Source organism: Rutilus rutilus, assembly GCF_951802725.1.
Source record: "Rutilus rutilus genome assembly, chromosome: 6".
NCBI classification, from domain to species: Eukaryota; Metazoa; Chordata; class Actinopteri; order Cypriniformes; family Leuciscidae; genus Rutilus; species Rutilus rutilus.
Window position 1 is genome coordinate 25,846,481 of NC_140214.1, and position 144,179 is coordinate 25,990,659.

Below are 144,179 nucleotides of genomic sequence, written 5' to 3' on the forward strand. Positions count from 1 at the left end.
AAACGGCATTGAAACGATTTTAATGAGTTTAAAAATGATAGATAGTAGGCTAACAAAGGCATAAATATATGCTTAATATACATTTGACTGAAAAAATCTTATGCAGCATGCAGCTTATCGCAATGAACACTTGGTGTCGCACTTTAATCAGCGAGTGAAACCAGGGGAAATGAAACGAATGTTTATAACTCATGAATATTAATAGTTTTAAGTTGACGTTGCTTGGTAACCTTCCTGGAGCGTCCAATCAATGAATCTAATTACTATTATTATTATTATAGCCTATTATAATATCAATGAGTCAAGTCTTCCACATTACAGTAGGATTATCTAAGGGTAGGGATGTTTTTCTTCACCACAGAGATAGGCTACAATGTTTTTCTTTTGACATTGCTGTCACGTTTAATATTTGCATTAGGCCTTGTTTCACTTTTGTATAAAGGAAATAACGCTGTTGATAAACCCTGCCTTTCAGGCCACTTTGTAGCCTACTATCCTTTCTATAGGCCTATAAGACTTTTTTAAAAGAAATTATATAGGTTTATATTTGAGAACTAAATGCTTGAGCCCACATGTTTGAATATTGATAAACTGGTGGCATATGCCAGTAGCAAAATGGCAGCAACCAGCAAGTGCAATTTATTTATTTATTTTTCTCCAGAATATTCAGGATTTTAAATGACCAATTCAATCAGCTCTTGAAGCTTAAAATAGCCTACTAATATAAAAACAAAGTGGGACAATAAAATAAAATAAACCGTACAACTGCAAATGACGGAGAAATGTTCAGATATTAATTCAGGAATTTTAACTACAAAGACACATTTGCAGCAACTACTGAATCAGTTAAATGTATGATTAAAATGTATGAAAGTGAAATCTAAAATCAATCAAACAAATGTGTCCTTAAATACGCACACTGTCCAGTTTCACAAGATGCATACAGTAACGTTACCTACATAAGAAGAAGAATTTGATCCCTAAATATGATACATTGTTGCGTTGTAACGACGTCACTCGGACTCGGGTGCCGCCCCGCGGTAATGTTCCCTCTAGTCTGAATCCAGAGGCACGGTGGTGTCACCCGCTGTGAAACGCTTTGCACACAAGGTTACGAAACAGACGCCATCTTGGCTCAACTGTAAGTTGCTAGCGTGGGAATCTCACGCCACTTCAGCGTAGCTTGAGCCAAAATGTCACACCCTTGCTGCAGTTCGTAGTAACCTTCTCCACTAAACCTTTGGGGGAGGGATATACGAGAGCTGTCGCGCAAACTACTTCTTCCTACACTTCTGTGGAGCACAGGAAAATGGCCTAGCTGTTCCTGGAGATTTCCTGCAGATGTCAAAGACATTATCGCTGGCTTTATGTGACGCGAAGTGTGTTGGATTGTACCCGTGGAGTTACATGGCTGAATCGTGCGTGAAGATGATGATAATGATGATGATGATGATGGGGATTCCACCGGTGAGTAAACGATTAACCCACAAACTGTTATTCGCTTATGACATCTGTGGTGTGTTTACTGTAGAAACCCAACGAATGCAGCATTTAATACTACTTAGGAGATTGAAGACGGATCATTTACGAGATGTAAACTGACTCTTTAACGCGTGTTTCTTGCCATTTAGACTCGCGCATTTTTATCTAATGTGTTCACATTTAAATCACTACGATTAGCCTCTGACTGCTTGTGAAGCGTGTAAAAAATAACTGGTAAGTAAACGCATGCATTATTTGACAGGCTAGTGTTAGTTAGCTAACGATAATAGAGTCTTTAGAGACTGCAGAATGAACTTCAATACTCTGTTATAGGCTACATGCGACTGTTGTTTGGTTTAATAATATCATATTACGGTAGTGAGGAGCTTTCGAGTAATTATTAATGAGGTAACACTTTATAACAATTAACATTAACATAAGTAATACATATATACTGCTTATCTACTGAGGTGGTATTGCAAAAACGAATAACGTTACATGAATCAACACTTCTAACCCTCTCTAATATAGATTATATGACACTTAACTGAGTGATAAGCAGTTAAAAGTTTTTATAAAGTGTTAACTATTGTAGTAATCAACCACAGGCTTTATACCAACGACTTGTGTCTGTTTCGGGATGCTTTGGGAATATAGTTTAGCATGGCCAACTGTCAAGAACCCAACCCATCATACTAAAAATCGTTTATGTGGAGATTTGACTTTTTTTCGTGGTAGGGCGGGAGTATACAGTCATCAAGGGTTTGGTTCTTGCTTTGCAGAGTGAATCAACACTTGCAATGCAGAAGTTAAAGTTACTCATTCAGCTTTCTAATGTGTGACTTAAACACTTGTTTGAGATGCACTTGGGAAGAGAGGAAATTAAGCAGTGGAAGCTTTTGAAATCCAGTGACAGGTTGACAGATTCCTGCTTCCTTCAGCAACAGATAGTCCTGTAGTTGGCCCTGCTGTCCTAGACATCTGAGCTACTTCTAATGCCCTTTCTTATAAATATGACACTGATGTGGGAACAAAGGCTAGTTCCAATGCTGTTTCATTCTTCTTCTTTAAGAGCTAGATGAAAGTAAAATCCTGTAGTAGAAAGTAGAAACCTCTACTGTGATGTTCAAATTGTGAGAGACACTATGGCAGCTGTGAGCTCTAGTTTTCCCTAGCTTTTGGAGCTTCATGCAGCTTTTATGTTCAGGATGACTGATAAGCAAAGCATGGGTGAAATGCCACAGCAGTCAGTAGCAAGAAAGTGACAGCGAAACCATGCCTGGAGTGTGGAAGCAATGAAACCGAGCTTCACGTCAACAGTCTTAGCGGCACGGTGTGCTGCAGAAAAATGCTTTGCACAGTAAACAATAACAGGAAGAAAGTGAGTAAAATCTACAGTGAGATATCTCAACATTCCAGAGTCTTGCAAAAGTGATCAAGTCCAAACTGAACTAGTCACACGACACTTAAAATTTTAGTGGTTACTTGTGAGAATAGATTTTACTGGGAATGCAGGGAGTGCTGATGTGTAATGTGGTAATATTGCATGTTTAAACCCAAGAAGCCTTCAGTATCGTGATGTGAAATTTTAAGGCCTCTAAATTATTAACATGATCCAAACTTTGCTGAAAACCCTGTTGAAAACAATATTCTATGCGCCTTTTGCCCTCTGATTGATGGTTTATACTTTTGTAGCAAGTAAAATACCTTTTAGGCCCAACTCCCAAATAGCACCCTAAACAATCTCGGTCTTCCTATGAGTCTGCACTTGTGCGACGTACTGCTGCTTTGACTGTGGTAGAAGTCTGCTGCGATATACGCACATTGAGAGACCACAAAAGGGGGCGCTCGCGAGTAGGTTTGAGTATCGTTTGAATTTTAGAGATTTTGATTCCACTTTCATTAAAATTGACCATTGGCCGTCTATAGTATCATGTAGGCTATTTATATCAGGATAACCATAGGTAAAACCACACACACATATAGCTCCTCACTACCATGATAAAATGTGAAGTTATAGTTCTAGATGGCTTTTATAGTATTTTCTTATGAAAAACAGTAGCCTAAATACATTGTTTTTTACTATAAATAAATACAATTGCACAATACGATAGCTTAATAAGAAAATGAATGTACTCGAGTCAGCATATGGTTATCGTGTTTATATTGTTTCACATGTTCATGTTGAGAAAAACAATAATATCCACATGCTCAGGTGAGAAAACGTGCTTCACTGACATACGGTGCAGTGACACAAAGATAACGGTGTGCTTGGCGAAGTTTCTAAAAGCACTTTGTGTTTTCTGTTCTTAAAGTTAAACCTATACGATAATTGGTGCAGTCTGCTTTATTAGCCCTTTCCCGTTTGCGCTGTTTGAGCTTAAAGGCTTTTGTTCTTTTATATTTTTTGGTTTACACATATTGTTTAATGTTTTCAACTAAAAGACAACCTTAAGATATAACGTAAGCTATTGTGTATATTGCCTAATTGTGTAAGCTAGTTCATAAATGGTGACAAAAACTTGATGAATAAAAAATAATGTCTGTCTCGTTAAACGTCATTTAAATAGTTCTGAGCTTGAATTGAGAATGCAGATAAAATAAACTTTTATTAACGACAGTAATGTGCAAAAAAAAATCATTTTTATAGGGAAAATTTAAATATTATACTATTATTAAATGTACCATTATTCTCTTATAGTATCATACTGAACTGACCGACAGCTTCAGTGATTATAAAAGAAGCGTCTTTGCTTGTTGTCTTTGTTCAGTCACAATTTGAAGGATAGTTTTTGTTTTTCAGGAGACTTTGTGACTTCCTACTTTTTCCATATAGTGGAAATGGCTAATAACTCAAAAAGTGCAGCTCTGTCACCATCTACTGGTTATAATGGTACTTCGAATTTCGAAATGTTGAGTAGGCTATAACACGACCAAGGGAGCTATTTTGCCGAATATTATCATGATTGCAAATGTTACAATGATTTTATATTACTTAGTTACTTACATTTCAGACACAATGTTGACTGTTTTTGTTCTATTTCACCAAACAAAGATCACAAACAGCAGAACTAGCCTATTGCGCATTCTCAAAGCAACACTCAGCGGTGTTTTGTTACTGAAGGATTTAGCATTTTGAATGAATTGGTTGAATGAATGACTCAATGACTCATTCATTAAATGACTTGCTGCCACCTACTGGTGGTTTAGTTTCATATTTAAAAGTTGAATTGCATTTTTTTCCAACATTTCTTATGATTTGTATATTCAAAAATGTATTTAAAACATGACATTATTTATTGCAGTTGTAATTTTGCAGTGTAGATTATTTTATTTTATGGTAACAGCCCTATAGTGTCTTATTATTATAATTTAATTTATTGATTAAATGCAAGAATTTGACATGAAAGATGGCACATACATTTAATAAGGTTAAAAAATGGGCCTTTATAAAGGAAAAATAACGCCCAGGGGTAAATGTCAAACATATGCAGATTTAAGTAAAGCTGACAGAACACTGATGAAAATATTGCTTCAGAGTAAATTGTTTACACATAAATTGTAAGCACATGACAAGGCTTAATGTCGAGGCCTGCATGAAGAGCAAGACCTACAAAACTGTGTAAGAAAGTGTGGGATATGTTGGGTCTCTCTCCTAACGGCTTAGTTATGTAACAACACTTTATTTCTGATGTGAACCTATTTCTGTTTTCAAAAACTAAATGCTTACTAAATGTACTAAATGCATAAATGAAAAAGTTATATCAGTGGAGCCACATGTTGCTTAGATGTTATTCCTCTATTTGGCAATTCCAAAAGGATTGCAAATTGCTTTAAATGTCTGGATTTAATATCATATTACTCAGTTTACAGGTGAAAAATACAACACCTCTAGATGACTCTGACTGTGCATGTATTATTTAGAGAATCTACCAAGTAATTAAATCTTGATCAGGCATGGCCCCTGGTTTCTTGGTCGCAACCAGCTTGTCTCCAAATACATTTTTTATGTTTATAGTTGCTTTAAAGTTTAACTGTGTGCACTATACATTCAGTCTATAGTGGATTATGCAGTGCTCCTTGAACGTTGACAATTAGCTGTGAGTGTGAAAACAAAGCTCTTTGTATTTCAGCAAGGGTGGAGTCACAGTGCGGTTTAATGGAAACTTTGTTTTTTAAAGGGTTTGTTTCTGCACTGCCAGTTATCTATAGCAACGGTTGCAGATTGTAATTAAAGACTTGCATTTGTACAAGCACAACCCATATAGTCGGTTGTAGAGGCTTTGGGGATTTTACTCCTGATGTGAAGAGTTTGTTTGGCTGGCTTTAAAATATTGCATGATATCGTGCATGATATCGTGTAGTTTGTACAGTGGTGGCCAAAATTATTAGAACGGTAAGATTTGTTTAACGTTTTAAAAGAAGACTCTTCTGCTCACCAAGGCTTCATTTATTTGATCCAAAATACAGCAAAAACAGTAATATTGTGAAATATTTTTACAATTTAAAATAACTGTTTTCTATTTGAATATATTTTAAAATGCAATTTATTTCTCTGTTGGTAAAACTGAATTTTCAGCATCATTACTATTTTCACTGGTATTGGTACCGAATACTGACATTTTGGTACCGTGACAACAACACTACTTTCTTTTATAGTTACTTTCCTCTTTATTACCATTTTCTTTAATAATGTTTTCTGGTCTAAAGCAATATCATATGCTATTCTAACACAGCAGAAAAGAGAGCAAATGCATAATCAGGGGTCCTGTTCCCCAACCTCACTTAAGCAGTTTGCGTGACTGGTGTTTCTTATTCCCTTCCTTCGTGTCGTCTTAGCTTTGTGCTGACAGTGTGGCAAAGCATGCATCTTTAACTAAGTGTAAAATGTGTCTAGTCTGCTACTTTCAGAGCCCTCTGCTTGGTGGAATATCTTTTCTCTGTCGTAATCCTCAGCACACTCATTCTAATGTGAGACCGGCCTTCACCGTTACCCACTATGACAGTGACGGCCTATCCACTGCAACGTAACAGAGGCAGCCGCAACTTCGTGCTCCTGATTTTGTCCATCTTCAAAGCTCAGCAAATTATACTGGAAGTTGAAATGCTCTAATTTTAACAATATTAGGTTAACTGGTTAAGGGTATCAACATAAGGCATCCATTTAGCAAATGGCTGAAGCAGACACAACAGGGAGAATTCAAACCAGTAGAGTTTTTATGTCATTAGTGAAATCTTATCATCCTGTTCTGTTTCAGGTTTGGCTGTCCAATGTGTGTGAGACTGGATGAGACAAAGGCTCTATCAGGAGCCTTTGTGTAGATTGACCTGCAGTTACTGAAGAGGACCTCTGGGCAGGTGAGAATTATTATTATTCTTGTATGTTTCTTGAATGTGATCTGAGTTTACTGATTGTTTCGAAGTTACATTTATAGTTTATGAACTTATTTTCATACACCCACGCTACTCTGCTATCATTTCATGTGCACAGCAACTAACTCAGTCTTGTGCTCTATGATGAATCGCTTGTTGTATTCCTCATTTCTAAGTAGCTTTGGACAAAAGTGCCTGCTAAATAAGGGGAAAAAAGTGCAAATATCTCTTAAGAGAGAGGGATCTTTATAGGGTAAATATATTGCCATGATCTGTTGCTATCCCTAAGTTAGTAAAAGATGATGGCAAAGGTAATCCAAGTGTTAAAATAGGTGAAGATTTAATTTTAAATTTAAGTAAATATTTAATATCAGCCAATAAATAGTGAAAAAAACCCATCAACCACTAGGGGTGTGACGAGACGAGACATGAGATTGGGTTCACAAGAACGAGACGAGACAAGATTTTTGCACTATATTGTATAGAAATCCTCAATGACAAGTCATGACTGGAAAAATAGTCTGCAGGTGCATTTTGACATGTTTTAACTAATAATCTTGTAATGAATGTCATATCAGTTCTACTTTATGAGTATGAATTATCAAATGCATTGAAAGACAACAATATACAAGCACTGTAAAAGATTTTGCCACAAACTCAACCGAAGGAGAAAACAAACTGGCTTCTCTCCTGTATGGTTTAACACGAGTCTCTTCAGACCTTACTGTACATGAATAATGAGCTTCCAGAACTTCTGATTGAGGTTGTGTATGTGACCTCCTAATTGAACTCCTTTCCACAAATTTAACATAGAAATAAAAACAGTATAAATAACAGTTTTTTCTTAGTCTTATTAAGTGCAAACAATAAGTACAAGTGCAACCATAATCAAAGTACTCTCTCAGTATTCGAAGAGCAAACAGAGGCCAAAACAGAGACCAGAGCCACAACTACACAGTCCATAGATAGGTTTGATAGTGGGAGACGGGCTATTTTGTGCGCATCAGGGAGCTTATGTTTTACTTTCACTTTCAAATTCGCGATCGCACGTACTCTGTGTATAGGGAGCGGCTATGCTGAGCGCAAATTCTCTACAAGGTAAGACATTTATTAGACGCTTAGGCTCTGCTGCGCATCGAATCATCCGCCATCGTCACGCGATCAGTGAACTGTGATTCCTGCTGCACTGTGTGACTCGTGCTGGATGAGCAGAGTAGACATTTATAATAGTTTACAATGGTTTTTATATTTATAAAATCAGCAAAACGACAGTGGAAGCATGAAATGTGAATGGTGGCATATTCTATGCTAATTTCACCCTCACACCCCGTCCAGGCGATATCACGAGACGGCTTTTCACTCAACGAGAAATCGTCACATTTTATTCTCGTGATATCTCGTGGCACAAGATCTCGTCACACCCCTATCAACCACCAATCCAAACATTAATCATCAGTTACATAAAATCATCTGTCTCAGCCTTTAAATTATATGGTGCCAATATATTGTGAATCATTGACATTTTCATGACATTTTATAGAGCATCACAAAATACAACTTTTTAATAAATCAGATCTTCAACCAGACTCTGGAAGACTTTCACAGTTCACTGTACTTTTAAAAGGTTTTCATTTGTTAGCATTCTGTGTTCCTGTGCATGTGGAAAATATTGTATTTATGTGCTTACAAAAAAGGCAACTTCCCTTTCAGGTTCACACATCACTTGGCAGGGTGGAGTTTCTTGACCCATGGAGAATTACTTCCAGGCTGAGGCCTTTAACCTGGACAAGGTGCTGGATGAGTTTGAACAGAATGAAGGTAAGAGAACTGCTAACTTACAAAACTTTGAAAGAATAAAGCAGGAGCTCTGACAGTCATAGATGTTCTGAGGCCGTACAACAGAACAAAAGAAATTCTCAATCTCGGCACGTTTACATTATCTTCAGATAAGCCACTTCGTCAGGTGAATTAGAGCACAGTGAACTGAACGCAGAGTAACACAGGTGCTGATATAAATAGAACAAATGTTTGGCACTGTCGAGCTGCTCACAGCATGGCTAGCACAAGCAGGTAACTGTGCTGGTGGCAGCAGTCTGTGGTGTAAATGGGGTCAACTGAATTAGCATTTCCCCTCAGGACTTCTGCCTCTCCCTGATTTTCCTGAACACTGTTTAATTGGTGTCACACAGTCAAGCACATGTAATTTACAAGGTTAAGCTTGTATGTGCGTTTTGAGTTATAGCAGGAAATTGCAATTAGTATTATTTTGATCACTGTTCTGGAACATGTGGACAACAGCTCCTGGTGCACAGCCACATAAAATTGACATTGGAATTTATTGATTGCTTTGTCCTGTATGTCACAAAGAACATTAAAAGCCACACAAACTTGGCTCACACACAGCCACCCTCTCAGTGAAGCCATTGAACGGTGGAATGAATGTATATCCCTTCTCCGACACTAATCTTGACAGATTAATGGGGTGAAAGGAGACTTTAAACTATTAAACGGCCCCAGAACAAAGCTGAATAGTGAAGGAGAGCAATGCGAGTATGTGTCTGCTTGATCACGCTTGGATGTATGTAAGAGAAAGGGAATGCCTGCCCACATTCCAAAGCATTGATGTGTCAGTTTGACAGATGGATCCCAAGGCAATGACCAGATTGGCCCACTTCCTCAACATTTTCCAATCTAGCCTGACCTAATTTCTCAATTTATCTGTTTGTTTCAATCTTCTCAAAAAGGAAGCTAATGAGCTCTTTTTTCATCCTTTTAGATGAAACGGACACGCCGACTCTCTCTGATGCCAAGTGGACTCAGATTCTGGCTCCGCCATCACACCTCCTTTCCCTGAATCCAGCACTGACCCACTCTGACCTCAGCCCAAGGGACAGCCCTATCGGCTTCAAGCCGCTTCTGGATGCCCAGATGTCAGATGGCCCCTCTTTGGCTGAGGTCACCAGGTTGGAGGGGAAACAGGGGCTGGAGCAACAGCCAGAGGGCAGGAGCGAAGAACGGCCGGCAGATGTTCATAGTCCCCCTCTGCCCCAGCCCAACATTGGCAAGCTGGTGAGCACTGACGGGCAGTTGGCAGACTTGCCGGCCTCCAACAGCATGGTGCTGGAAAACGGGTTTCCAGCTAGTCCTGATCATAGTGGCTGGTCTGACGTCCTTCTGGCCAATGATGATGAGACAAGTCAAGCTGTTACAGATCAGCAAAGTGTTAACGATACTGGTCCCTGTGAGCTTAAGACGGAGCAGAATGGTACCGATGAGGGAAGTGGTGCTGGTCTTGATGAACCTGGGAATAGACCACCTGTTTTAAAGAATGGTGTTAAGATGGAGGCAATCAAGCCTGAAGCTGGTTCACCTGTCCTTGAGGTCAGAATGAGGGACTGTAATCTGGTATTTCCAGAAGGAAGTCATCCCCAGAAAGGGGAAGCAGTATTGCACAGTTCGGTGAATGGTGGCGGAGAACTGGATTTTGAGAGGGAGAATCATGAGGGTGCTTTTCAGAATGGTGGACTGGTTGAGAATGAAAGTACAGGGAAAGATACTTTGGTGTTAAATCAGGAAGAGAAAGAGAAAACAATAGAGAATGACCACAAAGAGATTCACAGAGACTCTGAATCATCAGGGGCGGAGAAGTCCCTGTCCAATGGTCTGATTGCGGACTTTGATGGAGATGCACACAGCCAGCCAGCGGTCCCTTCAAAGGAGGACTCTGTGACGGAGGAAAAAGAAATGGAGGAGAGCAAACAAGAGTGTTGTGATCCAGTTCGAGGACTGGAATCTGGCAGAACAGGCAAACTCAACAACAGCCGGCTGCAACCTGTCAGTGTTCCCTACGGTGGTGCCCGCCCAAAACAGCCAGTCAGTCTGAAGCTGCAGATTCCCCAGCCTCTCTCGAGTCAAGTTAAGAATGAATTTGGCTCTACTGGCAAGAACAAGAACCTGGAGCCACAGAGTATGACAGGAGGCCTTGAGACGTCGAGTGGAGTAACCGAGTCTGGGGTTGTTCGAATGAATGGAGAGCATGGAGATTGCTCTTCTGGCGTACTCATCCCATCTGAGAGTCCAGACAATGATCTCCAGGCAGGCCAACAGGGAGCCTTCTCTAAGAAACCCTTTAGCTCCTTGGGGGAAGTGGCTCCTGTTTGGGTTCCTGACTCCCAAGCACCCATTTGCATGAAGTGCGAGGTCAAGTTCACGTTCACTAAAAGAAGACATCACTGTCGGGCATGTGGCAAGGTAAAGCATTTTGTTCATTAGTGAGTGGTGTATTTTTTTTTTACATTATTTAAATCCTTAATCCAAGTATTTAACTAACAGGCTATAACTTGTTTGTGGTATATTAAATCATGCTGGTTTTTGAGAATGGGTGTGATGTTACTTTTCTAAGCAATCAGGTTTATGTTAAACTTTGGCTCTTTTAACTTGGATCTTTTTCAGTTTAAATTTTTGGTTGCTAATAAAAATTCCCTAGCAACCACATAGCAACATGTTTAAAAACCTCTCATTACACTTTAATAACCGCATTGCACAGTGCTGACAACAGGACACAACATCCTTGCATTGTGGAGGTGAGTTTTGCATGTGCAAGCAGCATTCTTCAGAAATTAAAAATCAATTTAATATTGGCTTCTAACAAGTTGGAAGCTCAGGCAGAGAATACAAGTTTGTCTCACCTCCTGCAGACCAATCTGTTTTTACTTTGTCTCATGATGTTGTAACTATTTAACATAATGTTTTGATAGCCATAACACTCTAAGGCTGGCATCCACTAGAGTTTGAGCCAATTTTTATCCATAAGCTTCATTTGTTTTATTTGTCACACCCCTCTTCCATTCATAATCAGTAAATGCGACAGACCCTCGAAAGAAGAGGTTGAAATTAAGGAAAAGTAGTCGGTGGGTGTGACATCTTTGATCAGAATCAAGCTGTTCTGAGTCAGCTAGTGGGACACTGGCTTACAATGAGAGAGCAGAATTTCAAAGAAGAATGGGTAATTGTCGGGCAGCTCTAAACCTGTGAAGCTGTCAAATTCCTTCAGGGAGAAATGTTTGTCTATGCAGCACTCATAAATAACTGCAAGACTGCTGGAATAATGTCTTAATTTCCCTTGGTGATAAACTGCTGCATCGTTGATGACATTTTCACAGATATGGGCTGGAAAGAACAACTGAAAAGAACTGAAAATGAAATGTAGCTGTGGTGCAAAATGGTTTAATCTGACAGAACTGTGATGTGTTCTAGACCATGTCCTGAGAACTGGTTCATGAGTCATGGCTGGTCTGGTTCATATGGTTTCTTTCCATGGCATTGTTTTATTATGTCTCATTTATTATGTATAATTTTCGGTATGGATTGTTTTTTACAAAGCAAATGTTTTTGTGATGTGTGTCTGGCCAGGTGTTCTGTGCTGCTTGTTGTAGTCTGAAAAGCAGACTGATGTACATGGACAGGAAAGAAGCCAGGGTTTGTGTTACCTGCCACCGTGCAATCATGAATGGTGAGTGATATGAAACTCATAGGAAAAGTTATAAATTTCCCTCTATAGACTGGGAGTTTTTGACCTCAAATTTTCCTAGTTTGAGTTCTGGTTAAATTATACCCTTTAAAAAAAATGGTACTAATGTACTGTAGTTTTCATTAATACATAATCTTTATGGTCAATTTTTCAGAGTTCAATTGAAGCCTGTGTTTTATGTAGGTCGGAGAGAGGTTTTGATATTTTCCGAGTCTTTAAGGATTATAAAGAACAGAATAACATTGTTTCCAAGTAGCTTTATGCAGAAATTAACCAGTTAACACTTGAAATTAGGGTTTTACTATGTGTATAACCAGATCCTTTGAACTCACTCATTAGCTCAAGCATGGGAGAACATGGGAGGTGGTTGCAACCAGAGCCCAAATCCCAACAACCCAGCTGAGTACTGCTCCACAATTCCTCCTCTGCAGCAAGCCCAGGCATCAGGAGCACTCAGCACCCCACCACCAACCGTCATGGTGCCTGTTGGTGTCCTTAAACAACCAGGGTCTGAAGGTAAAGTCTGTAGGATATTGGCAAGGTAAAACGTTGTTGATTTGTGGATTGTGGATTTTTTTTTTTTTTTACTTTTCAGCAGTGTTCAAATTGTGTCAGGGCTCTTTGGGGGTCCCCAACCCCTAAACTTCATTCTAGGTCTGTTTGGTGGGAGTTTCACTTACACTAACCCAGTGGTTCCCAGCCCTGCTCCTGGAGTGCCTCCAACACTGCACATATTTGATGGTATTGGAGCTGATGAGTTGAATCAGGTGTGTTTGATTAGGGAGACATCTAAAATGTGCAATGTTGTGGTACTCCAGGACCAGGATTAGGAATCACTGCCCAAACCTAATCGTGCTGCTGTCATTTCCTAAACTTCTGTCATCATTGACTCACCCTCATGTTGTCCCAAATCTGCATAAATTTCTTTATTTTGTTGAACTTAACTCTTTAGGGTTGTCTTGATATCAGGTTTTTACTGCATGAAGATAGTGGCCAAAGGAGTTCACAATAACAATAATCTCCTCCGACATGATTTTGTTCAGCAGTAGTAGCTTCACATTGCGTGCTTGTCTTCCTTTTTTTGTTTTATTGTGCACTACTGCCACCTAGCAATAATTTTTTTTTTTTTTTATATCATGGTTATCGTCAATACCAGTATAATGCGACACCCCTAGTTACCAATATTCTTCAAATATCTTATTTTGTGTTTCACAGAACAGATTTGAAACAACATGAGTGTGAGTAAATGAGGACAGAATAAAATTTTTTATGTGAACTCTCCCATTAACACAGAGATAACATAATATCTTGAGCACTTTACAGGTGCATAGAACCTTCCGTCACAGCAAATCAATTTCAATTTCACCATTTTTTGTTTGTTCTTATATGTTACGGTTCCCTTTAACTCTACTCTGGATTTGAACACTGCTTTTCAGGCTGTTTATCATTTAAAGTCCAGAGTTAGCTGTTCTTAAGCCTCACCGTGTGCATGTACTTCCAGGTTCTCTTCCTCGAGAGCAAAGAAGGGTTTGGTTTGCTGACGGTATTCTACCCAACGGGGAAGCTACAGACTCTTCTAAAGGGCCGCCGGCAAACCCCAACCCCTCACAGCCTGTGGCAGCGCCCCAATACTCAAACAAATCCTCAGGAGCCAATGCTTCTGAGGTGACAATTTACTTTGTTCCATTCAAGTTCGATAAACTGTTTCAATGCATCTCTAATATGGAGTTTTTTTCAGGCATAGGCTCATTTCCGATCGTTGTGCTTATCCTGAGACAGTCATGTTATGTTGCAGTCATAAATTTGTGTTTTTTCCGCTGCTGTAGACGGCCCGTGCCACTGGAGCCCCGACCGCCAGCCCTGTGGGCAGCTCTCTCAGTCTGATCCCAGAGGACGGACTTCCTCCCATCCTCATCTCCACAGGCATTAAAGGAGGTACGGGAGGCCACATCACAGGTGCTTGCCCATCCTCACCATTCAGTTGTCTCCACTATTGGTGCTTGTTTGTTTATGTCCGTGTGCATGTATCTGTGTTTCTGCTTCTGTCTCCACCACTCATGCTAAGGGAGGGCTTTCTTTGGGTTGGTTCCTCATCTGGGTGGTACCATGAGAGGAAAGTGTCATGGATCAGTCTGTTGCTAGTTACAGTAATGATACTGTTTGCCTTGTCTGCAGACTATGCTGTGGAGGAAAGACCTGCTGAGATTGTGCTGATGCAGCAGCTTGAGGAGGGCGGCCCTGATCCCCTTGTGTTTGTCCTCAATGCCAACCTACTGGCCATGGTCAAACTGGTCAATTGTAAGTGAGCTATTCCTCGCTAGATATTTACTATGGTTTAGATTTAGTATTAATGCTAATGGAGTGATTTTGGGGGGGGATTCTCAGTCATGTGTGTTTCATCAGCTATGGGCATGTTTGGCCCAGTAGACATTTCTCATTATTAGCAATGTTGAAAACGCTTGTCCTGCTTAATGTTTTTTTGGAAACCGTGATATATTTTTGTTAATTCTTTTAGGAAAGTTAAAAAGAACAGCATGTTTTTGAAATAGAAGGCGATTCCCATGAGCCATAACAGTCATTTGTGCCATCTTTGTGTGAAGATGTAAATAGGAAGTGCTGGTATATGACAACAAAGGGTATGCATGCCGTGGGCCAGGCAGAGGTTGTATTGCTACTGCAGTGCCTCCCTGATGAGAAAACCATTCCCAAGGACGTCTTCAACCACTTCATCCAGCTGTATCGGGAGGCTCTCGCAGGTAAACTGATACGCCTCCACCAGGGGGCCCGTACTGGTAAACTGATCCAGACAAAATGAGAGCGCGGCCTACATAGATAAAATTAGACCTTTCTGCCAGGAGGCCCTTAAAGGTAAAATTAGGCTGCTGGCCCCAATGGCATTGAGGATCCACTTCAGCAGAAATTGTTTTCCAGACACAATCCTTGTCACCCAGTCGTACTTCAGGTCAGTAGGTTCAGCCTCAAAACAGTTCCCTTATCTTCTTACTCTGAAAGCATTCCCTGTTAGCCTAATGTAGGATGTGTGCCAGAAGTGTGGTGACCAATTCAGACGTGTTCAGTGAAAGAATGTTATCTGACTGGCCAGATTCAGTGTCCATCAGCTTACATAAGGGACTTTCGCACCGGGTAATTCTAGGAACTAGCCACCTTTATTTTGACGGCGCTGAGAATGCCAGCCAGAGCCACACAGTGCTCGCATTCTCCATGTTCATTAGTTTAACGATCTGTCTTAACAGTCCTGTCTAATACGTTATTAGATATAACTGTTATACATAGAAAGTAGACAGTATATGAAAAGGTGTCAGCGTATGCCGTGTGGTTGATGTCCAGTGTTGCTAGCTGAGCAGAAATGCATATTCATGTTTCTCTTGGTCCCTTCAAAGTAGCGTTGGATGTTCACCTCAGCGTAAAGGTTAAGAGGTCCATCTATCACTTTTTTCCATGGTCGCAGAGTTAGTTTGTGGAGTAAACATATAGGCTATAATCTGTGTGTTAACACAGCTTCAAAAATGGCGGGTGCTGGTGTTTCGCGTGTGTTCGGCCGATCAGCGTACACTAACGTCACTGGTAGTTTCTATAGTGCTAGTTTAGACCCTACTCTGAAGTAGGAGCTAAATTAGTTCCTCCAAAAGGAGTTCCTAGAACTAAAATTGTTCTTAGTTCCTGCGGTGCGAACATCCCAGAAAACGGGTACTTCCGCCAATAGTTCTAGGAACTATGAAAAGGTTCCTCCGGTGTGAAAGCCCCTATAATGACTAATGTTGAGAAAGTCTTGTGAGCTTTTTTTGTCCTTTTGAAGTGAAACTTTATGAGCTGTAGTCAGTAGTACTGTTCTAAAACCTAGTAAGCTTCATAAATGTGAAGTCTTATATGCCATTGTTCTGCAAATTTTCATGGTTTCGTGGTTTCATTTTAAACAGGAATCCATGCAATCAGAAATTTCGTTTCCCACACTGATTCCGCATCAGGCTCAAATTGGTCATGTGAATTTGCAGCTTTGACTAATTGAAACATGTTTGTGTGAGCTGTGCTTCATACATCGCTGCACGATTGACAATGGAGCATTTTTGACTGTGAAATTTCTCAGAAGTTTTTCTAATGTGACTAGACCTTAACACAGGCAGCAGTTCTGAATGCCACAAAAATGTAGTACTAGATTAGCACATGTTGCTGAGCTAATGACATTGTTCATGATACACTAATAAGCATACAAATATTGACTGCCTATTTGTAATTAGGTGCAACTATTCTTTTATTGAATAAAATATATTAAAGGTCCCGTTCTATGTGATCCCATGTTTCAAACTTTAGTTAGTGTGTAATGTTGTTGTTAGAGTATAAATAATATCTGTAAAATTATAAAGCTCAAAGTTCAATGCCAAGCGAGATATTTTATTTAACAGAAGTTGACTACAAAAAACGGCTGGATTGGACTACACCCCTCTTCATCCTGCTTTAATGATGTCACTAGAACCGTAACCTCCGCCCACAGGAACACAGGCGTATTGATGGCGAAATGTCAACAGACGTGGTTGATGTTTATCTATAATCGGATACCGCAAAAGTTTAATTCGAAGTTGTAAGTTTGCTCTGTCCATTTCACCACGGACTGTTTTTCTAACCTGGAATAATATCAAGCAGACTTCTCTCAGCGTTTCATACTGACGACGGGGACTATTTCAACTATATTCCAGCAAGCGGTAAGTAGTGATTTAATATGGAAGTAGCGATCACTCTTCAAATCGTTCGTTTCTCTTAGTAGGATGAAAATAATCTTACTTAAACTGTGATTAATATACAGAAAGCGATCAAAGAACAATCCCTTTCCAATCGCCCAAGCTATCAATCACACAGCGCGAGTTTATCTAGACACTTGCCAAAACTCGTTATGAAATCAATGACGCTGTTACACTGCACAGCGAAGCTCTTACTGTATTTATATGCCTCATGTTTGCATTGGTGAAATCATTAGTGAGTGCAGAAACTGCGTTGCAATGATAAGATCTTTCACGCGATCAACAGACTGTCATCTGCTCAGTGCTCATCACTGCAACCTTTTATGTGATGGTAATAGATCTAAATACTTAAAAAACTTCTCACGATTCGTTAATCCAGATAGCTGTAATAGTAAAAACGTATAATAGCTGTAATAGTAAAAGTTTTCCAGATAGTTCCACATGTAATGCCAGATATTTCATATGCAAGCATGTCAGCCAATCACAGCAGAGGGCGTTTACACTGAAGTCTCACAGCAGACACGCCCCTTCAAACAGAGTGTTCAAACCAGGGAATGAAATCAGGCTAGGAAATATGCCTTTTATTTCTAAATTATAACAATTTTTGATCTAAAAAACATACTAACATTATAAGGGCACCCCTGGAAACATTATAAAATAATAAAAATAATCCATGGAATGGGACCTTTAATAATTGTCATTTCATTACAGTTTGTCCACCATCTTGAATGTATTTTTGTTTTTCTCCCCATTTTCTTTGCACTGCTCTCTGGGTAGATATTATTGTCTGTTAATTATATTTTTAATTATATTTTATTTCTACTTTTTGATACAATAACATTAGACTACAACAGCTCTAACATATTACATTTATACATTTTTGAACAACATTGGGTTACACTTTATTTTAAGGTGTCCGTGTTACAGTGTAATTACACATTTAAGTACCGAGTAATAATAATGAACCTCATGTACTTACTATATGGTTAAGGTTAGGATGAGGGTTTGGTTTAGGGTTAATTACAATTATGGATAATTTATAGCTATTACTATAGTAACTAACTACATGTAACACCTGTAACAAAGACACTGTAAAATAAAATATTACCCAGCATTAGTGTTATTGTTTATGGTATTTACATTTCTGCAAACGTGTTTAGCGATCTAAACGTCGCCTTTTATCTTAGTAGAAATAGCTTAAGCATGAAAATAAAGTGGTTGAGCCTGATCTAATCCCACACTTCCTTCTGTGCAGGAAATGTGTTAAGTCACCTGGGCCACTCCTTCTTCACTCAGAGCTTCCTGGGCAGCAAGGAGCACGGCGGCTTCCTTTACATCAGCCCCAGCTTCCAGACCCTGCAGGACCTGCCGTTGCCTAACCCGCCTTACCTCTTTGGCATCCTGGTGCAGAAGTGGGAGACCCCCTGGGCCAAGGTCTTTCCCATCCGACTCATGCTCCGACTAGGGGCGGAATACCGATGTGAGTTTGTGGTTTGATGTTGAATTTGAGGCTTGTTTAATGGTCTAGCCTTATCGGACGTTGAAAGATCCGGATTGTTCCTGTCGTTTTTATTGTATCTTTGACCTCTTGACATGGAGACGTGTACACTTAGAGAATCGTGAGAATGCAAGGCCCCTTTCTGATGCCTGTATATGAGCTGTTTAGGAAACCACAATGCAGAAAATGTCTTTTTCTGTGCTCTCTTCTCACGCAGAGTTTTCTCTGCACTAATTCGTAAGCACTGCCTCCTGTGGAGATGGAATATATTATCAGTGTGTTTCTCAACTCATGATTCCTCATCCATGACATGCAAGCATTCTCACATTTAGAAGCACCATGTACGGTTCTAGTCTCATGTTTAACCGGGGTGTGTGAGGACTTGGTAAGCACACAGGCCCCCGATTTTACATTAAAGTAATTGCCGTATTACATAAAAGGGGCCTCTGAGTCATTTGGAGTGTGAAGGAGCTTATTGTGAGCTGCTGATTTAAATAGCGTGACTTGTTGTGGTAGCCTGGCGTGTTCTTATCGTACACTTGTGTTGCAGTCTACCCCTGCCCACTGTTTAGTGTTCGCTTTAGAAAACCTCTTTTTGGAGAAACTGGTCATACCATCATGAACTTGCTGGCAGTAAGTATTCTTATTTAACTTCTTCTTCTGCATTTAGTCTTCTGCATGACTGTCAATATGAACCCATGTCAAGTCGTCTGATGGCGTTTGAATTTTCCCACATCTACAGGACTTCAGAAATTACCAGTACACATTGCCGGTGGTCAAGGGGCTGGTGGTGGACATGGAAGTGAGGAAGACGTGCCTCAAGATACCGAGCAACCGTTACAATGAGGTGAACGAATAAACAAACTTCTTTTTGGTTGTTGTATGGCAACAAATTTCCAATAGAGTTCATGGAAAATGTATTTGGAATTTATGTGGAACAGCATGAGTAACAGCGAGCGTAGCAGATTCATGACAAATGTCCCATGAAACAATTGAAGCATTGACAACAGCTTGTCTTCTGTGTCCTCCGTGTCCTAAATACCAAAAGTTGGAGACTTTTGGTATTTAGCTTGTGTTTGAAAAGCGTTTTACGGAGCAGAACTTGTAGTGGCAGACCTTTGACATAGCAGGGATTATTTAAAGCCTTGGCTGCCTTGTGTCTTACTCTCTGCTTTCTTTAAAAGCTGTCATTCACTCATCTAGGACTTATAAACCCTTAAAAAACGTAATTAAGTTTTCGGATTATGCATAACTTTGGAAAGTCATGACAAGTTATCTTTCGGCTTTCTCAGCTCATGAAGGCAATGAATAAGTCCAACGAGCATGTGCTGGCGATGGGCGCATGCTTCAACGAGCGGGCGGATTCCCATCTTGTCTGTGTTCAGAACGATGATGGTAACTACCAGACGCAGGCCATCAGTATTCATCACCAGCCTCGCAAAGGTGCGGCACGATTACCTGCATTTGCAAAAATCCACACCCAAAGATTTTAAATAAATGCAGCCTTTGTGAGCATAAGAGACTTCTTTCAAAAATATAAAATACTACTAAATAATGTTTTTGAACGGTAGTGTACGGCAATGTAATGGATTTTTTTTTTTAAAGATGACGATGACATCGAATTAATCATGATATGTTGATTAATGAAAGTACTTTGAAAAAGAGTTCTGTTTCTTTTAAAAGTGAATGAGTAATATTGCATGAGGAAAGTATGTTTTTGATGTATTATTTCCTTTTATCCCTCTTTTAGTGACTGGTGCCTCCTTCTTTGTGTTCAGCGGGGCTTTAAAGGCTTCATCGGGCTACTTAGCTAAGACCAGCATTGTGGAAGGTACAACATTTGCAGCCTCTTTCTCTAAATGTAGGACATCTGATCCCCCTGGACAATGTCTAAACTAGACATAATCTCCCTTTTAATGTTTTTGACCCAGTCCCAGTCAGGGACAGTCAGTTGTACTTTTTCTACCACTTGATTCTAATTTAAAGTGCTTTCTACTTAGCAGTATAATACTCAGATCACTTGTTTGGAGAGGTTTTTGGACTTTTGATAAAAAGGCTACCATGCTGGAACCAATCCCATAACTTTTGATTGCTCAAAATTTGGCCAAACTTGATTTTACGACCTCTCATATATACTATCTAATAGTCATCATGCCAAGCTTGAATAACAAAATAAATCAACTAAAAGCATCACTTTGTCTGGGGTTTTCTCAGCAGTGTTGTAACATAAGAACATTTGCAGGAGAACATGCCAAAATCAATTTCTTTCAAAATTTGAAAGGATTTCTATCAAATGAGACCATGTACTTGATGATACCTTGTTTTTTTGTAGAGTTATAAGCCATTACTTTTAACTATGCCACTTGAAATTACGTGAAATCATTAAAAATGCCTTCAGGGTGTAAGGGGTTAACAGTGACGGTCAACAGAGCCAGGCTGAATTGTACTTTTTGTACCACCTGATTCTAATTTAAAGTGCAGATTTGTGTGCTCACTGTAGTAACACTGAATGCTTGTGCCCCAGATGGCGTGATGGTGCAGATAACAGCTGAAACGATGGAGGCCTTACGGCAAGCCCTGAGAGAGATGAAAGATTTCAGTATTGCCTGTGGGAAAGCTGATCAAGACGAGAACCAGGAGCACGTCCATATCCAGTGGGTTGATGATGACCACAATGTCAACAAGGGGTGAGCAGACAACTAAAACTGGCTCGTTCACTTGACAAGTTCACTGACATCATTCCATATCTGCAAAGGGGGGACAAAATCCATATTAATGTCTATGTAATTAGAATGCAATGTCATTAAAGTCCCTGTTTGTGTAATGGTCATGTGTCCCAATACCTGTCGCCGGTTTGTCTCTCCTCAGACTACTGTTGGTAAATTCTCACCACTGCTAACCGGGAGCAACTGACCCAGTTGCTTTGCCATAACAATTTGGCCTTTGTTCATTATTCCTGCCCATTTCTCCTGCAGCCAACACATTGATTCCGAGAACTGATTGTTTTCTTACCATCTAATCTACCCAGACCTTGATATGTGGCTTTTTCAGTAGATGATTAACAATATTCGCTTTCCCTGTGACTGGTCATAATGTTTTGACTCATCAGTGTGTGTGTGTGTGTGTGTGTGTGTGTGTGTGTGTGTGTGTGTGTGTATAGCATTAGCTGCTTTTGTGGATATCCCATCAAAAACCCTGTTTACAAAGGAAAATATTTAATCCCAAAAATCATTCTCATCCCACCTATGTACTTTTCTTGTTATAAGAGTGATCAGTCCCATTGATGGGAAATCCATGGAGTCAGTCACCAGCATTAAGATCTTCCATGGCTCAGAGTATAAAGCCAATGGGAAAGTCATCCGTTGGACAGAGGTATTTATTCATCATTTGTCATTATTTATCTTCATTTAACGTTATGAATTCTATTGTAATGACATTTCAAATCTGTAAGGCTTTCTTTGTTGAAACACAAAATAAGATATATTTGAAAAATCATTTTTGACCATACAATGAAAGTCAGTGGGCTCCAATGTTGTTTTGGACTCTAGTAACTTTTTTTTGTCAAATGATTTAACTGTACATTATTTGTGCTGTTCGCTTAGGTGTTCTTCCTGCGGAGCGAGGACCAGACCAATGGCCTGAGCGATCCTGCAGACCACAGCAGACTCACAGAGAACGTGGCAAGGGCTTTCTGCATGGCCCTGTGCCCTCACCTCAAACTTCTCAAAGAGGATGGGATGGCCAAACTGGGCCTGAGGGTTACATTGGACTCTGATCAGGTTACAATGATAGCTCCATTTAATTGTTGCTTTCTGGCTACATCTACATTAATTTGGATACATTTTTATCTTTTTCTCTCTGTTTTGGCCTTCTGTCCACACTTAGACCATTTTTTGTCCTGCAAAATTTTAAGACACTCTCCAAAGTGGATACATAAAAAACAAAAAAACGAACAGTTTTCGTGTTATAGTGTGTGGACTGTAAAAGCTGAGATATTTGAAAATGATGACGCATGTTTAGTCATGTGACGCATATTGTACATATATGTGCTATTGCACAGTGGCCTGACTACGTCAGACTTCCTACTTCCGCTCAATTTCAGTTCGCTTCTGTATTCAGTCTGAGAAAGCGTAATAGCTTTCCGTTTTCCCCGGCCTGAAAACAGCCGGCCAATCAACGAACAGAGGGCGGGCTGAGAGCCGTGACGTAGACGTTGACTGTACCGTGGATGCGTAGATTTACTTCACATAATCTGCAAAAGTTGTTCACAGCGATGTTCACTCCGGTATTTTGCTCGATAGTTTTGTTTTCGCATCACACATGTGTTTACAGTGGAAGTTAGATGCGGCTGAGCATGCGCATAACACACGCCATAACCAAACGTTATGTGATTGGCTTACGGGTAACCAATGATTTTAAACCTCCGACAAGCGCCCCCCGCGAGAAAGAAAACGCTTTTCAATTATGCCATGCCAGACTCTGTCTACGAAGCAAAGCCAAGTAGCAGAGTTTGGTATTACCAGGCTAATTGCACAGTGTTGCTAAAGATAAATGTTACTTTGTACAATCTTCATATTACATTCCTGCAAAGATGACAGAAAATTTAGTCTTGTAAAAAAGCATGAGCGCACTTGCGTTTTAGACCATACATGAAATGGCTTTTGAGTGTGACCTGGACAGAAGTGGTGGAATATTTTGCTAATAAAATGATTGGACCAGAAAAATAGTGTGAGAACTTTATTATGTCTGGTCTCTTGATATTATCTCAGTAAAACTTTTTATTAGGATTTCAAGTGATAGTTCACCCAAAAATGTAAATTATGTCTTTAATTACTCACCCTCATGTCGTTCCAAACTCGTAAGATGTTCGTTCACAGCTACGCAACCACCACTTTGACCCGTCAAAAAGTTCATAAAGAGGTCGTAAAACTAATCCATATGATTTGAGAGGTTTAGTCCAAATTTTCTGAAGAGACACGATCACTTTATATGATGAACAGATTTAATTTAGGCTTTTTTCACATATAAACATTCATTAGTTGTGATAAACAGAAGCTCAAGCATGTTCGCTTGATGTGCGAGAACCAATGAGGTTCATTCTCGTGTTACGCAGCACGTTTGAGCTTCAGAAAGAGGTTTGCTCTCACTCTCAGGTATCAAGCAGGCATCAATGTTTAAATGTGAATAAAAACCTAAATTCCATATGTTCATCATATAAAGTAATTGTGTCTCTTCAAAAAATTTGGACTAAACCAATTCATATGGATTAGTTTTACAATCTCTTTATGAACTTTTTGACGGGTCAAAATGGTAGTTGCGTAGCTGTCAATGGAGGGACAGAAATTTCTCCGATTTCATCAAAAGACTAATGTAAATGTAGCCTCAGTCAAGTTAAGATGACTCCTCCAGGCTAACTCTGAAATGTCTTACAGGTGGGCTACCTAGCAGGCAGTAACGGTCAGCCGCTGCTCCCCCAGTACCTGAGCGATCTAGACAGCGCCCTCATCCCAGTGATCCACAGTGGGGCCTGCCAGCTAAGTGAGGGGCCTGTGGTGATGGAGCTCATCTTCTACATCCTGGAGATCATCTCTTAAAAGGAGGGAATCCGTCCAGTCTCAGACTCATGCCTCCCACCAGCTCGAGTCCCTCATCGCTCGCTCGCTCTCTCTTTCTCTCTCTCTCTCATTTGCACTTCAAAGAGCCTGAAAGCTGTGTAGGAACACGTCCTCCATACCACCTATGCACCATCTCCACTGGGACGCCCTCTGCCCAGCCCCGCTGAACGTGGTGCTCTCTTTCCTTTCTCCTCACCTCTCAACTCCACTGTGGAAACCATTGGCCCTGTTGAGTCAAAAGGGGTGGCGACCCTGAATTCGATCTCTTCAGAACCGTTGTAGCAACACTAAGCTCCTGAAACACAAGAGGGCGCTCTACACACTCAGCCCTAATGGAGACTGTTCAGATGTTGATGTTGTCCAAGAGAGGAACTGTAGAGGGAAGGTTTGTTGTATGAAATTGTTTCTGGTGCACAGTGCCTGGGCCTCAATAAGAAACGAAGAATGAGCTTCGGTTTCGCCTCTAAGCTTTATGAATCACCAGATGCTTTATTTCATGAATATGGACCTTGTTTTTTTTTTTTTTTGGGTAAGATAAAACTGCTCCAAAGCTAAAACAATGTAGCTTCCTCAGAGATGGACTGCTTGGCATGGTAGCGGAAAGATTGTGGAACAGTATTAGGAATGTTGACGATTAAGTTGCTGTTACAAGTATCAAGAAAGGACCTCTGTCACTGACTTTATTATTATTATTATGAGACAATACGATCGAACAATAATTTCAAGCGGCCTTCAGGAATTCAACGACAACTTCAAGTTCCACATAATGGTAGGTTTTGACATGACTGAAGGTCTCAGACCGATAAAGCTTTTATTTTGCATTGGTTTGGACCGTGATCGAGGATGAAATGTTACCATTTTTCTGGGCCGCTGCATTTAGCATCCTGTCCCATCTCTTCTCTCACCCTTTTTAGTGGCCCATGTTCATTTAGTGTTCCGCCAATGTTTTTAACATGTTTATTATATAAAGGATTGTGTAAGGAATAGCAATGCAGTGCACGGGATATAAAGCCATCATTAGGAAATAGAAGGAGAGTGCTGATATTTAAGTATTATTCAGAGATGAATGCTATATTCATTAATGAGGAAAGTTTGGATTTCGGTATGTGGTTTGGAAGCCCTTAATTCAGCTGTTAGTTGGGTTGGGGCCATTAACTCTGTTAGTTTTTCACTGTGTTAAGGTCTGGTCACATTAGAGGGATTTCGCGAGCAAACAAGGTCTATTTTTAATATTGTTGTATTATATGAAGCACAGCTCGCGTAAAACTTTCAAACCAAGCAACTTTCTGTTGGTCAACATCATGGTAAATCCGTCTGACTGTCTTGAATCTGTGAGTAACGTGTGGGGAAATCTTTGGCCCTCACGCAAAATTCTGATTGCGTGGAATCCTATAGAAATGGCTGGATTTTGCTTGCGAAACTGTAAATGTGACCGCACTTTTTAATCATGTTTTATGTCCTTCTATAGACCATTATCAATGTGCTTTAAGCAGGGCTCCAGACTGATTCTAGGATCATCGCAAATGTGACAAAATACAAATTTGCTACTCAGTTTCGTACGGAGCCCCTAAACGTAATTATCTTTAAATGTTTATGCATTCTCTTGCAAAACTTTTTTGTTCCCCCCAAGAATGCTCTCAACTTTTGTATACTATAAACTATATTTCAATGCTTTTGTGATGCGAGTGAATGCAAAGATTTCCGGGTGAACACAATACTTTTTGCGAGAGAATGCAAGCACTTTGCGCACGAATGCAAAGTTTCTTGGGGAGCGCAGTACTTTTGCAAGAGAACGCACAAAAAATAAAATAAAATGTCCTGCCATCTCAAGTTTTTTCACATCACCAAGTCCCGTTTAGGGCTTTGTTTCGTTATATAGAATTTTGTGAGGTGCCGTTAGCTAATTACAACTTAAGAGGGCACGTCAGTGTTGTTTGCTAAGCACGATCCGTGATTCACGCACAAATGATTCTTGAGAACGGATTTGAGAGTTAGCATGTTTAATCAGATTCTGTCAGTGAATCATTCAGAGCTGTTGCAGAGTTAGCAAAGGTTTTACTTAACTGCAAGTCAGTTCTCAATTATGAACTTGAAGTGCTTCAAAACAACCATTTTTATCGAGCGGTTTCAGTTTATCGGTTCAGTAATTTCATTTTAGGAGCCAATAGCTTCCCAGTCACGTTTGTTAGTCTGGAGTCCTGCTTTAGATAAACAGGAGATTCCCTAATTCAGCCTGTTGTATTTTTTTTTGATTGATGTAATGTGGTATTAGATAGAAGAATCCTTTACTTTATAAGCAGGAGTTATTATTTTAATGAACTTTTTGTATTGATTTTTCACTCACATGATTGATTACTACAACGGTTAGCCAGCTAATTCTGGAATTTTTCCAAAAATGGAAAACTACCAATATAAGGAGCGCTTGGAATTTGGGAAATCACTGTGGATGACATTTTAAAAGAAAAGGGCTTTTGCCTTAAAATTTCATGATACGTCCATCAAGACATTCCAAAGGTCAACTAGATTGTCAATCATATCTAAACTGATGTAGGCATTGTGACCTCAGAGTGTTTTAACAAGCCCTCTTTAGCTAACTAGACTTCAGCTGAAGTAGTATTTTGACATGACAATCAAACTGTAGTTCATCTTCAAAGTAAAGGTGGGATGGTTTTGCATAACGACTCTCAGATATGGTTGATTTCATCAGATGGCCCATGCATGAATGAGGACAGCAGCTGATATGAAGATCCACAGCACAGCCCTTTATTAGCAGGTCAACAGTTGAGACAAAGCATGTGTTTCTGGCTTTTGGTGAAGAGTGCCGACAGCTTTGGAAGCAGACTGTTCATGAAAAATAAATGGCATCACATGAAGTCTGTATTGTTTTTCCATAAACACTGTTCAAAACAGCCTTTTGTTACTCCCTGTATCCACCTTTGCCATTGTTTTGCTAGATGTGCAGTATTGTATATTTTGACATTTATATATTTCGTTAACCATAGCCTTTTTCCGTTTTTTTTTTTTTTTTGGCCGGCCCAAAGAGTAACAGCATGCATGCTGAAACAAACGAGAACTTGTAATTCTCTGAATATCTTTGCATTTTGACAGCATTTCAAAGGACGATCTGCTCAGTTTTACATACTATTGGTTTGATCTGTGATTAATCGCTGTTAAAACCTGACATGGGGGGGGGGGGAGGGGAGGGGAGGAATGGAAATAAATTCGCAATGTATGAAAAGCCAAAAAAGAAAAGGAAAAATATACCACCTTTCTTTATTGTACACTACAAATGTCAATAAAAGCATACTTTATCAAACCTGTTGAATATACAAAACCGTCATCGTTGTACATGAAACTGAAAACTAATTTTTTATATTAACAGTTTCCATTAAAAGTCAAATAAAATTATCCATTTCAAATCAAGAAATATCAGGAGCTACAGATCTTTGTTTCTCTTGTTTAATAACAAAACAACAGATTCACAAACTTGGTGTGAAATGAAAATACATTACATGGCAGATTCTGCAGGGAAAGAGTGGAAAGATGCATTGAGAACAGCATGACTAAAGTGAAACATTATGGCATGTGTAACATGACCAGACAATCGAGTCCGTTTTTTTTCAATATAAACCTAGCGATGGATGAAATAACCACTTAATGAAGAATAGACACTGACAGTGCAATTTAAAAATGTGCTAAACCACACAATTCACATGAGATGGGAACTGTAACTGAAATGAATGGACAGAGTGAGAACTAGTCTGATGGCTCTAGATCGCACATTGTCCACACTTAATAGCCAAATGTCAGTCAGTTCAACACACCACAGTATAAATGGGCCAAAACTGAGGTATTTTTGAACTTGTAACCAAATGTTACAAAGCTAAGCTGTTTCTGAGATCATCGCTTTGGCAAGTGAAATCAAAAGATATCGTGTCTGTATGAATATAACAATTTATAGGGATAGTTCACCCAAAAATTTTCATTCTGTCATTTACTCACCCTAAAGTTCTAAATCTGTATAATTTTTCTTCTGCTGAACATGAAAGAATATATTTTGAAGAGTATGAGTAACCAAACATTTGATGGGCCCCAATAAAAAAAAAAAAAAAAAAATACTATGGGGTCATCAACTGTTTGGTTATAGACATTCTATAAAATAAATTTTGTGTTCAGCAGAAAAAAAAATTCATTTCAGTTTGGAACAACTTGAGGGTGAGTAAATGACATCATTTTTAGTTTTGGGTGAACCGTCCCTTTAAGTGCGCACTAGACCACAATGTAAACATTGACTAAACGTGGATAAAGTGCCTACTAGGAGCGACTAGTAAAGAGCAAGACCATAAAGCGCAAGAAGAGGGTAACTAAACGATTTTTCTCATAAATTATGTAAGGGTCATTTTATATATATATATAAAACAATGCAGAATCGCTCGAAAATCTACCTTTACTATCTTAACTTTTGCTAACTTAAATTATTGCTAAATAAACTGGCTCTTCTGATCAGAGAGTGTGTACTCAAATCTTACAGCACCAGTTCTAGTCTGAGTGATTATCAGCAAAGTGCTGAAAAAAAGCTTGTTTAAGCATACATTTACTGAAAAAAAAAGATATATTTATATACATTTTCAACAATTTCCAAACATGGCTATTCAGAACATTTGATGAATAATTTACATCTGGTTCATCTAGTAATAGCTGGTTTATGGCTTTAATGGTATTCATAAGGAATATGATATTTAACAGCAGTACTTTAGCACGGCCTATCTGTATAAACAATGCTGTGTATTCACATAGGGTGTAAACAAGTTTTGAAATGTCTGACAGAATGTTTGGGATTCAAACTCAAACCTTTTTGCATAGCTGGTCGCATAGAACTCATTTGCATAGCAGTCATACATTAGTATTGAAGATACGACAGGAACAGGTTCTGGTTTAAGGGAGAACAGATTAAGTCATTCATCTTACTGCAGCAGCAGTGATTACTTTGGCATTAGTGCATAAGTGCATCCCAGAGCAGTAAAAAAAAAAAAAAAAGAGTTAGCTCTCATTGGCTTCAGCTTCAATGGTTTAATGTACCAGTTGGGGTGAGCAATCAATCTCAAAAGGCCCATTTAAAAGGCATATCAATCTCACGCAAGTCTGTGCAAATTTTCCCGCTCCTTTTAATAATATCTCCTGTGTTTTTAATAACCACCCCAACTGTTACATCCTGGTCCAACCTCTTTACCCTGATAAAAAAACAAAACAAGCTAACGGTCTCTGTCAGTTACCATGTCTGTCTGTGAACGGCTTGAGAAAAGTTCCTCGCGATCTCAATCGCTTGGTTTGTACCCAAAGCTAGCAGCACTGTTGAGCTTTCACCGTCCATACCTTCATCTGCTCCGATAAACCCGCCGAGACCTGAAAGAAAAATCCACTGTGAGGTGAGGTGGAGCACGAATGTGAGAACGTATCGGTCATTAGAAGCAGGGCAAACTTTCTTACTTGGTGAAGAGGGAATCACAGTGTCAGTTACAGCAGTACCTAACACAGACAACAGATGACAGAACCAAATAACTCAGAATCATGAAGTACTGTCAGACTATTAGTTGTCATACAGATTTAGTTATTTTATGTAACTTACAGTAGCTGTTTCCATCCAAAGTTGCAGATTTAACATGCTTAAAATTGCTATATCGCATAAAACATTTGCAAATAAAGCCGTTTCCATCCCATGAGCTTAAGAAAACCGAGAAATTGTGGCAATTAGGAAAGCCACTGTGGCTCTTTTTTTCAATACATCACAAACGACTCGTGCCTTAAAGCGTGCAGACGAAACGCAATAGAAGCTGTCGTGTTATCTCGCGCTCGGAGGCGGATGCCTGGTGTTTGGGAATGTTCTCGTGTGAGACACTTCTGGGAGCTAATTATGCACAACCATTTTGATGGCATTTCAGAATGACTAAACCAACATCTGAGATGCTGTGCAAAGAAATTGGTCCACTGGTTAGGCCAGCTATCCAATCACATCCTCTGTTTTTTAGGCAAAATCATGCAAGCTTTTTGTTGTGTGTCCAGGATTTATTTGGTAAATGCATTTCCATCTTAGATTATGCACTTCTTATCGGATTTTTTTATTTATTTATCTGCCTCAATTAGATGTATATGTTTTATGCAATTTTTTTTAAATTATGTATCCTAGCGTTTTTTTTATTTGATATCCCAAAATTCACATAAAATTAGGAGGATGGAAACATACTGTAGTTTGTAACAAGCATTTATTCACACTGAACCTGAAATAATGCAATAAAATATTCTTGTAGAATGGTAGAATGACAATAATAATATTTTTATTTATTAATTTATTACTTTATTAAAAAGTTTTTGGTCCACTTTTTGGCCAACAGGAATTTTATATAATAGTACTATATCAATTATTAAATTACTATTATTATATTATTGTTGTTGTTGGTGATAATAATAATATTCTTATTAATTACTATAAGTAGTAGTAATAGAAGTAATAATGTTAATATATTTCTGTCCTATTTTCTTCACGTATCATTATAAGGTGGTCCAATTAAACACACAGGCCTTTGTTTCACCAGAAAAAAAAAGAAGTTATTACGTGTAATCTGTAATCTTTTTAATTTTTCCACTAATATTTTCATATAACACTTCCTTTGTGTCATTAACTTTGTATGATACACCTTGAATGACCTCATATCTTAAAGCAGACCTATTATGCCCCTTTTCACAAGATGTAATACAAGTCACAGGTGTCCCCAGAATGTGTCTGTGAAGTTTCAGCATATAATACACCGCAGATCATTTATTATAGCTTGTCAAATTTGCCCGTATTTGGGTGTGAGCAAAAACACAGCGTTGTTGTGTGTCCCTTTAAATGCAGATGAGCTGCTGCTCCCTGCCCCCTTTCCAGAAGAGGGCAAAGCCATTACAGCTCATGCTTTAGATACTCCGGCAACAACAAAACTTGAGAATCTCACGCAGCTAAAAAGCCAGAAATTGTCAGTAGCTTAGTGGTGTTCAGCCTTAGATATTCAAATATATATACATAGTCGAACCAGAGTCGGACACTGATGGAGAGACTCTAGAAGAAGTTACAACTTTTAGAATGCAACTGGGCGTTTCTGAACGGTTAGTAGATACATGTATGTAGTTGTTGTGGAGTTAAGTTGATTCAACTCATTGATTAGCATTTACTGTCATGCTAATCTAAAAAATCTTTCAGAAACAACTTTTGTTGTTGTTGGAGTGGGTGGATTTCTACCATTATAGGCTGACTGTTTACAGATACTGTGGACACACATCTGTGTTCAAACTCCTATAAAAGTGAATTTTGCAGTGTGTGCAGGGTGCAAATCCTGTTTTCGGTCGAAGTCCACAGTAATCGATTGTCGAGTTCACGCGCATAGGTTTAGTTACCTATGATCACGCACGTGAACTCGACAATCGACTACTGTGGACTTCGACCGAAAACAGGATGTAAATACAGGTATGTGCGCTGGCTGAATTAACATCATTTTTATTAATATCTTTCACATCTACTGCAGTCAGATTCACCCGCGTTCACTCCGAAGGAATCACTCACATGACCTGTGCACTTGTAATGACACATCAAGGATGTTAAGAGGCTAAAAGCAGGTTTAAAACTTGCCCCACTGAAGTCAACAGGGTGCAAATTTTAAAACGAGGATAACACGGTGTAGGCAACACCGATTTTTGTCGTTGTTCTCTGTACTGACAGCACTCCAAATGTACAAAAAAATTAGCTCAATGTTAAAATTGACCGGAGTTCTCCTTTAATGTTAACATTTTTGGCAAGTGTGACGCTAATCACTTTTAATAGCAAGAGAACAGGAAGAAATGAGTCATTGAGCAGATTTGTTCGTCATGAGACAGCAGCACTAACCTGTGGCTCCTCTAACACCACCCATCGCTCTGTGACCGTCTGAAGGTCCTGCCCACCCAGTGGCTCTCTGAGACGCACCTTCACCTCCAGACGACCGCCTGTGGCCTTTCGCCCATCCATAAGCTGCATACACAAATGAGGCCGATGCACAAATGTAAACATGGTGTGTGAATGTCCCATTTTAGTTCAAGTTCATCTGTTAAACACACGTTTGCAATCACATCTGGTTTGCAATCACATCCCGCTCACCTCCACTATTTCTCTCACTTCACTTTCAGCTTCCAGTTTCTCTAGTTTGAGGTGGGCTGTTCCTACCGGCTTGTCGCTCCTCAGGAAGCCACTGTCACAAGACAAAGAGGTCAGTGTCAAGCTCAGCTCCACCTACTCACACTGACCCAGCATGCACCACAGCAGTCACAGAGTTCAATCAGGCCAGCACAGGTCAGATGTTTCTCTAGACCTGTGGGTCCCTCCAATACAAATTAAAATTTAATAAAACTAAGTACTATAATTTTTGAAAATATCCTAAATTTAGGATTATTTGGAGATAATTGTTGTCTGAGGAACACTCACCCTTTGTGCAGCACTTCCAGCTTCAAGCCTTTAGACTGTACAACTCTCCTGAAGCCACGGTGGTTACGGTTGATGTTCAGTTTGAAGCTCTGGTTATACTCTGCAAAGACAACAAATAATTCAACTTCAGCAGCAAATATTAATTACATGGCTTTCTATAATACTTCATTTTGGTGATCTGCAGTCAAACATTTTCGTATAATGATCACTAAACAACTGTATAACTGTATACTCCCAGCCAACTGATTTCCTGCACTCTCCTATCACTCTGTGGTCTCCTCATATAATAAAATCTAAATTTTTATATATTCATGTCTATTTATTTGTTTGTTTGTTCTGTGTATTTATTGTTCTGTGTATTTATTTGTTTGTCTAGTATCTGTGTATAAAGCAGAATAATATAGTTTTATATATATATATATATATATATATATATATATATAGTTTTATTATTATTATTATAATATGAGGAGACCACAGATGTTATATATTAACATCAATGCAATCACATTATGCATGAAATCACATGCAATACTTGTATTACTTTTATTCAGCAAGGATGCATTAAACTGATCAAAAGTGACAGTAAAGACAATGTTACAAAATATTTATATTTCAAGTGCTGTTCTTTGGAAATTTCTAATATTGAAATATGATTTTTTTTTAATTATGGTTTTGACAAAAATAAGCAGCACAACTTTTGATAATAATAAGATATGCTTCTTGAGCAGCAAATCAGCATATTAGAATGATTTATTTTTTTAATAGTATTTTTACATAGATTAAAATGGAAAGGTTTTTAATTGTAATAATATTTAACAATATTACTGTTTTTACTGATTCAATTAATGCAGCTTTGGTGAGCTTAAGATGATTATATATATATATATATATATATAAAAAAAAAACTTTTAAACGGTACTGTATAATACCAATTATTTAATAATACAAAAATGAATAGTTAAACATTTTACCTGGGTTGTTGGTATTTTTGATGACTGATGTTTTATATTTCTGAGGTTGATCCTAAAGTGAACAGAGACAGTCATAAATAAACTAAAAATGGATGACAAGGTAAAATGAAGCCTAGAGAACTAATACTCACTGTACTGGGGTACGGGAAATCAAACTTAACGTAGGCATCCAAGTCATTTGTTGCAACACCTTTCAAAAGAAGCAGAGGGGAAGACTTTAAAAGCAAGATACTTCCTTACTAGTATGAGGTTATTAAAGACTGCATTATTTGTTTGAAATTTTATTTAAGTTCCTGTTACTCAACCCGAAAGTTCCCAGGTGACACTCATACTAAAAAAACGTATGCCTTAAATGCACTCTAAGTCACTTTGGATAAAATATATGCATAAATATACATTTGTTTAGTTTCATTTTTCAAGACCAGATGTTTAAAGCTTACCAGAGGGAGCAGGAAGGTTCATGCCTCTAACAATGACCACAACCATGTCTGTGCTACTGAGCTCCGGAAAGATCCTAGAAGAAAAGAAGTCAAGAAAAAGAAAACAAATGATATTTGATGGTAGTGTTGAACAGTAGTGAACAGAGGTGCTTCCTGTAGAAGATCCTCAGATCAAGAAACTGTATTGGGCTTCTATTTTTTTATTAATGTGAGATCTGCAGAAAGAGTGTCAGACCTGACAGTGCGATATGTTCTCTCCTCAAAGTGATGTTTAGGAGGCTGAAGCCCCCTGTTCTGCGCCAGTTTAAGAATCTCCAGGCTCTTTTTACACTGTTCACCCATCTTCTCAAATCTAAAAGAGGGAAAATGGGAATAAATGAAATGCCAGTTGAAATCGCTTGGATTTGATTTACTGAAATTGGGGCATTGATGCGATACATACTTGGTTGTTTCTGCAACATTCCCCATGTGTGTGAACTGCTTGGAGTATGTCACACATTTCTGAAGAAGAAAGGAAACATGTCCTACTCACATATCCAAATCCTCTTAAAGGTCCTGTCCCAAAACCTAGTGGGCAACCTACTCAGACAACATTTTAAGGGAATCACAGGTGTGCTCCCAATTGAAATGCTATCCCAGAATGCTCTGTTACAAGCTCAGTGGAAAAAATCATAAGACGAAGCAAGATATTGATTATAAACACTTATTTATAGTAAATACTTTTTTTTACTATTTCACCCAATATGTATTTTTATTCTAATTAGAGTATAGTTTTTAGCTTAGCAACATGCTAACATCAAACTCTACTAAAATCAACAAAATAGCATGCGCTTCTTGTGAGCACGATGTGGAAAACTGACTTGAAATATACTTTAACTGAATATAAATTGACTATTTTACCCAATATGTATTTTTATGCTTATTAGAGTACAGTTGTTAATTTAGCAACATGCTAATATCAAACTCTATTAAAATCAACTGTATAGCATGCGAGCACGATGTCGCCTGTGAAATATGGACTATAAATATACTTATATTGAATAATACATTTTACCTGATGTTTATTTTTGTTTAATATATTGTTGTTTGCATAGCAACATGCTAATAGCAAATTATGTTGGAATCAAGTGTAGCACGTTTCTTGTGAGTGATATTTGTGAAATATTGACTATAAATATACTTTTATTGATTATAACTCGACTGTTTTACCCACTATGTATTTTTATGTTTATTAGAGTATCAATCTGTTGAACAGCAAATTAATATCAAACTTTTGCAATCAGAAGAGAACCTATTAGCGTGCACATACAACGTGTTCAAATTCATTCACTTTCATTTCAGAACCAGTTCAAAGGTAGTTGCCTAAGTAAGCAGTAGACAGCAAGGCAGCTCACTAGGTTTTGGCATAGATCCGTTCACTCTGTTACTTCATAATTTCACCACCTTCCTGTTACCTCATGTTGCTCTTTGAGTAGTTTGGCGAGTTGAGTGTAGACCTCCTCAGCCTTCTCTGAGATCTGAACATCACTGTGATGGACTAGAATAAATTCCTCGTCCTCATCTCCAGGCGGTGAAGGCACCTGAAGCATAAAAGCTGATTATTAATCATTACTTCATTATGGATTTGTTAAAGTGCCCCTACTATGCTTACATTGTGAATGTAAAAGGTCTGCAAAGTTTCAAAGATAAGTGTGCATGATAAATGGAGTTATTGACTCCCAAAAGAAAGTAATTGTCAGTTGTCAGTAATTCCGGTCTTACTTCCTGTACGAAGTTTGCATAATGGTTTTCATGCATAATGGCTACCTGCAAAAGTCTACTTCGACCCGCCCTCAAACACTGTAGTTGTAGCTGAGACCTGGAAGAGTTTGGTTCATGTTGTCGACATGTTGAGAAGACACTGTTTTCTGCGCTGCAGAAGGATGAGGACTTGAAACCGACACGGTAAAACTGAAGCCATTGTTACTGTTCACTGTCACTGTGTATAAGTGCTGAGGAAGACCAGAAGCTGAAATTTCGGACTTTGGTTTCTGACACGCGCTGTAAGCAGTAGACCAATCACAACAGACTGGGCCATCTGACCAATCAGAGTAGAGTAGACTCTCGGAAAGAAGGGGTTTAGGAAGACTGAATTCTTTATCAAACCGTTTCAGACACAGTGAGAAAAGGGGTGACGCCGCAATTTATTATAATTTGAAAAAAAGAGAAAAAAAAAAGGTGTTTTTTGACCTTGGATGCATGTAAACTTATTGAAGGAGACAAAACCATCAACTTTAAAAATAGCACAATAGGGGCAATTTAAAGAATTTATAATAAAAACACGGAAACAGTGTGGTTACCTTGCTTACATCCACAGTCTTGCCACTGCGGGCGGCTTCTATCAAGGGGTCCAAACCCTTTGCTGTGCGCAGGAGGGTCTTGGCCTGCTCTAGGTCATTCTTCTGCTTTGCCTGCAGCGCTGCTTTCATGTACTGCCTTCTGAGGCCCTCCAGAAACTCCAGCTGCTGCTGAGCTGAGGAGACAATAACCTGATTTAAACCCGTTTGTAGATGTATATATATATATATATATATATATATATATATATATATTATACATCAATAAAGAAAAGTTGCATGTGTCCTCAGGGAGCAAAGAATTTGCATCTGATGTTTTGTTTTTTACGAAAACAACATACATGAATGAGAATATAAAGTGCAGGACGTGCTTGCTGTAGAACAGAGGTATTAAGCGCAATAAGCCACAGCATGCAATCACCAATTCAGTTCTCTTTAGAGGCTTATTGCGCATCAACGGTCAGATACACAGAATTATTTCAAAATATGGCGAGTATTCACGTAAACATTGTCGGTTACGTCTTAAGTGAGCATAAATCGTTGGGAAAAATCGGATCGTTTTATAATTGAATCGTTGCCCTCTGAATCGTAATCGAGTCAAATCCTGAAGTAAACGTGTAACCTCTACACGTTTGACTGGGATTTTGCATACATTAATCAGTTATGAATACAACAGCGTCACAATTAACAGGCCATCTTAAATCACAACTCTACCGGTGTCAGGCACACTTCCTCTTTTGGATGTTCTGTCTGGGGAAGGTGAAGGCGTCCTCTTGGGCTCCTGTACTGTAGGCTGTACTGCAAGAGTGGGCTTCTTCTGGTCTACTGCTTTTGGAGCCTTAACCTAGAAATCAAATAACATTATGGTCACTTCTTTAAAAAAAAAAATAAAAAAAAATAATTGGAACTTGTAAGAACTGCTACAGAATTTAGGAAAGTACCTTCTCCTCTTCATCTTCCTCTTCACCATCATCAGCTTCATTAGATGTCAGCTTATTGGCAGTTTCCAGGACAGCAGCCAATCCCTGGTCAGGAGAAGCGGCCTTCTGGCCTGGGATTGGAGGAAAGCCTATAGGGAACGCTTTAATTTAATATGTTTCCTCAGTTTTCTCAGCATGCATATCATTCAAGAATTTGTTTTTTGTTTTTTTGGAAAGAAACATACTTTCTTCAAGCCTGTATGTGTTAACATAACTAAATGTATGAATTAAGCATGTATAACTAAATGAATTCAACTGTATGAATTAAATGTCTGGCATTAAAGATTTCCACTTAATAAATGCTGATCTTTTGAACTTTATATTCACCAGAGAATATAATAAATATTAAAGCAACACAACACAACTGTTTTAACATTAATGAGTAATATTTTTTGAGCTGCTAATCATCATAATGATTTCTGAAGGATCATGTGACACTGACGACTGGTGTAATGATGCTGAAATTCAGCTCTGCCATCAAAGGAATAAGTTACATTTTAAGATATATTAAAATTGAAAACAGTTTTTTAAAATTGACTTTCAAAAACATTGAACATTCTTTCTGACCCGAAACTTTTGAACGGTAGTGTACATATACACAAAACTATGTAAGCAAAATGTCTAAGATATCTAAGGTCTTTTTTACTACAAAAGAGTCAGACTACTCAACTGACCTGGAGGGGCTGGAAGTTCGTCATAATTGACAGGTCGACCTGCTTTATGGGCACGTATGGCAGCCTGGTATTGCTGTGGGCCACAGAAACAAGAACATACTCTGAAATCAACAAGTCTGCGCAAACACCACCTCGCTATGAGTAAAATGTGGTGTGGTATGTTAACATGAACTTGAATGGATTTACACAATCAGATAAACTCTAAAAAGGAAACAATGCAAGAGAAACTGAAAGTTCGAGGACATTCAGTGGTGACAATATACCATTATTTGAGGTTTAGGTGTCATTTTGACAGTTTTACTAACTTTAGCAATGCGGTCATGCATGCGGGCTTTGCGCTCGTCCCCGCTGGCCTTAGCTTGTGTGAAGGCCTCTTTGTACTTGGCCATCCTCTGTTCCAGAGCTTCAAGAACAGTCTTGGGCTGAGCCGGGCCAGAAACGCTATCTGCTGGTATAACAAAAACTCGAAATGAGACGAGGAGAAAGCAAATACAGTAATTCAGGTTTGACGATAATCAGACTACTAGTAAGTCATTAATACAGTTAAGTTCACACACAGTTCAGTTATTTACAGGAGTGACAACCGCATTCTAGAACCAAACTCCCGTAAATCCACAACTGCATTCTCATTGTGAATCGACGAAGTCGCCGCTTGATTGGACTTTTGTAGTGTCAAAAGTGATGAGACTTCTCCGTTTTATGGGCGTTATCATCTTTGATATTACTTTGGTCACGATCGCTATGGTTACTGGTTAGAAAATTCTGGCTTGACTCCCGTTGCACGTTCATATTTGAGATGCTACTACAAGTTGCTGTGTAAATGGGACATTTCGAGACTGACACCTATAAGTAAATGCGGTTGTCAATCCAAAAACTGACCGGGTTAACGTAGAAAAAAATAAATATGCTCCGTCTCTGAAAATACTTGGTGTACTAACCAGGTGCTGAAGGTGAGATTTTAACAGCAGTCTGAGGTGTGGCTTGGGTGGATGCTGTGGAAAAGAATTAAGCCTTTACTCTATAATGCTACATGCCTTGGAAATTTATAACAAATATGTGACACGTCATGGCTTATATAGTATCATTCTCTTGACTGATGACAATTCAGTTCTTACCTTGAGAAAGAGGGGGCGGAAGGGAGCTCACATCCACCGGCTGGCCTTTCTCCAAAGCCTCAATTGCTGCATCGAATCCCTGAGCCAAACAAGCAAACAGCATAGAGCTTCTCTTTGTCTACTTCCTACAAGTCTTGAATACCCCAAATAACTTAGCACATTTTTGTTACAAGTGAGTTATTAGAAAAATCACGGTTTACGGGAACAAGACACTTGGTTAAGAAGAATATCCAAACTTGCATGACAACATAGTTGAAGTGGTTGATGCCACGAATTGAAACAGTACTTGACAACAGTAAAGTCTTTGAGTTACAAAGTCTTTGGAAAGTTTAAGTCAAAATTTCCATATTAGAGCAGAAGGCAAACGGAAAAAGACACATTGACAGCGTGTGATACATGTATAAAGCAACGTCTGTTACAGGAGAGTGCAAAACATTAAACCAAAAGAGTTTCCATGACAAAGAAACAACTACATTTGCAAATCTCTTCATATATCAACTGTGTAAAACTAATTAACTAATTCCAACAATGTACAATTAACAAAAATACAAGAACATTAAGGACAAGCCCTGAATTTTGATATGTATGCCACTATTTGAAATTAACAGCACAGACCTAGCAATACATGGCTGTATAGATTTGAATATAAACCACATCTTACCTTACTGGCCTTTATATGCATTTTGGCTTGGTCAATCTCTCCTGCTTGTTTGGCCTTGAGAGCTGCCATCCTGTACTCTTTCTGTCGCTCCAGCAGAACGCCTTTAGTGGGCTGTCCGACTGTAGAGATTGCTTAAGGAGCAGAGAAAACCACAATGCGCTCTTTACAAGAACAGCTATGCAGACTGTCAAAATTTTAGTTAAATTAGTAAGTCAGGGGGAAAACCCTTATTTTCAACATAGTTTGCTTTCCACATCCAGCCATGATGATCCTATGAACAAAAACAATAACCTTTTTTCTTTCTTTTTTTTTGCATTTGCATTTGTACATTGAACTATGACTACTACCATTAATGAAAATGACAAATGATTCAAATCAAATGATATGATCAATATAAACCAATTTTTTTTAGGGTTGTTGGACACTGGACAGCAGGGAACAATTTATTAACCAGAAAAGCCTAATATAAGCTCCACTAGTAAATACACATAATTGTTGTCAAATATTAATAAAAAAGTAGTGAACAAGTCTGTATTAAAATACTGATCAAAAGCTAAAAATTGGTATGATCTCATAACGATAAAATCGCATCCAGAAATGCAAGTCAAATAGTGAAAATGCTTCTATTTTGTAATATTTTCAATTTGAATAGACAGGTTTCTTTACAAATTATAATATCAGCTTAACAATTTAAGATTTTACACTAACATTTTAGGGTCAGTAAGAATTTTCAAATAAAGTCTCTAATGCTCACCAAGGCTACATCTATTTGATCAAAAATACAGTAAAACCAGTAATATTGTGAAATATGATTACAATTTAAAATAACTGTTTTCCATGTTCATATATTTTAAAATAGAATTTATTCCAGTGATGATAGCAATGCTGAATTTTCAGCAACATTACTCCAGTCTTCAGGGTCACATGATCCTTTAGAAATCATTCTAATATGCTGATTTGGTGCTCAAGAATATTTTTTTCAGGATTTTCTGAAGAACAGCATTTATTTAAAATAGAAACTTTTGTCATATTATAAATGTATTTGAGAAAAGCTCAAAATGAGAATGAAAATGGCTCTAAACTTTTAAACGGTTGTGTATGTTCTCCTTTTGCGTTTCGACAAAAGCACTTGACTGACCTAAGTGCAATTGAGTGCCACTTCCAGCGTGTTCCCCTTCTGGAGATGACGGTGAAGCTGGAGACGTTACACCGGAAGACTCGTCTCTACTGTTTAATGCTGGATCCATGACAACAGGGGCGGCTTCCGAGGAGACGGGAGAGATCTCTACAGCGCTGTCACTCTCCCCGTGCTGATCAGGTGACACTGCAGGGACAGGGGGCCGACTGGGACCATCAGATGCTCCACACGCAACTGGAGGGGGAATCTCAGTTTCGTCTATCTTCCCCCCTTTTCGCACTGATGTCAGCATAGTCTGTAGTGTCTAAACAAGAATATGAGAGCGTCAATTATCATGAAAATAGTTATTTTCTTGTATCCAAAGTTTGCTTGTTTGTTTTAGCAGTGACACTATATCCACGCTGACCTTGAGGCCTCTCTCATATCTCCGAGCTTTAGAGGTTTCCCCTGCAGATTTGGCATTGGTAACAGCCATCCTATACAGGTTTATTCTCTCCTCTAAGGTGTGTTCAATGCTCCCAGGAACTGAAGAAACCTTAGTGTCCTGTGAGAAAAAAGAAAAAAAAAGTATATGTAGTGGCATATTACTTACACAAAATTCACTTCAATTCACATTTATTTGTATAGCGCTTTTCACAATACATAACGTTTCAAAAGCAGCTTAACAGAAAATGCATGCGTCTACATTTACAATTTAGAGTGATCTGTTATCAGAGCTGACTGTCCAAGTACATATACAAATCACGCAGTTAGCAAACAATGTATCAATTTAAGGCAGAAACAGTGAGCTCATTTAAGTCATTATTAAAAGTTGTGAAAAAGCCTCAAAAAAGCCTTGTACCCTTTAAAAACACAGCTTATATTGATTGAGATGTTTAAATGAATAATCTACACATCACAACTGGAGAGATTTTAACTAAGCTGGTGAACAACTCAATTAGGATGGAATTAAAAATGAGTCAGGATGTTACAAAAGTTGATTGGCATTAATATTTTTTAGCGGCAGATTCTTAGCAACTTCCACCTAGCATTTTTTTTTTATGATTTCTATTAATATGCATCTTATCTTTGGTAGACCCAAATTATACAGGGCTATACCTACTAGTTGGTTATGAAAATATGTAGTTTTCTACATCCCAAGTTTAAATGATTGCTGATAAATATAGTATAACTGCATAAACATTACCATAGTCTCTTATGCTCACCAAGGCTGCATTTATTTGATAAAAAATACAGTAAAAACAGTAATATTTTAAAATATTACAATAACTAATGTAATTGTACTAATAACTGAAATACAGTAACTTTTCTATTTTAATATGTGTTAAAATGTAATATATTTACTGTGATGGCAAAACATTTCTCATTGTTATCAGTGTTTAACAGTTCTATTTATTTTTGTCAGGATGTTTTTAAGGAGATTTTGTTTTCTTTTAAAAAGTTCTTTTAAGTTTTTCTTCTAAAAAGAAATCTTCTGTAACATTGTAAATAACTTCAAAACTGGACTACTGTCAATTTTGATCAATTTAATGATCAAGTTCATTTAAAAAAAAATATATATATATATTGACCCCAAACTTTTGAACGGTAGTGTATCAATGGTGGCTCAATCTCTATATGAGCAATTCAATGGAATTACCAACATGATAAAAAAATTGGTGGGCAGTCGTGGCCTAATGGTTAGAGTGTCAGACTGATAACCCAAAGGTTGCGGGTTTAATTCTCATAACCGGCAGGAAATGAAATGACTGAGGTGCCCTTGAGCAAGGCACCTGACCCCCAATCGCTCCCCGGGCGCCACAGCAAAATTAGCAGCCCACTGCTCTAGGTGTATGTGTCCACGGTTTGAATGTGTGTGTGTGTTCACTACTCACTGCTCCTAATGCGTGTTGGTTAATTAGTTAAATGCAGAGCACAAATTTTGAGTACGGGTTACCATTACCATACTTATGTCACACAAAAATAACTACACTTATCTTTAAAGAATGATTAAATCTAACTTTGATATTACAACTGTACAAAGATAATATGATTACAGCTTCCTAAATAAATCTGAGATGATACCTGGGCTGCTGGTGTTGTTTCTGCTGGAGGAGTTTCCGCACTAACAGGGGAGGTTGGGGTTGCGGCACCTGAGTCTTCCGTTTCCTCCTCATCAACCACTTCCTGCAGCTCGGCCTAGCGAGAAACACAACAAACACTCATTGTTACACATTCAGAAGGTGCTGAGAGGGATACCTTAGAAACTGGGAAAACATTTTTTTTTCAAAATTCATTTACCAAGAGGTCTTCATCCTCCTCCAGACTGTCATCGTCATCATCATCAATGTCTTTCATGCAGGCCTCCGCCATTTTTTCAATGTCCTCCATTGGTAACGGAGCTTGAACATAAAAATTCAAGTTAGATTCATTTAAACGTTCACAAAACATTTCCAGGACCTTCAGGCTCCTATCATCCAGTCGTTATCCGGTGGGTCAACAGGCTGGTTACCATAATACAATTAGTCCCTGCTAGTAGATGTTGTAATTATACCATTTGGCTGCAAAAAGCATCTTTCCAAAATGTAAAGTCATCTAAAAGTTGCCATGTAAAGTTCACAAATGTTATATACAGTATATATACATACACCATTTTAAATCACAAATTAATCATAAGAATTGCACAAATACTGTAGATAAAGTAACTTAGCATGGAATAGCCTTCCCCAACTTTAGATTAGAAAAAAGAACAACTTACAAACATTCATCAACTCACACATCAGTTATGATAAACAGAAGCTCAAGCATGTTCGCTTGATGTGCGAGAACCAATGAGGTTGGATTCTTGTGCCCATACGCAAAATACGCAGTACGTTTAAGCTTCCGCAAGAACCAATGAGGTTTGTTCTCATGTGTCAAGCAGGTTCAGTTGAGCTTCTGTTTGTTGTTTTGCTGAAGACTAAAAAGATGGTACATTCCAATCGGAAGTGAGCATCCCTATACCCTACTCACGCCGAAGGGCAGCACATGGCCTTTGTGAAGTGATTCAGTTGTTCACTTACATTTGGAACGCTCCTACAAATGGCGTCCCCTTCCCAAAGTGCCCTTCAAGGGTGCAATAAAGCCGTTTGGAATTTGCCCGTATATCTGGTCATTATATAAAGCGATCGTGTCTCTTCAACAAAATGTGACTATATCGCTCAATTCAAATGGATTAGTTTTACGATCTCTTTATGAACTTTTTGAAGCCTCAAAGTGGTAGTTGCATTGCTGTCAATGGAGGGACTGAAATCTCTCATATTTCATTAAAAATATCTCTCTTTTTTTTCCGAAGATGAACGAAAGTCTTACGGGTTTGGAACGACATGAGGGTAAATGATGACAGAATTTTCATTTTTGGGTGAACTAACCTTTTAAATAGAGCATTTGCTTAAATTGTGTTAATTTCCTGACTAAAGCTGAGTGTTTAGCACTTTTGGTGTTTAAGGCCATTTTTGCCAAGGAATGTGTGTAAACATCACCCAATCAGCTTTGTCATTATGTCATTCAGGGGGATTCTGCATCAGCCGAGCAACAGCCACTGAGATGAATGGGAATGCTAATGTACATCTCTCTCCAGGTAATACAGACCTTGGCACTACCACAACATGTATTAAGAGTGCATTATAGAATCCATTAGATGATACTATTTCAAATTCTACCTTTTAAAGTTTGGCTGCAACAGATACAGTCTGTATTCATGTCATGATATGAATTTCAAAAAAAGAAACAGGCATCATGATACCCACCTTTGCCAGCCTTTTTCCCCTTGGCAGCCGCATTGGGTTTCTTCCCAACAATGGCAGCAAATTCAGCTTCTAATGCTGGATCGTCCAGATTTTCCTCCATATCCATCATATCATCAGGCTTGAAATCAAGCAACAGTCCCATCTACAAAGAAACAAAAGCTTACATGTCACATGATCCATCCAAATAGTCCCTTTATTACGATCATGCAGAGGCGGACAGAGTACACAGCTTCATTACTTGAGTAAAAGTACAGATACCCCTTGCTAAATTTTACTCAAGTACAAGTAAAAGTACTACAGTCAGATGTCTACTTAAGTAAAAGTACTGAAGTACTTGTTTTTAAAAGTACTTGAGTATCAAGAGTACAAGAGTACATTTTCTAAATATTGCATTACTACTGCCACAGTGCTTACATTGGTAAACACAGCAAACACTTGAAGCGAAAACTATCATTAACTTATTCAGAAAATTGAAATAGTCTGGCGAGGTGGGGCCAGGGGTTGGCACATTCCCAGGATGGAATCTTGCTGCGTCTTCATCCATTGTTTCGTCCATGGTTTCGTCTCTTATCTAAATCTGACCATGGAGTTGACTTTGGCGGAAAGCTGAAGGTGATTGCTGATAGACTGTCCCAATCAGTGGCGCCTGCACAATCCAATCATGTTTGAGAGGGAAACAACAAATTGAGGGTTTCCGAGATTTTTCTTTTTTCCTTTTTATTAGAAGTAACGGGTACTCACGGTTATGGATAGAAATGTAGCAGAGTAAAGAGTACAATATTTGCCTCTCAAATGTACTTGAGTAAAGTCATGAGTACTCCCCAAAAATGATACTCAAGTAAAGTACAGATCCCTCAAAATTGTACTTAAGTACTGTACTCAAGTAAATGTACTCTGTTACTGTCCGGCTCTGCGATCATGAGATGGACAGATCATTTGAGGGTAACTAACTCACAGCCCCTTTCCAATGTAAATAACAGGTATGAAGGATAGTTCATCCAAAAATGAAACTTGTCGTCATTTAGTATAGTTTAGTATTAATGACAGGTTTCTTTTTTTAAGTGAACTGTCTCTTTAAGATGTTTTACCTCACACCATTCACAGCTGACAATCATATGCAAAGCATCTGAACACTGACCTGTTTGGCTGCAGCTGCTCCTTGGCCTTTAGGCGCTGCTCGCTTGTTTTTCCGGGCAAACATCCCGAGCTTCTCCCACTCCTCCACCCTTTACAGGACAGAAAAACACCTGAATGCTTGAGGTCAGAATGTGATGTAGAAATGTACAAGGGTTTTAGTCTTGAACTAAGTTTTCACGTGAGTACGAAATAACAGCGTGAAGGTTGATTTATCGTTGACTGACAGCAGCTTCAGAGGAAGTTTATCAAAGCAAACGACAGTCACATGTTTTGGTAACACGTGGGCTGTGCTGACTCACCCCGGTGATCCAGAAAAGAAATGTGGAGGAGTTTACTTTCTTTTCCTCGCAAACGGCAAACCCACTTCACTTCCTCCTTCCTTCCTACAGACCGTACGAGGCGATTCACAAACCTGACAGTTTATGTGACGCAAACAACAAAAAACATCATGCGGAATAAGTGACAGCATCAAAACAACACAAACTCACCACAGACAGAAAACTACATATTCTTCAAGTCAACAGAATAACATGTAACTTATTAATATCCCAATCGCTAAATCGTGATACTGGCGTATTAAATGATAGCCATCTGACTGTAAAATAAATAAATAAACGTTAATTTATTTACCTCAGTGAATTTCTAATGAAAACGCCGCGCGGCACATAACGTTAGATGTAACGTTACATATAACATTGGATTTGTTTTGCCACTGCAGCAACCAATGCAACGAAAACATGAAGACAGGCCACGCCCAACACTGGCAGACCACATCGGTCTTTAGCATTTTCAAAATAAAAGTTCTAACCTTGAAGTCACAGAGACACTTATTCAAAATAAAAGGATATCTCACCGAAAATAAAAGTCATCGTTTCAATATTTCTAACATGTACGTATGACTTCATATGTTCCGCTAATGATGACAGCCTCAGTCAAGAAACAGGCAGTTACCAGCATTCACTATATTGAAAAAGATGCAATGAAAGAGAATGGTGAATCATTATTCCTTATGCCATATCAATATTTCCACTTAATGCCAGGCATTGTGCAAAACATAAATTCACATATATTCACATATTCAAACACGGTTCCTTTTACAAATCTATGTGTGCAATATTCAGTTCATTGTTTTTATATTACTTAATTTATTGCACATTCCGGTGTGTAATAACTCTACTTGTATAATCATGTGTTCTTATTATTTTCTAAATATGTTATTCTCTTGTAATTCTGCCAAGCTATTTGTTGTATTTCTGGGAGCACATTAAAGTCTTACCAATTAAAATTCCTTTTGTGATGTGAGCAGCACAGAATAAAGTGAATCTCATTCCAGTTAACAACTCAATCAGAATGCATGTTTCAGAAACATTATTCTGTCATATCTTATTTTTTTTCCTCAAAATACAAATTCGTAAAACCAGCAGTGAGCGACAAAACAGATTAACGACATAACCTGAAAGGATCCTGAAGGACTCTTAATATGTAATACTGTCAGGAAGTATTCAATGATGCGATTCACCAATCAGCGCGCAGCATTCTGCCTGGCTGCCTTGGTAACAGCGAAAACCTTTGTTTTTTGAATTGTCCAATCACGACACGCGTTCAAGACATTTAAACTGGCGTTCATCCGTTAGCTGTCTTCACATGCACAACCTCAGATAAGTCTTGACTCTGCTTGTGGAAGGACGAAGAAATCACGAAAGTTGCACGTAGACAATAGCGGCTAAATTGTATTGACAGTTTTGTTGTGCATCGGAGGAACGAAGTTGCTGGATTTGTGGTAAGATTAAATATGTATTTTTTTATGATTAGGCTAGTTATGGACATTACTGCAGTAATCAACTTTGTATCCGTTGCGTTTGTAACTATTTAAGTTACTAGGGGTGTAACAATGTATCGTGTCATAGTATATCGCAATTACACAACTGCAACAATATGTGTAGCAGCTAGTAACGTTAGTTCACCAAAAATAAAAACTAATGTGAGAAAAAAATAACAACTATATTACGTTTTCAGAGATTTAGTGTCAGTACTACATTAAACTACTATATATATATAATAATAATAATAATAATAATAATAAAATAAATATAAATATAAATATATATATATATATATATATATATATATATCTCTATATATATCTATAGTAATGTATAATAATGCAGTGGGGGGATATCTGTGGGTCCTGATAATTCCAAATGTCTTAACTTATATTACCAGTAAAAAAAAGTGGCACTTTATTTTAAATATATCTAGTTACTGACAGAGTGCAAGCATATTCGTCTAAAATAATTTTGTATTTTCAGCTTCAGAATCATGAATATTTTTATTCTGGTGTCACCATTGTCCTGTGCATTGGGTTACAAGCTCCAAGCTTATTCATTTACACCCACAATGTAATTTCAAATTTAGTATTTTAATCCACAGTAAAAAATAAATAAATTGGTAACATTTTATCATATGTCTTGGAGTATCGCAATAATATTGTTTTGTGATATGTATCGAATCGTGACATGAGGGTACGGTTAAGTTACACCCCTACGTGTAATGTTATTATTCTTTTGTCAAAGCTTATGGAAAGCCTATAAAATTTATGTTTGCTTATTTTGATCTATCCATCCATCCTTCATCATGCTCTATGTGGCCAGATTCCGTATCCTGTCTATTTTCTCCTACAGAGTGACCATCGCTGTAGCAGTAATGTCCCAGTTTGGGTTTGAGACTGACATCCACAATGTCCTCCGGCTGGACATGCCTATCACAAACGCTCCGATGGCGAGGTGGCAGAGGAAAGCCAGCACATCCAGCTCCACCAACACAAAATCCCTCTCACCAAACAAGAGTGTCAACCGATCAGTGAGCCTTTCCAAAACCCCCAGTAAAACACCAGGTAAGAGTCACATGTGTCCAGCTCCTGGTCAGTGTCAGTGGTGGCTGGTGGGTTTTAAAATGGAGGAAGCACACAATTTTAGCGGTCGAATCCACTCCCAACTATTTTTTTTAACCGCTTTAAAATGGCTTTTTTGGTCACTTATAGAATACTGGTAACACTTTACAATAAGGTTCATTAGTTAACATTATTTAATGTATTAACTAACATGAATTAACCATGAGCAATCCACTTGTTACTGTATTTGTTAATCTTTGTTAATGTTAGCTAATAAAAAAATACAGCTGTTCATAGTGCATTAACTAATGTTAACAAGATTTTAATAATGTTAGTAAATGTTAAAATTAACATTTAACAAAGATTAATAAATGCTGTATATGTGCAGTTCATTATTAGTTCATGTTAACTAATGAACCTTATTGTACTAGAATACTTGTAGAATATTTTTAGAAAACGACACGTATACAGCAAGACAATATAAATATATACGTTCACTTACCTTGTCCTAGGGGTTGGAATCGCAGGGTACCTCACGATACCAATAATATCCCGATACACCAATTTTGCGTTTAATCAATATATTGCTAGACCATCCCATAATGATGCATAAAGATATCGATCGAACTATGAAAACAAAATGCCCATGAAAAGGTTAAGTGCAGGTTTTTTCAGACTTTGGACCTAAACATTGCTGCATCTATTTTACTCACTGCTCTACGCCATCCTGTTAAAAAAACCCACTATTTTTCTTATGCTAGTTAACTTATGTTCATGTTCCCTCATTCATGTGTTGAGCACCACCTTGAGGAGCCATGAAGTAGCGACGCTGGGAGCAGGGAAATCCATTTAGAGCGCCTTATTTTATTAATTAAAATACCAATATTGGGTGTCAGTGAATGGATTATCGTATCGCACGGAGGACAACGATATATTGCCGCATTGTTATTTTGTCCTACCTAGTCCTAGACCATCACTTCAAGCAAAAATCCATCCTTCTGTCCTTTTAAATGTCCATGTTAAGAGCACGTTCAGCCGTTTAGTAAAGCTGATTGCTGTAGTCTATATGCAACTTAGGCATGGGGTCTTCCTTCATTTAATTTGTAGCTGTTGTTCGAATGATAGGTCAGCGGTAGCAGTTCAAACTAATACCACGTCATTTACGCCTCGTCGATGATTGATATACCAAGGGAGGCTAACCTCCTCTGCCCTGTTTCTTTTCTCAACACTTCTAATCGCTAAAAGTAAAATACTCTGGTGGTAGGGTTTTTAAAAATTTAACTATGAGTCTCTGGCTATGGATTTGCCTCCCCCTTCTTAAATTGAATTTCACAGATTCAACACATTTGGGGAAGAGGCCTGCGGTGGTTACACTTCCAGTGGTGAAATTACAAACAAGTACACATTCTGAGACATGAAATGAATAACTGGGAATTTTATCAACATTAAATCGTCCTGCTCCCATTTTCAACTCATAATTTTGGTTAGGCTGTGCCTCCCTTGTTGAGCCGCCACTGGTCATTGTAGTTAGTGTGTCTTCAGTGTTAAATATTCAATGTCTCTTAAAAGGAAAGAACGGCAAGACCCAAAACACCCCCTCTAAGGCAGGAGGAGATCGATTCATCCCAACAAGAAATAACAAACAGTTGGATGTAGCAAGTTTTCTTATTTCCAAAGAAAACGAGCCTGTGGAAGACTCCTCTACAGCAGTAAGTTCCTAATAAGTGTTGTAATTATAAATTATTATAAAACATCATTATAAATGCATCAGATTATAGATGTTTTCTGACTGTCAATGTCCTTGCAGCCAAATCAGAAGGCTTGGTCTGTGACACTAAATGGATATGACATTGAGGAAGCAAAGATCTTGCATTTAGGAGGAAAGCCACTGAACGCCCCTGAGGGTATGGTTTTAATTTTTTTGTAGTAATATTAAATTGAATGAATTGTTTTTGGCTTATTGGTTTAAAGGGATAGTTTGGCCACAAATGAAAATTGTAATTTAATCACCCTCAAGTTGTTCCAAACCTGTATAGGGTGTTTTTTTTTTTTTTTTTTTTTTTTCGAACAAGATGATATTTTAAAGAATGTTGTTAACCAGACAGTTGACGGCACCCATTGTCTTCCAGAGAGTGTTGTTTTTTGTTTTGTTTTTTTTGGTCAATGGCGTCTGGTTACCAACATTCTTTAAAATATCATCTTGTTACACAGAAGAAAATAAACTTTTAGGTTTGGAACAACTTGTTGAGTTGGTAATGACAATTTTCATTTTTGGGTGAACCATCCCTTAAGTTTAATTTGCCTGGTAACGTCTTTCCACAAATGAGTCTCTCAAATGAACTAAACGTCATCTCCCACAGGTTATCAGAACAACTTGAAGGTTCTCTACAGTCAGGTTCCCACACCGGTCTCGATCAAGAAGAGCCGGTACATTGCCTCCGTTCCAGAGCGAATTCTAGATGCCCCTGATATCAAAAACGACTTCTGTGAGCTGACAGTTTTGCATTACATCATGTAGTCTAATTTGAAGACATTTATGTGAGACTAATGTTGCAATTTATGTTCAGATCTGAACCTGATGGATTGGGGAAGGCAGAACGTTTTGGCAGTTGGCCTTGCCAACCAAGTGTATTTGTGGGATGCTGGCATGGGGAGCATTGTTTTATTGAAGAAAATGGAGGATGATAATGAATACATCTGTTCTGTCTCATGGAGCAAAGATGGCAATTTCTTGGCCGTTGGGACTAGTGATTGTAAAGTCGAGGTAATTGACTTTTCTCATACTGTGGTTGAATAATTATACTATGGTTCTCAGCCTTTTTGACTCCAAGTCCCCCTGAATGTACTTTATTACCATTACCAATATTACCTTTATTACATTACTTTTCTAGATATTTGTGACTTATGGAGACTTATTTATTCACTCTTTACTTTAAAAAAACACCCCTAAGGCCCCGATCACACCGAACATGCTTTTCAGGTTCGAAAATGCGAGGCACACAGCACTGCCAATCGGCCCTGATCACACAGAACTGGCAGTGCGCTACGTTTATGTTGCTAAGCAACCACCGAGTTAGCTGTCCTGTCAGTCTAATCGCGAGCACTCTAAAAAAAAAAAAAAACATTGGTGATGACGTTGGGTGCTTTTTCCGCTCGAAGTTGCTTTTTAAATTTTTTTACTGCAAAAACGCGAGGCACCTGGGGTGCATAAACGGCGTGCAGAACGCTCACTGCCATAGGAAACCAATTGAAAAAAGGCACCTCTCACTGCAAAAAACGCGTTAGGTGTGATCTAAGAGCTTTACATAACTAAGAAAAATATTCATTATAAAAATGCATGACTTTACCCGGTCAAAACGACCTAAAATATAATATATTTGCATTTTAGTTCTTAATGACAGTTGAGTGCAGGAGTGAAGTCAATGTCAGCTTACATAACTTCAAGTTAATTTGGTTTCTTGTATTAAGTTGAGGCCTGGGGCAGGTTGCATAAACTGCTAAGACTAGTCTTACAAGTTAGTCACTGTTTTTAAGTCCGTTACATACAATTTTGAAGTTTTCTTAGGCCCCCTAGTGAGCAGTTGACCTTTGGTTGAGAACCACTGTTATACTGTGATCCTTGATGATTGATGCATGTCGGTGTTCAGTTTCTCATGATGTTATATCATTATACATAAATCAGTCAAGGTATTGCTCTACAAATTGCCATCTTGTTTGCTGAATTTCTCAAAGGATCATACAATTTCTTGCAGTTATGGGATGTTCAGTGCCAAAAGCGTCTCCGCAGCATGGATGGCCATTCGGCAAGGGTTGGTTGCTTGAGTTGGAATGATCATGTTTTGTCTAGGTAAGACAGCATCTCCTTGCACTCTGCAGATTATATGCATTTGAGGGGTTTAACACTGTTTGTTCTCCACAGTGGCTCCAGATCTGGTTTGATTCATCAGCATGATGTTCGAGTAGCAGACCACCACATCTTCACCTTTGGTGGACACACTCAGGAAGTCTGTGGCCTTACCTGGTCTCCAGATGGGAAATATTTAGCTAGCGGGGGCAATGACAATATGGTGTACATCTGGCCAATGACGACCGGTTCGGAATATCAAGCCATCCATGCTCTAAGTGAACACCAGGGAGCGGTCAAGGTAACTTGACTTTAGAAGGACGTGAACCTCTATTCCTTCTCTGATTTCTCCACTGAGGTTGTAGTTGAGATTTGTCCCTTTTGCACCCTTAAGGCTTTGGCATGGTGCCCTTGGCAGCCCAGCATCCTTGCGTCTGGAGGGGGCACCAGTGACCGTCATATTCGCATCTGGAATGCCAACAGTGGCTCTTGCATCAGTGCATTTGATACTTGTTCACAGGTAGGCTCACCCACTGTATCCCTGCATGTTATAGTACAGGTAATGTTATCTTGAGTGATACGATTACTACATTTTCGCTTCCCTCCAGGTATCGTCTCTTGTTTTTGCACCGAACTACAGAGAGTTGGTGTCTGGCCACGGTTTTGCTCACGACAAGGTTATCATCTGGAGATACCCCTCACTCACTAAAGTTGCAGAGCTTGAAGGCAAGTTTGAGTTTGTACTTTGTAAATTTGTGTGGTCACCCTTCATTCAGTTCAACATTACAACCACACTAAATTGTGAATTTGCATTTAAATTCCTGTCCTTCCCAAAATATTCATCTCAGGACATGAAGACAGAGTCCTCAACTTGGCTATGAGTCCAGATGGCTCAACTGTGGCTTCTGTTGCTGCTGATGAAACCATTCGACTTTGGAAGGGTTTTGAAAAGGATGCCATCAAGAAACCCAAGCCCACCAACAGCATCATTCAACAACGCATTCGATAATGTAGTTTTTTTTTTTTTTATGCATCCAACAAATGGGGAGTTTAAAGATCTGAAGCGGCTTGTTTATTAGAAACTTCCTTTGTGAATAGAATTGCCCAGCCCTTCCTTTGAAAGCCAAACAAACCAATGTTACGTTCTGTCATGCCTGCCAAAAGCTCTACACTAAGTTTTGGTAGACCCTCCCTTATTCTTGTGTTTTCAGAGGCACAATGTGTTTTTAAATTAAAAATGAGAACAAATGAGATTCCCAGAAGACCACCTCCTTTGAAAGTTAAACCCTTGAATTACGATTTGTGACTTATTTTTTCCTACTCAAGTTTGTGCATATTTAACTCTAATAGTAATCACTAAAGTATGTACAGAAATGTAAATTTTCAAATAAAGTTTTGTAAGAATTTCTTCCCCCTTTTGACATGCTGCTTTTTGCCTTATAGGTGCTCTCTACTGCATGTGTTCAATTAGTAGTTACATTTTGTATTTTAATGCATGGTTTTAAAGCGTTAAGTGAATCATGTACTGCCATGTTGGAATTAAACAAGACATTTGCTGTTGAGGCCAATTCACACTGCACTGATAGACTGCAACGGACACTCTGGCTTTGTCGGATCAGTGTGTTACTACTGTCTTAGCTTGTTTTTGCTGATTGACAGAGGTGGTCGGTAACAAAATACATTTACTTGAGTACTATACGTACACGTTTTGAGTATCTGTACTTTTTTCTGGAAACTTTACTTTAACTTCACTACATTTGAAAGACAAATATTGTACTATACTCCACTACAATTCTGTCAAGGTCCTTAAGTAGAAAGTAGTAATGTCAGTCGGGATGATTTTGGTTGCATTTTGGTTGGAAAGTCGGGTTGATGTAAGAACGACTTAAGAACCCAACGTCGGATTCTGACGTTATATAATGGTCCACAATATAACGTCTGTCCAGCGTTGGAGATTAATGTCAATCTGATGTTGGATTCTGACATCAACCTGATTTTCATTTTCAACTTTGGGTTTGGTCTTCTAAATGTGAAGGCAGGCATAGATTCAGAGGCATAAGGTACTATAAGTATTACATACAACAATAAAACAATGCATTTACTTTTGATACTTAAGTACTTTTAAAAACAAGTATTTATGTACTTTTACTTAAGTAATGGTAATATTTGACCACTAGTATCTGTACTTTCACTCAAATAAGGAAGTTGTGTACTTTGTCCAACTCTTGTCAGGTCGTGGAATGTCTGAGAAGTGACGTATTGTCATCTGGTGATTGTCCGCCTGTCAGTGCAGTGTGAATTGGCCTTAACATGCAAGACATCTGTCTTAAGCAGTCAAAATGCTTTGAGGTTCTGCTATGGGAACTTAAGATCTTTCAATTCTCATCCTTCCTTTGGGTAATTTTGACCCCGAAATTGAGTGATCCACGAATACAAAATGAAGAAAAAAGAATGGATTTGAGGAGTTTATGTGGTTGTAATACAAAAAGGAACAATCCTTCTCTCCCATAGGAATAAATACTTCAGTATACATAGGAAAAAAACAAATAAAATAAAACAAATTACCAAAAAATTATTTTATAATGTCTACATCTGAATGCATACTGAAGAGATAAATTCAGGAACTGACTTCAGGACCCAGGAGAATATTTCTGTTCATTTGCTCCATATAGAGCTATAAGACCATCTAGTGGCAAGAGTCATGAAATAACATGTCATATTATTTTTTTTTCCACAAGAGGTCGGTAGAGACACCCATATGACCCAACGTGAGATATTCTGAGCTGATTTAAAGGGATAGTTCACCCAAAAATGAAAATTGTGTCATCATTTACGCACCCTCAAGTTGTTTCAAACCTGTATGAGTTTCTTTGTTCTGCTGAACACAAAGGAAGATATTTGGAAGAATGTTTGTAACCAAACAGATCTCGGTCCCCATTGACTACCATAGTATATATTTTTTCCTACTATGGAAGTCAATGGGGACCGAGATCTGTTTGATTAAAACATTCTTCCAAATATCTTCCTTTGTGTTCAGCAGAACAAAGAAACTCATACAGGTTTGGAACAACTTGAGGGTGAGTAAATGATGACAGAATTTTCATTTTTGGGTGAACTATCCCTTTAAGCTGGTTATTACATGTATTGAGGGTTGAGAGTTATTTTGAATTTAAGTTGAATGTGCTTAAATTATATTATTTATTGATACAAATCTAGAACTTTAAAAAGTAAAAAATAAAATAATAATAATATTTGCATTAAAAAATGTATTATATAAAATATTATAAAACTGAAATGGTCTAAGTTTTCTGGACAAAAAAAGTATAATTTTAAGGCTTTGTGTGATTTTTTTTAAGGATGCAAGTTGCATGGAGTGTCTATAAAATATACACACCATGTAAACAATGTTTTGTTTCATTTCATTTTTGAATAAAAATCAACTTCACAAATAGAGCATAAAAAAAATACAATTTATTATAAAAAAGTGTTTATTAAATGATAAGTTACGAACAAACTCTAGAAAAATGGACAGCTCATACATTTCCAATAAACTGAGGAAATATTTATTTACAGTCAAGTTTGAGTTTGTGAGAACTGTACAGTGTGCAAACACCAGGGAGACTCATATGCCAGGAAAAAAGCCAAGGTCAACCGGATTAAACCACAGACATGCTGTCGGGTTTCAGAGCGACGTCAACGAAGCCATCTTCAGTGGACGAATTCTCTTCATGTATAGTGCTCCCCAGCCTCCAACATCCATAAATACAAAGAAAGGGGGACCCACCGCCAGATCCAAATGTGCCGCTTCATCTCCCGTGCAATCATAAAATAATTAACAATTGACAAAAATAATCTAACAATCATGTCTCTGATGTTTTGATTGGCCCACTTAGACCTCCTTCACTTTACCATTGTGGGCAAATCCGTTAGTGTAGTGCACATTGCCGTTTTCTAAGTGTTTGCCATTGGCCACTACCACAGGCTCGATCACAGTGGTAATGCCGTTCTGTTTGGGTTTGTCCTCAATAGAAACAGGTAGTCGCTTGCCCTTTACGTAGGCCTGGATCCAGAAGTTTGAGAAGAGGATGAAGAAAAACATGCCGTAGATCAAGATGAGATGAATGAAGAGGGGAACTTGGAATTCACACTTTTCCATGAAGTAATACTGAGAGATATGGACAGTCACCAGTACAAATTGAATCTGTGGAAAATACATGGAAAGAAATTGAATTATAGCTCCATCATTTTAAAGTGCCCCTATTATGCTTTTTTGGATATTATCTTTAATGTAGTGTGTAACATAGCTGTTTGTGAATGTAAACGGTCTGCAGAGTTTCAAAGATCAGTGTGCACGATAAATGGAGTGGAGTTACGGTCTCCCAAAAGAAAGAACCGATTCGGAATCACCTGAAACTAGTCGTCAGTAACTCCAGTCTTACTACATAGGTTTGTAACAAATTTGCATAATGGCAGCCTATGGTCTTCATTGGCTGTCTGCAAACGTCGTCTACTTATACCCGCCCTCAAACACTGTAGCTGGGGTCTGAAAGAGTTTGTTTCGTGTTGTCAACATATCGGAAAGAAGCAGTTTTCTGCACTGTGAAAGCAAATGCACTTTGATGCACTTCCAAAAGAAAAGGACTCGGGCTCGAATTGATACGTTAAAACCAATGCCATCGTTACTGTTTGTGTCACGGTGTATACAAGTGCTGAGGAAGCCTCCGGAGCTGAAATTCAGATATGGTAACGGGCTTTTCATTTCTGACAACCGCTGTAAGCTTTCGTATTGATGGCAAGGAATGGAATGTAAATAGAATGTAATGACAATTATAAGACAAGTATAAATTATAATTTTTACTTCAATCTCAATGTATGCGTGCCATTTTGATTACACATTGATGTAAATCACATAAGATAACGAGTTTAAATGAGTTTCTACTAACCAGTTGGATAGCTGTCATGTACTTTTTCCACCACAGATACTTCTGGAAGCGCGGGCCTGCAGCAGCTAGACCGTAGTAGGTGTACATGATGACGTGGACACAAGCGTTCACCAAAGCATGGAAAGAACCCATGCCACCGACTGTCATTTTCACATGAAAATAAATGGAAGTAATTGAAATTAGACATCTTTACACCAGTGAATACACCCTGACCTTATTCCCTTGTTTATACCTTGCCCACATGCAGGAAAGAAAGAAGTCTTTTATAGGAACAAAAAAATGCCACCCTAATTTCACAGGCTCCGAAAATCTCAGGCTTTTTTATTTTAATCTTATTTGGGTTGCAACTTCATGGCCAAAGGCACAATCTGGGTCTTGAAGCAAAACCAGTTAATAACTACTGATCTATTAAACCACCCAGCAAGCAATTTTGCATTTAAAAGACATCTAATAGCCGTCCAAACACAGCCCTGACATCTAGGGTGAAACGAGGCAAAATTTGTGTTGTCAGTGAAAATTTAACAGACGTCTAACCATAGCCCAAGTATAGATGCACAGACTACGCACAGAACACGTTAAAGACATGAAACCAAACACCTTGTAATCACATGATGGAATATCATACATCTTGCATGTTATTTTGGCAAAAACGACATGAAACCAAATTCAAGGTTATTTTGGCTAGAAGTGGTTTACTCATAGCTGGACTATATCGGGTCTACAGTTAACCTAGACGGTGAAAAGACAGCTATTGCTTGCTGGTCAGCGACTACAGTGTTGATAGACTCACCAGGAGTAAGAGTGATGCCCCACCACCAGGTCCAGGGCAAGATGGAATGATGGAAGATATGGAGGAATGTCACCTGACTGTGCTTCTTTCTCAACACAAAAAACACCTGGATCACAGACACAGTTCTCGTTAACTCTTGGAAGCTACTGTATATTGTGCCAGATGCCTTTGCATCTCCTATTCCAAATACAGCATTAAAACACACAAATTTAAGGCATGAAGACAAATTATTCTTACCGTATCTAGAAGTTCAACATATTTGGAGAAATAGAATAACCAGGCTCCTCGAACCATCTGGGGATATAAGGAGAAACACAATTAGCAATACGCATCACCATTCAAAGGTTTCGAGTTTGTAAGATATTTCAAATATTTTTAAATGTTCACCAAGTCTGCATTTATTTGATCAAAAACACCATAACTAGTCATATTGTGAAATATTATTACCATTTAAATGACTGTTTTCTATTTGATCATATTTTAAAATATAATTTATTCCTGTGATGTCAAAGCTGAATTTTCAGCATCATTCCTCCAGTCTTCAGTGTCACATGATCCTTCAGAAATCATTCTAATATGCTGATTTGATGCTCAAGAAACAATATTACTTATTACAGTTGAAAACAGTTGTGCTGTTTTCTATTTCTGTGGAAACTCTGAGGCTTTTTATTTGGGATTTTATGATGAATGGAAAGTTTAAGAACAAGCAGTTATTGGAAATAGAATCTTTGATCAATTGAATGCGTTCCGTCTGAATAAAAGTATTAATTCCTTTCAATAACATTAAAACATGTTTGAATGAAACAAACTTACTCTGAGAGCTTGAGGACTGTTGGAGGTGTCACAGAGGTCACATCTCCAAGTGTACGTTGTTCCCCAGCCAGACATCAAGAACTGTAAGCGTCAGGCAGATCGAAAAAATTACACAAAAGCACAATAACATGGTTTGTTCATCTTTTCCCTTCAATCGTAATTTACTCACCCTCATGTCGTTCCAAACATCTGATTTACTTTCTTCTGTGGAACACAAAAGACGTTTATCAGAATGCTCACGCTGCTCTTTTTTATATAATGAAAGTGAATGATGCCCATAGGCTCAAAAAAGCACCATAAAAATGCACCATAATGTTGTCAAGTCTGCTTTTATGATACTTTTATGGTGTCCATTTGTCATTTTTGGAGCTTGTCAGCTATGGTCACCATTCACTTTCATTATATGAAAAAGAGTAACTTGAAGATTCTGCTAAACATATCCTTTTGTGATCTACAGAAGAAATGCTATTGTACGGTGAGCAGATTTTCACTTTTGAATCGACAATATCTTTCTCTAGCAGTTCTCCTCAAAGACATCATCAGTTCAGGTACATGAATAAGTTTAGTTACTCTCCCAAACACGAAAAAATTAAAAGGTTTCCTACCTCATAAACAATGTAGGAGTTGAAGGCCACCATAGAGAAGTTATAGACAATCATAGTTGTTTTGAGGCTGAAAGGTTTGCGATTGGCCATGTATCGTGGTCCCACATATAAAACGAAGAAGACGTATCCCAGCAAGATGACCGTCATCTGAATGGGACTCTGCATCAGCGGATAATCACGCACTCTGGCATCTGAGAAAATTACACATCAACTGATCAGCCACATGAAACAAGCCTGTGTTACATCTTTCTAAAGTAGATTCTACTAGTGGCCAAACTGTAGTGCTGTTTACAACAAATTTGAAAGCTTTAATAGTTTAATAACACATAATCCAGTGATATTGGTGGTTTTTGCTCATCTAAAAAGCACAATGCAATGAGCTCTTACCAGTTCTTTTCAGAAGATAGTCGTAGAACCTCAAGACGCTCGAAAACACCTCGTCCAACATCTTGTCTTTATTTCTTCAGACAACCAATAAACTGGAGGACATAAGTAAATGTGTTAAAACTAGGCAAGCAAACAATGACAATCCAGCTAGTAAAAGGCTGGTCAGAGTAATATGCCGTTATCAGGAGGACAGTGGAGTCAGAGTCAACAATGGCAGCCCAGCAAAAGCAAACAAGAAACAGCTGGCCATGTGAACAGGATGCAAAGCCCAACCTGAGTGGTTCATGACGTTACCAAAGCCAAACTATTATTATTACCAACTATACTATTGAGTGTACAACAATATGTGTAGTTGGCTCAGATTTTTTTTAATTTTAACCCAAAATCTTGATTTGAATGTATAAGGGAAATTGGTCCTGTAACTGATCAGTGGTCGACATTCTGCCTTCACTAGTTTATTCTAAATGGTCTATTAATAAAATAATAATACATAACTATAGGTACACTATTTTATTGTACAAATATAAGAGACCACACTTATGTCCAAATATGGCACTTCCTGCAAATATACCACGAAGTCTCTTATATGAAGTTCTGCGTGCATAATTGCATAAGAATTTGAAAAATGTCATTTAAAATAGTTTAGTAGCACATCAACTTTCCAAAAGTATTTCACATCTGTTGCCCATGCAAAAATGTTGGGAAACAACAAAGCCACCACCTTTCTAGCTCTGTATGTCAATGTTGAGTAACACAGAGAAGATTGAATGAACAGACTATTTAGTGTGTTTCTACTGCTCAAAACCCACATGGGATCAGACCAGACAAACCGAACAGGACTACTAAGACTTAGGCCTGGTTTCACAGGCAGGGCTTAGATAAAGCAAGGATTAGGCCTTAGTTCAATTATGACATTTAAGTAGCTTTTATAAACACGTGCCTTAAAAACAAAAGTGCAAGTTGCTTTCAGTTAAAACAGCTCAAACATGCATTTTAGTCTGGGACTAGCTTAAGCCTTGTCTGTGAAACAATAGGATAGGATGACAAAGCACACTAAACAGACCCTTCACTGCTTATCTGCCTACACATCTAATGCATCACCACCTGTTTCATCAGAAGAGAACAGAACCATCATAGGAACACAAGAGGAGGGAGACACACAATTGTTGTAATCAAAAAATCGACTAAAACTTTTACTGTCCTTTCGCTGTTAGAATCAACAAAGCTGATGTCATCTGTACAACCTGAACTCCAAAGAATAGTGCAATAGTGCAAAGCCAGTCAAACTGGTGAGGTGGAGAAACAGATATCTATCCTGTTTAGAATCAGATTAACTCACTAGACAGAAACTGCTAATGACAACATTACGAAAATGAGTCACAAACAGTCAATACTACACAGAAAACAATCATAAACAAGTCACACACACACAAACTAAATCCCAAGAGATGCAAAGATGGTCTAAGCTGACCAGATCAAGTGTCTCATCACACTTCTCAGTCACCTAAATAAGGAGAAAATATACAAACTATCCCAAGAAACAATTTGATAGGAGACAGTGAGGGATTCCCGTACACAATACAGCCTACGGAAAATACAAAAGTATGTTTTAAGCTTACCTGTTGTCTTTCTGTTGATACAGTCAACCCAGCCAAAAATAAATAAATAAATAAATAAATCTAAAAATATATATATATATATATAAAAGAAAAAAAAAAGAATACTGCCCCACAGGGGCAAATAAATGGATGACAGACCCAAGTAAGCAGTGGAAACAGTCTCTGAACTTTGGTTCTTTCCAGTGTCCTTATTCTTTCTTTCAGTGGCCCTCAATCACAGCCGCTTTCCCCAGTGATAGAATAAGTGACAGGCCAGAGGGAGTTTTGCCAAGGCAGAGACAGGCCACGCTCAGAGGAGTCACTCCCAGTGCCTAACATAAACCTGAGCAGCAGCTCATTCAAAAGAGACAACACCCGCCTGGTTTCGGGACTGTAGCCTGCATTCAACTGACAGGAACCGCCCTCTGAAACCCACCTCAAAACTCAACGATTGGCTCTCTCTAGAGAGAAACTGGTCAGTGATTGGCTCTAATACTGGTTAGGTTTTTATTATGCAGTGGAAGTAGGCGAGAATTGAGCAGAGACTGCTCAACAATGAGAAGTCTTTTGTTTCCCTTGGGTCACAAATATGGGCCTATATGCAAAGCCAGAGAAAAATGGAAATATATAGGCAACATATGAAAAAATAAAAAATAAAAATTCTTCATATATATGGTATACTAAATAAATGACAGGTATACTAAATAAAATAAATAAATCATACTGTGTATAGAATAAGTGTACAGATTAGAGTTATTTCGTATTATTTATATATTGTAGTTTTATAAATCTTTTGAATTATACTGTATTTGTATATTTTTTGTTTCAGTTTTAGTAATTTTTATTTCAAATTTAGGTTTAGTAAATTTAGTACTTCAACGTATTATATTCTAGTAAGTTGCCAAGGCAGGTTTGTAAGTTTTTCATCTAATTTTTACATTTTATATTATTTCAGCTTTATCTCTATTAACATAAAATTTTAATAGCTTTAGTTTTAGTTAACAATAAAACAGGTTGTTTTTTTTTGCCACATAATATCATGTAGAAAAGTTACATTGTAGCCCCCCGCTTCTAAGAAAACCAAGATATTTAGTGTAAGTGAATCAGTTTAATTTCACGTGTTAAGGTGTTATGCTAATGGTAATCTGAGCCACTATTTCAATCTCTAGCTAGATGTGTTGTACCATAATGTTTTAAATCATAACCGCAACAATGACAAACATATCAGATACATGTCTATATGTCTATGAGTCACTGAACCCTCCAGCTCTGAGACACCATGGACATGTGGCACTTGTTCTACACAGGGACACTACCAGTCAGTTTCAATGGATTCCCGTAGCACTGGTCTGACCCGTTCCTCAGACGTTGAGGACAGGGTGTGGGATCCTCAAACTGACACATTCTTGTAGCAGTCCGGGAGGAGGTGAAGAATGACAAAAATCCTGACATGAGTGGGGAGTCTCCGCGCTCGAGCCATTTTCTCTGACACAAAAAGCAGTTTGATAGCAGACACACTCATGTCATGCCACAACCGCTAAAAAAAAAAAATTACATTTAATCAATCGCATTTCACGTCTACATACATACATATTCTAACCTGAGTAATCTTATCATTCATCATTTATGACTAAAATACCCCTTTCTACAGTAAAAGCTCTGATATTGTTATGACCAGTTGTTTGAACTTCCTGTGGTTGAGGACAAACGCTGAGCCAATCAAGAGATAAGTAAAGACAATTACAGATAAGCATCCAATTATAAACCTTCACACATATCTGTGAATTAAAGTACAGAGTCCTGCCCAGAACTCCATTCCTCTCTTTTATATCAAAACATACACTTAGAAAAAAAAGGTTCAATGGGGTTCTATATAGAACCTTAGGGTTCTTGACTCTTTTAACCAGTAAAGTTCGAAATAAGGAGAAATGTCTTAAATGACTGAATAATACGTTCATATTGAGCCAGCCAAGCTTAAAATGCGCAAGAATTTTACTTGCGAGAACATTCGACCACTGTTGCTACCAGGTGATGCCACAGAAAAGCATCAGCAGATAACAGCCAGTTTGATTCAGCGATATTAAAAACCACAGAACTTGAAGGGGCGGATTTCTGGCGGGGTGGCATCCCCTGATAATCTTATATTTTATGATATTACTTAACCGAGATTGGTGTTCTAAACCTATGTATGTAATCCAACATACAAAACTACATAATTCAGGTAATATATGCAGCACTACTGTTTAAAAGCTTGGGGTCGGTACGAATTTTTTAATGTTTTGCTGCTCATCAAGGTTGCATTTATTTAAAAAATGAAATAAAATAAAAAAAATAAAAAGTAAGAGTAATACTGTGAAATATTATTACAATTTAAAATAACCGTTTCTATTATAATATATTTTAAAATGTAATTTATTCCTGTGATGGCAAAGCTGAATTTTCAGCATCAAGTCTTTTCACATGATCCTTCAGAAATCAATCTAATTTGCTGATTTGATGCTCAATAAACTTTTTAATTTATATGCCTGTCGTCGAGAAGTCGAGGTGTGATTTTCTTTGTGTGACGATTATAAGTCACACTCCCAGGAATTCGTGTTACATTCCAAATGGCTATCATCACCTTATTCTTCACACCTCACACCAGAGGATAATATGTATACATTCCCTTCACTGTATTTTCACCAAACACCTGACTGACCGAGATAAACGTGTCTTTTTGGCATCATCTGGTGACCTCTGACCTATTTTTCCCCATCGTTTCCATTTCCAGCACTATTTATGCTTCAACTGCAGACAGTAAAGCAACTTCTATTAACCAGGACATCACATTGGACATTTGAGACCCTGGACCACGAAATTTATCTTGAAATTGAGATTTGTACATAATCTGAAAGCTGAATCAAGCTTTCCGTTGATGCATGGTTTGTTAGGATAGGGCAATATTTGGTTGAGATACAGCTATTTGAAAATCTGGAATCTGAGGGTGCATGAAACATTGAAAACTTTTAAAGGAAAATTTCAATTTTCTCATTTATGTTCGCGATTGTTCTGCATTCACTCACAAAAATAAATGTTTTATATATTTACGGTAGGAAATTTATAAAATATCTTCATGGAACATGATCTTTACTTCATATCCTAATGATTTTTGGCATAAAAGAAAAATCAATAATTTTGACCCATACAATGTATACCCGAATATACCCGTACGATTTATGACTGGTTTTGTGATCCAGGGTCACATTTGATCAATTGTGTCACCAGCCACAGCAGTGCTGGTTATAGCTTTGACTCATGTAGACACCAAATGTTTAATAATGCATAATTATGCAGTTAGATGTATTGATAAATGACTACCATCCTATAGATACTCAGAATAGGTACATTTTTAAGAAGTTCTCTTTCGTTTAGCCAATCATGCGTGTTAGAAGAACTGTCCTCAACACACCTAAGCCAAGAAAATAATGGACATCACCACAATAAACCACAGCTAAACTCAAATTGTAGGTCAAACTGAACAAGGAACCTAATACACTAATGACCTGGGAGAGTCTGAGAGCACAATTGGTCATCCATGATTCAATTTAAAGAATCAGCCGTCTCTCATTTCTCTCATTACTCTACTGAATAAACCTTTGCTTCTCGTTCCAGCCCTTGTGACTGAAAACTGAATTAATGTAATTTCGAATTACATTAAATGGGTGTGTTTTCAGGAATCAAACCGATGACTAGACCTGAATGGAAGCTATCCATAAGAACTGCTATGATGCTGGTGAGAGACTTTCAGAAACAGGAGGGTGCTGGTCTGCATTCATGTGCTAATACAGACACATCAGCAGATTCTGAATAGAAATGATGAGGGATTCCATTCAGTATCCTTCGGTATCAGTCTCACACTGGCTCAAAATAAGACATCCTTTAAATTGTATAGAGGGAATAACCACTATTAAAAGTAGTGAAACTGGACTGTTTCTTTCAAGTTTTCTCTTTCGGGCGAATTTGAGGAGCTCATAAACCACTAAAAGTAAAAGTTGGATTGTAAATAATAGGGCATGATATCACACATTAGATGTATCTTTAAATATTTGTTAAAAATTGAGAACTAAGACTCCTTCTATACACTAAGATTTTAATTATTTTATCTATTTAAATTTGTATTTATTTGTGTATTTGACACATTACGTTTCAATGGACTTTTTTTTCTATCAACAAAGATTTTAGAGTTTTTTGGGGGGGGGGGGGGAATTCATATAAATATACACTATAATTCAAAAGTTTGGGGTTAGGTTTAGGGTTATGTTTCTGATGTACCCCATCATTTTCATGCTTATTAAGGCTGCATTTATTTAATCAAAAATATTTTATTTTATTACCTTCAGAATTTATTTTAATAGGCTGATTTTGATATTTTTGTGGAAACCATGATAATTTTTTTCAGGATACTTTGATGAATAGAAAGACAACATGAAATAGAAATGAACAACATTTATTTGATATTATAAATGTCTTTACTGTCCTTTTTGATCAATTGAATGTGTCCTTGCTAAATAAAAGTATTAATTTAAAAAAAAAAAAAAAAAAAACATAACAGTAGTGTATAAGAGAACGTGTATTAAGTTATGTAAATGGTCATGGTTTCTTTTTTTAAATCATCTTTTTTATTCCATGCAGTCTTTTAAAATCATAAAGCTGCAATCATGCTGTTTAAATTAGTTTCAAAATAAAGAATAATAGCAAGTCAAAGTTATACATATGTTTATGCATTTGTTGTTTATTCTAATTATTTAGGTATTTCTATGGAATTTTAATTTCTGCCAAATGAATTGATGTCATCTAAAGGACGCTTGTGCAAATCACAGATTCTATTGCACAACCTCAATTTTGCAACACCTCAGCTCACTTGATCTGAAATCTTGTAAATCACTGGGTGAACAACAGAAATTGGAGTAGCCGTGTCAATCAACACCATGAATGAATAATGAACTTGGTCAGAAGCGCAAAGAGGATGTCTGACGACTACAACCACAGAGAGCAGAGAGATCCACACCTCACTCACTAATTTATGCAACGTCATCAGCCACCCAAAAGCGATTATGTCACCTACTCGATCACGGATGCTATTCAGGCTGGATGGTATGCAATAGGACACACGGAATGTCTTCTGTCGTCACGGAATGTCTTCTAAATATATCCACCACTTAAAGCATCGTTAAAGTCAGCATGAAACGGAAGTTGTGACAGTTTTTTTTCCCCTATTGTGACATATTTCCGAGCATGGAAGCTTGTTTACGCCACAGAATAAATCATTAAAAAAATCGTTATAAATTCAGTATCGGGAGATATAAACTCGCAACTCGGAGAAAAAAAAGTCAGAATTACGTTATATTTCCTCGCAATTGTGAGTTATAAAGTCAGAATTGTGAGACATAAACTCGCAATTCGGACAATTTTTAAGCTAATATCTCACAATTCTGAACAAAGACGTCAGAATCGTGAGATATAAACTCAGAATAAACTCAGAATAGCGAGAAAAGAAAGTCAGAAATGCCTATTTATATCTCCCAATACTGACTTTATAACTTGCAATTGAGCTTATATCACGTAACTCTGAAATCAAAAGTCAGAATTGAGAGATAAAAAGGTCGCAATTACCTTTTTTAAAATGTTTTATTCAGTGGCAGAAACAAGCTTCCATAATCTGAGTGAAACGGCTTCTCGAAAAAAAAATAAAAAAAAATAAATTTTTAGGGCAAATTCTGATTTTGTCCATCAGGAATTGATTGGATGGTTATGGTTTGCAATTGGTTGATCTCATGTGAGTGACAGGTTGTCCTGCTCTCATGCCAGTAAACACATCATCAGAGAAGAGTTATTTGATTAATAAACATGTATTCAAAAGAATGATGTGCACAGATAAATCATTTATAAGAAAAAAAAATACTGCAATTCCATAAAAAAATAAGAATAGTAAATTTTGATTTCATGGTGACTTTAAAGCATTGAAGTTAAACTTGCTTATCCTTTCTTATGAATCTGAAAGGCAGTACTGTTACCAGAACCAAAACATTTATTTTGCAGTCCAGTTGTTGCCCATTCAAATCACTTAATATTAGAGAAGGTTGAAAGGTTGGTAGCTTACAGTGAATAATACGCCTTAACCGGTTTAAAAGTTTGGACCTTTTCAAATAAAGATGCATGTGTTGACAAATATTGAGTACATACTTGTTGGAGCATATTGACTTAAAATACTTGTTGACGGACCATCTTGGAGCTGCAACAAACCAGCATCTTTAAGTGGTCAAGCTTAGGACATGGGTTGCTAGACCAGCTAGAAACCAGCTAGAACGTTCTAGAACACAAAGGCCAGCTTAAGCTGGATTTTCCAGAAGGGAGGACATTAATCATAGCCTACATGTGTGAGTTTCGACGGCAAATTTCTTCATACTCTTTTCACCACTGCAAAAGACATAGCCTACAAACATTTGCTGAATCTGAGAAACACTGAAGTCTGAAAAGCAACTGAACACTCAATGAACTTTAAAGATGCAGCTCTTCAAGTCCGTAACAAAGCACAACTTTACACCTCAATCCAAATCCATCAGCAATGCCACACTCAAAAATCCACTCAGTAAACTACATGTTACAAGTGTCACATGGTAATGTTAATTAGCATTTTATCTGTGATTTTAGTAAGAAGTGAATAGTAAGAAGAGTATTCTAAATTCAGAGAGAGTAAAATACAGAAAATAAAACGATTTTTCTTGTATTTTAAATTAATTCATAGACTGAAACACATTTTGTGGAAAGTGCATCGTGGGTTACACGTTCATGCACAGGTCACCACAGTTCACCGAGTTACATGGCAGAATATTTAACCAATTTGTGATGTAGGCTACTACCTTGCTGATACAGTATTGTAAAAGCCACAAATGTCACCTTACATAATAAATTACGAAAAAGTTTACATGTAGAAAAGATACACGAAATTCCCACCTGATCAATCATGCGTCATGACGCAGGAAGCGGTATGGGTGTCCGGAAGGTCTGGATTGTTTTTGTATCCATTCTTTTCTGAGACATTTCTTTTAATTTATTATGTCAATAAGTTTGTATCTGGACACCTTTAAAGAGTTGTTTCTGATGAGAGCCATTCAACATGATTTATACGGATAAGCGTTATTAAAATCAATGTACATGACTTTGATGAGCTAAATGATCTCTGCGTAACTGCTGCTACTCCCGTATTGTGTTGTTAGTGACACCCAGTAGGCGTCGCTGTACTACAGTGAAACTTACAAGTGAAACTTTCCAGTCTACACAACATTATAGTGCCTGAAAAAGTATTATTAAAATCTATACAACTAAAAGCCTAAATAGGATAATATAAACACAGTTATGAATTTTGAGCATCATTACTTTTTATTGTTCAGTGTCTCATGATCCTTCAGAAATCATTCCAATATTTTGATTTGATAATCAAGAAACATTTATTATTATTAACATCAATGTTGAAAACAGTTGTGCTGCTTAATATTTTGATGGAAACCGTGATACCTTTTTTTTCGGGATTCTTTGATGAATAGAATTAATGTTCAAAAGAACAGCATTTATTTGAAACAGAAACCCTTTGTAACATTTTAAATGTCTTTACTGTCACTTTTGATAAATTGAATGTGTCCTTGTTGAATAGAAGTGTTACTGATCCCAAATTTTTTAACGGTAGTGCAGTTATAGTTAAAACATATATAGCTAAAACATGTGATAACCAGTTTTGGGGAAAGTTACTTTTAAAAGTAATGCCTTACAATATTGTTTTACTTCCTAAAAAAGTAACAAATTGCATTATATTAGTTACTTTGTATGGAAAGTGATGCGTTACGTTCTTTTGCGCTACTTTTTCTAACCTGGGCTGGGCTTGCTTGTTTGTTTTTAATAACAAAAAAGTTATATTTTTGGCAAATCTAAAGGTCCTTTCACACCAAAAGTGCACATGTAAAAGGAAATGCAAAATACACATCTGTACAGTAGAGGGCGCAGCTCAAACAAACCTTTCAGCTGTGCTGCTGTTCTGAATTGCAGAAGAATAGGACACAGGAAAAGAAAGAAAATAAACAAATGTAATGTTTATCTAAAGTTAAGTATTATGATTGGATCATTAAAGGTCAGTAGCAAAGACATTGGTTTATAAAGTAAGATACTGAATCTGTTTTTGTTCAAGTAAGATGAGTAAAAGCTCACATTTAGTCTATAACTACGATAACCACATCATGTTCACAAAGCGCACACAACTCCTCTGCACTTACTCGTGATTTCTCTCAACATGCAGAGAGGAGACCTGCCAGTCAATACATGGGAAAACAAAGTAACTCTTGTTACTTATTTGAAAAGTAACTCAGATATTTTGTAGTAAATTTATAAGTAATGTGTTACTTTAATAGTTACTTCTGATTACGTAACTTGCATTACTTGTAATGCGTTACCCCCAAAACTGGTGATAACCTACCCTGGCCTGACATGAAAAATATCCTTGTCCTTTGAACAAATCAGCCTTTCAGTTAATTACTAATTTTATCATATAGTTGGCCATTACCTCTACTTATTGTGGTTTGTTAATTTACGGTATAACTTGTTTTTTTTTTAACCATAACAATAAATGCAAGTACCAAAATTGTCAATGTTTCAGACTTAGGGCCTTATTTTGTTAATGACACTGACTATTCAGATCTGTTCTATCTCTCAAAATGTTTGTCGCTAGGCTTCACACAATCTCATTGTCTCTTGCAGTTTCCGCCTCCCAGAGAAACAGCCTTGCAGACCTGTGATATGGATACAAAGCCGGTAGCTCACCTCTCTGGTAATTGAGTTCACAGCTGGTGGCTTTGCCTCAGTGGACTTCTCACCCAAGAGGGAACAAAGGCCATCCTCTTCCTCGGCAGGTCAGAGTGGCTCATCAATAGCACAGACTTAAATAGATGTCACGTTTACGTGCCTCAGGTCCAACGGGCTAATTATTGTCGGGGGCCGTAAGCTCTTCAGTGATGGCGGCCCACACTGTTCATTTAACCCACCGCATCCTCCTCAGTTAGCAGAGCATAGGAAATGTTTCTGCAATGTCCATTCAACGCAGAGCATCATCATCTACACGCTCTCATTGAGAGCCTTCAATGCTCGTTTCCTCCATGACAGTAATATTGTGGGCCGTTAATGTTCTGCCTGGTATGAAATATTTCATGAATAAGATCATATTCAATTGGGAATGGCAATTAAAAAATGTTTGCTTTTAGTAATTACAAAATTGTTTGCAATTTGGAGAATTTGTCATTATAAGAAATCTCTTTGAGGCAGATAACTTCCTTGAAATGAGTCAGACTGAGGAACATGTTTCTGTGGAGGAGTCTTTGACTATTTGCGTCAAAACGCCCAGATCTGTGATAGCGGACTCCTTCATGCAGGTCTGACTGACAAGAAGGATGATGTGAGGGGATCGCCGGAGTCGAGGATGAAGATGTCGGTGGCAGAGCAGGAGGGCACAACTCCACGTCTGAACAGAATGAAAACAAGACAGTTTACATGCAGGGTCAGGAAGCTAGAAGAGAAACTTGATTAAAGGTACACTATCAGACAAAGTTACAAAAGCTGTCACTAGGGCAGTACCCTTTCAAAAGGTACACCTTTGTACCAAAAGTGTACATATTAGTACCTAAATGTAAATTTTAAAACCTTTTTAACGGGTTCCGTCTTAGTGATAGCTTTTGTACCTTTTTTTCTGAGAGTGTACATACTACACATACCACATTTTGATGTAATTGTTCATCACACTAATAGTGTTGTAGTGCAGTATGGCTACAGTTTTATGTTAAAATTCCGTATACAAATATACACTTTTGTTTGCCCAAAATTGCGCTTGGTATTTTATTTGTTCACAAATTTACACTTTGAACCGGTAAATGTAGACCTACTGTTATAGTCAGCTTTGCTTTACCCATTATTGACACGTCGTGTGAAATAATGAAATGGTAATGTGTGCTGAATTGAATTACTGAATTATTTAACACTTATCTCTATCTGCAGCAATACTCCAAACAAAGACTACAATTTAGCAACAAAAAATTATGATCACATAAACAAACCAAATCAGTTCATACAGCTTTTCACAATGAATAGATAACTTTCCACCTTTCATATCAGTATTAATATGGATATTTAATTACCAAGTATGCAATGTATATACTATACTATACACTATATACACACTAAATACAATACCGGTAGCAAGTAGGATGCAATACTAAAATTAATTTAACTGTGAATTAGTTTTTTTGCTAGAAAAGTACATTTTAGTTTAGAAATGTTAAAAAAGTCAGGATTTAAAGGTTTTATTAGCCATACAGACGCAATATATATATATATATATATATATATATATGATTTATAAGTTGTTTTCGAACAAATGTCCCCCCATGGGGATTTCAGATATTGCCATCTTTCATTTTGTCCCTGTAATGTAGGGTTTACCATGACCACACACACTCACACACACACACACACACACACACACGCACACACACACACATATACGCACACACACACACACACACACACACACACACACACACACACACACACACACACACACACACACACACACACACACACACACACACACACACACACACACACACACACAAACAAACTGAAATGCCCAGAGCAGCACAGAACAGATAGTCACTTTTCTTTATTCTGTCAATTTTATGCATTGACGTCCGCCATGATGTTTACAATGCTGCTGTAATATTTTATTTTAAAATATGTTTTTATCTGATTTGTTGAGCTATGGCTCTGATTTAATTTTGCTCTCAACGGTGTAAATGAATTAGCCTATTGTATTTGCACCTTCTCTAATGCTACTTGAGATGTTTATGTCTCGGGATGAATTACCACCTGTGGAACTGACAAAAAAAAGAGCACTATTGATGTTATTCATTTCAGTTACCTAACTTAATTGAATTTTTGTTACATAAGTTCCTCTCTGTGTTATTTTGTCCAGTGAGCATACCTTTTTTAAATTGAATTTTATGCTTAAAGACACTATGCCGTATTGAAGGGCCCAGCACACAAACAGGAAATGTGTCACTTCTTCTTCTTCACCCGTTAACGTCATTTGTTACCCAACTCTCTGGTGTTAATCCCGCTCACCCCCGGCTCCTTCTGTTGCCATGGATATGCCATCCCTATGGCAACTCGGGGCCTTTGTGGATGGTCTTGGGTCCTGACGGCGGAAGACTCATTACACATTCCCTTCCAGCTCCAAGTCAAATCAGTCAAAATGGGCGAGCTCATCTGCCTGCTACAGTACAGGAACCTCTGTGAAAATGTGCCACAGCGAGGCTACACAAACACATTAGTGGATTTGATCATCAGTCTTAAGCGCATCTACGTTAAAGAGACTGAATGAAGATGACCTTTCCATTCCTAATATGGAAGAGATTAAAAAAACTGTACTAAAGCAAACACCGCTAATGTCCCTGCTGAATTTGAATTAGCCAAATGACACAGTTGTTTACAAAGAGGAACAGTCAGTGTTAACATTTTATACACTGAAAATAATTGGTGTAGAAACACAATTGCTAGTAAATTTCACAATTAATTACAAAGGAATGGCAAGTAACAATTAATATTCAGTAATATTATCGATTTAACTGCACGGTCATCAAATGAGAACAAATTTATACTGAATTGAGCTGGACAATGCACAAACTTTGTAACAGTGATATAGTTATTTAACTGAATTGAATGAACATTGAACTGACTGGAGGTAATAATTACACTATTGTCTTCTGTAGAGCTGCTTATAGCTAAACTGAACTTGTGTCATAATTGATGGACTTTGCCAGATTGGTAGTTATTGAACTAAATTGAGCAGAATAATGACACACTGTAAATCCGAATAAGTTGGCAAAACTTTTAATTGATTATTTAAGGTAAGCAGTTACATACAAAATTTTAAGTTGAGAAATTCAAAATGTAAGTGAGCAGAACTTGCATATTTTTATATTGTACTCAGACATTGTAATTGCTCTTACACTCAAAAAAATTATATGTTGCCTTTAATTAATTTTTTCATGTCAACAGGTTCCACATAACTGGGTTACGTTAAACTAACATAATTTGTTCATGTAACTTCAACATCATGGAATTAAGTCATTTTAAGCAACCCAATTTAAGTAGTCTCAAAGAGAATTTTTAAAGGCTTCCTGACATGATTCAGGTGTATCCATTAATATTTCATTTATTTTTGTGACACATAATTAAATTGATAGATTACAGCTAGCTGTTTGCTAGAAGTAGCACGCATTATCATCTTAAATGCTAAGATTTACATGCTCTTTCAACCAAAGCAGTTGTAAGTAACATAATCAGTCCACAGCCAAACAAAATGCTCCACTCTTCTCCACAATGGTAACACACTGTAATTTAAATGGTTCTAATAATTCCAATGTAATTGACCATTAAACACAATTACACACTATCAAGTCTTCCCCTTTTCTAATTTTCTCAAAAAAAAAACATAAAATAACACTTAATTTTAACATTTATTCTCTCTTAATTCAACCATTTGCAAAGCATGCTGGGAACTAACAAGCACCGTCCAGTTTAAGTTAATGCAACACAAATCATTCATGTAATCCAACACAAACAGATTAAGTAAACTTAAATTTTATATATATTTAAGCAGATTGAACACAATCAAATTAAGTTAGGGCAAAATGGCAGTTGGCGTCGCACTATACTGCCACCCTCTGGATGTAAGAATTTTTACTTAACATAAATGGTTTGTGTTTAGACAACGCGTTAGGATTTTGTAGGGTTAAGTTGAGACATAATTACGTGGACCTTAATAGAAAAAAAAACATTTAAAGTCAACAAACACAATTATTATAAGTAAACTGAATATAAATATATTATGTCAAGTGCACAACCTTCCTTGTTCATTTTTTTTAGTGTATTTGAGTAAATATTTGAGTAAGCCAATTAATTAATTTAGCATAAAATTATCATGTAATCTCAACTTAAATATTTTAAGTAGAGAAAACTTGGCTAACTTTAACTAGCTAATTCAGGAAATTCTAACTTGCTAATTGGTAACACAATGCTTTGATAGCATTAGCATAGCATAACAATAGCTGAATGAGCACGACAATATAGAACATTTAACATCTGTTCTCAAACCAAGCTCATGATCCACTCGTCACCATGATGGTAACCCCCCAAAACCCACCAACATAACAGAAACTCTTCTAAATTAGCAGAGCAAAGCAGCAGGTTAAAATTCTGGCAAAGTTCTCTCAAAGTTATAAACAAACTACAACGTTAATAGAACGTCCGTTCCGAGTTATCTGGTCTTTAATAATGTTCTCAAAACATTAGCTTAAAAACGTTATCTATACATCAATCATGGAATGTTTAGAGAACATTCAAAACATTCTTAGAACTGATAGCCGGGATCTTTTGTAGAGCTGAAATTGAATTTGTTTCATAATTGATTGTAACATTAACACTCTTATTAGTGTGAAGCAGCTTTGAAAACAATCTACGTATTATATAAAGCACTATATCCATACCGTAAATATGACTTGGCATGATTTGACGTTTTGACTGATGATTCTACATACGTAGCATATATGCTAAATAAAAGAACTAGCTTCATTCATAAAGCATTTGGTTGCACAGTGACTGTCAGTGACCTCAACCCATGTTATGTAATGTGTTTTTAGTTTTATTATATCTTTTGTCCCCAGCGGTGACACTCTGACTCCTACGTAGGCAGCACTTGACAACATCCTCTGCTGGAGTTCGGGAACATCAGGTAATTTAGTCCTTTATGCAGATGAGTATTTTAAAATCACACATCTTTGACACTTTGGATTAGTTAAAAGTGAGGGAAAACATGTATTTCTAAATGGGTGACTAAAAAGTGTTTGCCTACAGTTTTCTTTGTGCATGTTTATTAGGTAAGAATTAGCAGCGGAGATGAGATGTTCTGGGTCATGTTGTTACTAATACACCTCGCACCCGATTATGCTTAATAACATTGGATTTTTAAGGATCAAGCACACTATATTGTTCAACACATTTAACTGAGTTCATTTGCTTACAAATGCATGGCCCTTTTGGCCATTCAGTGTAAACACTCAAGTATCATGAGTCTGTTAGGCCTGGCTTGGCTTTCCCACTCAAATGATTAGTCGCCTTCAATCAGACATAAATTAGTTTGAAGGGACCAAGCATGAATCCGGCAAGGTAACCAGAGCTCAGTGTTTAAAGATGTATGATGTATGAAGAGCCTTGAGGAGAAAGTAGAGTCTCTGTTAACCCATTTCACAAACAGTGAAACTTCCATACAGTGATCTGCCTCTGTAAGCGCGTGTGGGACAGCCAGACGGGGCAGGTGGGGGGGGTTCCACCTGCTGAATGAACGCGGTCAGTATTGGGGAGTACCATGGGCTGCGGGTGGGCTCGGCCCTGCTCAGTATTGTTGCAGGTTGTATCATCATTGGCGTGTCAAAGGACTGTGATGCAGATGCGGTAGGGGGAATTTTCCTCGGGGCAGGGGGGCTTGGTAAGTAGTAATTCTCTCTGTCTGACTGGCCAAATCCACCATAGATATCTAAGGGGGATACATCACCCTAATATTTAGATTAGCGATGATCTGATTTGGATTTTCCAATGATTGATTCCATCTCTGAATACTGTACATTCATCTTTAATTGTCTTTAATGCATGGTAAATTCACTCAAATATAAATCTGGTCATTGAAGGGATAGTTCAACATAAAATGAAACTTGTATTCACCCTCATGTCGTTCCAAATATGTGTGACTTTTTTTCTTCTTTTGAACACAAAAAGAAGATATTTGTCAGAATGTCCAAGCTACTCTTTTCCACACATTGGGAGTAAATGGTGAACATGGCTGTCGAGATCGATTTGTTTGTTAATAATGGCTTAAATGTTAGTTATCATATGACTTTTGAAGATTCAAAATATAACATTGGAGTTATATGGAGTAATTTTTGTCAAGCTCTAAAAAGCAATTTTCATCCTTTTTTAATGATTGAAAATCCCTGGTCCCCATTCACTTTCACTGTGTGGAAAAAAAGCAGCTTTGACATTTTACAAGTTTAGAATGAAATGAGAGTGTGAGTTACATAATTTTCTTTTTTGGGTGAACTATCCTTTGAATTTGCTGCATGAATCTTTAGAGGTTTGCTGCTAGTTCTCTGCTGCTTCACTGACTATTCCACAGTGCATGGCTTTTTTGCATATCATGCATTTTTAACACTACATCTAATCTCTGCTCCATATCAGCACACTTCCTTCTCACACCATTATCCTTTGCCATTTGTCAACAATAAATAAACCTATATTAAGAGGGATGTTGGAAATGGCTGCATGTTTTCAATGCAGCACAGAGGTATAATATAGTATCCTCTTGCAGTCACTCACTGTTGAGGTTCGTCACAAAAAAAAGGCTCATCCATCATTTGATCCAGGTCTGTAATCTAAGCCATCTGCTTACGAAGGTGGGTATGTAATCTACACAGGACCCTGTCACAATAGAGCTGCACAACACAGCAGCAGCCTTTTATCTATTGTTTACTGCTGGAGAATAGTCAGCATTACCTGTATAGGCCCTTGCAGGAACATTGAACCGTCAAGTCAGATGATCAGGCTGATTGGCAGCTATGAACCTTAGAGTAGATGCCATATTTAATTGAATGTGAATGTGGCATTGTTTTTTTAATATTAGTATTATTTATATCACTCTAAAAAATGCTGGGTTGTTTCAACCCATGTTTTGGTCAAATATGGACAAACCTAACCATTGGGTTTAAAATTTTTATTCAAAAATTTAAACCAATGGTTGGCTTTGTCCATATTTGGATAAATACCAGAACTAATGAGCTAATTGATTAACATCAGGTGAACTGAATGACGATGACAGACTAGAAAACTAAGGGTACGTTTACACAACAACCATATACTTATATATAACGGAGAAGTTTTTCCTTTGAGTTTTCTGCGTACACCATTGTCAAAGCGATCCCCATTCACACGGATCCACGAAAACGACTGAAAACCCTGTATTCTGCTGCCAGGCCATTAGATGGCGATGAAACACTATAGACTGAACACGTAACAAAAACACGTACAAAGGACAAAAAACGTCTGGGGCAAACAAAACCATAGATATCATATATAAACGCTAGATGTCTTATGGCGCAGTCACTTCCGGCATCATCGTTCGGCCATCTTGTGACAGTGCTCTGTGCATTAAGGTGAATGATCAGCACGCACACAAATCCTCTTATCTCGCTGAAATCTTGACGGATTTACAAACGGTTTGGTTTCTTACAAACGTTATTAACGTGGCTATAATTCCGAATGCTTGAAAATGTATGTTATAATTTTTCATATGTATGCAGTGTATGTATGCAGTGTCATAACTACATCTCTGACGTTTATAACAAACCAAACCGTTTGAAAATCGGTAGAAAAATGAGCAAATTATGGTTATTTAAAAGTACATGCACCATTGAAGTAGTGAGCGAGTACACTGTCGCAAGATGGCCGCCACGTGCGGACGTCGACCTCCATTGGCCAGCAGTGCGCACGAGACATCTAGCCTTTATATATGATATCTATGAACAAAACAGTCCATGGAGGAGTGGAGAGTGGGAGGAGGCAGGAACAGGAGGAGCCAGATGGTGGCCCAGAGTCCAGCAGGACGAAGCCCCAGGGTGGAGTTGAGGGAGCGAGGAGCCATGGTGGAGACTTGGGAGACGACACCCTGGGGACAACCGAGATGAAACCAGGGAGCCTGAGGACGGTTGCAGAGCTGGGGGGAAGACAGAGCTAGATGGTGCCGAAGTTGCAGGCAGGACGATGTCTGACCAAGGCGCAGCCGGTGGCACGAGGGAGTACGGTGGAGCCATCAGGACGAAGGTTTATGGTGGAGAAGAGGGAAGGAAGAGCCAAGGCGCAGCTGGCAGGTTGACAGGCTGAGGTGGAGTAACGGGCTCGTAGGCTGGAAGCAGAGCCAGGGAAACCTCCCTACTGGGTGGAGCTGGAGGACTGAAGCGAACCAGGGGAGGTGGGGCTGAGGAACTGGCTGATCTGGGAAGAGGAGGTGGGAGATGGAGTCTGGGAGCACAGGGAGCGGGGTTGAATGAGGATGATACACACTAGAAAACTAGGTCACAGGAAACAGAAACAAACACAAAGCATACTCCAGACAGAAACAACCCAATACTTTTTCAGAGAGTATTTATAATTATGTATTTACTATATACTATTGTAGTATTTTTTTATTATTTGAATTTGCTTTTATTTCATATTAGTTTTCATTTTAATTTTAGTTTATTCGTTTAGTTTATTTTGCAATATTTCTATTTAGCTTTAATTTATTTTTATTTCATTTTTGTTTGAGTAATTTTTGTACTTATTTTATTTCAGTTAGTTGCCAGGGAATTCAAATATTTGTATATTTGTACTTCAGCTTTATTTCAATAAACTAAAATATCTTTCAACAATTGTTTATAAAAATATTTTCAGTTGTAATTGACAATAACATAGGTAACACTTTACAAAAAATTCCATTTGTTAACATGAGTTAACTACATTAGTTAACATGACCTAAAATGCATTTATTAGTTCATTTAATTTCAACATTTACTAATACATAATTAAAATCAAAAGTTGTATCTGTTTATATTATTTAATGGACCTGAGCTAACATGAACTAACAATGAACAGTTGCATTAATGTTATTAACTAACATTAACAAAGATGAATAAATACTTTAACAAATGCATTGCTCATTAATGTTAACTAGTACCTTATTGAAAAATATTACCGTATTCAGTATTCAGTTATTAAATGTAACTTTTAAATTCTTGCTTATTGAACTTGTATAAAAGCATCACACTTGCAATCTTGCTGATGGTTTGAATATTCAAAGTGTCAGCAACAACCTTTAAACAGTAGAATCGCAGCCTCCTTCATTCGTGTCAAATCTACCCAGACTAAAGTCCTATTCTTGAAGCCGTCTCATTGCTGGCATGGATGCACACATGGGCTCTGAGGTCTTTATTGGTGCGTGAACATCTCTCCTGTCAAACGGGACAGATCAATTGCAGCGCCACACTCTGCATCAACCACCGTGATTGATTCATAAGTCTGGGGTGAGTTATGAGAGAAAGACTGGAGGAGATTAGAGAACAAAAATGACAAAGAAGAACAAAAAGGAAAAATTGTATAGGAGAGAGGAAATGCAAGTAAGACACGTGGTAAAGAAGCCCCGCAGCATGCCGCAATCATACCTGCCAGTGGCCTCTCATAACAGAAATTGGCCAAAACACAAAGCCAGCAGAGGTGCCTCATCCTTTTCAAACAGGAATTGATTCACAGCTTGAATAGTAGTTGCATAATCAAAATCCAGCACAGTCCCTGCAGTCTGTCTCGCAATCAGCCTCAGACCTCTCGAAAACACAAGGAGACTGACAGGAGAGAAAGAACTCAACTGCACAATTTCATTATAGCCACAAGGATACAAGACGTTTTAGGGAAGGCATGTCAAATTAGAGTGAATGACTTTTGAGACTTAGAATAAACTTAGCATAAAACATTAGCAGGACCCTTTTTATGGCAATTTACCACTCACAAGTGCTTCGTTTCTTTCTGCTTGCCTATAATAATGTGTAAATTTCGGTCCATCAATTTGCAGTGTAATGCAATATGCATGGGGGGACGTCTTTAGTGTGCAGCTCTAGCTCAGGAAGCCATTGAAAAGAGAGAAATCCTGTAATATTAGAGCTATACTCTGAAAAGACCATATAATGTTCCATGGTACTGTGCTGGTTTGCATGTCTATGCTGTCTGGTTGGTTAAGACAATTAAGACAAAAAAAAACAAGGTGGGAACATGCAGGTCTTGTCAGCAGGAAATGAAGGACGATGACAACACGGAGTGAGCGATTCAGTCCATATCTGTTGTTCTCTGTGTGTGTTCTGCAGGTCTCCTCATTTCCATCTACCCATTCATAAGAGCATGGTTCAACTTTCATCACATACTGCCCAATATAGGTGAGACTACATGATATTATATTTTATAGCACCCATAACACTTTAAACGGCTGTGCAAAATTCAGAATTTAAGAATGCTATTTTCTGAAATGCTAAAAATTCGGGAAATGTCATTTTTACAAATGAGGTCAATTTGTCAATTGGTTATAGTGAATATATAACATAAATAATACAGTAAAAACAGTAATATTGTGAAATATTATTACAATTTAAAAAAAATATTTCTATTTTCTATTCTAATAATACAGGTATTAATTACTATTTAAAAAATACTGACCCCAAACTTTTGAATGTATATATATGTATAATTTATATTTGTCTGTCTGTAAGACCGATAAAACAACAACTTTTTAAACATTTGTAAACTAAAAATTCCATTTCTACACTGTAAAAAGTGATTAGTTGACTTAAAAAACGTGAGGAAACCCATTGCCTTAAAATTAAGTGAATAAACTTAGTTATGTGGAATTGTCATGTTTAAATTATATGAAGATTATTTACTTAAAATTTTTAAGGCAACGAGTTTCCTCACTTTTAAAGTTAAGTCAACTGAATTATTTTTTTATGGAATATTCCAGTATTTATTATGTCATTTATTCTATCATGATAATATAATCATAATCTTTAATCAAAATAACTTCCCCTCCCTCTTTCAAGGACATCACTTCTCTTCTCTGATGATGTGTTTGCTGATGTGAGGGCGGGACAAGCTGTCACTCAATAGCAATAGCAAAACACAACCATATATACATCATAATAGGGAAGAAAAAACATTGCAACATCCGTTTCATGCCGACTTTAAATTCAAATGCATTCTTTTTGCTATACCATACTTAAAACTTCTTCCAAATTCAATTCTGAATGGTGCACAACCGTGGTGCCTTTCAATTATAATTAAAAGCTAAAAAGAATTTCACGAAAGAGGCGATCTTCATTAAGATTATGTTGTGTAACATGAGATTTCTTTGCTTTTGTGATGAGAGACCATGTTGCAACACATTTAGGCTAATCAGGCTAATCTAATTTTCTCAGGCAACTTCAGAGTGCACCCAGTGGCTACAAATTCAAATCCAGTCCCTGAACAGCCTGTGGCTACACTCACACGAGAGGGTAAGTGGCTGTTCCATGTCATGTGGATACGCACACACAAACCCGTTCAGGCATATCTCTCTGCTTCCAGTCTGACAATTGAAGACTATTTAGAGTTACTATATTTTCTCAGGGTCAGTGTAGAGCTGTCCACTGCTTCTCATTTACACTCTCTCTGGCCTGCCGGATCTGAGGCAGGAGGCCGTGACAAAGTCCTGAGCTCTGTTCCAAGCTAATATAGAGCCTTGCCAGTAGGTTATTTCATGTGAAACGGTATTATGGATTTAATGAATAATAGCTAAAACTCTAATTCCAATAAAAACACATTTTTACATCCTAACTGTTTTGTTTGATAATTGCTGCAACTCTTGTTGAAATTAGCTGATAACATCAATGTCAGTACCCTAATGGAAAAACAACCACTGCCATAAAACAGAATATATTAAACGCAGTGTTGGCATGGTTCTAGCAATGCCATGGTCATGGGTTCGATTTCCAGGCAATGCATGAACTAAAAAGCATGTATAGTTTAAATGCAATGTAAGTCCGTTTGGATAAAAGTGTTGCCAAATGCTTAAATTGAAAGTATCAGTATAACACGCAAATGTAAAGACACCTTTGCCACTAATTAAAAGCATACAAATGTCTAATCAAATGTCTTGGTTACACTTTATTTTGATAGTCCACTTTAGAAATTCTACTAACTATAAGCAACTGTCAACTAAAGCCGCGTTTTCACCGAAATTACCCGGAACAATTTGTCACAGAAAAAAAAAAAGGTGGTTGAAATAAAATGCTGCGTAGAGACAACTAATCAAAATGCTGCGTGAACTCAACCAATCAGCAAGTTCAGCGACCAAGTCCCACCTCCAAAAGTTCCTGAAAAAGTACTATCTCATGAGCAGAGACTTTCTGAGGGGGAATTTTTTATCCGGAACTCCATTTAGACCCTAGTCCCTGCGGCCGAAACACACCAAGTACCACCTCAAAGTCCCTAGCTCTTGGGGAAAGTTACTGCAGTGGAAACGCGGCTTAACTCTCATTAATATGCAACAACATGTCAACTAACTCTCATTAGAGTTTTAGTAGACTGTAAGGTTAGGGTTGGGGTTAGTAGAAAAAGTTGACGTACTTAAAGGGTTAGTTCACCCAAAAATGAAAATTCTGTCAGTAATTACTCACCCTCATGTTATTCCAACCCCGTAAGACCTTCGTTCATCTTCGGAACACAAATTAAGATATTTTTTATTAAATCTGAGAGCTGTCTCACTCCTCCATAGGTTTCTAAGGCATTATAACTTGCTGGCCCAGAAAATGTATTAAAGACATTGTTAATATAGTCCAAGTGACTACAGTGGCTCAATCTTAAGTTTATAAAGCGACGAGAATACTTTTTGTGCACAAAAACCCCCTAAAATAACGACTTTATTCCACTATTCATTTCCTTCTCTCTGGGCTTCGAGTCTTTTCACGTAGTATAACTGCGTAGCGCATCTGTGTTGTACGTCACACGTAGGCTCACTATTGGCCGACGCTGGTCATGTGTGTGATGCGTGTGACGTCAAAATAGTTTTATATGGTAATCAACAGTAGGCGATGCCAAAGATGCTTTTAGATCTTAATTTAAATTTAACTTGGAACATTCCTGTAATTGCCAGAGTTGTTATGTTGTCATGTTTTTGTTCATGTGTTTCTTTTCAGTTCAGTTCTCATATTACTAAATTCCCCGTTTGTCACCATAGTTTGCTGTTAATCCGACCTGTATCTAGTTAAGTTCTCTGTGTATAAGCACTCCCTGTTTTGTTCATTCCTTTGTCAGTTTTTGTCGTGATTTTTTTAAGTTTTAATCTTGGAATACCTGCTTCTTGTGACTACCTCCATGTATATGACAGTAATAGGCTGTATTTATATTTTTATATACCACATTTCAGGTCCTGGAGGTTTCTTTATACCGAATTTACATACAGTAATTGCAAATACTGTTTAAGAAACTATAAATTTGTAAATGGCGAACAATATATTGTCAGTATACCAATGAAAGCCAAAGTGGTGGATCCTGGCCTTTATGATTCTAGGTGCAGCCTCAATATCGTTCATCCACGGCAGTTTCAAAAGATTGTGTCTAATCACTCCTCCTGCTCAATGGAAATTAATGATGATTTAATAGGTAACTATTTCCGAGCAGCTTCCTGTGATATGCCAATCCTACTTCTTCCTTTTATCAGTCTGTACATGACATCACCTGCATGAGGCCGACAATACAGGTCAAGTTAATAAAGTTACTGAAATAATCAAATCAACACAATCAAATTGCCGCATCAACTTTACTGAAAATTGCATTTGAATCACCTATTTGAACTTCTTGAAGTCTCTGATTACAAGTTTCATCTTTGACAACTTAAACAGTCATGATTACAAATGATATTTTTTATTACATTTTTTACATAATACTGTCCATCAAAATATATACTTACACTACAGTAATTGTTTTTATTATATAATTCATAGGGAATTACCTGTGCGGGCCTGCATAGGTCCAGGATTGTACTTTTAGTCAACTTATTCCAGTGGTTCTCAAACAGGGGGCTTCAGCACTCCTTTAAGATTACTTAAAATGTGTCAGAGTTATGTTACGTTTCATGATGTTTTTGTTCATGTTCATGTGTTTCCTATGCAGTATTAGTTTCCTTAGTTATAAGTTCTCCTTGTTTGTCACCTTGATTACTGATTCCGTCCTTCCTTGTTAAGCTTGTGTATAAGTACTCCCAGTTTTTTTCATTCCTTTGTCAGTTCTCATTTCATATAATGTGGTTTACATTTTCTCCTGTTTAGCTTTAAAATATCTTCTAATAAAAACGTTGTTTTGTTTCTGTAAACCAGAGATACGTGACAAAATAAGGCTTTAAAATAAGAACAAAATTAAAATGATCTAAAACAACTAAATATCAATATATACTCCCTAAAACATCTCTTTCCTGGGCTCCCACGGTCTTGGAAAACCTGGATATGAGAAAGCCTAATGATTTATAGAGCTGGAAAAGTAATGTAAATGAATACATTTCCAAAAACCTCATGGGCATTTTGATATATTTTATATATTTATGAATATACACTCACCTAAAGGATTATTAGGAACCCCTGTTCAATTTCTCATTAATGCAATTGTCTAATCAACCAATCACATGGCAGTTGCTTCAATGCATTTAGGGGTGTGGTCCTGGTCAAGACAATCTCCTGAACTCCAAACTGAATGTCAGAATGGGAAAGAAAGGTGATTTAAGCAATTTTGAGCGTGGCATGGTTGTTGGTGCCAGACGGGCCAGTCTGAGTATTTCACAATCTGCTCAGTTACTGGGATTTTCACGCACAACCATTTCTAGGGTTTACAAAGAATGGTGTGAAAAGGGAAAAACATCCAGTATGCGGCAGTCCTGTGGGCAAAAATGCCTTGTTGATGCTAGAGGTCAGAGGAGAATCATGGGCCGACTGATTCAAGCTGATAGAAGAGCAACTTTGACTGAAATAACCACTCGTTACAACCGAGGTATGCAGCAAAGCATTTGTGAAGCCACAACACGCACAACCTTGAGGCGGATGGGCTACAACAGCAGAAGACCTCACCGGGTACCACTCATCTCCACTTCAAATAGGAAAAAGAGGCTACAATTTGCACGAGCTCACCAAAATTGGACAGTTGAAGACTGGAAAAATGTTGCCTGGTCTGATGAGTCTCGATTTCTGTTGAGACATTCAGATGGTAGAGTCAGAATTTGGCGTAAACAGAATGAGAACATGGATCCATCATGCCTTGTTACCACTGTGCAGGCTGGTGGTGGTGGTGTAATGGTGTGGGGGATGTTTTTTTGGCACACTTTAGGCCCCTTAGTGCCAATTGGGCATCGTTTAAATGCCACGGCTTACCTGAGCATTGTTTCTGACCATGTCCATCCCTTTATGACCACCATGTACCCATCCTCTGATGGCTACTTCCAGCAGGATAATGCACCATGTCACAAAGCTCGAATAATTTCAAATTGGTTTCTTGAACATGACAATGAGTTCACTGTACTAAAATGGCCCCCACAGTCACCAGATCTCAACCCAATAGAGCATCTTTGGGATGTGGTGGAACGGGAGCTTCGTGCCCTGGATGTGCATCCCACAAATCTCCATCAACTGCAAGATGCTATCCTATCAATATGGGCCAACATTTCTAAAGAATGCTTTCAGCGCCTTGTTGAATCAATGCCACGTAGAATTAAGGCAGTTCTGAAGGCAAAAGGGGGTCAAACACAGTATTAGTATGGTGTTCCTAATAATCCTTTAGGTGAGTGTACATTTACTAATATTAAGCTCTAAAATATTTTATCGGGTAAAAATTGTGGATACATTTTTTTGTAAAATCCTTATCCAGTAAATCACGAACGAATAAAAAGAGTATCCATAAATGAAGATATAGACCCATAGTTTTGGAAATAAAACTAGAGCTAGGGGGGCTTTGAAAGTAGTTGTGGACAGTTTTGCCTTCCATTGATAGGTGTGTTTAGTACCCACATTAATATTAGTTGAGTAGTGTGTGCCATTACCAATGGACCCTTTTCACATTTTTGGGATTCTCAGAAGTGAAAGTCATCAGAGACAATAGCATACATTTTTGTTTTTCCGTTTGCTCCAAAAGCAAAATAAAATATCCATTATACAGTTTCCACGACTTTCCAAAAGAGGGGAAAAATATAGAGAGATTGATTACGTTGCTCAGAAGAGAAAAATATGTAAATTTGTGAGCTCTATCTCAGCCGTTGTTTTAGAAACACCCTCGCAGCAGCATTAATTATTTTTTTTTGTCATTTACTGACAAGGTTATATACATTATATATAGCGTTATAAATGTGTATTAAAAAAAATACACTGCTCAAAAAAATAAAGGGAACACTTTTTAATCAGAGAATAGCATCAAGTCAGTTAAACTCCTGGGATATTGATCTGGTCAGTTAAGTAACAGAGGGGGTTGGTAATCAGTTTCAACTGCTTTAGTGTTAATGAAATTAACAGCAGGTGCACTAGATGGGCAACAGTGAGACAACCCCCAAAACAGGAATGGTTTTACAGGTGGAGGCCACTGACATTTTTTCCCTACTCATCTTTTCAGACTGTTTTTCACCAGTTTTGCATTTGGCTAGGGTCAGTGTCACTACTGGTAGCATGAGGCGATACCTGGACCCTACAGAGGTTGCGCAGGCAGTCCAGCTCCTTCAGGATGGCTCATCAATACGTGCCATTGCCAGAAGGTTTGCTGTGTCTCCCAGCACAGTCTCAAGAGCATGGAGGAGATTCCAGGAAGACAGACAGCTACTCTAGGAGAGCTGGACAGGGCCGTAGAAGGTCCTTAACCCATCAGCAGGACCGGTATCTGCTCCTTTGTGCGAGGAGGAACATGATGAGCACTGCCAGAACCCTACAAAATGACCTCCAGCAGGCCACTGGTGTGAATGTCTCTGACCAAACAATCAGAAACAGACTTCATGAGGGTGGCCTGAGGGCCCGACGGCCTCTAGTGGGCCTTGTGCTCACTGCCCAGCACCAGGGAGCTCGATTGGCATTTCCCATTGAACACCAGAATTGGCAGGTCCGCCACTGGTGCCCTGTGGTTTTCACAAATGAGAGCAGGTTCACCCTGAGCACGTGACAGACAGGAAAGGGTCTGGAGAAGCCGTGGAGAATGTTATGCTGCCTGTAACATCGTTCAGCATGACCGGTTTGGTGGTGGGTCAGTGATGGTCTGGGGAGGCATATCCATGGAGGGACGCACAGACCTCTGCAGGCTAGACAATGGCACCCTGACTGCCATTAGGTATCGGGATGAAATCCTTGGATCCATTGTCAGACCCTATGCTGGTGCAGTGGGTCCTGGGTTCCTCCTGGTGCACAACAATGCCCGGCCTCATGTGGCGAGAGCATGCAGGCAGTTCCTGGAGGATGAAGGAATGATACCATTGAAGGGCCACCACGCTCACCTGACCTACATCCAATAGAACACCTCTGGGACATTGTGTTTCGGTCCATCTGACATCACCTGGTTGCACCTCAGACTGTCCAGGAGCTCAGTGATGCGCTGGTCCAGATCTGGGAGGAAATACTCCAGGACACCATCCGTCGTCTCAGTAGGAGCATGTCCCGACGTTGTCAGGCATGCATACAAGCACGTGGGGGCCATACAAACTACTGAGAACCATTTTGAGTTGCTGCAATGAAATTTCAGCAAAATTGACAAGCCTGCTGCATCATTTTTTCACTTAGATTTCCGGGGTGTCTTTGAATTCAATCCTCTGTAGGTTGATTATTTTCATTTCCATCAAACTATGTGGCATCCTTTCGTTCATAACACATTACCCAGTCCATATTAGTATAGATATCCAGCATGATATTTTTCCCCATTGAGATCTGATGTGTTTTCAAAGTGTTCCTTTAATTTTTTTGAGCAGTGTATATATGAAAAACATTACTAGATTTTCAACATTGATAACTGTGGAAAGGTATCATCATCAGTCTGTGAAAAGGGTCCATAATTCGACAGCGCTTGTGATCTCTGAAGGAATTAGTGAACGAGCAACATTATTTAACAGCACTTTGAAACTTTTGTAACAGTGTTTTAGGCACTTTAAGTTATGAACTGACAGCAGTCATGAGATGGGCAACCAGAAAACCATGTTCATTTAATCGGAAAGCTCACTCTTTTCCTTGCTGTGGAAATTACATTGACACGTGTCGATCCAAGCAGCCCAGGGTCCCTCATGCAGTTACTGTGTGTCCTTGTTATTGGCCATTTCCTGCGTCAGTCCGCACATCTGTTTCTACTCCATACATAATGCACAGTCATTATGAGATTTGTGCTCAGATGAATAGATTGATAATCTGGAAAAAAAAATCTAATTTGATATGATATGCCTCATTTCCTGCAGTTGATTTTCTTGGTTTTTTAAGAAGATAGATTTATGTTATCGGACCGTAAGGCTTTATATGAATTTGAGGTATTCTTTAAAACTGTGTGCATGTGGCTTGGCAGCAAAAGGCTATAAAAAGCAGTAAATTATGCAGTAAATTTTCATGGCCTGTATTATGCCCTCAGAGCACACAGCAGTAATGCACTGAATCATGTAAACAGGCAACAGGGATGAGTTGAGCAAATGAACAGCAGTCTCATACTGTGGTCTCTGTCTTTCTCAGGCATGTGATCAGCCAGACAAAAAAACAAAACAAAAAAACAATGAAACTGTTTTTCCCCATTCAATATGATTATACATTATTACTAATGCTAATACTAATACTACCACTAATAATAATAATGATAATAGTCACATTGATGTGCAATCCAAACGCAAATGACTCAGAATGTCAATATAAATTCTTTAATCCACGAAACCTTTAGTACTCAGGAGAATCTTCAAAGAGTAGTGTAAAATGCAATAAAATCAAGAATCTGCGATTTGTTGATTCCCTTGGACCTTTATTTAACTGACAAAAAAACAAAGAAAAGTTTTCCATCAGACTCACAATCAGACAACGATGACCACAGACTGTATCAGGCAAGATTGGGCAAAAATTCCACTTGCAAAACTGTAACAATTAGTATCCTCTATTCCTATTGATTAAAAAGTGTATAGGAAAGGTGATGAGACACAGTGGTAAACATGGTTCTGTCCCAAATTTTTGGAGTGTGTTGCAGCCATCAAAATGAATATTTACAAAATACAATTAAGTTGGTCAGCGAAAACATTGGACATCTTTTCTTTGCACTTTTGACAGTTAAATTCTGGTTAAAGAGAATGAACAGATCACATTGATTTTATTGCATTTCATCCAAACTTTTCTGGAAATGGGGTTGTACAAATTCACACAAATCATTAAACTATGACGATAAACGACAGTGAACTGAACAACATAGGAAGTCTAAGTACACAGAAAACTAAACTAGACTCAGGTGAGACTAACCAGTAACAATGGTAACATACAGGGAGGAATCAATAACTAAGGAGAAGGAAAACTGAAAGGAAACACAGGCACATGAACGAAAACACAATGAAACTCAGCGTGACCTTGACATTACTCACCCCTCCCACCAAACGGGTCCCTGCGCCAGAAATGACAATCCAAAAGTGGAGGGAGTGAGGGGTCTTGGAGGTGGATGAGGGGCTGGAGAAGCTTGCTGAGGGGAACACCATGGCAGAGATGGAGGGAGGAGCCAAGTTGGAGCCCGGACTGGTTTCCTGGACGGGTTTCCAGAAAACCTGAAGACCCCAGCCAAATTGTCAGGATGACGACCCAGGGTGACATTGTAGGCCAGGCAGTCAGAGGTAACACTGTCGGCTTGAGGGATCGAGGCGGAGACGAGATGATGCCGGAGGGAGTGAGGACCAAGGTGGAGGATCAGGGGTGGAGGGCTGAGGCACAGCTGGAGGAAACTTAACACAGGCACATGAACAAAAACACAGTAAAACTCAACTTGACCCTGACAATGATAATAATTACAACACTAATAATAATAAATATCATTATTATTATTACTAAACTATTTTGTTTTATTATTAATTAAATTACAAAAATTCAATTAATTGCAAATACAAATACATTTACATTACATTTATTCATTTAGCAGACGCTTTTATCTAAATCAACTTACAAATGAGAACAATAGAAGCAGTTAAACTAACAATAGGACAACAATATGCAAGTGCTATGACCCTTCCCAATTGAATCTAACTTTCTATCTTTTTTTTTTATAATTTAAAAAAAAATAAAGATAATAGATATAGAATAGAAGATAAAGTGTTAGTATTAATGGATCAAGTGTTGCCGAAAAAGATGCGTCTTCAGCCGTTTCTTGAAAATGGCCACGGACTCAGCAGCCCTGGTTGAGTTGGGCAGGTCATTCCACCAGCAGGGAACAGAACAGAAAAAGAACAGAATTTTGTGCCTCTTTGAGATGGCACCACAAGACGGTGTTCACTTGCAGAGCGCAAGTTTCTGGATGGCACATAGGTCTGAAGTAATGAGTTTAGGTAGGAGGGAGCAGAGCCAGTGGTTGGTCTGTAGGCAAAAGTCAGTGACTTGAATTTGATGTGAGCGGCAACTGGCAACCAGTGCAATTTTGTGAGGAGAGGAGTGACGTGTGATCTCTTTGGCTCGTTAAAGACCACTCTTGCTGCGGCATTCTGGATCAGTTGCAGAGGTTTGACAGTGCAAGCTGGAAGACCAGCCAGGAGAGCATTACAATAGTCCAGTCTGGATAGAACAAGTGCTTGGACAAGGAGTTGTGTAGCATGCTCTGATTGGAAGGGCCTGTGCCCGGTTGCATAAAGCACCTTAAGTTTTTCCCTTAAGTATGATACTTAAGGGGTGATTTCTCCTTACCTAAGAGAATAACTTAAGGGTGTTGCATATAATCTCTTAAACGGTTCTCTTAGGTAAGGGAAACATTTAAGTGTTTCACGACAGCGATCCTGGATTCACGTTATAAAAGTCTGTTGTAGCCATAGATAGCCTACGCAAAACACTAACACTAGCAATTTCGCAGTTTCATCAAATAAAGTAGGCTAGGATATCGGAATGGATAAAGAAAACGAAAAAAAGAAAGCCTAATTGGATAAAGGAGGAGAAATGCTTTCTCCTTGACGAATATGGTCAAAGAAAAACAATTTTGAAAAACAAATAAATCCAAATGTAACCGCGGGAACTTGACCGTTGCGTTTAAATGACGGGAAAGAGCCCCACTCTGCTGACAGAAGATTTATGCACGTGGAAAACATCTCCCACTACCGTCTGAAAACTCCCAGTTGCAAAAAAACGCAGTGCTATAAGCAGTTGTAACACCGCAGGTAAAGAGTGGTGCGATGTGTGACATGGTCAAGGTCGCCGTCTAGTTAGCGATGTCAAATATTGCGCGTCGATCAAATCGGTATTCTTGCAACAATTTTTCATCGCTAAGATGGTCCAAAGGGTTCTCCCTCTCCCTAAAAATTCTTCTTGGCACATAATGATCTTTAGCTGGTTACATAAATTCAGCCATGTCGTCTTATTTTTGTCCGCGTTACTCTTAAGGTTACGATTTCCAAACCTTATGTTATACTTAGGGAAATGACCGTTAAGGGGTTTTATGCAACACTTAACGCTTTTTAAGGGATTACTTAAGTGAAAAAACCCCAGCATTTAAGGGAAATTCTAATGACGTTTCACTTAAAGAAACCCTTAATTAAGTAACACTTAAGGGTTTTTTTCTTTTAGGGTTTAAGGGAAACATAAGGGCGAACTTAAGGGAAAATTACACTTAAGGTGCTTTGTGCAACCGGGCACTGATCCTCCTAATGTTGTATAAGGCAAATCTGCAGGACCGGACAGTTCTAGCAATGTGGTCTGTAAATTTCAATTGATCATCAATCACAACTCCAAGGTTCCTGACTGACCTTGATGGAGTTATGGATGACGAACCTAGCTGAATGGAGAAGTTGTGGTGTAGTGTTGGGTTGGCCGGGACCACAAGCAACTCTGTCTTCGCAAGCTTTAGTTGAAGGTGGTGGTCCTTCATCCAGCCAGAAATGTCTGCCAGGCAGCAACCGTCGGATCATCAGGCTGGAATGAAGGGAGCTGTGTGTCATCAGCTTAGCAGTGATAGGAAAAGCCATGTTCCTTTTTGTATAAATAGCAATAATACTACACTATTGCAATAATGCTATTGTACAGTATAAAACATTATTTAATTAATAATTATATTATTATTTTACAGAACAACAGTAAAATTAAAATACTAATATTTATGGCTGTATTTTGCTTTAAATGTTAAACTATAAGGAAAACCGCTGGGGGACCTTGAAGCTTCTCTTTTGTTGACAACACATGATTTATGTTTCTCATAAATTTGGGAAGATGATTGGCGTGGGTATACGCAATTGACATAGGTCATACTTCAGGTCGGAAAATACTGAAATCTGTGTAAATATGGAAAAACCACATGCCTGCTTTTTCTGTCTCATTCTTAGGGACTCAAAGCCAGCTTAATGTAGAACGATCGAAGAGCCGGATGGGGACATTTGCGGAGACAACAACTTCTACAGCAGCCGAGGGCTCACAGGATGATGGGTGAGACAAGCTTGTACTCTTCTAAAACAACACTGATGTTTAAGAGCAGCACAAGAGCTTAAGGCTACGATGTACTAAAGATTGTACACTTTTTTTCTCGTATAGACGGCAATGTTGTCAAAACGATCCTGTTCAGATAGATCCGCGAAAACGACTAAAAACGCTGTATTATGCATGTCAGGCCAGTAGTTGGCGATATCACTTTGTAAAGAAACACTCTGCGCCTATAGACTGAACACAATACACATGCGCATGACAACATCGCTTTCACAAATTCACTTTGTTGTTGTTTACATGGGGACGATATTGGTATCGGTTTCAAAAACGTGCACTTTGAAACCCATTTTCAAGTTGAAAAAGTTTCCCGTTTTTAGTTAAAAACAGTGTCATGCAAACGGCCCCTAAAAAAGCAATTTCATCTATACAGCTTTTTACCTGCGTAAATCATTTTGTCACTCACATATTCATAACTTTACATTAGTGAGGTATACCAGATACAAATTAAACTCACACACACGCGAGTGCATACTCTCCTCATTACATTTGCGACACAGTGAATTCCCTCTCTCAATATGGCAGTCTTTCTCTAGGGCCAGAGAGTAATTTGATTCTTCTAGCAGGCAGTGGTGCCAAACAGCATGCATCTTTGTGGCTCACTGGAGGAACGGAGTGATTGGGAATTGCGCTTTGAGAGAGGCTTTTTGCTCCCTATTGAGCTCACACATTATATTCTATGCCAGGAGCCAATCACTTCCAGGACATTATTTTGATCGACCCTCTTTGTGACATGATTTTACGGTCATATAAGAACCACTACAGAGTAGCGAGATTGGCCTATTTTCTGCAAATCTTTCACCTGCATGAGTTGGCTTCGGAGTTGTACAACCCGAAAGTCTTTTCTGATCGAATACACCCTCTTAAAAAATGGAAAAAGGAAGGTGTCGACCACTTCCCATTATGAGCTTATTGGTCTCAAACCAACAAAAAAAAAAGTTGCTGTGGATGTGGTTGTCATGGTGACTTACACTACTGCCTTCACTCATAATGACATTTATGTTTCATGAGGACCCATACTTGGCGCTGCCTCTTCAACTTAGAAAAATACGCATACAAGCTTATGCTGTATTAACACACACATACACCGTAAAAAATTAAATGATCAATAAGTTATGACAACATGTTTTTTACATTGCTTTAACTCATCAAAATAAGTTAATCCATTTTCAACTTTTTTTAAAAAGGTATACAAGATTCAACTCACTTTTTTAAGTCAGTTTAATGTAATTTAAGTTGAAATGACTTAAATAACCAAGGTGATTGTACTTAATTTATGGCAGCAATTATTATTTATTTTTTTACAGTGTACATTTAGACATTTTGAGCATTGTATTTTTTTCTCCTAGGCCTTCTGCAGATGTTCCAGATATCTTGGGCAGGCGAAAGTTTAAGTCGCCATCTGATCAAGACCCTTCATAATGGCTGGATCCGACGGAGACTCATTAAAGAGCAAACAGTTTTCATTTCACAATAAGCAAGGCTCATATCTGCATAAATCTCATTACTATCTCCTATCTGATTTCACTCATTTTAAACAAGATGTCTGCTCGAATACTAAAATAATCTTTGGAAAAATCAATGAGCAAGCTGAAAATTACAAAATGAATACCAATATAGTCAAGAACAACCAATATGCTTAAAGTGATAGATCACCTAAGAAATGAAACAACTGTCATCATTTTCTCACCCTCATGTTGTTCCAAAGCTGTATGACTTTTTTTCTTCAGTGGAACATTAAAAAATATATTTTGAAGAATGTTTCATCTGGTTTTGTGCATACAATGAAAGTCGATGGGTTTTTAGCATGAAAGGGAGGCAAGCTACACTGTGTGTGTAAACCTCAATCCACTTTAAAGGGGTAAGTGTAACAGAAGAAAGCAAGAGCTGTGTGAGTAAACCTCACTCCCCTGGTCTCAAGAACCGCACTAGCGACTGACACTTGAGGCTGCCTCCCATGCCAGAGCTGCCAGTTCGAATCCCGCTTAGAGCGGGTTGAGTAGGACTGGTTACAAGAACATCTTCTGTCATCATTTATTGACCCCCATGACGTTCCAAAAATTTATTACTTTCTTTCCTCAACAGAACACAAATATTTTAAAGAACACTGGAAACCCAAAAAACAAGATTGAACCCATTGACTTGCATAGTATGGAACAAAGAGCACTGAAACACTTCTGTTCCACAGAAAGAATGACTGTCATTCAGGTTTGGACCCACATGATGAGTGGATGACTATTTATAGTTTTCTATTAGTTTTGAATTGAGTTCTGAGTTCCTCATTGCACACATACATCTCAGAGACAACTGTTTTAATATGCATGTTTTCATCTGGGAGATGCAATTTTTTGAGCATTTGCTCAACTGAAAAACATCTGTAAAATGTTTCCTGTCACATGTTAAATAGACATTTAGAAAGCGTCTTTAAGATGTTAATGATTTAGAGTGCATATAGAACTTTTTAAAAGATGCTTATCAGATATTTGACATTTACATTTATTAGTTTTGCAGATGCTTTTATCCAAATCGAATCAAATGAGGAATACAAAAAGTGATTCATCTTAAGGAGGCAATGACAAGAAAAGTGATAGCAATACAAAGTTTGAAACATCCTTTCATCTAGAACAGTACAAGCTAGAATGGAATTAAAAAGTAGCGAAAGCATAAAAGAAGAGTTTTTTTAAGAGTCAGTATGGATGCAGTTAAGTGCTCACTTTCCAGATGAAGCGCTCTTTAACAGACATCTTGGAGATGTATGTGTGCTATCTGGGATTGCACAAACTGAAATGCTTTTCTGCTGGAGACCCAGTGAATAAAATGTAAAAAAAAACTCATTACATACAATTCAATTAAACTGTCATGTCAACACACACTTATAAACACCAGTTTTCCTGATCTGCCGTCTCCCTGAATTACTTTTAGCTTAACTGTAGTTCTTTTGCAGCACTAGAAGTGACTCAGACGCTCACGTACTGTGTGAACATGTAACGTGCGCGGCACAGAATCATTGTGCATCCCACGCAGACCATCAGTGACACTCTAAGGCTGAATATGCAGTATCTGTCCTTGCATGGCGCCAACCAAGAGGGACACTGCCTGCTGTTGCTAAGAGCTCTGACGTACGCTAATGACTGAATTATACACCATTGTACCGGGTGTCTCACACAACAGCACTAGAGAGAAGTTTCAGACGACTAGGAAAAAATAACTTCATGAATGATCTGAAGAAACAGTATAGCTTATTCAAAAGGAAGTAAATGATAACTACAGAAAGTCATTCACCAAAAATTGTACTGATATAATGAGAAATGAACTGTGTGACCATTACAGTGCTCATGGTGATATAGTGACCTCATGGACAACACAACTATCCAAAGTACACTAAAGGATAATGGGGTTTCATAATTAGGTATTTTGTATAGATGACCTTACACAAATTGACCATGGTAACCATAGCTGCAGACAAAGTATGATGACAATTCAGGCATCAAGTCTCATGTTCACAGTGTGTGTATATGATTGGTCCTATAAGGCTCCTTTTACAAAGTAAGGCTGACCTTCACATCATATTTATATCATGGTAACCATCCCACATGAATTTATTATTATTTTACAGAAATAACAATAAATTAGGCCTAATATTGTATTTTGCTGGAAATTATTACACTGGAAATTATGGTAATTTTTTTGTAAGGGGAGACCCTGCTGAAAAAACAAAACAATAGAAACCATCACAGAATTTCTAATGGTTTCCACTTAAAATACCATTACAAACCATCAAGCGTTAACCATTAAAACCATCACCTAATGGTTCCAGTTTCAGTGTTGCGGTTTTCCCGCAGAATTGGGCTACTTAAACTGCTGCGGGTGCGTGTGGGGGTTCTCCTTGAAACAATGTAAAAATATTTTTTTGTTTATTTTTATTCCATTACTTTAAGTAGTAGGCCTATGGTATTTTGGGCAGCAATTTCTGTGTGTCGGCTTCGTTTGGCCTACTACCATAAGCGATGAAGAAGCTGAGCACATATAGCTGATGATGATGATGAGAGTAGTTTTCCTCCCCCCTAAACACTCATTGAACACATGCACACATGCCCACCCGCTCATTCAGTCACACCACTGATGCACTGATCAACATGGGCTCCTGTGCAACCTGTTACTGCCAACATGAATGGAAAATATTACAACTCTGAATGATTATCTTTTCATTTTGTAAAGAATATTCGTTTACTGAGAGAAATATTGTAAGTCAGAATCTGCCGAGACTCGAATCCAGCGCATGGAGCGCGGCTGACGTGCATTGAGTGACAGGAGTATTGATCTTAATATGAGTTGGGTAGCGGAACCCGCGTGAAAGACGCCGTATATTATAGGACGGCGTTTTCGACTTCGGGAATTAAACGACAGGCTTCGCACGTATATCCTACCCATAGAAATTCATCATCAAGCCTGTATAATTCTTCTGGACGTCGACTAAGCGGTAAGACATTTTCTTGTTCAAGAAGAGACGCTGATAATATTTCTAAATCACTGCCTAGTCTTCATAAAGCATGAAAAGCTCGCGTGTATTTGTTTAAACGATGTCTTTCACCACATTTAATCGTCTCATGCGCTTATCACATCCGGTAGGGGTAAAACCAGCATTGAGGTTGCTCATTGCGCTCCTATTAGTACCTACGCATTTAACAGATTCATCACACAGTTAATGAAACAATGTAATTTAAACGGGTATTGTGTGAAATGATTAGCTTCCTAAGTCTTCATAAAGTAATTGTGACCTTGGTGTTGTGAAAAGCTCCAGTACAGCTGCATATAAGGGAAAATGGGACTGTGAAAACATCTTCTTTTTTTTCAGCGTCATATGACTTGAGTAATGAGCCATTCACTGTCAAAAATGTCACATTATATAGTAAATGGAAAATGTTACAGTAAAACCTGTTAATTAGTTATCTGTAAGTTAGTTTAAGATATTGTAACTGTATATTGTAATTGTAATTTTTACAAAAACTTAGTTCACCCAAAAATTCTGTCATCATTTACTCACCCTCGTGTCATCCAAACCTCTAAGTCTTTTGTTCATCTTTGGAACACAAATAAAGATATTTTTAATACAATCACAGAGCTTTCTGTCACTCCACTGACAGCTACGCAACTGACACTTTGATGCTTCAAAAAGTTCATAAAGAGATTGTAAAACGAATCCATATGAATAGAGCGGTTTAGTCAAAATTTTCTGAAGAGACACGATCACTTTATATGATAAACAGATTTAATTTAAGCTTTTATTCACATAAACATTCATCAACTCACACATCAGTTGTGGTAAACAGAAGCTCATGCATGTTCGCTTGATGTGCGAGAACCAATGAGGTTCATTCTCGTGTTACGGAGCACGTTTGAGCTTCCGCAAGAACCAATGAGGTTCATTCTCATGTTACGCAGCAAGTTTGAGCTTCTGCAAGAACCAGTGAGGTTAATTCTCGTATTACAGAGCACGTTGGAGCTTCTGCAGGAACCAATGATGTTAATTCTCGTATTACAGAGCACGTTGGAGCTTCTGCAGGAACCAATGATGTTCATTCTCGTGTTACGGAGCACTTTTGAGCTTCCGTAAGAACCAATGAGGTTCATTCTTGTGTTACGCAGCTAGTTTGAGCTTCTGCAAAAACCAATGAGGTTCATTCTTGTGTTACGCAGCACGTTTGAGCTTCTGCAAGAACCAATGAGGTTCATTCTCGTGTTATGCAGCAAGTTTGAGCTTCTGCAAGAACCAATGAGGTTCATTCTCGTGTTACGGAGCACGTTTGAGCTTCTGCAGGAACCAATGAGGTTCATTCTCGTGTTACGGAGCACGTTTGAGCTTCTGCAGGAACCAATGAGGTTAATTCTCGTGTTATGGAGCACGTTTGAGCTTCTGCAAGAACCAATGAGGTTTGTTCTCGCGCATCAAACAAGTTCGGTTGAGCTTCTGTTTATGTTCGCTTAAGTTTATATGTGAATAAAAGCCTAAATTTGATCTGTTCATCATATACAGTGAGGAAAATAAGTATTTGAACACCCTGCTATTTTGCAAGTTCTCCCACTTGGAAATCATGGAGGGGTCTGAAATTGTCATCGTAGGTGCATGTCCACTGTGAGAGACATAATCTAAAAAAAAAAATCCAGAAATCACAATATATGATTTTTTTACTATTTATTTGTATGATACAGCTGCAAATAAGTATTTGAACACCTGTCTATCAGCTAGAATTCTGACCCTCAAAGACCTGTTAGTCTGCCTTTAAAATGTCCACCTCCACTCCATTTATTATCCTAAATTAGATGCACCTGTTTGAGGTCGTTAGCTGCATAAAGACACCTGTCCACCCCATACAATCAGTAAGAATCCAACTACTAACATGGCCAAGACCAAAGAGCTGTCCAAAGACACTAGAGACAAAATTGTACACCTCCACAAGGCTGGAAAGGGCTAAGGGGAAATTGCCAAGCAGCTTGGTGAAAAAAGGTCCACTGTTGGAGCAATCATTAGAAAATGGAAGAAGCTAAACATGACTGTCAATCTCCCTCGGACTGGGGCTCCATGCAAGATCTCACCTCGTGGGGTCTCAATGATCCTAAGAAAGGTGAGAAATCAGCCCAGAACTACACGGGAGGAGCTGGTCAATGACCTGAAAAGAGCTGGGACCACCGTTTCCAAGGTTACTGTTGGTAATACACTAAGACGTCATGGTTTGAAATCATGCATGGCACGGAAGGTTCCCCTGCTTAAACCAGCACATGTCAAGGCCCGTCTTAAGTTTGCCAATGACCATTTGGATGATCCAGAGGAGTCATGGGAGAAAGTCATGTGGTCAGATGAGACCAAAATAGAACTTTTTGGTCATAATTCCACTAAACGTGTTTGGAGGAAGAAGAATGATGAGTACCATGCCAAGAACACCATCCCTACTGTGAAGCATGGGGGTGGTAGCATCATGCTTTGGGGGTGTTTTTCTGCACAGGGCGACTGCACTGTATTAAGGAGAGGATGACCGGGGCCATGTATTGCGAGATTTTGGGGAACAACCTCCTTCTCTCAGTTAGAGCATTGAAGATGGGTCGAGGCTGGGTCTTCAAATATGACAATGATCCGAAGCACACAGCCAGGATAACCAAGGAGTGGCTCTGTAAGAAGCATATCAAGGTTCTGGCGTGGCCTAGCCAGTCTCCAGACCTAAACCCAATAGAGAATCTTTGGAGGGAGCTCAAACTCCGTGTTTCTCAGCGACAGCCCAGAAACCTGACTGATCTAGAGAAGATCTGTGTGGAGGAGTGGGCCAAAATCCCTCCTGCAGTGTGTGCAAACCTGGAAACTACAGGAAACGTTTGACCTCTGTAATTGCAAACAAAGGCTACTGTACCAAATATTAACATTGATTTTCTCAGGTGTTCAAATACTTATTTGCAGCTGTATCATACAAATAAATAGTTAAAAAATCATACATTGTGATTTCTGGATTTTTTTTTTTGATTATGTCTCTCACAGTGGACATGCACCTACGATGACAATTTCAGACCCCTCCATGATTTCTAAGTGGGAGAACGTGCAAAATAGCAGGGTGTTCAAATACTTATTTTCCTCACTGTAAAGCGATCGTGTCTCTTCAGAAAATTTGGACTAAACCGCTCAATTTAAATGGATCAATGGTAGTTGTGTGAACTGTCAATGGAGGGACAGAACTGGCTTAGATTTAATTAAAAATATCTTCATTTGTGTTCCGAAGATGAATGAAAGTCTTACAGGTTTGGAACGACATGAGAGTGAGAAATTGACATTTTATTTTTGGCTGAACTAACCCTTTAAAGGGATAGTTCACCCCAAAATTAAAAATTAGCCCATCATTTTCTCACCCTGAAGCCATCCTAGGTGTATATGGCATTCTTCATTCAGACGAATACAATCTGAGTTAGGCCTATATGAGCGGAGTTATAATGAGCGTTCGTCAAGGTTATCAAGGGTTCAAGGGTTTGGTGTAAATTGATGCGTAGGCCGCCTGCCGGAAGCTAGTTATTTTAGTCGACAAAGTTTTGAATATGGATATTTTTCTTACACAAATGCATCCCTGCAGAGCCGTGGAGCACTTTAATCATGAATAAATGCGCTTTGATGGACTTCCAAAGTCATACAGCCATTCACTCCCATTATCAAGCTTGGAAGAGTCAGGACTTTTTTTTAATACAACTCAGATTGTATTCATCTGAAAGAAGAATGCCATATACACCTAGGATGACTTCAGGGTGAGTAAATCATGGGCTAATTTTCATTTTTGGGTGAACTATCCCTTTAATTTCAAAATTCTGAATTACTTTATAATTTACATTAAACTTACCACAGAAACTGATTTCGCCAAGTATATGTTCCTGGATCAACATCTTTGTTGATCCTGGAACAATATTCCATTCAACCAATCAGATTTGAGGGTCAAATGTACAGTTTATGTCAAATTTAGTCTTACAACCAGGGTTAGGTGTTTCTACATTAGTGTTATTAACCTATCATTTCCCTTTGATTTTAGGGATAAGTTACAAGTTTTAGTGTCAAATGTAGTGTTTGTCTTTATGTGCTCTGTCTTTATTATTATTGACCACAGTTGCTGGAGAAGTCAACTTTGATGAAGTTTAAGTCATGTGGCCTTCCATTTAACCACCTGTGTTATTCCCAGTAATTTAATTACATTCAACAATAACAAACAGATTCTAATAGCTCAATAAATGGCATCTCATAATGCTTGTTACATTAAAGTTCTGACAGCACTTGCAGTTTATAATAAATTATGCCACTCATTCTGTTTCTTCACTACAGGTAGCTTCCCAGCCGTATGAAGCAAGCACCCATTAAGAAGCAATGCTCTTTTCCTACAATTTGCTGATAAGGACTTGGCGGTTGTGAGTGGGGTTGTGGCAGCAACGCTGTAACTGTGACCCTCGCCAATATGGTTTGCAGTGAACAGAGTTCTGGCACATCAGTGCCCAAAAAGGAAACACAGACCCGCAAGAAGCGGAAATCCCGCCCTCAGGGTCTACCTTCTCCTGCCCTTTGCTGCGCATGCGGATTGTGTATTATGTTGGCGGGCATCAACATCACCTTAGTGGGCGCCTTCGCCTTCAGCACGCTTGTACCCTCTAGCAATCCCCCAATCATCATCGGACCGATACTCTTGCTGGTGGCGTTCTCCTTCTTTGGGGCTTGTTGCATCTGCAGCCGCTTGCCTCCGCCTCAGAGCTCTCGTCGGTCCAAAGCAGGTGGCGGTCTGGGCTTTATGGGTCGGGGCGGAGGGGGGTTAGGTGGAGGGGCAGCATTTGAGATCGAGACCAGCGAGCACACAATGCAGGACACCACAGCTGTGCAGCTCAGCCCCACCAACTCCCCCTGCTCCTCTCACGCCTCCAGCCCCGAAAGAGAGGCTCCCGCCACTGCCGCCAATGCCACCGTCCCCGCCCCGGAATACGTCCCTCCACGAGCCTGCAAGCTCTTCACTATGGAGGCCAACGGACCCAGCTCAGCAGCCTTTTCTGCTTCTACAGGGGGTGGAGGGGCGGTCCGGCTCACTTTGCCCTCAGACTGCGCCGCCACTTAAAGCTACCAATTTAGGTCGCTCTCTGAAGAAGGGCTGGTATTACGTTATGTAAATAGTTTTCAGAAGGGAAGACAAGCACTGTGTGTGAAGAATTCATTTGATTAGCACAGCTGGCTTGCGCCACAAGGTGCAATAACAATTGAAACGTTCGCATAAATCCAGCAGGTTGCTTTTTGGAGTCCGCGAGGCCCAAGCCATGTGTTCCCTAATAAAAATGACAGAGGTATGTGAGAAGCATATGAAGAGCTTTTTGTGTTCTCTTATGCTCTCGTATCCAAAGACAGAGAGCCTTGAAAGGTGAATCACTGTGGCGTGCTTCACATATTCATACTGTGCCACTGTTACTCAGAGCATTCACAGTTACTGCGCTCAGAAGAGACAGAATCAGCTGTTGTGTAAAGATGGCTTTGGAGACGAGCCTAAGAAACAGAACGGAGAAAGACATTAGACTGCGCATTGTCATATGTCAGTGCACAGACCAAAAAACAGAGATGTTGTATATTTTCTCTTAAATATTTTGTCTTTGTCATTTTAAACATTAAAATACATTCAAGGGTAAACAGTCTTTTTTCGATGACACTCTGTGGCCGAACACTTTGGATTTTGTCTTTATCGGATGCTTAAAAAAAAACACCACGACACTGTGCGGAAGTACTGATGCTTTTTTCTTGTGACTTAGAAAACGAGGTTGCTAAGCAGTGCCATAGTTCGAGTTCAAATTGGACAGGTAGTTCGACTTCAATGACAGACGGAATAAACACTTTTATAGAAATTAAAATGATAAGCGTATCCGCGTTATTCAGCTTGTACTCGTTCTGTTGTTGCAATTTGTTTGTTCATGAGAGATGTGACATTATTTAATGAACCAACAGCCCATTTTTCTGTAAAAAAGAAACTAGCCGCAAGCCTTCAGTCTTTATTTTACACTGTGGTTTATAATGCTGCCAAGTAAAACGATATTTCTTTCCCTTCCCTTATGATTGCCAAAGGCTGTTTTCTCCTCCTAGTATCCCTCTTCTGTTGTCAATACTTGTCTAACGTCAACAGCACCGTAACATCTGAATATACTGCCTACATCTGCTCACAGTATTCCTCCACAAAATGTCTCACTGTCTCTGTGCCCCCTGGTTTTCCTTTGCCATTTGAAAGCAAGAGCCAGAATTGTTCTCAAACATGGCCTCCATCACTGACCCACACTGATGGTTCAAACCAAACAGCGAAATAATTTCCCTCATGTTGATTCTACCAGAGAGTTCAGCTAAAAGCAGCTTTCGGTCACCGAAAAAGCAAAGGACATTATCCAGTTATAATTTCTTTTAAATTAATACGATCTAATGAAGTTTTTAAAGGTAGCTACGGTTTTAGATTTTCTCTCGTTGTCATATTCATCAGTTCCAACCAGATAAAAGGGCTGATTTGTACTGTAATAATTCTGTACTGGTGTTTCTTTTCATTTGCATCCGTTCATGTACTTTCATCTGTGTAATATAGTGCTGTATATTTATTATAAGTCATATGGGTGATGAGTGCTGAAGAAAGCGCAACATGTATTGCATGCTTACAAAAAGTGCATCATAAATCCTCAATGAATTCAAGAGAAACATTAAACTCATGGATCCGCTTGTTTGTCACAGGATTGTGAGCTTTCCATGTAGTTTTAGGGAAACAAGAGAAGTTGGATAGGGAGCCATGGAAACATTGGCATGCTTATATAATATTAGACCCTACAAACTACTATACGTCCATCTTTGTTTGTAAGCTGCTATTTGCCATCTACACATCTGCTATAGTCTGAATGAATTGAATGCTGCCTTAATAATGACAGTGATCTCAGGATCAAACCAGTGAGGGCTACTCAAATGTCAAATCAGAACATTTGGTTATGTGGTATTGCTGTGTTTATAGAGATGTGTTCATTACTTTCTACCATGTGTGTTTTCAAACAGGTATTTAAATGGAGGGAAGTGCAATGAGATGCGGGTTGAAAGGTTTTGATAATGCCGATTTGCGTTATTGTTATTAATTTGGCAAAAGGCCACATTGAGTAAAATGTTTGAAGTATTGTTGGCACTGAAAAATTGAATTGTGTGTTTTGTAAGTTGTACACATCATAATTATACACTGTTTAACTCCCACATGCATAATTCAATTAGAATTGTGTCCACACCTGTTTTGACTCCTGTCTTTTCTGAACCCTTCTCTTTGTTCTTTTGAGTACATCTGTGAAAAGATAATGAAAAAACACTATTGGCATGCCAGAATATACATTAAAAGCAAGATTCTTAAATGCTGTTTGACATTTTGTCATTTCAAGCAATATAAAACTGCATTTGATGTGACGTGTGGCTACAATGGTTGCGAGGCTGATCCCATTTACTTCACTGGACTGACATGCCATATGGATAGCTATATGAGGTAGATAGAGGTTCAATTACTTTTCACATATGCTTACCTGTTAAGAAAATAGTATGTGAAGAAGCAAGCTCATAGCTGAAACTGTGTCATTATCTGGGATGTTCACTTTCTAGTCACAAAACCAAATTCAGCCACTAGAATCTAAAAAAAATCATGATTATAAAAATGTTTAATGTGATTTATACAGATAAAAAATAACATCAAAAAAAGGTCCACCCCTAAATGTAACTGTCAGTGAGGTGTAAGCAGATCGTTCAAAAACTCACAAAAATAAGATTGTACAAATTCATATGAATTAGCCACCAATTCACCAAACCATAAAATAGTTACAAATTGTTATGAGCGTTGGCTTTATAAGAGGTTCACACGATAGATTTACTTACCATCTTTAAAGCCCCCAAGAAATTCACAATTCTTGCTTTTTTATGGAATACTGCATTCATCATTTCATTCAATTATTTATATAGCACAAATAAACATTGTGTAATGTAATCATTATTAATAATTTATCTGTGCACATCATTATTTTTTTTCTAAATTGATGTAAAATTCAGCATGATGATGTGTTCACTGGTGCAAGGGGACACGAGATCACACACTGAAAAAAATGTGTTGTCAGTTCAACTCAGAAAATGTACTTCATGTGGTAACATCTAAAATAACTTGTTTTCCACCTTGATGTAAATACACTTAAAACATTTATTCATTACCATTACTTAATTGAAGAAATTTTTACACATAACTTAATTTAGTTTATTCAAAATAAATCAGTTTAGTTGGGTCAACAGTGTCGTTCATCATTATGCACAATGTATATAATCGTAAGCCTAAGTAGTTTGTAGAGCGATGCTTTTAAGAAATGCAGCCCTGGGCAGTGGATCTGTACTTCCCAGCATGCTTTGCAAGGGACTGCATTAGGAGAGTAAATTTAGGAAATAAGTAAGTGTTATTTTATGTGTTTTTCAGTAAATGGAAAGATGTTGGTAGTTTATGTTAATGTTTAATGTTCAGTTTTGTTGGGCATTTAGGAGTTTCTGTTATTGAATTTTGTGGCTACCATTGTGCTGAGGAGTAGCACTGTCAATTGTGATTTTAACTTTGATGCAACATATTAATGTGTATAATAACCCCAAATCACAATTTCTCATTGAAGCAAAATTTGCCAATCAGCAAGGAGTGGACAAATACAAACCTTTTCTTATTTGTCCTTCATGGCATCTCCTGTAGCTGACACAAATTATGACTATACTGCCCTCTATAGGTGTGGTGCAGTCGTAGTGTGCATGTGTCCATCTTGAGCTTTATTGGAAATTGTATATTGGGGTTAATGTAACTCAACTGAGTTAAAACAGCATACCCTTGTTTTATGTTAGCCTACATAAACCTGACTGAATTAGGTTACAACCACAAAATTAGAATTTAGGTAGAATCAGGGTAGAAATACCTCCTTAAAGCAACAACTGCACGTTCACTTTTTACAGTGCAGCCCTACATTTTTTCTTGTTTGAGAAGCTGTTTCACTTGGATATACGTCACAATAGGGAAGAAAACACTATTGTAACTTCCGTTTCATGCCGACTTTAAAGAGTACCACTTGCCTGCAGCTGAATATCCCACTATATCAAGGGTGTCTTACCCTGCCCTAAAAAAATAAAAATAATCTAAATTGTACAAAAAACCCTACAATTTAAGACCAGAAACGCGTCATGTAACTGTAAGAGTTGAACTGATTATGCGCTTGTTTGTATGGAAGTTTGTGAATTATTAACTTATGCTGCCTTCACGTGCTAACGGAAATGTCCTACTTCCTACTTCTGAAGTTTTGATTACAAGTTCTTCGCATTTAAGTGCTGTGTTGTTGGAAAGAACAGAAACCATGGAGGACACCAGGTTTATTCTTTCCTATTGGTAAAATTGTATTAAAGCCAAAATGATACTTAACGTTCCATTCAATGGCAAACATTCACCACACTATCTATGGTCAGCTTGCTGACGACTCTGGAATTTAGGTCAAATACAGGCTATTTTTGCTGTGTATAGGCTAATACATACAATACGCTTCAAATGATTATTCATATATGTAAATATGCACTAGTTTAACAACGAGACAAGGCGATGTAGCGGTTGTGAAAACAAAAAAAAACGAATAAAGAATAATCACAGCAGCAAGTTGGAGCTAAACTCTGCAGGACAGTGGCCCTCCAGGACCGAGTTTGGGCACCCCTGCAATAGGCCTATATAAATGAGACTGTGGCTATAGTTGTGACAGTGCAAAGTGTGTAACGTCCAATGTGTGTTATGGTTTCAAACACCTCATTCAACCCCCTCTTAAATTAACGTAGCCTAACTTTTGTGCTCCAAGCTAAATTTTTGCTAAGGTGTTGGATAAACAGGAGAACACAATACAACCACACTGCAAAACAGACAAGTCAACTAGCCTATGTGAACAACTAGGCTATATAATCAAATGTTGTTACAAGTTTAAAACATTTTTGTTTCATCCACTGAAATTTTTTAAAGACAACACTTGAGACATGCAGAGTTAATACACCTACCATGCTGATAACATTAGGCTACACTCTTATGGTTGCTCGTGAAGCTGTCCGTATTTTGGAAATTCGCTTCAGCTCATATAAGTGTAATGTTCCAATCAATCCAGGCGGGAAAGCTGAGAAAGAAAAAGAAAATTTGTTATGTGTGTGTGCTTAATTGTCAATTTATAAAACGTGACTGTGTTCTCCAACGGATTTTACTGGCAGACAGCGCCCTCAGTCGTTCTTTCATGAAACTACAGGTCAGAAGCATCAACTAAATTTAAAAATAATTAAATATGGTTCATGACAATCTGGTTATTAAAAAAATACTTACCTACTAAATTATTTTTAAAAAAAGATTTAATATATATATTAAAAAAAAAAATACAATATATTTAGTTTGCACTTCCACACTCCTTTGGCATCTCTAAGCTCAGCTTTTTTGGTTCAAAAAAATTCTCGGTTTGTTTCAGTAGTGAAACCTTTTTCCACCAGAGGGTACTAGTCACAAATTTATTATAACACTAGAATCTTTTAGCTTCATCTGAAACTACACAACGACCAGTTCCTTTGAGTTGTGTCTGTTAGAATAGATCAAATAAAGCTAGTTCCTAATCTCTGATGCATATGTATTGTTCTAATAAGTATGAAAAACACAAATTCACAGGAGTCTGAATGAAAGTAAATTTGACAAACAATTTGCTTCATTACCACATTAAACCATATTAAGCTTTTCTCTCCATTGGGAGAAGTGCAAATACCATGTGTATTACATTTTTGCATATGCATTAATGTATCTGAATCACATCTTAAACATGGTAAATAAATAAAGTATGTAAAATAAAGCTGCTGATCTGCTGCTATTAACGACAAACCTGTCTTGATCTGTACTGTAATTTGTATTTGTACCATACATTTTACAATAATATTTGTCGTAGAACAATAGCAGAGAAAACAAGACAAGAGATTCCTTTATCTCTTTTAATATTTCAGAAGCGTACTCTTTATACTAGAGATGTCATTAGGTTCATTTAGTGATTAGACATTCACATTGCTATCTCTTTTTACCTGAACCATTTAATTACATTGTGATGCAATAAACTGCTCGCATTATTATACCCACAGCTGTTTCTATGTCAAGATGATCTGATCAAAGAGCAAAGTTCTCTTGAAGTGCAAGTACTTTTGTGTAAGAGTTTATCTGGCCATGCTCTAGCTTCTGACTGGATTTAATAAACGTGTTTATCAGCAGCACCGTCTCTTAATTCAGCTGTCCTCTGAAACCATTCTTAGTTACTCAACAGAGTCACTCGGGGTCAGTTGGACTGACGGCACCTCTAAAATACAGCCTGTTTTGAGGTTTGTCTTCATGTTCCTTTAGCCAAGAACAAGGATAGCTGACACTACTCAGCATGAGCTCTTCTGAGAATGTGTTCATGTGTCGTTCCAGATGTTTGCAACACGTTGGAGGTGTTGTTTTATTACAACAAGCGTAAATATGATTAGTCACATGCTAATCCTGCCCATCATACATGACCCAGCATGACTGAATAATGATTTACTGTCTGTGAGGATGGCAAACCGTGCTGGTGAAATGCAGAGATGTAATGTAGTTGTAATGTGGAATGCAGAGGTCACAGTGAAGGTCGCCCTCCTGATCTACAATGACTAAGCAACTGAAATGCAAAAAAGTGAGCAAAAACAACAATAATCACAACTTGCACTACAGTGTTGAATGATGACTATGAATTTTTTCATTAATTCATTCATTTATTTAAACCAGCGATGAACTGAAAGAGCAAAACCATATTTTTATGCTATTATATTGCTTTTGAGATAGTGTTGTTGTTAACTAAATCTATTTAAAAAGTTTTTGTTAATTAAAATTAAAAAAAAAAAAAAAAGCTTTAACTTTAAAAAACTTTACAAATATTGCCTAAAATGACTAAAACTGAAATAAAAATAAATTAAAGCTAAATAGAAATAAAACAAAATATATATACAATTAAAGCTGATTCAAAATATCTATAAATATAACAGTATTTAAATAATATTAAGATAACACTGTTTTGAGAAGTGGTTGATATGGTGTTCATATATGGGGTTTCTTCAGCCTTGTGGACTTTTTTAATTTATTTTTTATTTTATGATAATTTCTTTATTTTTTTAATCTGTTGTTTGTATAAAATATAAATATATTCACATATTAACATATATTAATACAACAAATGGGCTATTAGTAATTAGATGATCTTATCGTAATTTCAATGGTTAATACTTTTTCAAAAATTTCAATCATATTTATTCAATCATATAATTTTATCTTATTTTAAGATTGAGGGTCTGTGGAAATTCACACACTATATACATAAGAGGCATATGAAGATACGATAACATTTATACATATACATAAGAGGCTTATGAAGATACAATAACATTTTCAAGTCAGTTTAATGTGACCTAAACATAACAAAAAGCACAAACTTGATTCGAAATCTTATTTTTCTGCTCCAGCCTTGTGTATTTCTCTCAGAAGAACTGGCCAATTTTCGTGTGGTTTTTGGGATGCGGCAGCCTGGGAAGTGAAGTTGCAGAATGCTAATGAGCAGTGGATTGAATGAATGAGTCAAAATATGTTTGGACAGTCTGTTACTAATTACCACTGCATATGCATTTTTGCAGAAGCACATTTTCATACACAATTGCCTAATATGATAACTGGCACCCAGTCTTGGACGGCCCTTTCATGCAACCACATACAAATGTAAGTGTCATGTACACTATTTGTTATAGACATGTTTGTAATTTGAATAGGCCCAAAAACAGCAATAGTAATGACTTGTTATGCTTAGTCAGGAATATATGCATAAGGTGTCAATAATGAACGCTCTCAATACCTATGAGGTATTTTATTCACTAACCTCTGCTTTTAACCCAGATTTGACTAAACCTACCAAACGAAGTAGAGTAGGAGAGTTGCACTGTCTGCAGATGCGTGTGACTCTGCGTTTGTGTGACAGTATGGCGTGATTCTCTTGTCTGAAATCCCTTGTGCTCCCCTGAGGGACAGACGGGGTTCCTCAGCTTTCCCGATCCGCTCAGAACTGGACCGTGGCGGTTTTTCTCGGGAGAGAGAGTGTGTGTGTGTGTAAGAAACCTCGTCTGTGTCCCCTGCTTGAGTGCGTCAGGGAGGGGCTTCGAAAGAGAGAATAATCAAGCAGAAGAGATTAAGGAAAGACGAGCCGCAAGAGTTCAATGCAAGCAGACAGCGGTTATGTAACCGTGGCGAAACTAACCCAGCTCTTTAATACAGAGTATACTGGGAAAGACCAGTGGAGACTGGAGCTCTCGCATGAGAATGGCCTCACTGCTGTTTATCAGTTTACCATTATTTGAAGACAAGTACGTCTTGCTTTGTTCATCTGGCATCTTGCTGATGTAAAATTGGTTATACTCATAATGTGCATATGTCAATATGTTATCTCTCCTGTCTGGATAGAGGTGCACTGTATTAACATGTGCAATATTATGCAAATCATACATATTGTTTCCATGTTTTTTATGTGCAAATTTGGGTCACAACACGAAACTGACACATTTTTTGCAACACCAAAGCTATGCCGTTTGGACTGAAAATATAGATCTTCTAATATTTTAACATTTATTAAAGGGATAGTTCACCCAAAAATGACAATTCTGTCATCTTTTACTCACCCTCAAGTTGTTCCAAACCTGTATGAGTTTCTTTGTTCTGCTGAACACAAAGGAAGATATTTGGAAGAATGTTTGTAATCAACAGATCTTGGTCCCCATTGACTTCCATAGTAGGAAAAAAATATACTATGGTAGTCAATGGGGACCGAGATCTGTTTGGTTTCAAGCATTCTTCCAAATATCTTCTTGAGGGTGAGTAAACAATGATAGAATTTTCATTTTTGGGTGAACTATCCCTTTAAGTGCATTTTCCTTCTAGTTTTTTTAACATGTAATTGGTATAATTTTTTTCTTTCGACTTTACTGTGTTATTTTGACTATTATTTAAATATGATTATAGTTTTTAGTAATATTTTAAACTAGGGATTTCTGTTTTATTTTAATTATAGTTTAATTTTTTGGTGATTCTGTTATGTGCTTTCACATTTGATTAGTTTTAGGTTTAATATTACTATTTAGTTTTAGTTTTGTATTTTCAGTTAGTAATTTCAGTTGGCAGCCGAGGAAAAAATTCTCATTTTTGTTTACTTTAAGTTTTTCATCTGATATTTTTGTTTTATTTTATTTCAGCTTTATTTTAACTAATGATAATAACCCTGCTATGCAGAAGGAGCTTAATTTCTTTAAAATTGATATAGATAATATTCACAACGTAATATTTTTTTATTGGTGATGTTTGTTTAGATTGCAACATCAACATCAGTTTTCCAGGAATGACAATGCACGGGCTTCTGTTGCAGGGAAACACTATGATGGGAATTAAAGGGCACTCTGGCACACAAAAAAAAACCTAAATGTGTGAGAGTTTCATATAAACTGTTTAATAAGGCTTTTTTTTTTTTTTTCTCATCCAAACCATTAGGAATACCAATGACCCTAGACAAAGAGTAGCCTACAACTCTGACCTCCCTCCAGCCTATAGTAAGCACAAGTTATACAAATGATCCACTGCTGTTGCGTAAGCTTCTTTTCAGACCCCTCAATGCGAATCATCAAAACACATCCTGAGAAATTCCATTGATGTGACTGACTGCACTCTTGCTGCTTTCAAACAGAAGTGCTTTACTATGATACGAGATGCTTGGCAGAGATTCTGTGTTGCTCTGGCCATTAATATCTTATATGTGCTTTCCTACAAAGAGAAACTGATCAATGACGTTTTATTTTGTCTATATGATGAGGTAATGGCTCTTTCATGCATGCATGAGATTGATCTAACTGTGACACTTTGACTAGTACCAATAAGTCAATAGAACGTGCAGCCCAAAATAGATTTGGTAAGAACAAAGTACACTTGGCATATTGCCAAGTTAAATTCTTTGAATCTTAAAAAGTCCATATTTGCTAAACATGCTTGTGTACTTTCTTTTGTTGGCCTATACTTGGTTCAGTGATCTAATATTAACTTACAGGACTTTAACTGAAACAGGATGACAGCATGGACTGGATTATTGATCATTTTGCTTAATATTTGGCTCACCAAACGCGAAGAACTGGCGCTCCATTCTGCAGGAGATTCACCCGCATCGTATCATGATGGATGGGATTGGTAAACAAGTTGCATTACCACTGCTCACCAGTAGAGGCCTCCACCACAGCACAGATCTGATGTGATGAATCAAACTGCTTCAAACTGGTTCGCAGCTGTGTTTTGAAACGATGTCTCTTTTCTTCTCATAAATACTTTTTCATTATTATTAGACTGAAATAGGCAGTCATCTGAATCAGCAATCAAAATCCAAACACATTTAGATGTGTATATTACGATAAAATAATATTAAGATATTATTAAAGGTAGGCTATGTTGTGTATCCTATGGCCCAAAAAAGTAGCTGTTGCTGTTTGTATTTAAATAGGCAAATGCTTAAAACTCTATGATTGGATCATAGTGATTATTATGTTACATGTTTGGCAGCAGTTATTCTAACCCTAATTGATGGGGTGTGTAGCTTTTCATTTCTTAAACAACCATGTAGGAATACACATATGTCCAATGCCAATGTCAAGATTCATCGGGCTCAAATTGTGAAAGAATGGTTAGTGAAAAATCATTTTCACACATGAATCGGCACCTCTGAGTCCAGGCCTTAAATTCATTGAAAGTCTTTGGGATGTGCTGGAGGAGACTTTACAGAGTATCTTGTATTGTCAATACAAGATATTGACCAAAAATTGATGCACCTCTTGATGGAAATAAATGTTGCGATGCGATGTCTAATGTTCCTCCACAACGGATGGGACGTCTTTCTTTGCACGAGCGCAGGTCAAGGTCCCTGATTCACCTGTTTGAAGCACTTCATTCTCAATTGCTGAGCAGTAAACTGGCTAAATAGCTGGTGGCAAGCCTCCATTAGCTCATCAAGATGGATTATACAACAGGTGTGTAGGGGAGCCACTTAAATAAATGATGATTTGATGGGCTCTGTTGGAAGGAAGCAGTGCTGTAATAAAATATCAGTGAAAGCTGGTGTTTGAGAGCAGACGAGGAGCACAGATCAAACAGTGTAGTGTGTCTATTCTTCCCAGGAGATGGGCTGAATGGATGCCACATTGATGGAGAACTGTGTCGGTTTGCTGGTGTGGTCAGTTCTCCGCTCATTACCAGCAGGATCTCATCATCTCGCTCTCTCTTTTCTAAAAGGATCCCTCAGAAAGAAATAAAAGGGGATGCTTTACACTTTAATGACTTTCCCACAGTGTTCCCCGAAAAAACAAACAAGCTCGATGCTGTGACCGGGAGGAGCTTGTCTAATGAGACCGAAGAATACTGAGTCCAGTGTCTGACCAGTCCTGCCATCAGCTGCCCTTGCCAAGAGGGGGAATAATCATGCCTTTATGTGGACAGGGACCTCCGGGGACAGCTTTCTCATTACGTCCCCCCTTCATCACCCCACACCGCAATAGCCACTCTGGTCCACCAATCTTTGGTTCCGATCTGGATCCCCCCTGAGCAGATTGTTCAAGAGAATGCACTTGGGGGAAACAGGCAGTGCAAACACCCCCTTTTCACTTGGCACATAATTCTTAGCTAAGCATCTTTTAACAAGACCACAAGTTGGGGATGGTTCGGCCTTTTTCCGGCCTTCACAGAAAGAGAGAAGGCCATGCTTTTAAGAGCTGTGATTTATGTGTATAGTAGTTGAGAGTTGCACTATTGACGCCTTCTTGTGACTCGGACACAGGAGGGATGCTGACATGTAAAAAAAATCTTCATTCAGATATCTTCATTCAGATAATTCAATGCACAAAGTGTCACTGAGGCATGAAAAAACTTCAAGTCAACTAAACTGTTTTACCAAACAGAATGAAATAGTGATATAATAGTATGTTAATTTGTATGAAAATGAGGTACAAAATATTACAAAATACTTTTTTTTTTAAATAAATGCTGTTCTTTTGAACTTTCTATTCATTAAAGAATAAAGAAATGTATCACGGTTTCCAAAAAATATTTAAGCACAGCTGTTTGTGACAGTTGATAATTGATAGCAGCACAACATTGATAATAAAAAGAAATGTTTCTTGAGCAGCAAATCATCATATTAGAATGATTTCTGAAGGATCATGTGACACTGAAGACTGGAGTAATGATGCTGAAATAATAAAAAAATTCAGCTCAGGAAAAACAGTAAAAAAAAAAATGAAAAATAGAAAATAGAAAATAGAAAATAGAAAATAGTTATTTTAAAGGAACACTCCACCGTTTTTTCATATTAAATATGTTATTCCCTTAACTAAGACGAGTTGATACATACCTCTCTCTCTCGTCTCAGTGCGTGCACTCAATCGCTCTGGCGCGCGGCGACACTTTGATAGCACTTAGCTTAGCCCAGTTCATTCATTAGGGACCAAACAGAGATGAAGCTAGAAGCGACCAAACACCTCCACGTTTTCCCTATTTAAATACAGTTACACGAGTAGTATGGTGACACAAAATAAAACGTGGCGCTTTTCTAAGCAGGTAAAAAGGATAACTATAATCTATGGCGGAATAGCACTTGGGAGCACTTCGACTCGGCGCAGTAATATCATCACTCCTGAAAAATCCTCTCCCCCTCTCCCTCTCACTTCTGTCATTAGAACCAACGTGACTTTTTACTGCGCCGAGTCGAAGTGCTCCAAAGTGCTATTCCGCCATACATTATAGTTATCCTTTTTACTTGGTCGTGTAACTACTCGTGTAACTGTATTTAAATAGGGAAAACGTGGAGGTGTTTTGGTCGCTTCTAACTTCATCTCTGTTTGGTCCCTAATGAATGAACTGGGCTAAGCTAAGTGCTATTAAAGTGTCGCCGCGCGCCAGAACGATTGATTGCACGCACTGAGACGAGAGAGGTATGTATCAACTCGTCTTAGTTAAGGGAATAACATCGTTTAATATGAAAAAACGGTGGAGTGTTCCTTTAAAATTTCATAATATTACTGTTTTTACTGTAATTTCGATGCAATGAACTGTTGTCTTATGTCCGCGTAATACACAAATGTTACAAATGTGACTTCTGATGTGTTGCGCATGTTACATGATGATTATGTTCAGGGTTCGAATTATGATTTCGTCTTTGTGGGGGTCTCTTTAAAAAAAGAAGAAAAAAAAGTAGCCTATGAGCAGGCGCAGTGTAGTTTAATGTAAATAAATAAAAATGTTTAATAAAAAAGCGTTGCTAACACAATTCAATTTAAATAGTACATTTGGTTTAATTTGTCGTTTAATGAGGTCTAATATATGTTAGATAATTGTTTAAATGGTCCAGTGGCAGAACTTTTGCCAAGCGTGTTAGAAGTTCTGGGTTCTAATCCGCACTCGTATAGTTTTATTTTTATTTTTTCTCACCAAAACCGATTATGTTTATCAGTGGTTGTATATCAGGCAAGGACACGTTTGTGTGCATTTTGTTTTGTAATTTCACCGGAACGAATAGAGTCTCCACAACGGATTGAAGCGCGCGTCCGAGTGAAGACTGTGCGCGAGCCACAAGAGAACACAGTATCCGCGCCACTGATCGCAGCGGCAACGAGCACTTTGATCACTTGATTTCAGAAACAACACATTTCAGCGCTAGATCGACTCTTATTTAACAAACGAACTAAATGAATGCTCTGCTAGTTAACTGAAGATGTTTTATTTATTTGTATTGGTAGGCCTATATCAGTGCCGCGAGATGTTTCAAAAGTGGTGGGGACAATATCGACCTTAGCAAAAAGTGGTGGGGACATGTCCCACCCGCAAATTACGCCTATGTTAAAATAACACTTGCCTGATGGGTTATGCTACTGCTAGATCGCACCTTGACGTCACTTCTGTGAGTTGAGAAAAGTCAGTAAAAGTCCTGGCAGAAAGCGAAGCATAAGGATGTAGTGTGATGACGATCCGAGATCCCGCGAGATCCATGCGTTTGGCATCTTGTCCTATCTCTAAAGTCACGCTACAGTAGTCTGAATGAAAAAGTGCTTTATTTGTAATTTAAAATAATGGTGCTGATGATTTTTAGAGACCCCCACAGGTGTATGATTTTACTGCTTTCATGGGAGCTCATCCTCTCTCTATGGGAGCTCAGCTCCCACTGGCTCCCATGTAATTCGAACCATGATTATGTTCTATTTTAGTTGGAATAACATGAAAATTCTTTGTATGTTCCGCAGTAATGATTGTCTTGATGAGGATTAAGGCAGCTGGCATTCCTCACACACTATGCTGACCAAAACTGGATGCTATTACTGCATTCGTTTTCATTGTTGTTGTTTTTGGTGGCATGTGCGTGTTCTGTGAATGGAGTCTGTCTACAGAAATGAAATCAGAACAGAATGTGTTTCTGAAACTCTCAGTGTGTAGCTCATAACAGCAAGAGACAGCCAGCAAAACTGCCACAAGGATAACCTTACAGTTGCTAAGCAACAGAGTATGTCCCAGTTTAATGTAGACCTGGGCATTGTACTACAGATCTTTTCTAAAGTGTAAACACATAATATTTACTAAATTAAGATCAACTCAATGACCCCTTCAAAAATTAGACGACTGTAAAGATGTAACCCGTTTTGGGTATGTGAGTGAAAGTAAGAAAGCCCGGGTTTGCTACAAGCTCCAGGAATGGATAAAGCTCATGATGGAGCAGTGACCAGACATTTTCTCACTGGACTTGACTGTAGAAGTGTTTGGAAGTCCCCATCGGGATTTCAAGAATTATTCAATAAAGAGTTTAAAACGATGGATCAAACCAATCAGCTCTGACTTTAAAACTTTGATTTAAAGCTCAAAGCACAAAACATGTACACCAGAGTGGCCCTCTCCCACTGGAAAAAGCCCTTTCACACCAAGAACGGCAACTATAAAGATAATGATTAAGATATAGTAGAGTTCAGTACAGCTATAACGACAACGGCACAGATTTTGGAATCATTACATGGCCTTGGCACCACATTCTGTAAAGCTCACCTACACCGACATACTGCCATGGAAACCTATCTTTCTCTTAGTGAATACGGTCGAGAGAAGTGTACAAGAGAAATTTACTGTAACTCAACCAGTCTGCTGCATAACAGTTGTTCACTAGCTTTACTTAGGTTTGACATTTAATGAATAGACTTTTGTCCAGATCATAATACAATGTACCCAGCCATACACTTGAATTGTGGTTACTGAACGTCAGGTCAGACAGGAGTGTTCTCCCTTTTCAATTACTTTCTATGGATAACTAAAACTCCAGGTTTACACTGCCGCAAAACACAATACTTTGGCTTTGTTGACCGAGTCAGCCCTGTCTACATAATACAGGGGTCTGGTTCAGTATTTCCTGTGAGATTTCTAGCACTCACAGAACAGTCTCTTATTCAACAAAACAACAGAGTCCACTGAGAGTTTACAGGTTCAGTTCCATAAAGCAGCAGTGTTTAGCTCGCACAATAGCCCTTCATATAATGTTTCCTCAGTGACGGCCTGGGCTGTTACGGCCCACTCGGTCCTGTCTCTTTCAGCCCTCGCTAGGACTTCCTAATCTGTTCACCGATCTGCTTAGTTGGACTTCCTGTTGGACTGAGAAAAGAGAGAAAAGTTGTGAAACGTAAATCTGCTCACGCTTAAATGTGCTGCAGGGCTCATTAAAGGTACAAATTGGAGTTGGATTTGTTATTTTGTAAATTCGGTTTTGGGATTTGTGAAATACTGTGCCTAGTAGGACTACAGTAGGAGGGCACCTATCTGATCTGAGGGGGCACAAGTCAGATATTTTGCCCCCTCGTGCCTCGTGGCACCGGGCCTGGAACACAGGGGACCTTCTAGTCAAAAAGGTTAAGAGCCACCGATCTCATTATATATCAGTCTGTTATATAACAGATTGGTGTATGAGAAACATCATTTGTAACCATGAAAAAAAATGATGGTGTACTGCCATGTTATTGCCCTTTATCTAGTATCTGATCGTTGATCCTACAAAATAAAAGACAGATTGTTATGCCATCAAGTCATAATTTGGGCCGTGAGATATTTTGTATAGTCAATACAGAGGCCACAGTGTAAGAATCAACCATTTTTTACTCATTGGTATTACAGAGCATCAGAGCAAGTGGCTTGTTTGATTGTGAAGGAAGCAAAGCCTCTGCAGATGAGGATGTAGTTGTGTCTGGTGATGTGTCAGTGTCCCTGTGCCAAACATCTTCCCTGCCATGTGATTCAGACAGTGTGAGGCTGATGTCAGAATCCATCATTCACAAAGAAACTCTCTGAAGCGCACAATCACTCACTTAATAAGCACCCAGAGATGAAAGATTTATGTTTAACAAAGATATTTTTAGTCTCACAAAGGAATTTTTATTTTTAGAATATATATTGTGAAATTAAAACTCATAATAGCTCAATCCACTCACCTTAAAAAGAAATGGTAGATTATACTTCTATGTTATAAACATATAAGTGCTATATTACATAGTTGTATCTTGTTTTAGGGATGTTTTGATTGAAAAACATGGCAAAATTAAGATTTTTTTTTTTCAGTGCAATTCTTGATCTAAATACTGAAGACTCAGACCTAATCACCAGATTTAAATAAAAAAGCAAACATTTGTGGAAATGTTAAAATACAGGGCTTAATGAATAAATGTAATAGTAGATATAAATGTGGCATTTAATAAATACAAATTTCTGTCATGAAATTCTAGATGGTGCTGGCTGATAGGTCCTTAACTCAATCCGCTTGCAATCACATCATTCTATGTAGGGCACGGCTGATTGGTGTATCAGCAGCCAATGGGATCGCTGCTCAACCTTCAAATACTTGGTCAGCATTTGCAAACCCTCCTCCTTCCCCAGCTCCACCTGTATAGATCTGCTATGGGCTATTCATATGTGCTATATTTTACAGCAGCAGCATGTCTTACTTGCTCACAGCAGCGTGTCATGTATGTATTGGCAGTAGCAAGTCATGCACTTGCTTTGCAGAAGCAGCAACAATAACAGCAGCAGCGTAGCAGATCTATTCCACCAAGACCTAACATGTTAACATTGTCATATCCATTACCATGTCAAACACAACAAGAGTTGTCATGACAGAGCAAGATTTCTAATGATGTGCATATGTAATCTGTACGTAATTCATTTAAACTAGTTTCTTTTTATATACATGATGGTTGGCTGCAAAGAAATGCTCAATTAGAAACACACAGACTCATGCAACTGTTGCTGAAGCTTATCTTGTTGTTTTCAGCACATCCAACAGATTAACACCAGCCATGAAAAACAATTGCTCTGGATTTCAAAGCTTTACAGTATTATGTCAGAAGATGCAACCAGTATTTTAAATGTACATTTATTTGATATATCTCCTTCTATAAAGCAATATAAAGGGTCAGGGATAGACTATTCTGTCTGTGTCATTCATAGCTGTTCTCCAGTTATTATGAAGTCCAAAGTAATCTTAATTTTCAAACTTTTCTAGGGTATTTTTCACAGAAAAGGGGCTTACAGATGCTGAATATATCCATTCTTAAGCTTAACTCTGCTGTGTTGCAACACAAAGACTGCCTGGTTTCTTCTGCTCTGACTGGCAATTTTTGGCTAGTGCCAACTGTATACTTTGTTACACCTTGGCAGCACCATCCGATAATTGTGTTGTCCTGTTGGCTCACTGTAAGAGGCTTACCGTTCACACAACTGCCCTACACAAACATGCCACAAACATGCCATGAAATACACACTTATATAACAAGGCATGCATTATTTTTTAACTCACGTACAGCATGATTTGATTTTACCCTTGCCTGCTTGGAACGCTAACACATGTGATTCGGCAGGACTACAAGTGTTTCAAGTTTCAAAGAGGCTTTAGCGTCTTCCCCATAATGTAGCCTTTCAAATTCTTGGGGCCTTGCACAAACTGAGCCCTATATGAATAAACAAGCACCATATTACATAACAGAGACAAATCTGGGATGGACTAATTATCATAGAGGCTCACAATAGGCGTCTGAATGCCATTTCATGGTGTCAAGCTCAGTTTGGAAATTTCACCCATAATGACTTGAGGCATTTCGTGACACTGAAACTTCCCGGTGCACATGCACTATCCCCATACAGTCCAATGCTCTATAGTGTGAATCCAATCCATGTTCTTTATGAGAGCTTAGGTTAAAGAGGCTGGACTCCAGACCGGATATTAGAAGACCACCGCTTACGGATATGGATTTCTCATGTTCATGAGAGCATATTGCCTTTAACAAGGCCATCAAATTCTGAGAAAAGATAATTCTGCTCTATTCTTTTCTTTTGAACCCGGCACTTATATTAGTTTCTCACAGTGTCATATTGTAACTTGGAAGGCGTCCAGGTTTAGAACACAATGGCCTACAAGTTAAGTTCAGATGAGTGTCACATTTTGCATGATTACTATTCAAACGACTAAATGGCATGCACAATTAGGGCTGGTTCACAGATAATAATTTTTTGCACTGCACTGCGCAGCTTTTAAATTGTTTTTAAATATGCATCTTTTTGCATATCTTCATGCTGCCATCTTTTTGACTGTGCCGCGTTTCTAAGAAGCTACAGTGTACTGTATGTCCAACCTTGTTCCAACATACATACCAGTAGTTTTCAAATAACCAAGCTCTGCAGGGCTGTGGCTCTCCAGGAACTGAGTTTTGCACCCCTGCTTTAAGCTTTTTTTGTCAGATACCACAGAAGAACATTATGGACATTTGTATGTTATGTGCCCTTCAAGTGGATTCGGAAATATTGTAATTCTGAGTAATGAGCATACAAATGACAGAGTGAAGTTGTATTTATACTGTAAGTAGGAATTTATTCTAGATCATTCATGAGTTGCCCAGTTGTGACGTTAGAAGGGGTTGGAAGTTTTCACTATGGAAGTCGTTTTCAAAAACCTGTTTTCTGTGACCTAGAATGACATTTATGTGTGGATGAGAGGCCAATTTACAGCAAAAACCTTTTTATTTCATAAATATTGTATTTGTATGGATGGAGATTAGGGAAGAATGCTGTGTTCGAAATCGCACCCTATATCCTCATTCACTATATTCCCTACATTACTACACTCATTTAGTCCATTTGAAGGAGTGAATAAAAACGAGTGAGTGAATTCAGACATTAGTGCGCAGGAAGGGCTGTCGGCTGTCGCTTTTGCATAGTTTGTGCTTGCTGTTTAATAATCATTTAAAATGTAGCTGTAATGATGTGGAGGACGCAGTAAGATCCAATTGCAGCTTTATTAGAATAATCAACAGGCAGGGTAAATCAGGGGCAGACAGAACAATGGAGATAATCTCAGAGCAGAAACAGAAAACAGGCAAGGGTCGAGGCAGGCGGCAGGAATCACAGTCCAATGAACAATCCGGGTCAAGACAGGCAGCAGAAGAATCAGAAGTCGGTATAAACAATCCAAGGTCAGTAACAGTTCAGCAAACACAGGGAAAACGCTCAGAAATTGTACGCCGGGGCAATGCAATACTTCGCAGAGAAGTGGAGTGTGGAAGTGGCTTTTATGTGTGTGTGTGTGAATGAGGTGCAGGTGTGTGTAATCAGTGCAGTGCAGGTGTATGAAGTAATCAGTCCAGGTAGATGCAGGATGGGAAATGTAGTCTGTGAGTGAATATGATAGTCCGGTGTGGATTGCCCTCTGGTGGCTCTCAAGGGCACTCCAGCTGGTGACCGTTACATAGCCCCTCCCCAAAGAGCGGCTTCCAGACGCTCCAAAACTGTCCAGGTGGGAGGTGGCCCGGAGGCAGATCCGGGGGCGGGATGGAGGGCCAGGTCCGTGGAGCGGAAGAGGACCTTGAGACTGCGGTAATACAGAAGGCCAGGGCGGAGCAGGCTGTGCAGGCGACCAGGGCGGGGCAGGCGGGGCAGGCTGTGCAGGCGGCCAGGAAGGAGACGACCCTTCAGGCGGCCAGGGAGGCGACGACCCTTCAGGCGGCCAGGGAGGTGACCATGGCACAGGAACAGACACTGTCTCAGGAACAGACACAGAGACAGGAACAGACACTGGCTCAGGAACAGGAACAGACACAGAGACAGAAACCGGCTCGGGAACAGACAGCGTGACAGCGGCCATCTCTGTTGAGGGCTCAGGTTCAGGCGTGTCGGCGACTATCTCTGCTGAGGGCTCAGTCGACGTGGCAGCGGCCATTTTGTCCAGAGACACTGGCTCGGTGGCGGCCATCTTGTCTGGAGACACTGGCTTGGCGGCGGCCATCTTGTCCGGAGACATTGGTTCGGCATACGTGACTTGAACAGACTCTGGATCGGCGGCGGCCATCTTGTCCGGAGACACTGGCTCGGCGGCCATCTTGTCCGGAGACACTGGCTCGGCGGCGGTCATCTTGTCCGGAGATACTGGCTCGGCAGACGTGACTTGAACAGACACTGGATCGTTGGAGGCCATCTTGTCCTGAGACACTGACTCGGCAGTGGCCATCTTGTCCGAAGACACAGGCGTGGTTTCGGCCATCTTGTCCGAAGACACAGGCATGGAGTCGGCCATCTTGTCCAAAGACACAGGCGTGGAGTCGGCCATCTTGTCCGAAGACACAGGCACAGAAAGAGGAAGAGATTCAGGCTCAGGCTCAGTATCAGGAACAGATTCAGTCTCGGCGGGACGAGACTCTGGAAGGGCGGACTCTGGCTCGGCAGGACTGACGTGAAGCTCTGGCTCTGGCTCGGCAGGACTGACGTGAAGCTCTGGCTCTGGCTCGGCAGGACTGACGTGAAGCTCTGGCTCTGGCTCGGCAGGACTGACGTGAAGCTCTGGCTCTGGCTCGGCAGGACTGACGTGAAGCTCTGGCTCTGGCTCGGCAGGACTGACGTGAAGCTCTGGCTCTGGCTCGGCAGGACTGACGTGAAGCTCTGGCTCTGGCTCGGCAGGACTGACGTGAAGCTCTGGCTCTGGCTCGGCAGGACTGACGTGAAGCTCTGGCTCTGGCTCGGCAGGACTGACGTGAAGCTCTGGCTCTGGCTCGGCAGGACTGACGTGAAGCTCTGGCTCTGGCTCGGCAGGACTGACGTGAAGCTCTGGCTCTGGCTCGGCAGGACTGACGTGAAGCTCTGGCTCTGGCTCGGCAGGACTGACGTGAAGCTCTGGCTCTGGCTCGGCAGGACTGACGTGAAGCTCTGGCTCTGGCTCGGCAGGACTGACGTGAAGCTCTGGCTCTGGCTCGGCAGGACTGACGTGAAGCTCTGGCTCTGGCTCGGCAGGACTGACGTGAAGCTCTGGCTCTGGCTCGGCAGGACTGACGTGAAGCTCTGGCTCTGGCTCGGCAGGACTGACGTGAAGCTCTGGCTCTGGCTCGGCAGGACTGACGTGAAGCTCTGGCTCTGGCTCGGCAGGACTGACGTGAAGCTCTGGCTCTGGCTCGGCAGGACTGACGTGAAGCTCTGGCTCTGGCTCGGCAGGACTGACGTGAAGCTCTGGCTCTGGCTCGGCAGGACTGACGTGAAGCTCTGGCTCTGGCTCGGCAGGACTGACGTGAAGCTCTGGCTCTGGCTCGGCAGGACTGACGTGAAGCTCTGGCTCTGGCTCGGCAGGACTGACGTGAAGCTCTGGCTCTGGCTCGGCAGGACTGACGTGAAGCTCTGGCTCTGGCTCGGCAGGACTGACGTGAAGCTCTGGCTCTGGCTCGGCAGGACTGACGTGAAGCTCTGGCTCTGGCTCGGCAGGACTGACGTGAAGCTCTGGCTCTGGCTCGGCAGGACTGACGTGAAGCTCTGGCTCTGGCTCGGCAGGACTGACGTGAAGCTCTGGCTCTGGCTCGGCAGGACTGACGTGAAGCTCTGGCTCTGGCTCGGCAGGACTGACGTGAAGCTCTGGCTCTGGCTCGGCAGGACTGACGTGAAGCTCTGGCTCTGGCTCGGCAGGACTGACGTGAAGCTCTGGCTCTGGCTCGGCAGGACTGACGTGAAGCTCTGGCTCTGGCTCGGCAGGACTGACGTGAAGCTCTGGCTCTGGCTCGGCAGGACTGACGTGAAGCTCTGGCTCTGGCTCGGCAGGACTGACGTGAAGCTCTGGCTCTGGCTCGGCAGGACTGACGTGAAGCTCTGGCTCTGGCTCGGCAGGACTGACGTGAAGCTCTGGCTCTGGCTCGGCAGGACTGACGTGAAGCTCTGGCTCTGGCTCGGCAGGACTGACGTGAAGCTCTGGCTCTGGCTCGGCAGGACTGACGTGAAGCTCTGGCTCTGGCTCGGCAGGACTGACGTGAAGCTCTGGCTCTGGCTCGGCAGGACTGACGTGAAGCTCTGGCTCTGGCTCGGCAGGACTGACGTGAAGCTCTGGCTCTGGCTCGGCAGGACTGACGTGAAGCTCTGGCTCTGGCTCGGCAGGACTGACGTGAAGCTCTGGCTCTGGCTCGGCAGGACTGACGTGAAGCTCTGGCTCTGGCTCGGCAGGACTGACGTGAAGCTCTGGCTCTGGCTCGGCAGGACTGACGTGAAGCTCTGGCTCTGGCTCGGCAGGACTGACGTGAAGCTCTGGCTCTGGCTCGGCAGGACTGACGTGAAGCTCTGGCTCTGGCTCGGCAGGACTGACGTGAAGCTCTGGCTCTGGCTCGGCAGGACTGACGTGAAGGACCAGCGGCGAAGAGGGCTCTGAGCTGGGCAGGACTGACGTGAAGGACCAGCGGCGAAGAGGGCTCTGAGCTGGGCAGGACCAGCGGCGAAGAGGGCTCTGAGCTGGGCAGGACCAGCGGCGAAGAGGGCTCTGAGCTGGGCAGGACCAGCGGCGAAGAGGGCTCTGAGCTGGGCAGGACCAGCGGCGAAGAGGGCTCTGAGCTGGGCAGGACTGACGTGAAGGACCAGCGGCGAAGAGGGCTCTGAGCTGGGCAGGACCAGCGGCGAAGAGGGCTCTGAGCTGGGCAGGACTGACGTGAAGGACCAGCGGCGAAGAGGGCTCTGAGCTGGGCAGGACCAGCGGCGAAGAGGGCTCTGAGCTGGGCAGGACCAGCGGCGAAGAGGGCTCTGAGCTGGGCAGGACCAGCGGCGAAGAGGGCTCTGAGCTGGGCAGGACCAGCGGCGAAGAGGGCTCTGAGCTGGGCAGGACCAGCGGCGAAGAGGGCTCTGAGCTGGGCAGGACCAGCGGCGAAGAGGGCTCTGAGCTGGGCAGGACCAGCGGCGAAGAGGGCTCTGAGCTGGGCAGGACCAGCGGCGAAGAGGGCTCTGAGCTGGGCAGGACCAGCGGCGAAGAGGGCTCTGAGCTGGGCGGGACCAGCGGCGAAGAGGGCTCTGAGCTTGACGGGACCAGCGGCGAAGAGGGCTCTGAGCTGGGCGGGACCAGCGGCGAAGAGGGCTCTGAGCTGGGCGGGACCAGCGGCGAAGAGGGCTCTGAGCTGGGCGGGACCAGCGGCGAAGAGGGCTCTGAGCTGGGCGGGACCAGCGGCGAAGAGGGCTCTGAGCTGGGCGGGACCAGCGGCGAAGAGGGCTCTGAGCTGGGCGGGACCAGCGGCGAAGAGGGCTCTGAGCTGGGCGGGACCAGCGGCGAAGAGGGCTCTGAGCTGGGCGGGACCAGCGGCGAAGAGGGCTCTGAGCTGGGCGGGACCAGCGGCGAAGAGGGCTCTGAGCTGGGCGGGACCAGCGGCGAAGAGGGCTCTGAGCTGGCGTGAAGCGCAGCCTCGGCTCGGCTGGACTGGCGTGAAGCGCAGGCTCGGCTGGACTGGCGTGAAGCGCAGGCTCGGCTGGACTGGCGTGAAGCGCAGGCTCGGCTGGACTGGCGTGAAGCGCAGGCTCGGCTGGACTGGCGTGAAGCGCAGGCTCGGCTGGACTGGCGTGAAGCGCAGGCTCGGCTGGAAGATACCCAGGCAGGAAGGTCTCGGTGAAACATGATTTATGCAGGATAGTCTCGGCGGGACGAGACTCCTGCACGATGGCCCCTATGGCAACACGTACTGACCTCAGCGGGGAATCGGCCACACTGGATACCAGTCCTGGACGATAATAGACCAATCCGGTGACTAGCTTGATGGCTGGCGTGACGGGAACAGTCTCTGGAAACGCCCCCTCAGCAGTAGAGGGCTCGGGGAATTCTGCTAAGACGTAACGAGGCTCTGGACGGTCTGCTGAGACGTGACAGGGCTCTGGACGATCTGCTGAGACGTGACGGGGCTCTGGAAGATCTGCTGAGAAGTGACAAGGCTCTGGAAGATCTGCTGAGAAGTGACAAGGCTCTGGAAGATCTGCTGAGAAGTGACCGGGCTCTGGCAATTCTGCTAAGATGTAACGAGAGTACGGGGAGGTATAGCAGAATTCTGGTTCAACGGGTGTGGTAAGTTCATGGGAACCCTCATCCACAGGGCCCGCAGAAAAGGATGATCTGCTTAACCTCAGAGCGAATTCAATATATTGACAGAGTCCATTGAGGGGTGTTGTCAGGCATGAGATAATTTAACATGTCCTCAAGCCCATATCGGAAACTATCCTTTAAGACTGCCTCGTCCAAGTCTACCCCATGGCAGAGCTCACAAAATTGTTCAACATATTCCTCTATAGATCGGTTACCTTGACTGAGGCGGAAGAGACTGATTAGTGGGTCCATGGTGGGTCTCGGTCTTCTCTCAGCTGCTGGATCTGAAGTGGCGAAGTATTCTGTAATGATGTGGAGGACGCAGTAAGATCCAATTGCAGCTTTATTAGAATAATCAACAGGCAGGGTAAATCAGGGGCAGACAGAACAATGGAGATAATCTCAGAGCAGAAACAGAAAACAGGCAAGGGTCGAGGCAGGCGGCAGGAATCATAGTCCAATGAACAATCCGGGTCAAGACAGGCAGCAGAAGAAGAATCAGAAGTCGGTATAAACAATCCAAGGTCAGTAACAGTTCAGCAAACACAGGGAAAACGCTCAGAAATTGTACGCCGGGGCAATGCAATACTTCGCAGAGAAGTGGAGTGTGGAAGTGGCTTTTATGTGTGTGTGTGAATGAGGTGCAGGTGTGTGTAATCAGTGCAGTGCAGGTGTATGAAGTAATCAGTCCAGGTAGATGCAGGATGGGAAATGTAGTCTGTGAGTGAATATGATAGTCCGGTGTGGATTGCCTTCTGGTGGCTCTCAAGGGCACTCCAGCTGGTGACCGTTACAGTAGCAAACTGACAGTAATAATGAAAAGATTTATCTTGAACTCTGCCATGGAAACAAGCATGTATAAACCTTAATTAATCGATTTAATCAATTAAAAAGGAATTTATACCTGTATGATATTACTCTGTAGCCACATTGGAACATATCGACATCTTCTGGCTAGACAGGAATTAATTAGATGCGTGACTCTCACAGTGCATTATGGATATTCTCTAGCTTTTGAGCATACATCGGTTGTACACCCATTATTGCGGTACATTGTGGGATTGAATAAATGCACTTGATAATGTCCACTATGGTTTCGGATACCTCTACAAATGGCTGCCCCCTCAAATAGTGTCTATTTAAGGGTATAGGGGGCGATTTCGGACACAGACGAATAGCCGTATTTTATATTTCAAGATCAGCTTATCAAATATTAGCCTGTTTTCTGTATGTAGTGGCTACAACTGTAAAAGCTAGTCTAAAACGTGATGTGAGAGTAATAAGGAATCATGGTGCATTAGCTTTAGCAAAGACTCAAAGATTAAGAAGCTCAATGGTTTTTAAGTTAAAGTATATTGATCCGCATTGGTTCCATTCAGATTGAGGCTGAACGAAAATAATCAGTTGAACACAAAGTCCCAGTTCTAGCTGAGCAGTGTTTGTGTTCTCTCAACACAATCGACCAGCACAGAGCTTATTCATGGACTTAATCCAAATGGCTTTATGACAAACTTTGAGCAATGAAATGGCCATTGTTCACATTGAACCAGAATTATAATTAAGACCGGTCAGTCTGATCAACAAAACATCTAAGAGAGGAAGAAGGGCTTTTGATGGGTCCTCATGGTCCACTGGGAATAGTGATAGCCTCATCAGCAACGGATTGGACTCGAATAACATGGAAAAGACAGCAGCCTGCCAGCATTTGAATTAGGACCCATCCGGAGTACAATTCCTGATTTATACTTGGTTCAACCATTGACCACATAGTACTGCACTAAACGGCGACAATGTTCCCACAGAACAGAAATGCGGCTGAGGTAAATGTTCCCGCTCATCCAGGGGGACCTGTGTGCTTAAAAAAGACTTGCGCATTTTGTGAGAACCAAGTGCAGATAATAGGAATGAAGGTCTAGCCTGGTCATACTACAACAACAGGTAAAAGTCTGTTAGGAAGAGTTGTCATGGTGCCATTGCGCTCTTTACAAATACGTCTCAGTGGGAATAATGTGAAAGGCAATCCGTTAAGCACAAGAGAATTATCACAGGATAAGGTCTAGAGGAAACAAAGACGCTTGTATCGTGGGCTCTTCTGCGGTGAGGGAAAGACCTTCCCCTCACAAAATAATTATCCCACATCACATCTCATATTCATGCCAAGCTCTCACCTCTCTTCAGAGAAGAGCTCAATCATATATAAGTATAACGCACTCAATCATGCATTGCTTGTTCACAAGAATGATTTTATTGATTATAAAATCACATCTATTTGTTTTTAAAGCCTGCCATAAACTTTCTATGGATACTTGAATGTCATGTATTTTTTAATATATTTGTACATTTGTAATGAAGTTGCAATTTAGTACATTTAAAATGAATTAACATTAAAGGGATAGTTCACCCAAAAATGAAAATTCTGTCATCATTTACTCACCCTCAAGTTGTTCCAAATCTGTATGAGTTTCTTTGTTCTGCTGAACACAAAGGAAGATATTTGGAAGAATGTTTGTAATCAACAGATCTCGGTCCCCATTGACTTCCATAGTATATATACTATGGTAGTCAATGGGGACCGAGATCTGTTTGGTTACAAACATTCTTCCAAATATCTTCTTTTGTGTTCAGGAGAACAAAGAAACTCATACAGATTTGGAACAACTTGAGGGTGAGTAAATGATGACAGAATTTTCATTTTTGGGTGAACTATCCCTTTAAATATATGATTAACACATATAGAATTATGATCTGTTACTTTATGTGCTTTTTGTTAAACTTGTACTTCTTTATAGCATGCTAAAAGATTATTAATGGTTTAAACTGTACTTAAAACTTGATGATAGTATAACAAAGTGCAGTTTTTAAAAGGGTAAGTGTTAGCATAATCATTAAAGTATAGTCTCTTTAAGTTTACTTAAGTAGACTTTTATTTCATTAATATTATATTATCTGCAAGCACCTCACTTTTAAAAATATGCTTTTAAGATTTGAAGTACAATTAAGCAATTTTTCACAAGGGCATGCAGTACAAATTAAAAGCCACCAATGCTATCCAACATAATTATTTAGTCTTGCATTAAGGCACAACTAACATGTATGAGAGACCAGAAACACAAGAGGAAACTCAGTTATTACATGTATCACACTAGTTATATGTCATACATAAAATCCTCTTCAAGCTGATTCTATCTTTACAGTGACCATGAATGCTATCATCCTTAGCCGCTGGAGGGAAATCTCTCTCTCTCTCTGCGTGTGTGTGTGTGTGTGTGTGTGTGTGTGTGTGTCTGACTCTCATGCTTTAACTTTTAGCAGTACTACACCCTAGTGACCCACCCAAAAGTCGCCCCAATCATGCTAGCATCTGTTTATATAACTAATTAATGCTAACCTCAGGCTCAAAGCATAGCGCCTCAGCTAATCTCACTCAAGGCAGCCAACCACTTTCAGGTCATGCAGCTGTCTTTATGACATGCTTTCTGATAAAACAGGGTCATAAACATGGTGTGCATTATAATCAAGACAGGGTGTAATCCATGTTAACAAGGCATTTATCGCTCATTGCCTTGAACAAGAAGACAGTCTCCATATCATGAACTTTTTGTCCTTTCACTTTTATTGAACTCAGAAGATGACAGGGCCGGGTGGGGCCACTTTTCAGCCCGGGAGTTTCAGGCCCAAGACCGGCCCACTTTTTCCATGGTGGAATTCCAAATGAGCACTTTTTCCAAATTGGATAAATGAAGCAACAGTTCAGCTCTTATATTGTGTAGTTTGTATTAAAGGGATACTCCAATTTAAAATGAAAATTCTGTCATCATATACTCACCCTCATGTTGTTTCAAACCTGTATGAATTTCTTTCTTCTGCTGAACAGAAAGGAAGATATTTAGAAGAATATCAGTAACCAGACCGTTTCTGGTCTCATTGACTTCCATAGTAGGAAAAAAATATATACTATGGAAGTCAATGAGACCAGAAACGGTCTGGTTACTGATATTCTTCTAAATATCTTCCTTTCTGTTCAGCAGAAGAAAGAAATTCATACAGGTTTGAAACAACATGAGGGTGAGTAGGCCTATATGATGACAGAATTTTCATTTTAAAGTGGAGTATCCGTTTAATATCATGGTTCAACAAATAATGTAAAGGTTAAATAATAATTCACTTAGACTTTAGAAGCAATTGCGACTTTATTTCACACAATTCTGACTTTATATTCTCGCAATTCTGAGAAATAAAGTCATGTAAAGAGATGTAAACTCGCAATGTGAGATAAAAAGTCGCAATTATCTTTTAAAATGTTTTATTTTGTGGCGGAAACAAGCTTCCATACCTCCTGGCCTCTTCCTCCCATCCATCCTCCCTGACGCGTACCGTTACGGTAGGACCGGCCCAGCTATCAGTAGGCGCCGGTGGTGCCGCGGTAGCCTACTCCTGAGAAAACGTTTTGGAAAAGACGGGCTATGGACCCAACCAACTCTATAGGAGAAGAGGGGAGAACTCCCTCACATGGTACAACCCATTCAGAGGCTGCGCGCTGCGGCTGCGGTGGGTCTGTGTAGCCTAAAGCCTGTTTTATACTTCTGCGTCGAACTGCCGCCGTAGCTACGTCGTAGGCTGTGTGTAGCGCGCGTACCCTTCGGCGTACCCTGACGTGCACCTCTCCAAAAATGTAACAACGCGTCAATTCTACGCGGACACAAGCGCTGTGATTGGTCTGCTAGAACCCCTCCCTCGGGGTTTCATGCTCCCCAGGTGCGCGTCAACGCGGACAACGACACAGAAGTATAAATTAAAACCAACACGTTGCCTACGGCGTATAGGCTCCGGCGTATGTCCGACGCAGAAGTATAATGAGGCCTTAAAGCCCAATTTATACTTCTGCGTCGAACTCACGCCGTAGCTACGTCGTAGGCTGTGTGTAGCGCGCATACCCTTCGGCGTACCCTGACGTGCACCTCTCCAAAAATGTAACAACGCGTCAACTCTACGCGGACGCAAGCGCTGTGATTGGTCTGCTAGGACCACTCCCTCGGGTTTCACATGCTCCCTCTGCGCGCGTGAACGTGGACAACGACGCAGAAGTATAAATGAAAACCAACGCGTTGCCTACAGCGTAGAGGCTCCGGCGTAGGTCCGACGCAGAAGTATAAATCAGCCTTAATGTAACTAACGTGACAAATGTGCAAAAAAAACAAAACAAAAAAACATCCTCGACCGGGCCAAAAGTGACGCGGCCCACCGGGAATTCTCCCGATTCTCCCGATTACCCACCCCGGGCCTGGAAGATGACGTCTCTTCTCGAGTGAGTTGCCTTCTTTCCCTCAGGCATCCAGCATTTTGTCGTTATTTTAGTTGAGGTGTAAGAAAGAAAAAAGTATTAAAAAAAGTATGTTTTCTGTTTGTCCCTGAACATTTGTGCTACTTCCTGTTTACGGTTCTGTCTGCCATCTTTGTAGTCCTTTTGTAAATTTTGAATTTGTTTTCCTCTTGATTGTCTCCCCCAGGTGTGTCTGATCTTGTTATCTTCTTAAGCTTGTTAGCCCCTGTCTATATATAGCCCGTTTCTCTTATTGCTTTGTCAGTTGTTGCGTGTAATGATTGCCTGTTTGCTAACCCCTGCAGTTATCTCTTGCCTCTGCCTGCCTTCTCTTGCTCCTGCACGTTACAGAACAATTGACCGGCAAAAATGGATCTAGCAGAAGTACACGTAATCCTTCTTCGCCAGGACGAGTGTTCCCTCGAGGAACAAACCCGTGAGTTTTTGGATCCTGTTTACTGTAATGAGGTTTGTCACTTCAATAATAAAACAATAAATGAATCAATAAAATAAGCATAAACAATAAATAAGAATAAAATAAACATAAACAACAAAACTAAGTTAAAGCGGCAGCCCCTCATGGACGACTGCCGCATAAACTAGAACGAAAACAAAATAATGTAAATGTCCAGGCCTGGTCCTCTCTCGTCTTGCACTGTCGTCACTCCTCTTATCGTTCGGGAGCTCCTTCTTTGGGACTAGAGACCGGTGTGTTGCGCATGTGACGTTTTTTAACATTCGCTCCCACTGCTCTCGGCTCCACCCGTCTTCACGCCACACTTTCCAGACAGTTCACTCATTGCTTTTTAATTCAGTGAACCTCTTCGCACTCAACATCTCAATGATGGTCCTCGAGGGACTTTACCACCACCACTATGTTTCCAAATTCCTCTTGCTATATTAAAACAAATTTAGCATTGTGTCTTTATTTTAATTGATGTAGTGTATTATTTATAAAATGATGTTATACATGTTACAATTGCATCAACCCTGTTACCATTATATTTTTGCATTTTCCATTTTTCAATTTCAACAAATCCACATAATCATATAAAATCATAAAGATCATCCTTGTAAGATCTCTTCAAGGGTTTACAAATTACAAACTCGACTTTTTAATCACTTACAGTACATTTGTAACAAAATATCTTAACCTCTTGTCTTTTGTCAGTCCTTTTACTATCATTTTGTAGTAAACAAATGATAAATGAGTTGGCATTTGTAGCTGTATCAGCATTAAATTCCTTTTTTGAGAAGCAGTTTAACATCCTTGACCATCAGGTAATATCAAACTCCACTGTAAAACTGTCAACCCTGTTACATTTGTAAAGGCGTAATCCTATGTACTGTATTAGTTTGAAATTGCACAGTGAGAAGTATAATTTTGTATTATAACATATAACAGAGTGTTTCCTGTTCATATTAAAATAAACTCTTGTATCTTGAATAAAGACTTATACCAACATTTAAAATATCACACAAATTCACCATATTGAACTGAAAAATCACTTGTTTAATGGGATAAACAGTTAACTTATAAATGTTTTGACAAAAGACTCTATAGCTCTTTTTTCAGCATCTAGCTCTTTTTTCCATTCTGAAAGCTTGAAATGTTTAGCTGATCAGCAGAACTTAATATCCTTCCTCAGTCAGGACAAAAAGACTGAAAAAGGACATTTCTCTCTTTTCCTGTGCTGATGGAAACAGATACAGAGTTCCTGATTTGTACTTTTTGTGGGTCTCACATAGGAGGTTTTTCAGTATGTTCTTACATTGCCTTTTGTCCACCCTCCATCAATGAAACATTTTAACAATTTATTTTATAACACAAGCTGACTGCTGGCTGAGGTTTTTCAAACTGAGTCACAGAAAAACAGCAGAACTTTGAACTGAAAGAGAAAGCATTTGACAGTTATGATTTTTTTTAATTTATTTTTTTATGAAGCACTATGACTGTTTTGAAGCTCAAACTGATAACAGATCACTTTCAGTGGCATCACGTCGAGTATGCATCAGAATTGGCCTGACATTATTTTCCAGAGACAATAAAATATACAACTGTCTTGGGAAAAGAGATGAGTCACACCAAACTGGTTAATGATTAGATTATTATATTATATATATATATATATATATATATATATTTATTTATATAGACCTGTTGATTTAATATTATAGTGAGCAGTAGGAATTTATGTTTTTCTAAATAAGTCATCTAAAAGTCACTCTTTGCCTAATATGGCTTATTTTGCTTTTGTTTAAACTGCAAAAGCTGAAGTTTTCACATAGCATTAAATAACATTTATTTTACATGTGGTGGAAAAACTTGTTTGTCACCTAACTAAAACTTGACTCTCAGTAAAGTTCATCATTTGAGTTCATTCTATAAATCTCTGCAGCTTTACTTCATAACATTGTCTACATGGGCGCTGACGTCATTTGTGCTTCTTCGTTTAAAAGATTGTCCTGTTCGGACATGTTACGCTGATTAAAATATCATATGTGCATTGTGTTGCACAGTCTCGTGTGATGTCATGCACAGCTAAAATGTAACCAGTTTGTTCAGGTTTGATTTTGGAAAAGTTTTTGAATTTTAAATCTTAAAAATCAGTACATCAGTATCTCCATCTGATCTCTGTATGGTAAAAAAAACCCCTACAATTTAGCACAAATAATATACATACATAATATTCTTAATTTAACAAATACACTTAATTTACTTGAGAGCAAATTTTTTCGGACAACTATGTTGTTTGCATTCAAAAGAACATTTTTAATTTTATATTAAATACAATTAGCTGAACAATATATATGTAATTTCATATTACTTCTATTGCCTTTGAAATATGGTTCAAGGATATCGCTGAATGTACTGATAAGCATTTATGTCACACTAAATATAGCCTACTTTAATGTCACATTCATTGAAACTTGTACGTCATTTATATATTTGCAATTGCACATTCAAAATGAAGTTACAATTTAGTACAGTACATTTAAAATATATTGATAATAAATTGTAATAATGGATAACACACTACAGTTAAAATTGTAATCGAGTTTACGTGTGTTTTATGTTAATCAACATATCAAAATTATTAAATATGATTTCAAAATATAAATGTAAATCTTATAAATTGACATTTTTTAACACTTTTAAAAATGTACTTTAAGTATGTTAAGAAACACAGCAATGAACGTGTTCTCCTTTTAAGTGATTTTTTTTTTTTTGCAAATACAGTTTAAAATTTGTTTTTTAAGATTCAAAGTACATTAAAGCGCATGTTCAAAATTAAGAGCACTTCTTCCTCACAATGCTATACAAAGCGTTCAGGTGGATAGTAAAATGTCTCTATGCTATGTTCTAATGTGTACTTGTTTTTCAGTGCATGCGTGCATGAATAGCACAATCATTCAGCCCTCTCGGTTTCTCATATTACCATAATAGATGGGTAAATGAAAACAGATTCCTCAAGAATTTCATGCAAACATTTTCCATGTGTGTGACTGCATGGCTCAAACTGGAAAATGAACAGAATTTAGACAAGGCAGGGCCATCGTTTGAATTCAAGGCCTGGGACAAAATATTAACGGTGGCCGCCATACTTATACCAGTGTACCCAGAGTGTACAGATTCTGTAGTGTTCTCAGACTGACACAAATGTTCACCAGCTGTCCCCCGCCCAAAAGACGCAACACTCGTGGACACATGCGTCACTCACTGTCTTCCATGCATCACTGTTTTTTGATTATTTGCTGAGGATTATACTGTTGATTCCACACATGACAATCTTCTGAGCGCAACAGTTTGTCTTTACGCTGTCCTCTTAGCCTAGTTCAGTTGTTTGTCATTTAGACGTGTAAATCAGATGTAAACCCATACACACTGTTCTGAGGAAAATAAAGGATTTACGAGGATTAGCACAGAACAGCAGATGCGAGGCACTGTCCGAGTTCGGCTGTCACCCTCCTTCAGATCTCTAGTCAACTTTTAATCACAAAAGGGGAGGCAGAGGGCAGGTTGGCTACACAATTATTTCTACGAGCTTTGGGTCTCAAACTGTTTCTTTTTATGACTCGCATGGTTTAATCTTCTTGTGGGGGGTATTTTAAGTATCATAAAGCACATAAATCCCCATGTACTATGAAATGTGCATGGGTTTAAATACACTGTCTTGACCTATATGATGTAATGCATTACATGTATACATTTTATATTAGTACACTATCTTTTTATTTTTAGATATTTTTTTTTACACTACTGTTCAAAAGTTTGGGGTTGATAATTTTTTTTTTCTATTTCTGGAAGAAGTCTCTCACCAAGGCTGCATGAATTAGTTCAAAAATACAGTAAAAGTATTGTGAAATATTTTTACACTTAAAAAGATCTGTATGGCGAAGCTAAATCTTCAGCATCATTACTCCAGTCTTCAGTGTCACATGTCCCAACTTAATTTTGCAGCTTCTTTTAATGAGTCCAGGTAGACAGTTCAGCACATAGCCACCATGAACGAGCCATCTTATCTTGTAAAAGTAGTAAAGCTGGTATAATCTCAGGTCATGAGGGCTGTCATGAGTGAGGCATGCTCTCTCATTACCAGACGTCATGTGATCGCTATCCTTACGTCTCACTCCATTACTGCTGACTACCATGGTAGCCTACTGTAATACAGTACCTTTAGCTGTTTGACAGTTCTACATGATTATTACCAAATCAGTGTTACATTAGTGAAATTGACTCATTTCCACAGGTGTCATGTGACTGTCCCGCCACCAGAGGGTGCGATTTAAAACGGGCACAACGTTTTTGATAATCAGTGTTCTAGATCTGTTTTCAGTGATAGCAGCCTGCCAATTCAAGTTTAGTTTTGGCATATTTAAGGTAAACAGTAACCATTGCCCTCACGTGCTGGTCTGATGTCGCTAAATTGGGACCATCAGCACCATTCACGTGCTGTTTGACGCAGTGTCTGGTTAAACAAAATAAACCGAGGGGAAAGAGCCCATGGATGGAGACAGTTTCTTAGTGTGTCAATCAAAATTGCAGCTTTTTGCTTTGTCTCATTAGAAATAAATGAATGAAAAACAGAGATAGAAGCACTGCAGCCAAAATAAAGGATTAGATTGTATTTCATGTTTTTGCCATTGCATGCTTTAAGTCACATACGAAATATGTGAAATCAAACCTGTAGACTTGCATTGAAGAAGGAACTTGAGCTATATCTACAGACTAGAAAATCACAGAGACTTGTGATGGTGGTTCTGTCTTTTCTAGCCATATGCCTTTATCAGGAACATCATACATACAGCAATTGCCCCGTTACATTTAGTCTATTTGTATAGCAAGATATATTCTCGTATCATGGCAACACAGGTTATGCTTTCTCAAGGGTAAAGACGTGGTATTTTCCTCTGCGTGGAGATTATTGTAACCTGGTGACAGACTAATTCTTCTTACCACAAACAAACTGTACAGCTTACTGGAACTGCACTCAAAGCAGGTTGAGGTTTGTAGGGTTTGAGAGTTGAAGTTTTATACTGTCTGAGATCTAGAATGAAAATGGAATCACGAAATCATTTCACAGTTATATGAGATATTTGGGGTTCAAACGTATTTTCAACAACAGAGTGTAGTGAATCATTTTACAATGATGAGTTTAGTGCTGGTAGTAACTGATTACATGTAATCTGGATTAGGCCTATATGTAATCAGATTCCAAAAATTAAGTATTTGTAATTAGATTACATTATGTTTTATAATACTCATAAATAGACTACAGTTAGCTATTTTTTTTTTATTGATTACTTTACTTGATCACATATTATGCACACAATGGCAGTAAATCATTAATAATTGATTGATTCCCCCTATAATTCTTCTTTTTCATCTTTTACATCTTCTTTTCTAAAAAAGCCTATCACTTAGATTTACGTTCAGAAAGTCTTCTAGTTTTGTGGAATTGCGCACACACATACCAGCCACTAGTCTGGTGGCTACATGGAAAATTGAGAGGCCACAAAGCATTTGACTACTGTATTTACAGAAATCATTTAAATTTAAAGTAATGTTTTCTCAACACTGCAACAATAAATATTGAATCAACTCCTGAAGAACGCATTAAATATGTGTTCATTTAACCATGTATTACTGTCTTTGAAAGGATTTTGTCTTTCAAACACCTTTCAAAAATATTTAAATTGTATGAGTCATTCAATTATTAGCTTTTCATTAAACTCACAAACCTCCTGTAGTTCCTTCACGAACCCCAGTTTGAGAAACCCTGACATAATTAAATGTTTAATGCACTTCATGTTGTTGATTGTCATGTTTTATGTTTTGGTTTCTTGTCATGTTTCTGTGTCTTATCATGTGATTCCCTGTTTGTCATGTGATCCTGCCATGTGTCTTGTCATTGGTTAATCATCTGATCATTGTTCACAGGTGTTCCATGTCTTGTAATTAGTCTGTGGCTGTTTCTCAATTCCAAGAACGCAGAGAACGGACTTGTGTTCTCGTGGAGACCGGTCTTGCCAAGTTTCCTTGGAAGAACGAACTCGGAACCGGCCGCAATGACTTCTGGGACACCAGGCGTGTACTAGCTCAAGTCTGCATTCGATGCATCCTCGGTATCAAGAACACATCCGGGTTCTTTCATGCGTCCTCTGTACTTGCGTTCTTGAGAATTGGGTCTGAACTTCGACGGTTAATGATGACGTAAAACGAGAACACAAGGACGCAAGATCGTTGAAGAACGCGTATTGAGAAACACCCTGTGTCTTGCGTCTATTATTGATTGTTTCTTGTTCTTGTTCTTGTTCTTGTTCTTGTTCTGAGTTCCATGCCTCGTCATGGCTTTGTTTTATGTTTGATCATATTTTGGAATTAAAGTTGCACTTGGCTTCTCACATCAACTTGCCTCCAGAGGATTCATTACAGTTGATAACAAAGACTGTAATTTTCTTCCTCTGTATTTTTTTATCAGTATGGTATAATATTATCCTATTCAATGAGATGCATGGACAAAGTTCAAAAGTAATCTAAAAATAATCTAAAAGATTATATTACAGAAAATGTGAAATGTAATGGATTACATTACTTATTATACAGTTGTTGTCATGTGATTTGTGAATCAGTAATTTTAGTTAGTTTAACATACTTGCATACAAATGTGTTATGGGTCTGTGTATCTGGATTCTCAACAGGCTAAAACTTTTTTGAGCATGTGGTTGATTTTCTTTTCTGCAGTAAAAATATCTACATGTACTTAAAAAAAGAGACATATTAAGATATTTTCAGAGAATATATCTTTGATTTGTCTCACCGTATTGACCCATTGTGTTTATTGTTTTAACTATAAAAATAGAAAGGTTAACTTTTACTCAAACATATAACTCTAACTAACTGAATGAATGAATGGGTTCAATTTTAAATGTTCATTTTTACCTGAAAAACTAAACAAAAACAACAACAACAACAACAACAAAAAAAACCCAAGAGAAATAAACTGATTAACTGATTTTATTTTATCCACCACAGTTCTGTGCAGGTCAACAGGTTCTTCAGTTTCTGTGGAATCCCTCACACACTTAGACATGCCTGAACATTTACTTAATTAATCTAATACCGAAAATGAAAAATTTGCATATTTTAAGAGACAAAGGCATGCTTCTACCCATCCTTTTATTTCAGCATTATGAGCCAGCCTGTGTATTGACATTATTTTGTTATATACTGGAAGATAAGAGCTTAGGGCAGGATATACTTGCACACTTGAAAACATGCTGTTCTTCTGCTTTTGATTGTCTTGTTTTTTTGTAACTTAATACCCAGTGGTGTGCAAAATAGTTTGCATGTGAAGTTAGCGCTCTCTATTTTGATTGGTTCTGGAGGCTAGACCAGATTTAGAGGATAGAGTGGGGTGCACAGAGAAAAAGTTAGCACAAAAACATTATTTATACATCATTCATGAAATGCTTTTACCTGAAATGTTTAGCTTGAAGTTCGTTTTAAATGTTACAATTTGTTTCATAATGTTCAGAGAAACATTCAAAAGTAACATTCCCATTATGTTTGCAAAATAATAAAATGGAATGTTCCCTTAACGTTTGCATAACCAAAAAAATGTTTTAAAAATGTTTCGGACATTTTGACCGATCAGAGAACATTCAGAAATTAAGTTTTTATAACTTAAAAGGGGACCTGTGCAAAATTCTCTTTTACATGGTGTATTTACAAATATACATATTTACTTTATACAATGTGTGTTGACAGTCTATGAACACAACCACCCAATAATGGTAAAAATCCACCCGCTCCTCTTTTTTTTTTTTTTTATCCACATAAATCATAAACAGAGTCTCAGAACAAGTCGTTTGCAGATTGTAGCTTTTGTGACTCACGTATGCTTAGGCCCCGCCCACGACTGCTGACGGACTCTTCCTTATTAGCATAGACCCTGCCCTCAGTGAACTGTACACAGTCCGCCATGTTTATCTCCTCGCCAGAGCATTTAACAGCAGCATTCAAGTAAGAAATGTATTCTTATTAAAGTTAAAGTTATTCAATCCAGAGCAGTTTGATTCATATTAACACGAATAATAAACTTTCATGATGATGAAGAACTGCAATGTCGCGTGAGCGTGACCGTAATAGAGATGATAATCAAAACCAAACAGATGTTTTAGTTTTTGGCAGAGCCGTAAAGGCTCAGCCCTCTTCTGCAGCTCATTTGCATTTAAAGATACATGCACGAAAACGGCACGTTTTTCCTTCCACTCAAAAATGGGCATTTATAACATTGAGTTGGAAGTTCACATATGCATTCTGGGGACACCTGAGTATTACATCTTGTAAAAAGGGGCATAATAGGTCCCCTTTAATATGAACATTAGCAAAATGCTCTTAGAACATCTTATTGTTAGATGGGTTATACTAGAATGTGAATAAACTTTTTCCTTGAGCAGTCATTATTGAATATTCATTATCTATAAAAGCCTTGCATTTAGTCTGCTCTGCTTCTTTCAAGGCCAGAACATTTTGTACAACACATAGTAAAAAAAAAAAAAAAACTCTTTTAACGTGAACTATTGTTGGGAGGGGCTCTGGAGAACCTGACTGTGCTGTTTTAACTTTAAGAGCGGGGTTTACAAAAAAGGGAGGGACGTGAAAGCTCCGAGCGTGTGATTAGCAGGAAATGCCTTGTTCCTCAGTGCCAGCGCTTTTTCTCCATTCTTGCAACCGAAGCGTCTGACCCTTGATTTAGTGCATATGTTGCTTAACACCAGTCTTAACCAGTACCCACACAAGGCCTGTTCACTTGAGTGCAAGACACAGACTTGTTTTTATTCTCCCATTCGATATCATTGATTTACTTTTTGCTTCTCATCATACTGTACTCCATAAAGATTAAATGATATGTCTTGTTTGCCGAAGGTGGCATTGAGGAAATGGTGCATAAAATGACCTCACTGTCAAAAAAAAGACTAAGACAAGTAGTCTAATATATCGCTATCTTGGTTTAATATGTTAGACTATCAAACCATACCAGAAGGCTCTGGGAGTGCTGCTTGTAAATCAAGTTAATTGATTATGTCTACTACACACATATGTTCTGTGTGGCCTTTACCTCATCAGCCCTGATTCGTCACAGGTCAAAGGTCCCTCAACTGTCTGCATTCTATGGTATTTAACATAATCCATGAATTTATCCCTTTGTATGACTCCAGGGATAAAACTGACCCATATCATTGCCCCCTTGACCCCATAGACTACCATTCAAAACAGGTGTCGGTAAGATTAAAAAAAAAGAAGTTTTTGAATGTTTTTTTTTGTTTTTGAAAGAAAACAATTGTGCTGCTTAATATTTTGGTGGAGACTGTGAAAATTTGTTTTTCTTCTGTAACATTATAAATGACCTTACTGTCACCTTTTTTTCATTTAACGCATTCTTGCCGAATAAAATACTTTTTATTTATGTTTTATCTCGCTGATGCCAAATGCTTGGTCAGTAGTGTACATACAACATACATGCTCTAGAAGTGCAAAACAATGGCTCAGTGTGTGTGTGACGCTGAAAAAAAAAAACATGCCTGAAGTGTTCACAACATTTGCCAGAAAACAATGTTATATTCTGACTTGGCTGTTTCAATTGACTTGAGTTGTGCTGTTCCCTTTCATCAATACAAAAACCCACCACAGAGAATGTATGAGCGCTCTAATGTTAGAAGAACAGCTCACTTTGCTACTGTATGTATGAGGGGGGAAACTGTGTCACTGTGTCATAAAGAGAGGCTCGAGCTTAGCACATGACTCAGGTGAAAGTCTGAGGACTAAGAGGATCTGGAACTAACCAATCACAAGGCGACCCAATCACGCACGAGTGCTGAAAGAAAGAGAGAGTGAGCGGCTAAGTACAATACTACTGAATACTGCACTGTATACTGTATAATAGCCTACTATTTTTCTCTTAAGCAAAATGCTGTGTCTTTGTCACATGACCTCATCTTATTGCATGTTTAATTCAGTGAGTGAAAATATAAACACTTACTTTGCATTTTTAAAATTGAATTTGTGTAAAAATGTCATTATTTGAAAGTCCATTTAGATAATGAGTCAAGCAAGAGACGTTAAAAATTTTTGCGTAATATTACTTGGTTCATTTGTCACACTGGAAATAGAAGATCAAGACAACTGCATTGTACTGTGGGATGCCATACCCAGAAAAGTATGCCCTGTTGTATAGAATTCTGTCCTGTTGTTCATGTTGGTTTAATATAATAGGTCGTACAGGAATTCCATGCATAGATAATTTGCATGGATATACTGCAGAAATAGTAAGTTATAGTAGTAGTAGCCTACTATGTTATTTTGAAAACTTCTACAGAATTGAACTATAGGCCGAATAAGAGAGGGATGTGAAATTTTATGGTGTTGATTATTAAAAAGTACTTTACGAATGTATTCACACCCACAGTAAAAAAAACCCCACTGTTTTGCTGCTTTCCCCCGATCTTTAGTGCAGCTGTGGTGCCAGCAACCAGTGCTGTAATTAAGGATACTAGCAGATGCTTGGGTGGTTGAGGGCATTTATGTCCCGTGAGGCTTCACAAATGTTGCTCTAGCCTCTGGGGTGTTGTTCTGACTTTTCACACATCATGGAAATCTCCAGGCCTTGTAGTGCTTCATATAAGAAAATAATGGACACGTTTGAGACGTCTGAGCCAGCACAGAAGAACTGGGTTTCAAAGAATCCTCAACAATAATTCACATGATTTTTCACAGTTTTTAGTACCAAGTTGTCAGCCATCTTTAGTTTTCAGATATATCATATAAGCACACATATAGACGTACACTGTACAAAAGTTTGAAGTCTGTATGATTTTTAACAGCTGCATTTAAAAATAAATAAAAATACAGTAAAAAAATGTAAAATAAATATTTTCTACTTGAATAATCCATTTTAAAATGTGATTTATTCCTGTGATGGTAAAGCTAAAATTTCAGCAGTCATTACACAAGTCTTCAGTGTCACATAATCCTGCGTTCATGCTATGCCATAATTCCCG

The 144,179-nt window shown here is 38.9% G+C and overlaps 6 protein-coding genes and 1 long non-coding RNA gene across 13 annotated transcripts; 4 read left to right on the forward strand and 3 right to left on the reverse strand.

Annotated features, from left to right (window-relative positions):
- The first annotated feature begins 1,065 nt into the window (after positions 1-1,065).
- On the forward strand, positions 1,066-26,050 carry zfyve9a (zinc finger, FYVE domain containing 9a). Of its 2 annotated transcripts, none has more exons than XM_084410911.1 (19): positions 1,066-1,467; positions 6,741-6,840; positions 8,566-8,673; positions 9,632-11,106; positions 12,268-12,367; positions 12,725-12,901; positions 13,887-14,050; positions 14,212-14,341; positions 14,561-14,683; positions 14,986-15,141; positions 18,395-18,619; positions 19,188-19,270; positions 19,380-19,484; positions 19,930-20,080; positions 20,388-20,468; positions 21,162-21,324; positions 21,904-22,009; positions 22,240-22,416; positions 24,070-26,050. In XM_084410911.1, exons 3-19 carry the CDS (start codon positions 8,604-8,606, stop codon positions 24,229-24,231), a joined length of 3,648 nt encoding a protein of 1,215 aa, XP_084267037.1. In that variant the 5' UTR covers positions 1,066-1,467; positions 6,741-6,840; positions 8,566-8,603; the 3' UTR covers positions 24,232-26,050. The 2 variants fall into 2 exon arrangements, with proteins under 2 accessions (XP_084267037.1, XP_084267038.1); XM_084410912.1 differs by having other exon boundaries at positions 14,212-14,320.
- A 1,647-nt stretch (positions 26,051-27,697) lies between these two features.
- cc2d1b (coiled-coil and C2 domain containing 1B) lies at positions 27,698-47,259 on the reverse strand. Of its 4 annotated transcripts, none has more exons than XM_084410915.1 (27): positions 47,239-47,259; positions 46,262-46,374; positions 45,964-46,051; positions 44,826-44,967; positions 43,339-43,439; positions 43,123-43,236; positions 41,465-41,602; positions 41,059-41,362; positions 39,921-40,051; positions 39,260-39,338; positions 39,083-39,136; positions 38,450-38,592; positions 38,145-38,217; positions 37,432-37,559; positions 37,205-37,334; positions 36,494-36,666; positions 35,609-35,734; positions 34,597-34,655; positions 34,390-34,506; positions 34,155-34,228; positions 33,846-33,904; positions 33,715-33,766; positions 32,741-32,840; positions 32,417-32,507; positions 32,168-32,290; positions 29,740-29,778; positions 27,698-29,655 (listed from the first exon to the last, which is right to left on the reverse strand). In XM_084410915.1, exons 3-26 carry the CDS (start codon positions 46,024-46,026, stop codon positions 29,767-29,769), a joined length of 2,586 nt encoding a protein of 861 aa, XP_084267041.1. In that variant the 5' UTR covers positions 46,027-46,051; positions 46,262-46,374; positions 47,239-47,259; the 3' UTR covers positions 27,698-29,655; positions 29,740-29,766. The 4 variants fall into 4 exon arrangements, with proteins under 4 accessions (XP_084267041.1, XP_084267040.1, XP_084267042.1 ...); XM_084410914.1 differs by lacking the exon at positions 47,239-47,259 and adding an exon at positions 46,816-46,900; XM_084410916.1 differs by lacking the exon at positions 47,239-47,259 and adding an exon at positions 46,593-46,725 and having other exon boundaries at positions 38,450-38,589.
- Positions 47,260-47,624: 365 nt separating this feature from the next.
- Positions 47,625-54,103, forward strand: cdc20 (cell division cycle 20 homolog). Its single transcript, XM_084410917.1, has 11 exons — positions 47,625-47,742; positions 48,646-48,855; positions 50,422-50,561; positions 50,660-50,756; positions 51,213-51,338; positions 51,420-51,616; positions 52,605-52,699; positions 52,772-52,997; positions 53,091-53,216; positions 53,305-53,422; positions 53,545-54,103. Exons 2-11 carry the CDS (start codon positions 48,666-48,668, stop codon positions 53,703-53,705), a joined length of 1,476 nt encoding a protein of 491 aa, XP_084267043.1. The 5' UTR covers positions 47,625-47,742; positions 48,646-48,665; the 3' UTR covers positions 53,706-54,103.
- Positions 54,104-56,146: 2,043 nt separating this feature from the next.
- On the reverse strand, positions 56,147-69,101 carry elovl1a (ELOVL fatty acid elongase 1a). Of its 2 annotated transcripts, none has more exons than XM_084412485.1 (8): positions 68,826-69,101; positions 60,235-60,326; positions 59,848-60,038; positions 59,243-59,323; positions 58,667-58,723; positions 58,430-58,535; positions 57,640-57,779; positions 56,147-56,897 (listed from the first exon to the last, which is right to left on the reverse strand). In XM_084412485.1, exons 2-8 carry the CDS (start codon positions 60,293-60,295, stop codon positions 56,586-56,588), a joined length of 948 nt encoding a protein of 315 aa, XP_084268611.1. In that variant the 5' UTR covers positions 60,296-60,326; positions 68,826-69,101; the 3' UTR covers positions 56,147-56,585. The 2 variants fall into 2 exon arrangements, with proteins under 2 accessions (XP_084268611.1, XP_084268612.1); XM_084412486.1 differs by lacking the exon at positions 68,826-69,101 and adding an exon at positions 61,854-61,927 and having other exon boundaries at positions 56,148-56,897.
- A 7,203-nt stretch (positions 69,102-76,304) lies between these two features.
- On the forward strand, positions 76,305-94,739 carry kncn (kinocilin; the record flags this gene model as incomplete). Its single annotated transcript, XM_084412220.1, has 5 exons — positions 76,305-76,452; positions 80,906-80,974; positions 82,007-82,084; positions 93,094-93,193; positions 94,597-94,739. 5 exons carry the CDS (start codon positions 76,305-76,307, stop codon positions 94,667-94,669), a joined length of 468 nt encoding a protein of 155 aa, XP_084268346.1. The 3' UTR covers positions 94,670-94,739.
- Positions 94,740-97,359: 2,620 nt separating this feature from the next.
- On the forward strand, positions 97,360-105,030 carry tmem275a (transmembrane protein 275a). Of its 2 annotated transcripts, none has more exons than XM_084411786.1 (2): positions 97,360-97,727; positions 102,090-105,030. In XM_084411786.1, the coding sequence occupies exon 2, from the start codon at positions 102,220-102,222 to the stop codon at positions 102,862-102,864; it is 645 nt and encodes a 214-aa protein (XP_084267912.1). In that variant the 5' UTR covers positions 97,360-97,727; positions 102,090-102,219; the 3' UTR covers positions 102,865-105,030. The 2 variants fall into 2 exon arrangements, with proteins under 2 accessions (XP_084267912.1, XP_084267913.1); XM_084411787.1 differs by lacking the exon at positions 97,360-97,727 and adding an exon at positions 101,431-101,524.
- Positions 101,846-108,034, reverse strand: LOC311292197. Its single transcript, XR_014627681.1, has 4 exons — positions 107,835-108,034; positions 105,317-105,420; positions 105,032-105,084; positions 101,846-103,283 (listed from the first exon to the last, which is right to left on the reverse strand). It is a non-coding gene; the product is annotated as an uncharacterized lncRNA (long non-coding RNA).
- Positions 108,035-144,179: the final 36,145 nt, after the last annotated feature.

Bases quoted from the DNA above. Each gene is read 5' to 3' on its own strand.
- cdc20 (XM_084410917.1), top strand. From the start codon at position 48,666: ATGTCCCAGTTTGGGTTTGAGACTGACATCCACAATGTCCTCCGGCTG. The intron at 52,700-52,771 runs GTAAGACAGCAT...TGTTCTCCACAG, and splicing joins AATGATCATGTTTTGTCTAG to TGGCTCCAGATCTGGTTTGA. The intron at 53,423-53,544 runs GCAAGTTTGAGT...TATTCATCTCAG, and splicing joins TAAAGTTGCAGAGCTTGAAG to GACATGAAGACAGAGTCCTC.
- zfyve9a (XM_084410911.1), top strand. From the start codon at position 8,604: ATGGAGAATTACTTCCAGGCTGAGGCCTTTAACCTGGACAAGGTGCTG. The intron at 8,674-9,631 runs GTAAGAGAACTG...TCATCCTTTTAG, and splicing joins TGAGTTTGAACAGAATGAAG to ATGAAACGGACACGCCGACT. The intron at 12,902-13,886 runs GTAAAGTCTGTA...ATGTACTTCCAG, and splicing joins TAAACAACCAGGGTCTGAAG to GTTCTCTTCCTCGAGAGCAA.
- tmem275a (XM_084411786.1), top strand. From the start codon at position 102,220: ATGGTTTGCAGTGAACAGAGTTCTGGCACATCAGTGCCCAAAAAGGAA.
- cc2d1b (XM_084410915.1), bottom strand. From the start codon at position 46,026: ATGTTTGCCCGGAAAAACAAGCGAGCAGCGCCTAAAGGCCAAGGAGCA. The intron at 37,335-37,431 runs GTACTTTCCTAA...TTTGATTTCTAG, and splicing joins AGGAAGATGAAGAGGAGAAG to GTTAAGGCTCCAAAAGCAGT. The intron at 34,656-35,608 runs GTAACAGGAAGG...TTTCTTCTTCAG, and splicing joins TACTCAAAGAGCAACATGAG to AAATGTGTGACATACTCCAA.
- elovl1a (XM_084412485.1), bottom strand. From the start codon at position 60,295: ATGTTGGACGAGGTGTTTTCGAGCGTCTTGAGGTTCTACGACTATCTT. The intron at 58,724-59,242 runs GTAAGTTTGTTT...TTATATCCCCAG, and splicing joins ACAGTCCTCAAGCTCTCAGA to ATGGTTCGAGGAGCCTGGTT. The intron at 58,536-58,666 runs GTAAGAATAATT...TCTGTGATCCAG, and splicing joins ATGTTGAACTTCTAGATACG to GTGTTTTTTGTGTTGAGAAA.